Source organism: Elephas maximus, chromosome X, assembly GCF_024166365.1.
Source record: "Elephas maximus indicus isolate mEleMax1 chromosome X, mEleMax1 primary haplotype, whole genome shotgun sequence".
NCBI lineage: Eukaryota > Metazoa > Chordata > Mammalia > Proboscidea > Elephantidae > Elephas > Elephas maximus.
Genome location: NC_064846.1, coordinates 127,675,136 through 127,819,314, shown reverse-complemented (window position 1 = coordinate 127,819,314; position 144,179 = coordinate 127,675,136). Strand labels below are relative to the sequence as shown.

Genomic DNA, 144,179 nt, shown 5'->3' with positions numbered 1-144,179 from the left:
GTCTTTGGAACCTAAACATGTTGATTAGTGAGGAGTGGGTATATATATAGGACTAAAGAGAATTTATAATCCTAGCTGGTGAAATACTGTGCTGATTGCATTAATCAAGTACTCTTTTTCAAATAGTTTTGGAGTATGTTGTCTTCCCAGAAACAGTTTGAAGGCTGAAAGCATGCAGATGTTATGTTCAATTAGTTAATTTGGTAAATACTGAATATTTATTAGCTGCATTCATCTCTTATTATTTCAGGAGGAAAAAATTACAAATCTATTTTAGTTAAGGAGCAAGAGTACTTGTCTAAGTGCTGCCCAAGAATTTTAACCACTAATATTTTTAAGTGGATTTCTTGTAGAATCTCCTATCCAGAGGTTGTTGAGAATAAAAAAGCTCAAACATTTTTGCAAACAATAATTATAAACCAACCGTCAGAATGCAAAGATTATAAGAATGCTAAAGCTATCTGAATGCTTCTTAACCCATTTTCTTCTATGGTTTCTTAAGATAGTTTATTGCCCAGATTAAGTTATCTGGCATTTAAGTGTAGTGGTGTTTCACTAATACATATTTGGATTATATATCAAGAGTAATACTGGTTGAGAAGCTTGCAGCCTTTGAATGGATAGAGGATAGGAGATAGAGGATAGAAAGCGAACACATCAACATTATTCTGAAGTATAATTAGATGAGTGAAAAACCAAACCCACTGCCGTCATCAAGTCTATTCCGACTCATAGCAATCCTTTAGGACAGAATACAACTGTTTCCAAGGAGCAGCTGGTGGATTCAAACCGCCGACCTCTTGGTTAGCAGCTGAACTCTTAACCACTGTGCCACCAGGGCACCTAGAGGAGTGAAGTTCTATGTAAACTGCTTTCTTTTCATTAACATCCTTTATAATTTGCATTTTTCAGATTTCAGAAAAAAATAGAATAAGTTTTTTTTTTTTCTTCATTTAATGCTTGTATAGGTAAGTCCTATTAAGGCACACTCTAAGTACCTTAATTTAACAAGTTTGCATCATAGCAAACACATAAAGAAGCTAATCAACACAGTACATAAGAAGCAGATGTTAATACAAATAGAAACTAAACCATATTCTTTTCTCATTGTCACCAGTTAAATGGGAACTCTTAACAAGGATACCTGCTGCCATCAGTATAGCAGTTCAACTCACTTAACCTAGTGTTTAAATTAAATCAACAACAAAAAATTGGCTTCTGCATTTCGAAATAAAATCTTAAGCCACTTTTCCGAAGTAGTAAATTGACAGGACTTTTAAAACACTGGTAATTGGTCAAATAAAATTTAAGATTACATGATATGAATTTAAGTCAAGTGAAGTATCTGCTTCTCAGAGGGAAGTATGTTGAACCTAGTTATTAAATCTTTAAATTATCACCATGTGTGTTTTCATTTTAATTGACACACTTATTTAGCATCTTCTAAAAGACTTTTTTTTTTTCCCTGCCCTCTATCCTCCATATACATCGAATATGAGAAATTCATGTAAATATACCAGGCAACACCTTCTAAAGGAAGTAACGAGTATGTATTTGTGAGATCTGCGTCCCGACAGGGGTTATCATCAACACCTTACAGAGCAAGAATATTTGGGAATTTCAAGTAGTTCGTCATGACTAAAGGGTTGGAGGGCTGTTAAGACTACTGGAGAGGAAGGAAGGACACAATGCTCACATGCCTTTTCTGCCATTGTGAGATGTTTAATAAAAGAACAACATTAAATTTGCAGTAGTTTTCCTGCCTCCTTTAACACACCTCATCTGTCTACTACATTGCTGCCAGAGGGATACTTGTACACAAATTCAAGGAAGAGATGATTTGGGCTTGCACCTTGGATATTGTGAGAATAGAGATAAGAGGACAGATTTGGGAGACAAAAGTAAAGTCTACAGGACCTAAGAAATCTTCAGGTGATGAGGGGTGCTTTAACCAGGATAGAAAATACAGAAGAGTTCTGGGGGCAAAAGATAACTACCTGTAGAGCATCTAAGTAATTTGTTTTAGAGACTAGCAGTTGAATATATTGCCCTGGAATTAGAAGTGGCAGGACTGTAAGTATAAAGCTGGCTTTCCATTGAGATGGCCCTTAAAGCCATGGGAGACAAGATCATACAGGAACTGTCTTATGAAGAGAGGTGGAACATCATATAAAGGGAGATGGGAGAAGACGGCTAAAAAAAGACCAGCCAAAGGTGATGTTTGACGAGCTAGAGCTTTGGGAAAAAAGATGTGCTGCAAAGATAAGGATTAAAGAAATTGTTTTGGGTGTTGGCAATAAGGATAAAAGGAATTGTTTTTGGGTGTTGGTGGCATTTGCCAGAGCACCTTCAGTGGCGTGACAACCTGATGGCCATGAATGGGAAAAATTATTAAATTTGAAAGGGTTGGCTAGGTCTTTATAGGAGCACTGGATATGAAATTATCTTGATTTTTGGTGAATAACAAACAGATGACCAATTTTGAATACTTTGCAGCATTGTACTAGAGTGCTTTACACAGTAATAGTTTTGTATACTTAACCACGAAGCAACCAGATGATGTTTTGCTTTTGAAAGGAAGACATGTTTTCAGTTGAGCAGGGAAATGGGGACGTTATTTTTTACCGTGACCTAAAGATACCGCTATGGGTCAGAATCGACTTGACGGCACTGGGTTTGATTTTTTTTTGGTTTAAAGATAACTACTATTTACTGAATACAGCCCTGGTGGCGCAGTGGTTAAGAGTTTGGCTGCTAAGTGAAAGGTCAGCGATTTGAACCCACCAGCCGCTCCACGGGAGGAAGATGTGGTGCTCTGGTTCCATAAAGATTACAGCCTAGGAAACCGTATGGGGCAGTTTTACTCTGTCCTATAGGGTCGCTATGAGTCAGAATCGACTGGACGGCGGATTTTTTACGGGTCCAAAGCATGATGAGTATGCTATGTACATTCTTCTATTTAATCCTCACAGTGATTCTCTGAGTTAGATATTGTTTTATCCTCGTCTTAACGGGTGAGGCAAAGAGAGATCATGTAACTTGCCCAAGGTTCATAGCTATGAAGTGGTGAAGCCAGTATTCCAACTCTGGCTATCTGACCCCAGGGCAAGTGCTGTTCTACCTCCCATGGTGTGGAGAAACAGGAATTGCTAAGTGCTTACTCTGCATCCACATTTGAAAGAAACTTCATTTTGAATGTGCCTTTAACAAGATCAAGATGACCTATCATTTAGGCTGACCCTATTCCAAACCAGGATCTCTTTGAGATTAAATGACGTCACTCTTAATAATTAGTCTGGGCAGCAGTCATAAAATGAGACTGTCCTGGGCAAGCCAGGACGTATGGAAAACATTTAATGTTTGGAAGAAACATTTTGAGAGTAGTATTCAGAATCAACGGCAGTGGCTTTTGTTTTGTATTTACCTCCTCCCGGCATCATATTTCTGGATTTCTGCACTCTTAGAATGGGAAGAAAACATGGGTTTGGGTTGAATTAGACCAATAATTGTGATTGAAAAATGAAGATAGAGAATTATCAGGGTGAAAATGCAAACGACGACTAAGAGAATATGATAAAGGGGAATTTCTGTTTTAGTGATGTCTACTGAGTTACTCCTATCCTAAAACCATATAATGGCACCTCAAGAAATGGTGTGACAAGAAAATGAGTGACTAGAATATTCTTAATGTAAAGATTATTAATAACCATTTTTATAAACTCTAGGCCCAACTGCCACTCAGCCAATCTAGTTTAAGGTGGGAATCTGATTTAACATATTCAAAATACAATTTTTTAAGTGTGCCAACCAGAAAAAAAATGTAGAGCCACAGATTTCTCATGGCTTTAAAATCATTCAGTGCCATGTAGTTTACTTCCACGTGATTGATTAAACACGTTTTAATATGAACCAACAAGAAAATACCTAATAGACATAAGGACTATCATAAGGTATTTAAAGTATAACCACGTGTGTGTACGTGTGTGAAATAACTTCAAATAGATGTGTATGATTAACAAAAAATGATACTCTGAACCACACCTACTTCCAAAATGCCCAGATACAACACATATTAAAGAGAGTAAGGGGAGAAAAAAGAAAGTGAATACATTAATTTTGTAGACTTAAATAGTTCATTGTCTTTAAGCATTAACTTTACTTCTTCACTTTGTGGCAGAGTAATACACTTGTCAGAGTGAAACTAGATGTGAATGTTTAGAAAACCTGAATTTAAACGTCATACTCTTTCATTAAATAATGGACTCATTGGATGCAACTTTAGAAATGACTGTACATGCAAAGGATTCTATGTCTGATAAGTGGAGTTCAGTACCCAAGTCTGTGATCGAGAGTCAGTATTTCCTTAAGGTACTGAAAGCATTTGGGGGACAAGTTGAAAACTGACATAGTCGTGCATCAAAAGTTTTAGCAAAAAATAAAAACTGGAAAATATCAAAGATTTGAAAATACAACTACTGTATACAGAACCTGGATAGTTTCAGATATTGAGCAGCCTGCAAATTATCCTGTCATAAACCATCATTCTTCTAAATCAGGTGGGGTTTGCAGTCCATGAATTAGAATTTCTCTGTAAGATTGACTTCATCTGCCCCTCCCGATAAATTCAGTCTGCTCAAAGTTTTATGAGTAAGAGACCACGGAGAAGCTGTGTGTGAACAGTAGGTGTTCTGCTAGTCAACATATTGAAAGATTAATTCCATGCCATGCTAATACTCTCAAACTTGCATTTTAGGCTTGCTTCAGTCTCCATCTCCCTCCCTCTTATTTATTTTTTTCTTACCTTCTACTCCCTCTTTCTTCCCAATTAAACTCTTCAATTATTTCCATTTAAATAATCATAACATGTAATAGAATACTTAAGTTTTTGTTGTGTATTTGCACTATCATCTTAATTTTATAAACTTTGAAGTATACATAATGTGCACAGATAAGAGTACAGTTCGATGAATTATTACAAAGCCAACACCCACGTAATCACCAACCATATAAAGAGAGTGTTACCAGCACCCCAAAATCATAAAATATCAGTTGCTGTTGATTCTGACTCATCATGGTGAGCCCAGGTGTTGCAGAGTAGTACTACACTCTATATATCACGGCTGCGACCTTTCAGAAGCAGATCACCAGGGCTTTCTTCCCAGGTGCCTCTGGGTGGGTTCGAACCACCAACCTTTCAGTTAATAGTTGAACACTTAACCAGCACTCCAGAACTCCCCTTATTTCTTTCTACTATCACTACACCCCCCCTTCTCCCAAAGGTAACCATCATTCTGGCTTCTAATATCTTAGATTACTTCCACCATTTTTGAACTTTATATACTGTATGTATTCATATGTTTCTGGCTTCTTTCACATTTGGCTTCTCTTTCACTCTTTATAGCTATACACATCTTTATTTTTAATATTGCTTAACCATTTAAAAGTAAATTGACTACTTAATGACATTTTGCCCCTAAATATTCAACATGTGGTTTGTAAAAATGAAGACAAATTTTCTCAATTGTCCCCAAAAATGTCCTTCCGGTTTTGTTTTTGTTTTCTCCAGACCGAACACCCAATTAAGATTTATGCTCATCTCTTTTAATCCACTCCCCACCTTTCCTTCTTTTTTTATGGCATTGATTTAAGAATCATTCTGTATTTGTCTGATTGTTTCCTCATGGTATCATTTAACTTAGGTGATGTTGTATACCTGATAATCGTGTCACATCAGGAGACATAATGTGGGATTGGTAATGTCAGATTGCCCCCACTCTTGGTGATGCTAAATTTGGTTAAGATATTTCCATTGTAAAGGTACGTTTTTCACTTTCCAAGTAAGTAATATATAGGGTGATACTTTGACACCATGCAAGTATCCTGTTCCTTAACACCAGTTTACTTAATATTTTAACCCATTGCTGATTTTTAACTGAATCAATACATTGGGGATTGAGACTTCTAATTTTCTAACTTTATTGTTCTGCGTATATTTATTAGATGGTATAGGGTGATACTTTGACACCATGCAAGTATCCTGTTCCTTAACACCAGTTTACTTAATATTTTAACCCATTGATGATTTTTAACTGAATCAATACAATGGGGATTGAGACTTCTAATTTTCTAACTTTATTGTTCTGCATATATTTATTAGATGGTAATTTTTTTTTATTCTTCTATAAAGAAGAGTATCTGTTCTGTTTCATCTCTTTCTGAGTATTACTTTGGACTCATGGATTTTTGAAAGTTTTACAGTCAGTTGCAGTCATTACATATCTTGATACTCAAACTGTCTCAAGCTGGATCCTGTGTCCTGATGTATCCCTCATTAGTCTATCAGCACTTTTTGCTTTCTGGCCCGATAAGGTGTCCCAGGCTCACTTTCTCACTTTGTATTTTCGCTGCCTCAGCTCTGAAATCAGCCATGTCTTCAAAGAACCCCACTCTTTAGTGTAAAAAATGTTTAGAAACCAGTATCTGGTGCTAAGTGTGCATTGTTACTGAGGTATTGTTGTTTCAAAGTCATTTTGATAGCTGTTTTTTTTTTTTTTAAGTGAGTCCATATTGATATTTTCAATTCATATGTAACATGGGTTTTTTCTTAACCTTTTATATTTGTCTTTTTCTTTGCTTAAAGTCCTGGTTCCCAGAAATAAGTTGAACTTATTTCCCAGTGATATATTTATTCATTGCTTTATCCTACAATAAGTATAAAAATTTCAAGATTATAATGCCCAATATCATTACCAACAATAAACCTACTGATGTTTAAGATTCTCTGCAATTTTTTAGTCATTAGAATATATTCCACTAAGGATGTACAGAAATACTGTCTTCAAAAGTGAGTCAAAATTTTCTTTGTGTAGTTATGTTAGCAATTCATTACACAGTTTTTTTTTTTTCTATTTTCAATTTCGTGGTTTCGTTTTTTCCTTTTGATTCAGCTGTTTTCAAAATATATAACATTTACATGGTCCAAAATGCAATAGTATATTAAAAGGTACATTCAGAGAAGTCTTGCTCCCATTCCTGTCAGCTTCAAATTGTCTCCACCCAACATCTATAGATGATTTTCAATTCATTAGCTCACATTTCCTGTGTTTCTTTTTCCAAAAATAAATTTGTGTGTATAGTCTTATTTCCCCTTCTTTTTTACACAGGAGATAGCATACTATATATGTTATTCACCACCTTGATTTTTTTCACTGAATATATCCTGAAAATCATTATGTATCAATTCATACTACTCCATTGTTGGGTGTATGTACTATCTCCTAATGATGGACATTTGTGGTGTTTCCAGTCTTTTGCTATTTCAAATAATGTTGCAAGTGACCTTATGTGAATGTTGTTTTGTATTTATGGAGGTATATCTTCAGAGTAGAGCCCTAGAAGTTTGATTGCTGGGTCAAAAGGTAAGTGCATATATAGCTTTACTTGGTACTGCCCTTCATAGATGTACTGTGTTGCACTTTCCCCAGCGATGTATGAATGTGACTGTTCCCCCCACAGCCTTGCCAACAGACTGTGTACCACGGAGCATTTAGATTTTCACAAATAAGGTTGGTGAAAAATGGTATCTTAGAATAGTTTTAATTTGCTTTTCTCTTATAACTAAAGTTAAACTTTTTTCATGTATTTAAGGACTGTTTGCCCGGTTGGTTTATTTTTTTGTTTTTTTAACTTGACTTTTTTTTTTTTTTTGGAGGTATGATTACATATGGTAAACTGAATAGATCTTAAGTGTACATACAGTTCAATGAGTTTTGACAAATGTCAACACTGGTGTAATCTATATCCCAGTTAAGAATAATGCATTGCTATCACCCTAGAAGTGTCTCTCATGTTCTTTTTAATTCTATCCCCCTCCTCCCTTGCCCCGCTCCACGCACCTACTTTTCTGATTTCTATCCCCATAGATTAATTTTGCTTTCTTAAACTTCATAAAAATGGAAGCATGCAAAATGTGCTTTGTGTCTGACTTCTTTTCACTGAGCATAATGTTTTTGAAATTCATCTATGTTGATGTGTGTATCAGTAGTTCTTTCGTTTTTTATTGTTGACTACTATTCCATTGTATTAATGTAACACAAAATGTTTATCCATTCTCCTCTTTATTGACATTTGGGTTGTTTCAAATTTTTACTACTAAGAATAAACCTCTATGAACATTTCTTTATAAGTCTGTGTGGGCATATGTTTTCATTTCTTTTGAGTAAATACTTAGGACTGGAGTGGCTGGATCATAAGGTAGGTGTATATTTAACTTTACAAGAATTGTTAAACACTTTTCCAAAGTTGTTATAACAGTTATACTTCCACCAGCAACATATGAGAGCTCTAATTGCTCTGTATCCTCACCAACACTTATTGTTGTTAGTTTTCAAAAGTTTAGCCATTCTGGTTGGTGTGTAGTGATATCTCATTGTGATTGTAATTTGCATTACTGTGATGACTAATGCTGAACATCTTTGCATATGTTTATTTATCATCTTTCATAAAATGTCCAAATCTTTTGCTCATTTGAAATTGGGTTGTTTATCTTTTCATTATTGATTTGTAGAGTGGTGTTCCTTGTATAATGTGGCTATGAGTTATTTTTCAAGATATTTGTATTAAAAATATTTTTTCCATTCTAAATTGCCTTTTCATTTTCTTAATGTTGTCTTTTTTTAAAGTAATTTTTATTGTGCTTTAAGTGAAAGTTTACAAATCAATCCAGTCTCTCAAACAAAACCCATATACACCTTGCTACACACTCCCAATTACTTTCCCCCTAATGAGACAGCCTGCTCTCTCCCTCCACTGTCTCTTTTCATGTCCTTTTCGCCAGCTTCTAACCCCCTCCACCCTCTCATCTCCCCTCCAGGCAGGAGATGCTAACATAGTCTCAAGTGTCCACCTGATCCAAGAAGGTCACTCCTCACCAGCATCCCTCTCCAACTCTTTGTCCAGTCCAATCCATGTCTGATGAGTTGGCTTCGGGAATGGTTCCTGTCCTGGGGCAACAGAAAGTCTGGGGGCCATGACCACCGGGGTCCTTCCAGTCTCAGTCAGACCATTAAGTCTGGTCTTATGAGAATTTGGGGTCTGCACCCCACTGCTCTCCTGCTCCTTCAGGTGTTCTCTGTTGTGTTCCCTGTTAGGGCATTCATTGGTTGTAGCTGGGCACCATCTAGTTCTTCTGGTCTCAGGATGATGTAGTCGCTGGTTCATGTGGCCCTTTCTGTCTCTTGGGCTCGTAATCACCTTGTGTCCTTGGTGTTCTTCATTCTCCTTTGATCCAGGTGGGTTGAGACCAATTGATGCATCTTAGATGGCTGCTTGCTAGTGTTTAAGACCCCAGATGCCACTCTTCAAAGTGGGAGGCAGAATGTTTTCTTAATAGATTTTATTATGCCAATTGACTTAGATGTCTCCTGAAACCATGGTCCCCAGACCCCTGCCCTTCTACGCTGGCCTTCGAAGCATTCAGTTTATTCAGGAAACTTCTTTGCTTTTGGTTTAGTCCAATTGTGCTGACCTCCCCTGTACTGTGTGCTGTCTTTCCCTTCACCTAAAGTAGTTCTTACGTATTATCTAATTAGTGAATACCCCTCCCACCCTCCCTCCCTCCCCCATCTCGTAACCATGAAAGAATGTTTTCTTCTCAAACTATTTCTCAAGCTCTTATAATAGTGGTCTTATAAAATATTTGTCCTTTTGCAACTGACTAATTTCTGTCAGCATAATGCGTTCCAGGTTCCTCCATGTTATGAAATGCTTCCCGGATTCCTCACTGTTCTTTTTTTAGTATTCCATTGTGTGAATATACCATAATTTATTTATCCATTCATCCGTTGATGGGCACCTTGGTTGCTTCCAGCTTTTTGCTATTGTAAACAGTGCTGCAATAAACATGGGTGTGCATATATCTGTTCGTGTAAAGGCTCTTATTTCTCCAAGATATATTCCAAGGAGTGGGATTGCTGGATCGTATAGCAGTTCTATTTCTAACTTTTTAAGGAAGTGCCAAATCGATTTCCAAAGTGTTTGTACCATTTTACATTCCCACCAGCAGTGTAGAAGTGTTCCAATCTCTCCACAGCCTCTCCAACATTTATTATTTTGTGTTTTTTGGATTCATGCCAGCCTTGTTGGAATGAGATGAAATCTCATTGTAGTTTTGATCTGCATTTCTCTAATGGCTAATGATCGTGAACATTTCCTCATATATCTGTTAGCTACCTGGTTGTCTTCTTTACTGAAGTGTCTATTCATCTCTTTTGCCCATTTTTTAATTGGGTTGTCTTTTTGCAGTTGAGTTTTTGCAGTATTATGTAGATTTTAGAGATCAGGTGCTGATCAGAAATGTCACAGCTAAAAACTTTTTCCCAGTCTGTAGGTAATCTTTTTACTCTTTTTGGTGAAGTCTTTGGATGAGCCTAAGTGTTTGATTTTTAGGAGCTCCCAGTTATCTAGTTTTTCTTCTACATTCTTTATAACGTTTTCTATACTGTTTATGCCATGTATTAGGGCTCCTAACGTTGTCCCTATTTTTTCTTTCATGATCTTTATCGTTTTAGATTTTATATTTAGGTCTTTGATCCATTTTGAGTTAGTTTTTGTGCATGGAGTGAGGTATGGGTCTTGTTTCATTTTTTTGCAGATGGATATCCAGTTATGCCAGCACCATTTGTTAAAAAGACTGCCTTTTCCCCATTTCACTGTTTTGGGCCTTTGTCAAATATCAGCTGCTCATATGTGGATGGATTTATGTCTGGATTCTCAATTCTCTTCCATTGGTCCATGTATCTGTTGTTGTACCAGTACCAGGCTGTTTTGACTACTTTGGAGGTATAATAGGTTCTAAAATCAGGTAAAGTAAGGCCTCCTACTTTGTTCTTCTTTTTCAGTAATGTCTTATTTATCCGGGGCCTCTTTCCCTTCCATGTGAAATTGGTGATTTGTTTCTCCATCTCATTAAAGAATGTTGTTGGGATTTGGATCGGAATTGCATTAAATGTATAGATCGCTTTTGGTAGAAGAGACATTTTTATAATATTAGGTCTTCCTATCTATGAGCAAGATATGTTCTTCCACTTACGTAAGTCTCTTGGTTTCTTGCAGAAGTGTACTGTAGTTTTCTTTGTATAAGTCTTTTACATCTCTGGTAAGATTTATTCCTAAGTATTTTATCTTCTTGGGGGCTACCGTAAATGGCATTGATTTGGTGATTTCCTCTTCCACGTTCTTTTTGTTGGTGTAGAGGAATCCAACTGATTTTTGTATGTTTATTTTGTATCCCGATACTCTGCTGAACTCTTCTATTAGTTTCAGTAGTTTTCTGGAGGATTCCTTAGGGTTTTCTGTGTATAAGATCATGTCTTCTGCAAATAGAGATACTTTTACTTTTTCCTTGCCAATCAGGATGCCCTTTATTTCTTTATCTAGCCTAATTGCTCTGGCTAGGATTTCCAGCACAATGTTGAATAAGAGTGGTGATAAAGAGCATCCTTGTCTGGTTCCCGATCTCAATGGGAATGTTTTCAGGCTCTCTCCATTTAGGGTGATGTTGGCTCTTGGCTTTGTAGAAATACCCTTTATTATGTTGAGAAATTTTCCTTCTATTCCTATTTTGCTGAGAGTTTTTATCATGAATGAGTGTTGAACTTTGTCAAATGCCTTTTCTGCATCAATTGATAAAATCATGTGATTCTTGTCTTTGGTTTTATTTATGGGGTGGATTACATTAATTGTTTTTCTAATGTTGAACCATCCCTGTATACCTGGGTATGAATCCCACTTGGTCATGGTGAATTATTTTTTTGATATGTTGTTGGATTCTATTGGCTAGAATTTTGTTGAGGATTTTTGCATCTATGTTCATGAGGGATATAAGTCTATAATTTTCTTTTCTTGTGATGTCTTTACCTGGTTTTGGTATCAGGGATATGGTGGCTTCATAGAATGAGTTTGGTAGTATTCCATCCTTTTCTAAGCTCTGAAATACCTTTAGTAGTACTGACGTTAACTCTCCTCTGAAAGTTTGGTAGAACTCTGCAGTGAAGCCATCAGGGCCAGGGCTTTCTTTTGTTGGGAGTTTTTTGATTACCTTCTCAATCTCTTCTTTTGTTATGGGTCTATTTAGTTGTTCTACCTCTGTTTGTGTTAGTTTGAGTAGGTAGTGTGTTTCTAGGAATTCATCCATTTCTTCTAGGTTTTCAAATTTGTTTGAGTATAGTTTTTCATAGTAATCTGATATGATTCTTTTAATTTCAGTTTGGTCTGTTGTAATATCACCCATCTCATTTCTTATTCGGGTTATTTGCTTCCTCTCCTGTTTTTCTTTTGTCAGTTTGGCCAATGGTTTATCAATTTTGTTGAGTTTTTCAAAAAAACAACTTTTGGTCTTGTTAATTCTTTCAATTGTTTTTCTGTTTTCTATTTCATTTAGTTCAGCTCTAATTTTTATTATTTTTTTTCTTCTGGTGCTTGTGGGTTTCTTCTGTTGCTCTCTTTCTATTTGTTCAAGTTGTAAGGATAGTTCTTTGATTTTGGCCCTTTCTTCTTTTTGGATGTGTGCATTTATTGATATAAACTGGCCTCTGAGCACCACTTTTGCTCTGTCCCAAAGGTTCTGATAAGCAGTGTTTTCATTCTCATTGGATTCTCTGAATTTCTTTATTCCATCCTTAATGTCTTCTATAATCCAGTCTTTTTTGAGCAGGGTATTGTTCAGTTTCCAAGTGTTTGATTTCTTTTCCCTGCTTTTCCTGTTATTGATTTCCACTTTTCTGGCCTTCTGGTCAGAGAAGATGCTTTGTAATATTTCAGTGTTTTGGATTCTGCTAAGGCTCGCTTTATGACCTAATATGTCGTCTATTCTAGAGAAGTTCCATATGCACTAGAAAAGAAATTATAGTTGGTTGCTGTTGGGTGGAGTGTTCTGTATATGTCTACAAGGACATGTTGGTTGATTGTGGCATTTAGAACTTCTGTGAGCTTCTTTCTGGATATCCTGTCCTTCACCGAAAGTGGTGTGTTGAGTCTCCTACTATTATTGTGGAGCTGTCTATCTCACTTTTCAATGCTGATAGAGTTCGTTTTATGTATTTTGCAGCCCTGTCATTGGGTGCATAAATATTTAATATGGTTATATCTTCTTGGTGTATTGTCCCTTAATCATTATATAGTGTCCTTCCTCATCCTTTCTGATGGATTTAACTTTAAAGTCTATTTTGTCAAAAATTAATATTGCCACTCCTGCTCTTTTTTCCTTGTTGTTTGCTTGATATATTTTTTTCCATCCTTTGGGTTTTAGTTTGTTTGTGTCTCTAAGTCTACAGTGTGTCTCTTGTAGGCAGCATATAGACGGATCTTGTTTTTTAATCCATTCTGCCACTCTCTGTCTCTTTATTGGTGAATTTAGTCCATTTACATTCAGGGTAATTATGCATAGTTATTTAGTGCTACCATTTTGATGTCTGTTTTTGTGTTTTGACAACTTCTTTTTCCCACTTGATTTTATGTGCTGAGTAGATTTTCTTTATGTACTGTCCTTTCCTCATATTTGTTGTTGTGGATTTTGTTTCTGCTGAGTCTGTATTTTTCCCTTGTGTTTTATTTTGATGAGTAGGATAGTTTGTCTCCTGTGTGGTTACCTTATTAGTTACCCTTATTTTTCTAAATTTATAACTAACTTTTATTTCTTTGTATTGTCGTATCTTCCCCTCCATATGGAAGGTGTATGATTACATTTCTTAGTCCCTCTTTATTATTTTAATGTTGTCTTCTTTTATATAATAACATTCCCGTTACCCTGTGTTGGGCTTTTTTTTTTAATCTTGCTTTGTTTTTTGGGGGGGGGGATTTCCCTGTCTGAGTTGACTTGTGGTTCCTCTGCCCAGTGTTCTAGTGTTGGGTTGATACCTGATATTATTGATTTTCTAACCAAAGAACTCCCTTTAGTATTTCTTGTAGTTTTGGTTTGGTTTTTACGAATTCCCTCAACTCGTGTTTATCTGGAAATGTCTTAATTTCATCTTCATATTTAAGAGACAGTTTTGATGGATACATGATTCTTGGCAGGCAATTTTTTTCCTTCAATTTTTTAAATATGTCATCCCACTGCCTTCTTGCCTGCATGGTTTCTGCCGAATAGTGCAAGCTTATTCTTATTGGCTCTCCCTTGTAAGTGACTTTTCTTTTATCCCTCGCTGCTCTCCTTATCTTTGGTTTTGGCAAGCTTGATTATAATATGTCTTGGTGACTATCTTTTCAGATTTACCTTATGTGGAGTTCAATGAGTATCTTGGATAGATATCTTCTCATCTTTCACAATATCAGGGAAGTTTTCTGCCAACAAATCCTCAACAATTTTCTCTGTATTTTCTGTTATCCCTCCCTGCTCTGGTACTCCAATCACTCGTAGGTTATTTCTCTTGATAGAGTCCCACATGATTAAGTTTCCTTCTTTTTTTAAAATTCTTTTATCTGATTTTTCTTCAAATATATTAGTGCCAAGTGATTTATCTTCGAGTTCAGAAATTCTAGCTTCTACTTGCTCAGTTCTGCTCCTCTGACTTTCTATTTAGTTATCTACTTCTGTAATTTTATTGTTAATCTTCTGAATTTCTGATTGGGGAGTGTCTATGGATTTTTCCAGCTTATTAAAGTTTTCATTATGTTCCTGAATAATCTTTCTGAGTTCTTCAGTTGCTTTATCTGTGTGTTCCTTGGCTTGTTCTGCATATTCCCTCATTTCCTTCCTGATGCCTTGAAGGGTTCTGTATATTAAACTTTTGTATTCTGCATCTGGTAATTCCAGGAATGCACTTTCATCTAAAAGATCCCTGGATTCTTTGTTTTGAGAGCCTGTTGGAGTGATCATGGCCTGTTTCTTTATGTGACCTGATATTGACTGTTTTCTCCGAGCCATCTATAAGTTATTGTATTAGTTTATGCTTGCTTAGTGTGTCATAGCTTCTTGCTTTGTTTTGTTTTGCTATACCCCTATGGGTTGCTTGAGTGAGCTAGCTTGATTATTCACCTTTGGAGCTCTGGTGTCCTGTCCCCAGCTGGCTAGAGCTGTTATCAGGTATATCAGTCTAAAAGTACATTCAGTTTTCTTGTATGAATTCAGCTCAGGTTTCCACATAGCTGATATCAAGTGTGTGGTACAGACTCTGTCCTACAGTCTTAGAGGGGGAGGGGTGATTAGTGTATATACCCGTATCTGATTGCAGCAGGGGGTCACGCTCTGAACAAGGCAGGGGGCTGAGGACCGACCCCCAAGTGTCTCTGAGGAAAAAGTGTCTCTGTTCCCTAGAGCGTGCTGGTGGGTGGGTTCCGCAGAGGGACCATGGGCACCCAGTGTTTTTGTTGTAAGGACTGAGAGGTACCAGTTATCCCTGGGCCCCTGTTCTGGGTGGCTGGGTGACCCAAGTGGAGCTACCAGCCCTTAGGTCCCTGTTGTGGGTGAGGGCCTTGTTTAATAGGGAAAGTAATGTCAAACGTCAAAAACCCACCTCTCCACTGCACAGCTGAAATGGTTGGAGTTTGCCAACAAGGGCCTAGTCTCCCGAAATAGGCCCACACAGGTCCATGCAGAAGGGAAAGGTGCTCAAGGTCCACAGACGGTTTATGCCTGGACAGGAGCCACTTCTGTCCTGAGATCCCCCAGTTAATGGAGCTAGCAAATTATCTTTTCCCCCAGTTGGAAATTTTTTCCTTCCCCAAGGCTGGGAGCATGTCTCCAGGTGCTCACCAGGGTTTTTTCAGGCCCAGGGATTCAGCCGCTGAAGCCGGCTTGGGGGTGGGGGGGGGGGGGCGCGGTAAAATATAGGCAAGTACTTAGCTTTTACCAAGAGCACCGTTCTGCTCAGTTTCCGGAGGTGTGAGTGGGCTGTGTGGCTGGTTGCTTCTCCCTGAGAAACTGCGGCCGAACGCTAGGACCAGCCCGCCGCCACCGCTGCCACTCTGGGAATGGTGCCTGAGGGCTCCCTGGGATTCAGGTCCAGCAACTCCTCTCTGCTTCTGAACGGTCTGTTCCTTCCCCTGCCACTCAGTTCGTTGTCTAAGCTTGCCTTTGATGCTCAGGGCTCCCAGCTTGTCACAAATATACTTGTTTCACTTGTTTTTTCGGGTCTTCGTTGTGAAGAGGGCTCGAGGGAGGCATCTGTCTATTCCGCCATCTTGGCTTCGCCTCCCCTAATGTTGTCTTTTGATGAGCAGAAGTTCTTCATTTTGAGTCTAGTTCAATTTTTTTCTATTATGTGTAGTGCTTTTTGTGTTCTGTCTAGTAAATCTTTGCTATCCCCTATGCCTAACAGGTCTTTGTATTCCTAAGCATTTGGTTTTTTTATGCTATTTTGAGCCATATTTTTTAAATTTTAAATTGTTGCTAATGTGTAGAACTGTAATTGATTTTTTAATATCGACCTTGTATCCTACAGCCTTGCTAAGCTCTAATAGTTTTTCTGTAGATTCCTTGGGATTTTCCATATAAACAATTACATCATCTGTAAATAAAGGCAGTTTTATTGCTTACTTTCCAATCTGGCTACTTTTTGTCGTCTTTTTTTCTTGCCTTTTTGCACTTGCTAGAACTTCCAGTGCAATATTGAGTAGCAGTCATGATAGCAGACTTCCGTGCCTTGTTCCTGATTTGAGGAGAAATTAATTATGATGTTAACTGTGGGTTTTTCATAGATGGCATTTATCAGATTGAGGATGTTCTCTTCTATTCCTAGTTTGCTGAGATTTTTTTTTTTTATCAGAAATGGAAGTTGAATTTTATAAAATGCTTTTTCTGCATTGATTGAGATGATTATGTGGTTTTTCTTTTTCAGTCTGTTAATACGGTGAATTACTTGATTTTTTTTTTTTTTTTTTTAATGTTAAACCAACCTTGTAGTCCCGAGATAAAACTCACTTGGTCATATTTTATTATTTTCTATATTGTTGGAATTGATTTGCTAAAATTTTTTTTGAGAATTTTTGCATCTGTGTTCATGAAGGATATTGGTCTACCTTTTGTTTTCTTCTAATGATTTTGTCTGGTTTTGTTATCAGGTCCCTATGCTAATTTTTTTACAGCAACATGTAAAAAAAAAAATTGGCATAGTGGCACTTATGAAAATACCTCCTGGGGGGAGGGTGCAGTTGGCAAACAAACATAAAAGGTATGCATTATTTGTGTAAAAATACAGTAGTCAGTACTATAAATTTCCATCTAGGTAATGTTTTAGCTATGTGTCAGAGGTCTCCAAGAACACTGTCAGGGTCGATGATTTGCTAAAAGGGTTCATAGGACTCAGGAGCTGTTATATTCATGGTTACTGTTCATTATAACACAATGATATGGATTAAAGTCAGCAAAAGGAAAAGGCACATGGGGCAAAGTCTGGAGTAAATCGGGTACAAGCTTCCAGGTATCCCTTTCCAGTGGAGTCACATGGGACATGCTTAATTCCTCCAGTAACAATGTGTGACAACATGTGCAAAGTGTTGCAAACCAGGTAAGCTTGCTCAATCCTTGGGGTCCAAGGTTTTTATTGGGGGATCAGTGACATAGGTATGCAGCACCTGCGTGACTAACCTCAGCTGCTCAGACTCCAGACTGAGCAAAAGCAGGTGTTCACCATAAATCACGTTGTTAGTATAAACTACCGGGTCAAACTGGTACAGCATGGCATAAGGGCTTGGCCATATAAAAATAATCTTATCAGACAGAACATTCCAAGAACTTGGTGCTTCATTCCCAGGGGTCAGCCAAGAGTCTTTCTTGGGAATGTGCAAGGTTTAAACAATGCAGCCCTGCTAAGTTAACCTTTTCCTGCACAGGCTGCCTCCCACAAATTTGGATATATTTTCATTTTCATCCATTTCAAAATAAGTTCTAACTTCCCTTTTGATTTCTTCATGTGTTATTTAGCTTCCAAATACTTGGGGATTTTCAAGATTGTTTTCTGTTATTGATTTCTACTTTAATTCCATTGAGGTCAAAGAACATATTGTATGTCTTGAATCCTGTAAAATTACTGAGACTTGTTTTATGGCTCAGAATATGTTCCACCTTGGTAAATGTTCCGTGTGCTTGAAAAGATTGTATATTCTGCCGTTGGATAGAATTTCCTGTAAGTGGCAATTAGGCAAGTTGATCGATAGTGTTATTCAAGTCTATTCCTATACTGATTTTCTATTTGTTCTGTCAGTAATTGAGAGAAAGGTGTTGATATCTGCAACAAAAATTGGGGATTTGTCTATTTTTCCTTATACTTCTCTCAGGTTTTGCTTCATGTATTTTGAAGCTGTGCCATTAGGTGGCTAAATATTTAGGTTGTTATGTCCTCTTGATGAATTGACCCCTTTATCATTATAAAATGACCTTTTTAATTCCCGGTAATATTCTTTGCTTTAAAATCTACTTTAATATTAATATAGCTACTCTAGCTTTCTTTTGATTAGTGCTAGCAAGCTGCATTTTTTCACACTTTAACGTTTAACCTTTAAATAAGATTTAAATAACCTTATTTAAATTTGAATAGCCTTTAAATGTCTTTAAATAAAAAGGGTTCTTTGTATGCAGCATACAGTTGAGCCTTGCTTTTTTAATCTGACAATCTCCATCCTTTAATTGGGATGTATATTACTTTTTCATTGCTGCTGTAAAAAATTACCACTAATTTAGTGGATTAAAGCGACATGCATTTATAATCTTATAGTTCTGTAGTTCAAGAGGCCTATACGGGTCTCACCAGGCTGAAATCAAGATGTCAGCAGACTCTTCCTTTCTAGAGGCTCTGGTTTGGGTTGTTGACAGAATTCAGTTCCTTGTGGTTATAGGACTGAGGTTCTACTTTTCTTGCTGGCTATAAACTGAAGGTCATTTCCAGCTTCTAGAGTCCTCTGCATTCCTTGCCTCATGGCTCCCTTCCTCCATCTTCAAAACTAGCAATGGCAGGTCAAGTCCTTCTCATGTCACATCTCTCTTCGTTATTACATTTCTCTTCCTCTTCCCGTCTCATCTCTTTGACCCAGCCTGGAAAGGTTCTCTGATTTTAAGGACTCCTGTGATTAGATTGGATCCACCTGGATATTACAGGATCATCTCTCCATCTCAAGGTCCATACCCTTAATCACTTCTGCAAAGTCCCTTTTCCCATGTGTTATGGATTAAACTTTGTCCCCCAAAAAGTTATGTTGAAGTCCTAACCCCTGTACCTATAAATATGACCCTCTTTGGAAATAGGAGTTTTCTCTTGTTATGCTAATGAGCTCATGCAAGAGTAGGGTGGGTCCTAAACCTAATCCCTTCTGAATGGTGTCTAACATAAACAGCAGAATATACACAGACACACATAGGGGGAGATGCCATGTGAAGATGCAGGTAAATGAATCTATAAGCCCAGGAACACCAAGGATTGTCACCAGCTACTAGAAGCTCAAAGAGACAAAGAAGGACCTTCCCTAGAGTCAACATCATGGATCTGGACTTCCAGCCTCCAGAACTGTGAGAAAGTTTTTGTTCTCTAAAACCACCCACTAGCAAACTAAGACACAGTGCAAGGTAATATATGCAAAGTTTCTGAGGATTAGGGTGTTGTCTTAGGCTGGGTTCTCTAGAGAAGCAAAACCAGTACAGCGTATAAATATACAGAAAGAAAAAAAAAAATACAGAAAGAGAGATTTATATCAAGGGAGCAGCTCACGCAATTGGAGAGGCTGCAATGTCCCAAGCCCGTGGATTAGGATAGAGGCTTCTCCTGATTCATGTAGCCACAGGGGCTGGTGAACCCAAGATTGGCAGGTTGGAGAGCAGGGCTCTTGCTCACAGGCTGTGAAGGTTGACAAATCCCAAGATCAGCAGGTGAGACCAAAGGCTTCTCCTGATGCACGTAGCTGTAGTGGCTGGAGAACCCAAGATTGGCAGGTTGGAGAGCAGGACTCGCAATCACAGGCTGTGAAGATCGACAGATCCCAAGATCAGCAGGTAAGCTGCTAGCTCAAGTCCTAAGAACTGGAGGTCACATGAACAAGAGGCAGCTGCAGGATCCAGAACAAGCTGAAAGCCTTGGTAAGGCTAGCAGGAAGAAAGTAGGCAGCGGAGGGTGGAGAGATGAAGGCTGAGGGGGCAATGAGCCGCCACAGGCCCTGCCCCCACTGGTACCACTCAGCAGATTCCATCATGGGGGTGATCACATATCAAATTTCAGCAGGGAAGTGATCACAACATTATACAACTGCCAAAACACTGAGAATCATGGCCCAGCTAAGCTGACATGCAGTCTTGACCACCACAGGTGTGGTTTTTGGAGGTCATTATTCTGCCTACCACAAGGTGTTTAGAACCATTTTTATTTAGTGTGATTATTGATATGGTTTAAATCTACCACCTTGCTATTTGATTTTCATTTTTCCCATCTATTCTTTGTTCACTTTTTCCTCCCTTCTTTTTCATTCAGTATTTTTTAATGATTCTATTTTATCTTCTTTGTTGAGTTATTAGCTATAACCCTTTGTTGTGATATTTTAATAGTTGCTTTAGGGTTTATATTATACATCTTTAACTTATCACAGAATACCTTCAAATGATATTATACCACTCATATATAGTTTAATAATCTTACAACAGCGTACTGCTATTTTTGTCATACATTTTACATCCGCATATATTATAGACTATACATTATTATTACTTTCACTTTAATCCGTCAATTATGCTGGTCTTCTTTTTCAAAAAGCTTGTTTTAAACAATCAAGAAAAAATCTTTTATTTTACCTTTGTAGTTACCATTTCCAGTGTTCATTCCTTTGTATGAATTCAGATTTCCATTTTATATAACTTTCCTTCTGCCTGAAGGATTGATCGTCTTTAACATCTCTTGTAATGCAGGTTTGCTAGCAATGGATTCTTGACAGTGTGAATTTTAACTTGTTGGGTTCTGGATATTTTTTTATTCTTCTAAATATTCTTGGGCTTGTTCTGAAATGCAGTTAAGTTACTTGGAAATAGATTGAACCTTTCATGTCTTGCTTTTATTTTATTTTTTGCTCAGAAAAAAATAGATTTATTCTATTACAAGATTTTTAAACAGGTGGTAAAAAGCATTTCCTGGGGAAATTGGCTTTAAGTTTTGAAAAAAAAAAAAAAGTTTTGTTAGGTGGGTCTAAAGTATGTTCAATCTAGTTCTAATTTTGCCCCACTACTGAGACAAAACCTATCAGAGTACTCTGCCTGATGACCCATGATTTATGAGGTATTTCCAATCCAGTTGGTGAGAGTAGTGAGCTCCAGGGACTGTTCCCTTTAATCTTTTAGGGTGGTTTTTCCTCCAACCCTAAAACAGTGACTTCACATACTGATCCTTCCAGTTGAGGCCTTAAAAGGGATTCTCAGCAAATCTCCAGAGTTGCACAGCATCTCTATTCCAGTACTCCTTCCTGTGAATTTATACCTGTCTTGGCCTCCTTGAATTCTCAACTGTCTCTTCAACTCAGGGACACCATTGGACTCTGTTTGGGTTCCTTCTCTGTGGGCTGTGATAGGACAGAGTAGAACTGCCCCATAGGGTTTCCAAGGAGCACCTGGTGGATTCAAACTGCTGACATTTTAGTTAGCAGCTGAATGCTTAACCACTACGCCACCACGGTTTCCCTCCAAGCAATAAGCTGGGGAAATTTTATGGCTCGCTTCATTGCCCCTCTGTCAGTGATCACTGTCTCGTGCTGCCTGTTTTCTAATATCTGAAAACCATTACTTCATATAGTTTGTCCAACTTTTTGCTTGTTGAAGCAAGAGGTTGCATCAGTCCTGTTACTTCGTCTTAGCCAGAAATGAAAGTCTCTGCTTTTTAGTATACAACTATCTTCCTCTAATTTTTTAAGACTGTTAAATATTTTTTCCTTTTCCATTCCTATTGAAAATGGAATCTTCTCTTCCATTATATCTTCTAAGTAGTAATTGTGTGTTATATAAAGGCTACTGACCTTCGTATGTTATTTTTATAGGTAACCTTCCTAAACTTTTATTAATTTTAGTATTAATTTTCTTGGGCTTTTTAGTGTATTATCTTATCAACTATAACTATAGTTTTACCTTGTCCCTTTCAATTTGTATGCTTCTATTTGTTTTGTTTCATTGTTTTGGCTAATACCTCCATATAATGCTAAATATTCACATTCATATTTCAAACCTAGTATCAACAACTAATCTCAACTTGCATACATTAGGTTTATTTTTAAGGCCTCATACCGAGGTTAGGGAACAGTCTGGTGACCAATAAAGAAAGTCTCTTTTCAAAGTAGTATTAAATTGGGGGAATCCAGGTTCCAAAATTGTCCCCAAAATGTCTACCACAGCATTGTGAACATTCAGGTGGCCATGTCCAGTATGCATGCAGAAATGATTATCTTGATCCACTTTGTTCTAAGCCTCTTGGTTGCCTATTCAAGTCCGTTCTGATGCCTATTCTGCTGTTATTTGTTAAAATGTTCTATAAATATCAGTTGAGTCAAGTTGTTAGTAGTATTGATCAGATTTTCTACATCTTTTCAGATTTTGTCCACTTGCTCTACCGATTACAGAGAGAGGAGTGATGATGTTGCCAAGTTTAAGTATGGATTTGTCGATTTTTCCTTTGAATTCTATCAGTTTTCGTTTCATGTATTTTAAAGCTCTGTAGTTAGGTGCATAAACATTTGGGATGATTAAGTCTTCTCAGAGAATTGGCCCTTTTATCATTTTGTAATGTTCCCTTTTATTGCTGATGTTTTTCCTTCTTTTGAAGTCCACTTTGTCTGATATTAATGTAACCACTCCATCTTTTTTTTTCTATTATTATTGGTGTTATGATTGTATGTGTGTTTAGCGGATATGCATTTCTCAGGCCAGGAAAGGCATACACAAGAAATATAACCTTTTTCTATAACTTCTATGTAGAACACCCATTCACGGACTGGCAGAAACAGCCACAGTCAATTCAGGGTCCCAGTCCCTCCCTGATGTTGCATCTTGGTTCTGTAGGTGGCTCATATGGCAGCAAGGCTTAGGGAGGAGGAGTCACTATCTACTAATGTACGCATGTGCCTCGGTATGCTCTTGTCTCCAGTCCTTGGGCCACATAGACTTGTTTTTTATCCTAGAACCAGGCCTCTCTCTCTGCTGTTGCCAGCTCTCAAGGCCCTATGCACACGGCTCTCAGCTGCATGAAAACACATTCTGAGTCTCCTTGTGCTGTGTTGGGATGTGAGAAGGCACTGGAAGACTGCCTTGGGGCTATCTCACTTGAGTCTTTCTCTCTCTCTCCTTAGCCTTTGGAGCCACAAAAGCAGTCTGCTCTGGGATAGGAAAAGAAAGCTTCTTTTCTTTTTTATGACTTTTTATTTTGATATTATTTTCAATGTACAGAAAAGTTGCAAGATTAGACCAAAAATCAAGGACTTCCTGTGTACCTTTTACTCAGATTCATGAATTTTTATGATTTGTCACATTTGCTTTGTCATTATGCTTTTGTGTGTATGTGTTTATGATGTCACCATCTAGTCTTTTTGTTTTCCTGAATCATTTGAAACTAAACAAGAAAGAGTAAATCAATGAAATAAAAAGTTAGTTCTTTGAAAAGATCAACACAATTGACACACCTTAGACTGGCCAAGAAGAAAAGACACAAATTGTCAAAATCAGGAATGAAAGAGGGGACATCCTACTCACCTGAGAGAAATTAAAAGAATTATAAATGAATGTTATGGAAACTCTGCTGGCATAGTGGTTAAGGGCTATGGCTACTAACCAAAAAGTTGGCAGTTCGAATCCACCAGGCGCTCTTTAGGAACCCTATGGGGCAGTTCTACTCTGTCCTACAGGGTTGCTATGAGTCGAAAACAACTCAATGGCAATGGGTTTATTATGAACAAGTTTATGCCAACAAGTTGAACAACTTAGGTGTCTTAGACACAAATTACCATAACTGACTCAAGAAGAAATAGAACTCATTCCTAGGATATGAAAACATATATCCACACAAAAAATTGTGCACAACTGTTCATAGCAACATTATTCATGGTAGCTGAAAAATGGAATCAACCCAAATGGAAGATGGAAACAACCCTTCATCAACTGATGAAGGGACAAATGTGGTATATCCATACAGTGGAATATTATTCAGCACAAAAAGAAATGAAATACTGATATATGCTACAACATGGATAAACCTTAAAAACAGCATGCTAAAATGAAAGAAGCCAGTCACAAAGGACCATATAATGTATAATTTCATTTATATTAAATGTCTACCCACAACATTAAATGTCTAGAATAGGCAAATCTATAGAGACAGAAAGTAAATTAGTGATTTCCAAGGGATGGAAAGAGTGGATGAAAGGATTGCGGGGGTAAGGCTAAAGGGTAGAGGGCTTCTTTTGGGGGTGATGAAAATATTTTAAAATTAATTGTGATGATGGTTGTACAACTCTGTAGATATACTAAAAGCCATTTAATTGTACACATTAATGGGTGAATTGTATGATATGGAAATTATATCTCAATGAAGTTGTTACCAAAAAAAAAAAAAAAAAAAAAAATGGAAAGGCTGAATAGACCTATGACCAGTAAAGAGATTGAATTAGTAATTGAAATCTTTCACACACACATAGATCTGGATGACATCATTGGTGAGTTTTGTCAAACATTTGAAGAAGAAATAATATTCTTTCACAAACTCTTTCAGAAAATAGAGGAAAAAGGGGCACGTCCCAACTCATTTTCTGAGGCCAATATTTCGCTGATACCAATGCCAGACAAAATACCACAGGAAAAGAAGATTACAGACCAATATCCCATGAATCTCAATACAAAAATTCTTAAGAAAATATTAGCAAACTGAGTCCAGCAACACACAGAAAGGACTATACACCATGACCAAGTAGGATTTATCCCAGGAATGCAAGGCTGGTTTAATATGCCAAAATTAATTGATTTAAAACACCTTATTAATAGAATAAAAGTAGAAAACCACATGATCATTTCAACAGTTGCTGAAAAAGCATTTGACAAACACCCATTCATGAAAAAACAAAACAAAAAACTCAACTAACTAGGATAGAAGGGAACTTAACCTGATAAAGGGCATCTGTGAAAAACCCACAGTTAATCTCATGCTTAATGGTGAAAGAAAGACTGAATGCTTTCTCTCTAGATCAGGAACAAGACAATGATGTCCACTCTCACCACTTCAATTTGTCATTGTACTGGAGATACTAGTCATTTTAATAAAGCAAGAGATGAAATAAAAGGCACCCAGCAGGCTTCTTTGGGGATTTTTTTCTTTTTTGAGGGGGGGAGGTGGGGTCTGCTCGCATTGGTATTTCCAGGTTGGCAGCTTCTCCAGCACCCACTTCAGGATATATGAGGCAAAAATAAAACTCAGGAAACTCACTGCCTTGTCGTTCTTCAGGGCTCCAGGTCCCCAGCCAATTTGCTTTCTTCTCTCCATCTTTTAAAGTCTTCTCATGCTTTTATGTATAATATGTATATGTATCTCCTGTACATAAAATGGAGACCCTGGTGGTGTAATGGTTAAGAGTACAGCTGCTAACCAAAAGGTCAGCAGTTCAAATCTACCAGGTACTTCTTGGAAACCCTATGGGGCAGTCCTTTAGAGTCCCTATGAGTCAAAATTGACTCGACAGCAACGGGTTTATATATAAAATATTTAAGGCTTTTAACTGTACTTCCCAGGAGGAATAGAAGTACTCCATTTTGGCCTGTAACTGCAAATCTGGACCATTTTTTTTTAATAGCATTTTTATTTTGAAATAATTTTAGATTTTCAGAAATCTCTCAATGTTAAGAACATAACCTAATATTTGAGCAGCCCTGTGAGAGATCAGAGAGGAAATCTGTGCTTTTGAGTAGAGACTTCTCAATTGGCAATGAATTGAAGCAAGTTTAGTACTTTTCTTATGTGCCACTGAATTAAATTGAATATATTTTATTTGATATTGTTGCATCTCTAGTTATTAGTCAGATTGGTTTTCATTTTTGTGTAGGTTTTGGTATCAGAATTCTACTTCTTTTGAAAAATACATTGAAGTTAGAATTCCATAAAGATGACAAACTGAACATGGGTAGCAACCCAAATCTTATCTGCTGCTGTTGTTGGAAGTTGGGGGCAAGTGAGGCTTTGAGCTTCATGAGGATCCTGGCAGGGAGAACCTGGTGGATCTTTCTTCTTGGTGGTTTGGTGAAGCCTTGGAGACCAGAGTTATAGAGCCCCAGAGAGAGGATTAGAATGAGGTGGATACTGGAGAAAGCTCATACCACCAATACGTAGATCTCAGGCGGGGAGGACACCTGACATTGGATCCCCTCCAGTGGGCTTGATTGGGTTTCCAAGAGGCCAAAGGGAGCTGAAGTGGTGGACTGTGTCTTTTCCATGCCTGAGTCTAGGAAACTGAGAAGATCTGGAAGCAGGAAGTTTTCCTTCTGGGGCCTCAGTGGGGAACTTGTACCCTGCCTGATGCTATGGGGAGCTCATGAGGAGTGAAATCGCTTTGTCTCCCACCACTTTGGGGACTACTGTTAATAACTGTACCTCGTCGCCATCTAGAAATAACTCATCTAAGGGGGTCCCAGAAGCTAGAAAGAGAAGATCAGTCAGAACAAGGATAACACATGTCCAGCAAAACTTGTTCAAGATAACCACTTGAGCCAAAAAAATAATATGAACACTTAGGAAGATATATGTGTAGTTCAAAATATTTTCTGGCTCAACTGTGCGATTTAGTAGCTGAGTAGAAGAAAAGGATGGTCATTATTGGGACACAAGTCAGTGACCTGTAAACTCAAGTGGAAGAAATACTTCAAAGCATAGAACTAAAACACAAAGATGGAAATTAAGAGGAACGTGTGCATGTATCTGAGTGAATGCACACATGTGTTTCTCTAGTACATATCCAAGGATAGAATTACTGGGTCATAGGTTACGTATATCTTCACTTTTACCAGAATATTCTGAGCCAATTTCCAAAGAAACAGTACCAATTTGCACGCCCATCAGCAGTGTATGAGAGAGAGTTACCTTTGCTGCACATCCTCTTCAAAATTTGGTATTATCCAACTTTTAAATGTTTGCCAATATGATATGTGTACAGTGGTGTATCATCATGGTATTAATTTTTATTCCCTCTTTAATAGTGAGGTTGACCATTTTTTTCATGTTTATCGGCTATTTGGATTTTCTCTTTCTTTTTAAAAAGATTTTATTTTTTACAACAGTTTTAGATGTACAGAAAAATTTGTGCAGAAACTGCAGAGAGTTCCCACATACCCCCTGTTCCTCTGGCATACAGTTTCTCCTATTATTAATATCTTGCATTAGTGTGGCACATTTGTTACAATTGATGAACAAATATTAATACATTATTAGTCACTAAATTCCATGGTTTACATTGAGGTTCACTCTTTGCTGTTGTACAGTCCTATGGGTTTTGGCAAATGCATAATGTCAAAAATCAACCCTTAGGGGATCATACAGAGTAGCTTCGCTGCTTTAAAAATGCTCTGTGTGAAGCTGGCTGAAAGGACACGGGGAATACAGGGTGATGAGAAGGAGTGTGCTGTCTCATTAGGGGAAGAGCAACTAGGAGTACCTGTTGTTGTTGTTAGGTGCCGTCAAGTTGGTTCTGACTCATAGCGACCCTATGCACAACAGAACGAAACACTGTCCAGTCCTGCGCCATCCTTACAATCGTTATGCTTGAGCTCATTGTTGCAGCCACTGTGTCAATCCACCTCGTTGAGGGTCTTCCTCTTTTCCGCTGACCCTGTACTCTGCCAAGAATGATGTCCTTCTCCAGGAACTGATCCCTCCTGACAACATGTCCAAAGTATGTAAGATGCAGTTTAGCCATCCTTGCCTCTAAGGAGCATTCTGGTAGCACTTCTTCCAACACAGATTTGTTCATTCTTTTGGCAGTCCATGGTATATTCAATATTCTTCACCAACACCACAATTCAAAGGCGTCAACTCTTCTTCGGTCTTCCTTATTCATTGTCCAGCTTTCACATGCATATGATGCGACTGAAAATGCCATGGCTTGGGTCAGGCACACCTTAGTCTTCAGGGTGACATTTTTGCTCTTCAACACTTTGAAGAGGTCCTTTGCAGCAGATTTGCCCAATGCAATGCGTCTTTTGATTTCTTGACTGCTGCTTCCATGGCTGTTGATTGTGGATCCAAGTAAAATGAAGTGCTTGACAACTTCAGTCTTTTCTCCATTTATCATGATGTTGCTCATTGATCCAGTTGTGAGGATTTTTGTTGAGGTGTAATCCATACTGAAGGCTGTGGTCTTTGATCTTCATTAGTAAGTGCTTCAAGTCCTCTTCACTTTCAGCAAGCAAGGTTGTGTCATCTGCATAATGCAGGTTGTTAATGAATCTTCCTCCAATCCTGATGCTGTTTTCTTCTTCATATAGTCCAGTTTCTTGGATTATTTGTTTAGCATACAGATTCAATAGGTATGGTGAAAGAATACAACCCTGATGCACACCTTTCCTGACTTTAAACCAATCAGTATCCCCTTGTTCTGTCTGAACAACTTCCTCTCGATCAATGTAAAGGTTCCTCATGAGCACAATTAAGTGTTCTGGAATTCCCATTCTTCGCAGTGTTATCCGTAGTTTGCTATGATCCACACAGTCGAATGACTTTGCATAGTCAATAAAACACAGGTAAACATCCTTCTGGTGTTCTCTGCTTTCAGCCAGGATCCATCTGACATCAGCAATGATATCCCTGGTTCCACGTCCTCTTCTGAAACCAGCCTGAATTTCTGCAGTTCCCTGTTGATATACTGCTGCAGCCATTTTTGAATGATCTTCAGCAAAATTTTGCTTGTGTGTGATATTAATGATATTGTTCTATAACTTCCACATTTGGTTGGATCACCGTTCTTGGGAATAGGCATAAATATGGATCTCTTCCAGTCAGTTGGCCAGGAAGCTGTCTTCCATATTTCTTGGCATAGATGAGTGAGCACCTCCAGTGTTGCATCTGTTTGTTGAAACACCTCAACTGATATTCCATCAATTCCTGGAGCCTTGTTTTTCGCCAATGCCTTCAGAGCAGCTTGGACTTCTTCCTTCAGTGCCATCGGTTCCTGATCATATGCCACCTCTTGAAACGGTTGAATATTGACTAATTCTTTTTGGTATAATGACTCTGTGTATCCTTCCATCTTCTTTTGATGCTTCCTGCATAGTTTAGTATTTTCCCCATGGAATCCTTCACTACTGCAACTTGAGGCTTGAATTTTTTCTTCAGTTCTTTCAGCTTGAGAAATGCCGAGCGTGTTCTTCCCTTTTGGTTTTCCATCTCCATCTCTTTGCACATGTCATTATAATACTTTACTTTGTCTTCTTGAGAGCCCCTTTGAAATCTTCTGTTCAGTTCTTTTACTTCATCAATTCTTCCTTTTGCTTTAGCTGCTCAACACCCAAGAGCAAGTTTCAGAGTCTCCTCTGACATCCATCTTGGTCTTTTCTTTCTTTCCTGTCTTTTCAGTGACCTCTTGCTTTCTTCATGGATGATGTCCTTGACGTCATTCCGCACCTCATCTGGTTTTCGGTCACTAGTGTTCAATGCGTCAAATCTGTTCTTCAAATGGTCTCTAAATGCAGGTGGGATATACTCAAGGTCATATTTTGGCTCTCGTGGACGTGCTCTGATTTTCTTCAGTTTCAGCTTGAACTTGCATATAAGCAATTGATGGTCTGTTCCACAGTCAGCCCCTGGCCTTGTTCTTACTGATGATATAGCAAGGTGTATATAAATTTTTGTATGAGAGACTGACTTGATTTGTAAACTTTCACTTAAAGCATAATAAAAAAAGAAATGCTCTGTGCTCCACCTATTTATCCTTCCCCCACCCCCACAAACCCCTGGATTTTACGTCTTTTGAAAAGCCTGTTTAAGTGTTTAGCCCATTTTATATTGAGTTGTCTTTTTTCCTCTCATTAATATGTAGGTTTTCTTTATATATCCCAATTGTGAGTCCTTTGTCAGTGAATGTGTTGCAAATATCTTCTCCCATTCTGAGCTTGTCTCTTCATGGAGTCTTTTGATGAAAAAAAAATTCTTATTTTTTAATGCAGTCAAATGTATCAATCTTTTGCTTTATGGTTACTACTTTTTGTGCTATGTTTAAGAAAACTTCCCCTGGCCCCATATCATGAAGATATTCTCTTATATTAAATTCTAAAAGCTTCAACATTTTGTCCACATTTACTTTTATAATCCACTAGAGTTTTTATGTAAGGTGTGAGGTAGAGATCCAAGTTGTTAGCCTTTTTCCAGCTGCCAAATCATCTGACTTAAGCAGTGATCTTTTATTATCTACCCCTAGTTCTAATCAAGGACCTCAACTGAGCATGCTTTGGTGCTTCCTTGCCCTCCCACATTATCCTTAAATCAGCATAGTTCAAATCTTCTCTCTCTCTCTCACCTGGTCTGGAGATTACTGTGCCTCACATGAACACTGCTTGTACATAATACCTCCACTTGCCTCTTCCTAAAATTCTGAATTGATTATATTCTCCTTCTTTCCAACCCTACCTACATTTCCCATGGCTTTTAGGATTGAATTTTGGCACACTAGGGCAAAAAAATTGAATGACGCAGGAATTCCAGAACACTTAATTGTGCTCACGCGGAAACTGTACATAGACCATGATGCAGTCATTCAAACAGAATAAGGGGATATTGCATGGTTTAAAATCAGGAAATGCATGTATTCTTTCACCATACTTATTCAACGTGTATACTGAGCAAATAACCTGAGAAGCTGGACTATATGAAGAAGAATGGGGCATCAGGATTGGAAGAAGACTCATTAACAACCTGTGATATGCAGATGACACAACCTTGCCTGCTGAAAGTGAAGAGGACATAAAGCACTTACTGAGGAAGATCAAAGACTCTACAGCCTTCAGTATGGATTACGCTTCAACATAAAGAAAACTCCTCACGAATGGACCAGTAAGCAACATCTTGAGAAACAATGAAAATATTGAAGTTGTCAAGGGTTTCATTTTACTTGGATCCACAATCAATGCCCATGGAATCAGCAGTCAAGAAATCAAACAATATATTGCATTGGGCAAATCTGCTGCAAAAGACAACTTTACATCAAAAAGCAAAGATGTCACTTTGAGGACTAAGTTGTGCCTGACCCAAGCCATGGTATTTTCAATCGTGTCATATGCATGCGAAAGCTAGACAATGAATAAGAAAGAGAGAAGAAGAACTGATATATTTGAATTATGGTGTTGGCGAAGAATATTGAACATGCCACGGACAGCCAGAAGAACAAACAAATCTCTCTTGGAAGCACTACAGCCAGAAAGCTCTTTAGAAGTGAGGATGGCGAGACTTTGTCTCAGGTACGTTGGACATGTTATCAAGAGGGACCAACCCCTGAAGGACATTGTGTGTGGTAAAGTAGGGGATCAGCAAAAAAGAGGAAGACCTTCTAACAAGATGGATTGACCCAGTGGCTGCAATAATGGGCTCAAATGTAGCAACAATCGTGAGGATGGTGCAGGACTGGGCAGTGTTTTGTTTTGTTGTCTATAGGGTTGCTATGAGTCCGAACCGACAGGAGGGTACCTAAAAACAATCACAGTGTGTAATCAAATCTCTTGGCAGGCTATGCTCCTTCCATATCTCCTGCCTTGTCTTCCTTTGGTCCCTTCACAAACCCGGTGCTCAAATCCTTCTATTCCATCCAATGACTTTGACTTTCCTTCTGTCATATTCTTTGAATTCTTCATACTTAGCACTTAGTAGGTGCTTGACAAATGTCTGTTAAAATACAATTAAATCCACCCCCCCCCCACACGCAAAGTACACATCCTGGTCAGTAGCATATCATAAGTACTTAATAAATGTTTTCTTGTTGAACGAATGAACTGCCATCTCTGCACTTGCATCATTCATTTTGGTATTTAACATAAAAAGTGCCCTTTAATATGATTTACATATATAATGCTTTTATGGGGTCCAGTCCTTGGGGGAATGAAGCAATAAGTTAATGACAGTCATATATGATACAATAGAATGTTTTATAGAGACCGTGAACATAGGGCTAATTGTATAATTTGGATAATAAACGTAAGAAATGCTTAAAAAGAAAAACACTACTGAGGGGCAGGGTCAACAGGGTAGGTTTTCAGGAGGAGGTGGGCTTCAGCTGGTTTTTAAAGGATGGTTTGGCCTAGGAAGTCCTGAGCAAAAGAAAGAGCAAATGCAGGGATGTCCATGAACTTGGAGTATGGTAGGACATTTGGACTAGTGGCCACTGCTCCTGCAGCCTAGTCTCCGGCTTGGAACATGAGGATCTGCCTGGGCTGTTCTGGTCTAGGTCCTATCCTGGGGTTGCTGGTGGGGCATGAGCATGAGCAAAGGTCCTGATGTTATCAAAGCAGTATAGCATAGTGGTTATGTGCATGGACTCTAGAGTCAGACCTACCCTCAATTCCCAGTATTACTACCTACTGGCTATGTTTCCATGGGCAAGATATTCATTTTCTCTGAGCCTCAGTTTCCTCACCTATAAAAAAAAAGATGCAATATTTACCTCTCAGGGCTGATGGTAAGGAGTAAAAGCAAGCAAAAAACAACCAAACTAAAAGTTGGATTAGTTCCTGGCACACAGTACACACTTAACAAATCTGCTGTGGGGGGTGAGGTGTAGTTACTCTTAGGGGCTGGAAAGGGGGAGTTGGTGGACAAACCTTCAGGCATCATGATGGACTGCAGGGAACCCTCTTTAGCATTGTAGATTCTGAAAAGTACTAAATCAGCCTCCTTGGTCTCCATGGCATGGGGTGGAATCAGCAGTCTTTAGTCCATACTCATCATTAATGGCCCCTTCTGAGTGCCGTAGGGTAGCTAAGAGATGAATGGATAATACAAGGTCATCATGAAGAGGTGATAAAAAACCCCACAGATGGTGCCCAAGTCATTTATATTAGACTTGCCAGGCCAGAGTCTGAAGAAACTCGGCCAAACACAAAATTTTAATTAAAAATAAAAATTTGGGCCCCATCATGGCTCCCATTGCTATTGCATTTCATTGCCATCAGACACAGCTGATTTTGGACTATCAGAAGCACTGGACAGCTTAGTCTATTGGGAAAAATCGGGCAGCTTCTTTGGTGCTCTGCTCCAACTATCTATGAGTTGGGCCTCTGGAGATAAGGCCATCCCTCCAATTCCCTATTGCTCGTTAGTGACTTCTGACCCAGACTTGGCTGCCAGGGTCAAATGGCAGGAGAAATGGACTTTTCGGTAAAATAGGGGTGTGCATATATCACATAAAAACATGTACAAGAACATTCATACCAATTTTATTCATAATAGCTCCATATTGTTAACAATCCAAATGTCCCTCAATGGATGAATAGATAAATGTTATGGATTGAATTGTTCCCCCCAAAATATGCATTGTAAATCCTAACTCTATGCCTGTGGTTATAATCCCATTTGGGAATGGGTTGTCTTTGTTATATTAATGGGACAAGATTAGTGTAGGATGTGTTTTAAATCAGTCTCTTTTGAGATATAAAAGAGATTAAACAAGGAGAGAAGCAGAATTGGGGTAAGATAGATGCCAAGACACATGGAGATCTCCAAGGAAGCAGAAGTTGAAGAGACAAGAATGTTGCTCCAGAGCCAACAGAGAGAGAAAGCCTTGCCCTAGTGACGGCACTCTGAATTTGGACTTCTAGCCTCCTAAACTGAGAAAATAAATTTTGTTCGTTAAAGCCATCCACTTGTGGTATTTCTATTACAGCAGCACTAGATGACTAAAACAATAATAAATAAAACTCCATATGATATGATGAAATTTTACTCAGCAATAAAAAGGAACAAAGTACAGATACACAAAACAGCATGCTGAGTGAAAGAAGCCAGACCCAAAAGACTATACTATTCCATTTTATGTGAAGTTGAAAAACAATCAAAACCAATCTATGGGGAGAGAATGCAGAACTACGGTTACCCTTGTTGCAGCTAGGATGGGGTACAATATTGACTGGGAAGTAGCCCAAAGGACGTTTCTTGGGGAATGGAAATGTTCTTTATCTTGATGGTGCTCATATAGGTGTCTGTCTATGAAAAATTCATCCAGCTGTACACTTAAGATTTGTGCCTTTTAAAGTGTTTTAAGCTATAGTGTTGCTATGAGTTGGAATCGATTCAACTGCAATGGGTATTCTGGTTCAGTTATACCTTAATTAAAAATGAAGAAAAGAAAGCAGGAGTGGAGAGTGGGCTGTGAAACCATTAATCAACCAAAGCACAAACCACAGATAGCAGAAACTGAAATGCAGGCGTGTCCCCTGAAGAGCAGAAGAGGGCAGCTGTGGTGTGGCACCCCTGTAAACGGAGCCAGTGTTCTGGGCCAGAGACCCTGCTTGGCTGCTTCCTGATGGTGTCTGCTGCAGAATTGGCCCAAGTGGGACAGCTTGACTTGATCTTGGGACAGGAATTGGCTCTACCACTGGTGCCATCAGGGCTCCTCAAGACAGGGTGTCTTCCTCAGACAGGGTGCTTGAAAAAGAAAAATTTTGAGAACTTGGTTGTTTGAAACTGACAGTTTGAGTAGAATTGTTCAATAGTTGTATGGGAAGAGAATTCACTGTAGGAAATCATTTTCCCTCGGAATTTTGAAGGCATTGTCCTGTTGTCTAGGCTTCTAATGTTGGTGAGAAATATGCTGATGCTCTGACTCCTGACCCTTTGTACGTGACTGATTTTTTTTTTTTTTAATTTCCATCTGGAAGCTTGTAGGGTCTTTTCTTTGTCCCCAGGGCTCTGAACTTCATCTACTGTGCTGGGCACATCAAAAGTCCTTCCAGTGTAAAAAACTAATAGTATTCAGTTATGGGAAATTTAATGTTTCTTTGATTATTTCCTTCCTTTGCATGTGTGTGTTTGTCTCTCTGTGTATCTCTGTGTTGCTGTGTGTGTGTCTGTATATACATCTCTGTGTAATTGTGTGTATATCTCTATGTCTATGTTTATATCTGTGTTTGGGTATGTGTGCCTATATGTGTTTTTGTCTTGTGTATGTGAACACATTTTTATTTCTCTAGGGTAAATAACTAGGGGATTGCTGAGTCATATAGAACTCAAAAACCCAAACTTGTTGCCATCGAGTTGATTCTGACTTAAGCAACCCTATGGGACAGAGCAGAACTGCCCCATAGGGTTTCCAAGGAGCAGCTGGTAGATTTGAACTGCCGACCATTTAGTTAGCAGCTGTAGCTCTTAACCACCTTATACGAAATTGCCAAACTATTTCAGAGTAGCTGTACCTCTGTCTGTGTCTTTGTGTGTGTGTGTCTATGTCTCTGTGTGGTATCTGTGTTTGCATATATATCTGTGTCTGGGTGTGTCTATCTGTGTGTGTGTTGTCTTTTGGTATGCCTATGATTTGGATATTAGACCTCCTGGAGTAATTCCATAATTAAAAAAATTTTTTGCTCTCCTTTTTTTATTGTACTTCAGATGAAAGTTTACAGAGCAAGTTTGTTTCTCATTAATAAATTATATACATATTGTTTTGTGACATTGGTTGCCAACCCCATGACATGTCAACACTCTCCCCTTCTCGAACTTGGGTTCTCTGTTACCAGCTTTCCTCTCCCCTCCTGCCTTCTCGTCCTTGCCCCTGAACTGGTATGCCCATTTAGTCTCATTTTGTTTTATGGGCCTGTCTAATCTTTGGCTGAAGGGTGAACCTCAGGAGTGACTTCAGTGCTAGTTAAAATGGTGTCCAGGGGCCATACTCTCGAGGTTTCTCCAGTCTCTGGGAGGCCAGTAAGTCTGGTCTTTTTTTATGAGTTTCAATTTTGTTCTACATTTTTCTCCACTCTGTCCAGGACCCTCTATTTTGATTCCTGGCAGAGCAGTTGGTGGTGTTAGCTGGGTACCATCTAGTTGTGCTGGACTCAACCTGGTAGAGGCCGTGGTACTTGTGGTCCATTAGTCCTTTGGACTAATCTTTATTTTGTGTCTTTGGTTTTCTTCATTCTCCCTTGCTCCAGATGGGTTGGGACCAGTGGAGTATCTTAGATGGCTGCTCACAGGCTTTTAAGACCCCAGATGCTACTTGCCAAAGTGGGATGTAGAACATTTTCTTTATAAACTATGTTGTGCCCATTGATCGCTCTCCTGTTTTTAGTCTGACTTTTTGCTCTCTGTCCTGGGAGGTTTCCCACTGGCCAAATTTGAGAAAACTTGAGCATCAAAATAAATGCTAGTAATGGATTATAACACATTAAATAAAATAAGAATCCACTGTTGCTGTGTTGTTAGGTGCCATCAAGTCAGTTCTGACTCACAGCGACCCCTATGTACAACAGAATAAAACACTGCCCGGTCTTGCACCATCCTCACAATTGTTGCTATGCTTCAGCCCATCGTTGCAGCCACTGTGTCGGTCCATCTCGTTGAGGGTCTTCCTCTTTTTCGCTGACCCTCTATTTTACCAAACATGATGTCCTTCTCCAGGGACCAATTCCTCCTGATAACATGTCCAAAGTATGTGAGAAGGAGTCTTGCCATCCTTGCTTCTAAGGAGCATTCTGGTTACACTTATAAGATTTGTGCATTCTTTTGGCAGTCCATGGTATATTCGATATTCTCAGCCAAGAACACAATTCAAATGCATCAACTCTTCCTCAGTCTTCCTTATTCATTGTCCAGCTTCCTCATGCACGTGAGGCGATTGAAAACATCATGGCTTGGGTCAGGCACACCTTAGTCCTCAAGGTGACATCTTTGCTTTTTAACACTTTAAAGAGATCTCTTGCAGTTGATTTGCCCAATACAATGTGTCTTTTGATTTCTTTTTTTTTTAATTGTGCTTTAAGTGAAAGTTTACAAATCAAGTCAGTCTCTCACACAAAACTTACATACACCTTGCTACATACTCCCAATTACTCTCTCCCTAATAAGACACCCCGCTCCCTCCTTCCACTCTCTCTTTTCGTGTCCATTTCTCCAGCTTCTAACCCCCTCTACCCTCTCATCTCCCATCCAGGCAGGAGATGCCAACATAGTCTCAAGTGTCCACCTGATCCAAGAAGCTCACTCCTCACCAGCATCCCTCTCCAACCCATTGTCCAGTCCAAACCCTGTCTGAAGAGTTGGCTTTGGGAATGGTTCCTGTGCTGGGCTAACAGGAGGTATGGGGGCCATGACACCGGGGCCCCTCTAGTCTCAGTCAGACCATAAGTCTGGTCTTTTTAAGAGAATGTGGGGTCTGCATCCCACTGCTCTCCTGCTCCCTCAGGGGTTCTCTGTTGTGTTCCCTGTCAGGGCAGTCATCGGTTGCAGCCAGGCACCATCTAGTTCTTCTGGTCTCAGGCTGATGTAGTCTCTGGTTTATGTGGCCCTTCCTGTCTCTTGGGCTCGTAATTGCCTTGTGTCCTTGGTGTTCTTCATTTTCCTTTGATCCAGGTGGGTTGAGATCAATTGATGAGTCTTAGACGGCCACTTGCTAACGTTTAAGGCCCCAGACGACTCTCTCCAAGGTGGGATGCAGAATGTTTTCTTAATAGATTTTATTATGCCAATTGACTTAGATGTCCCCTGAAACCATGGTCCCCAATTCCCTGCCCCTGTTACACTGGCCTTCGAAGCACTCAGTTTATTACGGAAACTTCTTTGCTTTTGGTTTAGTCCAGTTGTGCTGACCTCGCCTGTATTGCGTGTTGTCTTTCTTGCCACCTAAAGTAGTTATTATCTATACTAATTAGTGAATACCACTCTCCCACCGTCCCTCCCTCCCCCATCTCCTAACCATCAAAGAATATTTTCTTCTCTGTTTAAACTATTTCTTGAGTTCTTATAATAGTGGTCTTATACAGCATTTGTCCTTTTGCAACTGACTTTTATTTTAATTTCACTCAGCATAATGCCTTCCAGGTTCCTCCATGTTATGAAATGTTTCACAGATTCATCATCACTGTTCTTTTTTGATGCGTAGTATTCCATTGTGTGAATATACCATAATTTATTTATCCATTCATCCATTAATGGGCACCTTGGTTGCTTCCATCTTTTTGCTGTTGTAAACAGTGCTGCAGTGAACATGCGTGTGCATATATCTGTTCATGTAAAGGCTCTTATTTCTCTAGGATATATTCCAAGGAGTGGGATTGCTTGATCCTATGGTAGTTCTGGAAACCCTGGTGGCATAGTGGTTAAGTGCTATGGCTGCTAACCAAAGGGTTGGCAGTTCGAATCCACCAGGCGCTCCTTGGAAACTCTGTGGGGCAGTTCTACTCTGTCCTATAGGGTCGCTATGAGTCGGAATCGACTCGATGGCACTGGGTTTGGTTTTTGGTTTTATGGTAGTTCTATTTCTAGCTTTTTAAGGAAGAGCCAAATCGATTTCCAAAGTGGTTATACCATTTTACATTTCCACCAGCAGTGTAGAAGTGTTCCAATCTCTCCACAGCCTCTCCAACATTTATTATTTTGTGTTCTTTGGATTAATGCCAGCCTTGTTGGAGTGAGGTGAAATCTCATTGAAGTTTTGATTTGTATTTCTCTAATGGCTAATGATTGTGAGCATTTCCTCATGTATCTGTTAGCTACCTGAATGTCTTCTTTATTGAAGTGTCTATTCTTATCTTTTGCCCATTTTTTAATTGGGTTATTTGTCTTTTTGCAGTTGAGTTTTTGCAGTATCATGTAGATTTTAGAGATCAGGTGCTGATCGGAAATGTCATAGCTAAAAACCTTTTCCCAGTCTGTAGGTAATCTTTTACTCTTTTGGTGAAGTCTTTGGATGAACATAGGTGTTTGATTTTTAGGAGCTCCCAGTTATCTAGTTTCTCTTCTGCATTGTTAGTAATGTTTTGTATACTGTTTATGCCATGTATTAGGGCTCCTAATGTTGTCCCTATTTTTTCTTCCATGATCCTTATCATTTTAGAATTTATATTTAGGTCTTTGATCCATTTTGAGCTCGTTTTGGTGCAAGGAGGGAGGTATGGGTCTTGTTCCATTTTTTGCAGTTGGATATCCAGTTATGCCAGCACCATTTGTTAAAAAGACTGTCTTTTCCCCATTTCACTGTTTTGGGGTCTTTGTCAAATATCAACTGCTCGTATGTGGATGGATTTATGTCTGGATTCTCAATTCTGTTCCATTGGTCTACGTATCTGTTGTTGTACCAGTACCAAGTTGTTATGACTACTGTGGCCATATAATAGGTTCTAAAATCAGGTAGAGTAAGGCCTCCCACTTTGTTCTTCTTTTTCAGTAATGTTGTACTTCTCTGGGGCCTCTTTTCCTTCCATATAAAGTTGATGATTTGTTTCTCCATCTTTTAAAGAATGTCGTTGGGATTTGGATCAGAATTGCATTAAGTGTATAGATCACTTTTGGTAGAAAAGACATTTTTATAATGTTAAGTCTTCCTATCCATGAGCAAGGTATGTTTTCCCACTTATGTAGGTCTCTTTTGGTTTCTTGCAGAAGTGTATTGTAGTTTTCTTTGTATGAGTCTTTTACATCTCTTGTAAGATTTATTCCTAAGTATTTTGTCTTGTTGGGGGCTACTGTAAATGGTATTGATTTGGCGATTTCCTCTTGGATGTTCTTTTTGTTGCTGTAGACGAATCCAACAGACTTTTTAATGTTTATCTTGTATCCCGATACTCTGCTGAATTCTTCTATTAGTTTCAGTAGTTTTCTTGAGGATTCCTTAGGGTTTTCTGTTTATAAGATTATGTCATCTACAAATGGATATAATTTTACTTCTTCCTTGCCAATCTGGATGCCCTTTATTTCTTTGTCTAGCCAATGAGCTCTGGCTAGGACCTGCAGCACAATGTTGAATAAGAGCGGTGATGAAGGGCATCCTTGCCTGTTTCCTGTTCTCAATTGGAATGCTTTCAGAGTCTCTCCATTTAGGATGATGTTGGCTTTTGGCTTTTTATAAATGCCCTTTATTATGTTGAGGAATTTTCCTTCTATTCCTGTTTTCTAAGAGTTTTTATCATGAATGAGTGTTGAACTCTGTCAAATGCCTTTTCTGCATCAATTGATAAAATCATGTGATTTTTGCCTTTGGTTTTATTTATGTGAGGGATTACATTAATTGTTTTTCTAATGTTTAACCATCCCTGCATACCTGGGTATGAATCCCACTTGGTCATGGTGAATTATTTTTTTGGTATGTTGTTCAATTCTTTTGGCTAGAATTTTGTTGAGGATTTTTGCATCTAAGTTCATGAGGGATATAGGTCTGTAGTTTTCTTTTGTGGTGTCTTTACCTGGTTTTGGTATCAGGGATATGGTGGCTTCACAGAATGAATTTGGTAGTATTCCATCCTTCTCTATGCTCTGAAATACCTTCAGTAGTAGTGGTGTTAACTCTCCTCTGAAAGTTTGGTAGAACTCTGCAGTGAAGCCATCAGGGCCAGGGCTTTCTTTTGTTGGGAGTTTTTTGATTACCTTTTCAATCTCTTCTTTTGTTATGGGCCTATTTAGTTGTTCTACCTCTGTTTGTGTTAGTTTAGGTAGGTAGTGTGTTTTTAGGAATTCATCCATTTCTTCTGGGTTTTCAAATTTGTTAGAGTACAGTTTTTCATAGTAATCTGATATGATTCTTTTAATTTCAGTTGGGTCTGTTGTAATATCACCCATCTCATTTCTTATTCGGGTTATTTGCTCCCGCTCCTGTTTTTCTTTTGTCAGTTTGGCCAATGGTTTATCAATTTTGTTGAGTTTTTCAAAAAAACAACTTTTGGTCTTTTTAATTTTCTGAATTTTTTTTCTGTTTTCTCTTTCATTTAGTTCTGCTCTAATTTTTATTATTTGTTTTCTTCTGGTACCTGAGGGTTCCTTTTGTTGCTCTCTTTCCATTTGTTTAAGTTGTAGGGATAATTATTTGATTTTGGCCCTTTCTTCTTTTTGGATGTGTGCATTTATTGATATAAGTTGACTTCTGAGGGCTGCTTTCCCTGTGTCCCAAAGGTTGTGATAAGCAGTGTTTTAATTCTCATTGGATTCTATGAATTTCTTAATTCCATCCATAATGTCTTCTATAATCCAGTTTTTTTGGAGCAGGGTATTGTTCAGGTTCCAAGTGTTTGATTTCTTTTCCCTGATTTTTCTGTTATTGATTTCCAGTTTTATGGCCTCAGGGTCAGAGAAGATGCTTTCGAATATTTCAATGTTTTGGATTCTGCTAAGGCTTGCTTTATGTCCTAATATGTGGTCTACTCTAGAGGATGTTCTATGTTCACTAGAAAAGAAAGTATACTTGGTTGCTGTTGGGTGGAGTGTTCTGCATATATCTGTGAGGTCAAGTTGGTTGATTGTGGCATTTAGATCTTCTGTGTCTTTTTTGAGCTTCTTTCTGGATGTCCTGTCCTTCATGGAAAGTAGTGTGTTGAAGTCTCCTACTATTACTGTGGAGCTGTCTGTCTCACTTTTCAATGCTGGTAGAGTTTGTTGTATGTATCTTGCAGCCCTGTCATTGGGTGCATAAATATTTAATATGGTTATATCTTCTTGGTTTATTGTCCCTTTAATCATTATATCATGTCCTTCCTTATCCTTTATAATGGATTTAACTTTAAAGTCTCTTTTGTCAGAAATTAAACTGCCACTCCTCTTCTTTTTTGATTTTTGTTTGCTTGATATATATTTTTTCTGTCCTTTGAGTTTTAGTTTGTTTGTGTCTCTAAGTCTAAGGTGTGTCTCCTATAGGCAGCAGATAGATGGATCGTGTTTTTTAATCCATTCGGCCACTCTGTTTCTCTTTATTGCTGCATTTAGTCCATTTACATTCAGCATAATTATAGATAGGTATGAATTTAGTGCTATCATTTTGACGTCTTTTTTGTGTGTTGTTGACAGTTTCTTTTTCCCCACTTGATTTTATGTGCTGAGTAGATTATCTTTATATATTGTCCTTTCTTCATATTTGTTGTTGTTGATTTTGTTTCTGCTGAGTATTTTTTTCTTGTATTTTATTTTGATGAGTAGGATAGTTTGTGTCCTTTGTGGTTACCTTATTATTTACCCCTATTTTTCTAAATTTTAACTTAACTTTTATTTCTTTGTATTGCCGTATCTTCCTCTCCATATGGAAGGTGTGTGATTACATTTCTTAGTCCCTCTTTATTGTTTTAATGTTGTCTGCTTTTTTATAATAACATCGGTGTTACCCTGTTTTGAGCTTTTTTTTTTTTAAATCTTGCTTTGTTTTTTTGGTTTCCCTGTCTGGGTTGATTTCTTTTTGCTCTGCCCCGTGTTCTAGTCTTGTGTTGATACCTGATATTATTGATTTTCTAACCAAAGAACTCCCTTTAGTATTTTGTGTAGTTTTTTTTTAGTTTTTCACGAATTCCCTAAACTTCTGTTTATCTGGAAATGTCCTAATTTCACCTTCATATTTGAGAGACAGTTTTGCTGGATATTTGATTCTTGGCTGGCAATCTTTTTCCTTCAATTTTTTAAATAAGTTATCCCATTGCCTTCGTGCCTCCATGGTTTCTGCCAAGTAGTCTGAGTTTGTCCTTATTGGCTCTCTGTTGTAGTTGACTTTTTGTTTACCCCTAAAAAAAAAAAAACCCTAGCTGCTCTTAAAAATCTCTCTTTATCTTTAGTTTTGGCAGGTTTGATTATAATATGTCTTGGTGACTTTCTCTTAACATATACTTTATGTGGAGTTTGATGAGGATCTTAGATTATGTTCTCATCTTTCATGATATCAGGGAAGTTTTTGCCAACAAATCTTCAGTAATTCTCTCTGTATTTTTTGTTATCCCTTCCTATTCTGCTACTCCAATCACTCGTATATTATTTCTCTTGATAGAGTTCCACATGATTCTTAAGGTCTCTTTGGTTTTTTAAATTCTTTTATCTGATTTTTCTTCAAATATATTAGTGCCAAGTGATTTATCTTCAAGTTCAGAAATTCTAGCTTCTACTTGCTCAGTTCTGCTCCTCTGACTTTCTATTGAGTTGTCTACTTCTGTAATCTTATTGTTAATCTTCTGGATTTCTGATTGCTGTTTGTCTATGAATTTTTTTAGCTTATTAAATTTTTCATTATGTTCCTGAATAATCTTTCTGATTTCTTCAGTTGCTTTATCTGTGTGTTCCTTGGCTTGTTCTGTGTATTGCCTCATTTCCGTCCTGATGTCTTGAAGGGTTCTGTATATTAAACTTTTGTATTCTGCCTCTGGTAATTCCAGGAATGAAGTTTCATCTAGAAGATCCCTGGATTCTTTGTTTTGAGAGCTTGTTGAGGTGATCATGGTCTGTTTCTTCATGTGACTTGATATTGTCTGTTGTCTCCATGCCATCTATAAGTTATTGTATTAATTTATGTTTGCTTGCTTTGTTTGTTTTGATATGCTCAAATGGGTTGCTTGAGTGAGCTAACTTATTTTCACCTTTGGAGCTTTGACATCCTGTCCCCAGATGGCTAGAGGTGTTATCAGGTATATCAGTCTAGAAGTCCATTCAGTTTTTCTGTATGAATTCAGCTCAGGTGTCCAGGTAGCTGATCATCAAGTGCGTGGTACAGGCTCTGTCCTACAGTCTTAGAGGGGCAGGGGTGATTGGTGTAGGTACCGGTAGCTTGTTGTAGCAGGGGGTCATGCTCTGAACAAGGCAGGTGGTTTAGAACTGACTCACGAGTGTCTCTGGGGAAAGCACGTCCCTGTTCCCTACAGCGTGGAGGTGGGTGGGTTCTGCAGACAGACCATGGGCACCCAATGTTTTTGGTTGTAAGGACTGGGAGGTACCAGTTATCTTTGGACCCCTGTCACAGGTGGCTGGCTGACATGAGCGGAGCTACCAGTCCTTAGGCCCCTGATGTGGGTAGGTAAGGACCATGTTTAATAGGCAAAGCAATGTCAAGCATCAAACACCCACCTCTCCACCGTACAGCTGAAATGGTTGGAGTGTGTCAACAAGGGCTTATTCTCCTGAAATAGACCCCACAGGTCCACACAGAGGGGAAAGATGCTCAAAGTCCACAAACCGTTTATGCCTGGATAGGAGTTGCTTCTGTCTTGAGCTCTCCCAGTTAGTGGAATAGGCAAATTATCTTTTCCCTTAAATGCAAATTTTTCCCTTCTCCAAGGCCAGGAGGATGGCTCTAGGCACTCAGCAGGCCCTATCTCAGGCCCATGGAATTCAGTCGCTGAAGTCGGCTTGGGGGTGGGGGGGGGGGGCACGTTAAAATATATGCAGGTACTTAGCTTTTGCTGAGAGCACCATTCTTCTTTGGTTCCGGAGGTGTGAATAGGCTGTGTGGCTGGCTGCTTCTCCCTGAGGAAACTGCAGCCCAACACTAGTACCAGCCCGCTGCCGCCACTGCCACCACCCCGGGAATGGCGCCTGAGGGCTTCCCGTGATTCAGGTCCAGTAACTCCTCTCCATTCCTGAACCGTCTGTTCCTCCTCCTGACCCTTGGTTCATTTTCTTAGCTGGCCTTTGATGCTCAGGGCTCCTAGCTTGTCATAAATATACTCGTTTCACTTGTTTTTCGGGTCTTTGTTGTAAAGAGGACTCCCCGAAAGCATCTGGGTATTCCGCCATCTTGGCTCTGCATCCTCCATTTTTTGACTTCTTAAGAACCCATTAGTCCATACTTATTATTATGGATTAAATTTCGTCTCCTCAAAATATCCATTGGAATCCTAACTCCAATCCTATGGATGTAATCCTGTTTGGAAATAGAGTTTTCTTTTTGATATTAATCAGATCATACTTAAGTGGGTTGGGTTCTAAGTCGAATCACTTCTGAATTATAAAAAAAGCTGACTAGACATGGAGATACACACATACACACACACACACACACACGGAGTGGTGGTGGTAGTGGTGTTAGGCAAAAACCATATGAAGATCATCTATAAGCCAAGCAACCAAAGAATACCTGGGTCTACATACAAGGAAGGAATTGACACAGCTGAGACTCTAATTCAGACTTTTGGCCTCCAGAACTATAGAAACAAATTTCCATTCCTTAAAGCCACCCACTTGTAGTATTTGTGTTACGGCAGCACTAAGTAACTAATACACTTAAATAAATGTCTGAATAAAATAAGTAAGGGGGAAGGAAAAGCCCTTTCATGGAATTAGAATGTCATCACCATGTGACAACCATCATAGAAATAATTGATTCAGGCAAGGATCATCAATGCATGTTGAAACGAGTGGGTGGAAGTTTGATGAATGCAAGATATTTACATAGTCTCAAAGTATCTCCTCTCCAACTGCTAACTTTACAGTGGAGAAAGCTGGCAGACCTTACCTTAACCAAGAGAACATCACTAAGAAAGGGACAAACTGACCTCACGTGTCTTCTGATAGATGCAACAAAAAGACACAGCATCACATCTGAGGCATTCCTACCGAAAATAAAAAACCTAAATTGAATCATGAGGGATCATCAGACAAACACAGACTGAGGGACATTCTACAATATAACCTCTTCAAAGATGTCAAGATCATGAGACGCATGCACAAAAAGGCTGAGAATCTTTTCCAGATGAAAGAAGACTAGGGAGACATGACAACTTAATGCAATATGTGATCCTAGATTGGATTCTGGACCAGAAAAAAATTGCTATGAAAGACATTATTGGGGAAATTGGCAAAATTCGAATAATGTCGGTAGTTAGATAATAACCAGTTGCTGCTCTATGTGTGTCAGAGTAGAACTGTGCCCCATAGGATTTTCAATGGCTGATTTTTCAAAAGTAGATGACCAGGCCTTTCTTCCAAGGCACCTCTGGTGAACTTGAACCTCCAATCTTTCGGTTAGCAGCCAAGCATGTTAACCATTTGCACCTCCCAGGGACTCCAGTTAAATAATAAAAACTGTTGCCATCAAGTTGATTCTGACTCAAAGAGACCCAATAGGACAGAGGAGAACTGCCTCATAGGGTTTGCAAGGCTGTAATCTTTACGGAAGCAGACTGCCACATCTTTCTCCCGCAGAGCGGCTGGTGAGTTCTAACTGCCAACCTTTCGTTAGCAGCTGAGCACTTAACCACTGCACCACCAGGGCTCCTTTTTGTTAGATAAAAGTGTTGTATCAATGTTAATGTCCTGATTTGGGTAATTGTACTGTGGTTATGTAAGCTTTTATTTTGTTTTTAGGCTATAAATGCTGAAGTATTTAGGGGTAAGTCTGCAATTTACTCTAAAATGGTTCAGAAAAAAATGGAGAGGGGAGATAGAGAAAGCAAACATGGAAACAAGTAAACAGCTAGAAATATGGATACAGAGTATATAGGAGTTATTTGTATTTTCTTGCAACTTTTCTGAAAGTCTGGAATTATTTCCAAATAATGTTAGCAAAAAAATAAAAACCAAAACAAGCAAACAAATGAAAAACAGAAAAGAAACAGAGTAGGGAACTAAAAAGATGATTGGGAGCTATGAAGAGCCAGTGGGGTTTGCCAACTGCAACCTTCACTGCAGGGGTCTGGAGGGGGCTAGAGGGGTGGTCAAGGGGCTCTGATGTCAGGATCTTTTGGCCTGGACCTTGGATGCTCACTCTTCAGTTCTCCTGCCTGGGGTTGAAGACCAGAGAGCTTGAAGTCAGAGTGTACACAGGCACTTGATTGCCCTGCCACCCTAATCTCTGAACACCCTGTTATTGACTCCAGGGAAGGAGTCTCCAATCTTTAGTTGGGTCTGGAAAAGCTATTACCTGGGTGTGAATAGTGGGGAGATGCGGGGATCCAATTGCTTCTTTTTTAAAAATTGTTTTAACAATATCTATAATACAACATTTGCCAATTCAACATTTTTCACGCGTACAATTCAGTGATACCAATTACATCAATCATGTTGTGCAACCATCACCAACATCTGTTGCCAAATTTTCCATCACCATAAATAGAAACTCAGTGCTTTCTAAACGATGACTTGCCCTTTCCCCCTCTCTCCTGACCCTGGTAACCACTAGTAAAATTTGATGTCTGTGCATTTGCATTTGAATTATGGTGTTGGCAAAAAAAAAAAAAAAAATTTTTTTTTTTTTTTTTGGCAAAGAATATTGAATATACCGTGAACTGCCAGAAGAATGAACAAATTTGTCTTGCAAGAAGTACAGACAGAATGCTCCTTAGAAGTGAGGATGGCAACACTTCTCATATACTTTGGACATGTTATCAGGAGGGACCAGTCCCTGGAGAAGTACACCATGCTTGGTAAAGGTAGAGGGTCAGTGAAAAAGAGGAAGACCTTCAATGAGATGGATTTACACAGTGGCTGCAAGAATGGGCTCAAGCATAGCAATGGTTGTGAGGATGGAGCAGGCAGGACCTATTGTACATAGGGTCACTATGAGTTGGAACCAACTCGATGGCACCTAACAACAACAACAACAACAGGTATTTTATATTCGTGAGATCATACAGTATTTGTCCTTTGTGACTGACTTACTTCATGCAGCATAATGTTCTCAAGGTTCATCCATGTCGTAGTAAGTATCAGGACTTCCTTTCTCCTAATGGCTGGGTAACATTTCATTGTGTGCATATACCGTATTTTGTTTATCCATTCATCTGCTGATGGACATTTGGGTTGTTTCTACCTTTTCAACTATTGTGAATAATGCTGCAATGAACATGTAGCTGTGTAGCTGCTTTCGGGTCTCTTGGGTTATATACCTAGGAGTGGAATTGCTGGGTCCAATTGCTTCTTTAATAGCCTTTTAAGCCTCATCCTTATTTCAGCCTTCCCTTCCCCCTCCCAAGGGATCTAGTGCCACCAACTCCTCAACCTTTGGAGGATTTTGTGGTAAAATTGATTTGGTTCTCAGCATTCTTTGCTATCAGATTAGGATTCATTTCTTTGGATCCTGCTAAGTTATTTGCTTTCCAGTTTTTAAAATTCTGTTTCTATTTTCTCCTCTCTCATTTCCTCGTCTTGTAGTTTATGACTATTAAAAAGTACACTTACTCTCATTTTAGTAGGGGTTACGAGTGTTCAGTTGTGATTTTGAACAGTCAGTCTGTGCATAAATCTCTCTGCATTCTTGATTACTTCCTTTGGATAGCATCCCAGAAGTGGAATTATTGGGTAGAGTATGCGGTCCTTTTTGAGGCTCTTGATGAACTTTGCCAAATTATTTTTCAATAGAATTATGTTCTCACCAAGTTTCCATGACTTGCTTCTTTTCCTGAACTTATGCCTGCCTTGGCTAGTGTTGTTGTCTTGTGCCATCAAATCTATTCGACTCACAGAATAGAACAGCTCCATGAGGTTTTCTTGGCTTTAATCTTTACAGAAGCACATCACCAGGATTTTCTTCCGTGGTGCCACTGAGTGGGTTATGAACCACCAGCCTTTCAGTTACCAGCCAAGTATAAACTGTTTACACCACCCAGGGACCTTGCCCTGGGTAGGATCATTAAAAAATAAAACATTAAAAGATTTGTTGTTTTGACAAGGGGAATATTAACTGACTTTTGGCACAATTCTCCTTCAAGAATGATTTTTTTGCACAGAGAAGCTCCAGGTATGGGCAGGAGGCAGAAAGGTGGATTCGGCTAAATCAGAAGTGGGCGGGTAGAGGGGTAGAAGGGGAGGCTCAAAAGAGCCAGATGTACAGTCAACTCTTGCTAGGTGCCCTCTCTGCAAGAGTCACTGTGGTTTGTGTGGCGAAGGAAAGGAATCAGAGTTGAACGTGAGGAAGCCCTGGGCCTCGACTGCCTTCCAGTGTGTTAGGGGCAGCCCTCATTCTAGTATGGACATATTTCCTTGGACAATTTAAATCAAAGTGAGGGAGAGAAAGAGCAATAACAATTAAAATGGTGCAATGATTCTTCTAGTCAGTGACCATTACCCTAGAGTAAGCCCCAAATGGGAGAACTGAATCTCCCTTTTCCCGAATCCAATTCAATTGTCCATGTGTTTCTCATACAGATAACGATTTAGTGCTGTGAGACACGTATTTTGTTTTGCTTAGCACAACCCCTATATGCAAGCCAACCTCTTCATCTAGTGCCAGACCAATTTCTGCCTCATGCACTGAGTTGTTTTTTTTAACTTTTTATTTTGGGATAATTTTAGACTTACAAAAAAGCTTCAAAATAGTATAACAGTGCCATCGAGAGTTCCTAAATACCCTCTATCTGTTGTTGTTAGGTGCTGTTGAGTCAGTTCTGACTCATAGCAACCCTGTAGGGCAGAGTAGAACTGCTCCATAGGGTTTCCAAGGAGTAACTGCTGACTTTTGGTTAGCAGCTGAGCTCTTAACCACTACATTGCCAGAGCTCCATCGTTTACCTAGCTTCCCCTAATGTTAACCTCATATCTCCATAGTACAATTATTGGAACTAAAAAATTAATATTGATAAAATACCATTAACTAATCTATAAACTCTATTTGAATTTCACCAACTGTCCCACTAAGAAAAAGAAATGCAGCCCCTGACATCCAGGAGCAGATCTGATTCTGTCACCAGGCCTTGGTGTTGTGAGGAGCTGGCCTGCCACTCCCAGCAAGGCCTTGGTGTTCTTCTGTAGAACATGAAAAATTTCGTAGAACGGCAACATCATACAAGGCCATTCTGGGGCCATGATGGATCACGATGAAACAAGATGACTCCTAATCATGTCAGAACACTGACAAAAACATGAATTTTGTCCAAACCACAAAAATGACTAAACCTCCCCCTATCCTGGATAATATGAGTGACTTCTGCTTCTTTACTAATGGCAGCTTTCAACTTTTTTCCTTCCTCCTGTCCTATAGATAATATTTTTTTATTGTTGTAAAATGCACATATTTGCCATTTCAAACATTTTTATGTGTACAATTCTGTGACTTTGATTATGTTCATCATATTGTACAACCATGACTCTTTTTTTTTATTAACTTTTATTAAGCTTCAAGTGAACATTTACAAGTCCAATCAGTCTGTCACACATAAGTTTACATACATCTTACTCCGTACTCCCACTTGCTCTCCCCCTATTGAGTCAGCCCTTTCAGTCTCTCCTTTCGTGACAATTTTGCCAGCTTCCCTCTCTCTCTATCCTCCCATCCCCCCTCCAGACAAGAGTTGCCAACACACTCTCAAGTGACCACCTGATATAATTAGCTCACTCTTCATCAGCATCTCTCTCCCACCCGCTGACCAGTCCCTTTCATGTCTGATGAGTTGTCTTCGGGAATGGTTCCCGTCCTGTGCCGACAGAAGGTCTGGGGAGCATGGCCGCCGGGATTCCTCTAGTCTCAGTCATGCCATTAAGTATGGTCTTTTTATGAGAATTTGGGGTCTGCATCCCACTGATCTCCTGTTCCCTCAGGAGTTCTCTGTTGTGCTCCCTGTCAGGGCAGTCATCGGTTGTGGCCGGGCAGCATCTAGTTCTTCTGGTCTCAGGATGATGTAGGTCTCTGGTTCATGTGGCCCTTTCTGTCTCTTGGGCTCTTAGTTGTCGTGTGACCTTGGTGTTCTTCATTTTCCTTTGCTCCAGGTGGGTTGAGACCAATTGCTGCATCTTAGATGGCCGCTTGTTAGCATTTAAGACCCCAGACGCCACATTTCAAAGTGGGATGCAGAATGTTTTCATACTAGAATTATTTTGCCAATTGACTTAGAAGTCCCCTCAAATCATGTTCCCCAGACCCCCGCCCCTGCTCCCCTGACCTTTGAAGCATTCATTTTATCCTGGAAACTTCTTTGCTTTTGGTCCAGTCCAATTGAGCTGACCTTCCATGTATTGAGTGTTGTCTTTCCCTTCACCTAAAGCAGTTCTTATCTACTGATTAATCAATAAAAAACCCTCTCCCTCCCTCCCTCCCCCCTTCGTAACCACAAAAGTATGTGTTCTTCTCAGTTTTTACTATTTCTCAAGATCTTATAATAGTGGTCTTATACAATATTTGTCCTTTTGCCTCTGACTAATTTCGCTCAGCATAATGCCTTCCAGGTTCCTCCATGTTATGAAATGTTTCAGAGATTCGTCACTGTTCTTTATCGATGCGTAGTATTCCATTGTGTGAATATACCACAATTTATTTACCCATTCATCCGTTGATGGACACCTTGGTTGCTTCCAGCTTTTTGCTATTGTGAACACAGCTGCAATAAACATGGGTGTGCATATATCTGTTCCTGTGAAGGCTCTTGTATCTCTAGGGTATATTCCGAGGAGTGGGATTTCTGGGTTGTATGGTAGTTCTATTTCTAACTCTTTAAGATAACGCCAGATAGATTTCCAAAGTGGTTGTACCATTTGACATTCCCACCAGCAGTGTATAAGAGTTCCAATCTCTCCGCAGCCTCTCCAACATTTATTATTTTGTGTTTTTTGGACTAATGCCAGCCTTGTTGGAGTGAGATGGAATCTCATTGTAGTTTTAATTTCCATTTCTCTAATGGCTAATGATCGAGAGCATTTTCTCATGTATCTGTTAGCTGCCTGAATATCTTCTTCAGTGAAATGTGTGTTCATATCCTTTGCCCACTTCTTGATTGGGTTGTTTGTCTTTTTGTGGTTGAGTTTTGACAGAATCATGCAGATTTTAGAGATCAGGCGCTGGTCTGAGATGTCATAGCTGAAAATTCTTTCCTAGTCTGTAGGTGGTCTTTTTACTCTTTTGGTGAAGTCTTTAGATGAGCATAGGTGTTTGATTTTTAGGAGCTCCCAGTTATCTGGTTTCTCTTCGTCATTTTTGGTAATGTTTTGTATTCTGTTTATGCCTTGTATTAGGGCTCCTAGGGTTGTCCCTATTTTTTCTTCCATGATCTTTATCGTTTTAGTCTTTATGTTTAGGTCTTTGATCCACTTGGAGTTAGTTTTTGTGCATGGTGTGAGGTATGGGTCCTGTTTCATTCTTTTGCAAATGGATATCCAGTTATGCCAGCACCATTTGTTAAAAAGACTTTATATTCCCCAATTAACTGACACTGGGCCTTTGTCAAGTATCAGCTGCTCATACGTGGATAGATTTATATCTGGGTTCTCAATTCTGTTCCATTGGTCTATGTGCCTGTTGTTGTACCAGTACCAGGCTGTTTTGACTACTGTGGCTGTATAATAGCTTCTGAAATCAGGTAGAGTGAGGCCTCCCAGTTTTTCCTTCTTTTTCAGTAATGCTTTGCTTATCCGGGGCTTCTTTCCCTTCCATATGAAATTGGTGATTTGTTTCTCTATCACCTTAAAAAATGACATTGGAATTTGGATCGGAAGTGCAATGTATGTATAGATGGCTTTTGGTAGAATCCACATTTTTACTATGTTAAGTCTTCCTATCCATGAGCAAGGTATGTTTTTCCACTTAAATATGTTCTTTTGAATTTCTTGTAGTAGAGCTTTGTAGTTTTCTTTGTATACGTCTTTTACATCCTTGGTAAGATTTATTCCTAAGTATTTTATCTTCTTGGGGGCTACTATGAATGGTATTGATTTGGTTATTTCCTCTTCGGTGTTCTTTTTGTTGATGTATGTTTATTTTATAACCTGAGAATCTGCCAAACTCTTCTATTAGTTTCAGTAGTTTTCTGGAGGATTCCTTAGGGTTTTCTGTGTATAAGATCATGTCATCTGCAAATAGTGATAACTTTACTTCCTCCTTGCCAATCTGGATACCCTTTATTTCTTTGTCTAGCCTAATTGCTCTGGCTAGGACGTCTAGCACGATGTTGAATAAGAGCGGTGATAAAGGGCATCCTTGTCTGGTTCCCGTTCTCAAGGGAAATGCTTTCAGGTTCTCTCCATTTAGAGTGATATTGGCTGTTGGCTTTGCATAGATGCCCTTTATTATGTTGAGGAATTTTCCTTCAATTCCTATTTTGGTAAGAGTTTTTATCATAAATGGGTGTTGGACTTTGTCAAATGCCTTTTCTGCATCAATTGATAAGATCATGTGGTTTTTATCTTTGGTTTATTTATGTGATGGATTACATTAATGGTTTTTCTGATATTAAACCAGCCTTGCATACCTGGTATAAATCCCACTTGATCAGGGTGAATTATTTTTTTGATGTGTTGTTGGATTCTATTGGCTAGAATTTTGTTGAGGATTTTTGCATCTATGTTCATGAGGGATATATGTTTATAATTTTCTTTTTTTGTAATGTCTTTACCTGGTTTTGGTATCAGGGAGATGGTGGCTTCATAGAATGAGTTGCGTAGTATTCCGTCATTTTCTATGCTTTGAAATACCTTCAGTAGTAGTGGTGTTAACTCTTCTCTGAAAGTTTGGTAGAACTCTGCAGTGAAGCCGTCCGGGCCAGGGTTTTTTTTTTTGTTGGAAGTTTTTTGATTACCGTTTCAATCTCTTTTTTTTTGTTATGGGTCTATTTAGTTGTTCTACTTCTGAATGTGTTAGTTTAGGTAGGTAGTGTTTTTCCAAGAATTCATTCATTTCTTCTAGGTTTTCAAATTTGTTAGAGTACAATTTTTCGTAGCAATCTGAAATGATTCTTTTAATTTCATTTGGTTCTGTTGTGATGTGGTCCTTCTCGTTTTATTCGGGTTATTTGTTTCCTTTCCTGTATTTCTTTAGTCAGTCTAGCCAATGGTTTATCAATTTTGTTAATTTTTTCAACGAACCAGCTTTTGACTTTGTTAATTGTTTCAATTGTTTTTCTGTTCTCTAATTCATTTAGTTCAGCTCTAATTTTTATTATTTCTTTTCTTCTGGTGCCTGATGGTTTCTTTTGTTGCTCATTTTCTGTTTGTTCAAGTTGTAGGGACAGTTCTCTGCTTTTGGCTCTTTCTTCTTTTTGTATGTGTGCATTTATCGATATAAATTGGCCTCTGAGCACTGCTTTTGCTGTGTCCCAGAGGTTTTGATAGGAAGTATTTTCATTCTCGTTGCATTCTATGAATTTCCTTATTCCCTCCTTGATGTCTTCTATAACCCAGTCTTTTTTCAGGAGGGTATTGTTCAGTTTCCAAGTATTTGATTTCTTTTCCCTAGTTTTTCTGTTATTGATTTCTAGCTTCATTGCCTTGTGGTCTGAGAAGACGCTTTGTAATATTTCGATGTTTTGGACTCTGCAAAGGTTTGTTTTATGACCTAATATGTGGTCTATTCTAGAGAATGTTCCATGTGCACTAGAAAAAAAAAGTATAATTTGCAGCAGTTGGGTGGAGAGTTCTGTATAAGTCAATGAGGTCAAGTTGGTTGATTGTTGTAAGTAGGTCTTCCGTGTCTCTATTGAGCTTCTTACTGGATGTCTTGTCCTTCTCCGAAAGTGGTGTGTTGAAGTCTCCTACTATAATTGTGGAGGTGTCTATCTCGCTTTTCAATTCTGTTAAAATTTGATTTATGTATCTTGCAGCCCTGTCATTGGGTGCATAAATATTTAATATGGTTATGTCTTCCTGATCAACTGTCCCTTTTATCATTATATAGTGTCCTTCTCTATCCTTTGTGGCGGATTTAAGTCTAAAGTCTATTTTTTCAGAAATTAATATTGCTACTCCTCATCTTTTTTGCTTATTGTTTGCTTGATATATTTTTTTCCATCCTTTGAGTTTTAGTTTGTTTGTGTCTCTAAGTCTAAGGTGTGTCTCTTGTAGGCAGCATATAGATGGATCGTGTTTCTTTATCCAGTCTGAGACTCTCTGTCTCTTTATTGGTGCATTTAGTGCATTTACATTCAGGGTAATTATAGATAAATAAGTTTTTAGTGCTGTCATTTTGATGCCTTTTCATGCGTGTTGTTGGCAATTTTGTTTTTCCACCTACTTTTTTGTGCTGAGACGTTTTTCTTAGTAAATTGTGAGATCCTCATTTTCGTAGTGTTTGACTTTACGTTTGTTGAGTCGTTACGTTTTTCTTGGCTTTTATCTTGAGTTATGGAGTTGTTATAGCTTTTTGTGATTACCTTATTATTTACCCCTATTTTTCTCAGTAAAAACCTAACTTGTATCGTTCTATATCGCCTTGTATCCCTCTCCATCTGGCAGTTCAATGCCTCCTGTATTTAGTCCCTCTTTTTGATTATTGTGATCTCTTACATTTTGACTTCAGTGATTCCCTGTTATGAGCATTTTTTTTTTAATTAATCTTAATTTGTTTTTGTGATTTCCTTATTTGAGTTGATATCAGGATGTTCTGTTTTGTGACCTCGTGTTGTGCTGGTATCTGATATTATTGTTTTTCTGACCAAACAATACCCTTTAGTATTTCTTGTAGCTTTGGTTTGGTTTTTGCAAATTCTCTAAACTTGTGTTTATCTGTAAATCTCTTAATTTCGCCTTCATATTTGAGAGAGAGTTTTGCTGGATATATGATCCTTGGCTGGCAGTTTTTCTCCTTCAGTGCTCTGTATATGTCGTCCCATTCCCTTCTTGCCTGCATGGTTTCTGCTGAGTAGTCTGAACTTATTCTTATTGATTCTTCCTTGAAGGTGACCTTTCTTTTCTCCCTGGCTGCTTTTAAAATTTTCTGTTTATCTTTGGTTTTGGCGAGTTTGATGATAATATGTCTTGGTGTTTTTCTTTTTGGATCAATCTTAAATGGGGTTCGATGAGCATCTTGGATAGATATCCTTTTGTCTTTCATGATGTCAGGGAAGTTTTCTGTCAGGAGTTCTTCAACTATTTTCTCTGTGTTTTCTGTGCCCCCTCCCTGTTCTGGGACTCCAATCACCCGCAGGTTATCCTTCTTGATAGAGTCCCACATGATTCTTAGGGTTTCTTCATTTTTTTAAATTCTTTTATCTGATTTTTTTTCAGCTATGTTGGTGTTGATTCCCTGGTCCTCCATATGTCCCAGTCTGCATTCTAATTGCTCGAGTCTGGTCCTCTGACTTTCTATTGCGTTGTCTAATTCTCTAATTTTATTGTTAATCTTTTGGATTTCAACATACTGTCTCTGTATGGATTCTTGCAACTTATTAATTTTTCCACTATGTTCTTGAATAATCTTTTTGAGTTCTTCAACAGTTTTATCAGTGTGTTCCTTGGGTTTTTCTGCAATTTGCCTTATTTCATTTGTGATGTCTTGAAGCATTCTGTAAATTAGTTTTTTATATTCTGTATCTGACAATTCCAGGATTGTATCTTCATTTGGGAAAGATTTTGATTCTTTTGTTTGGGGGGTTGTAGAAGCTGTCATGGTCTGCTTCTTTATGTGGTTTGATATGGACTGCTGTCTCCGAGCCATCACTGGGAAACTAGTTTTTCCAGAAAATCCGCTAAAAAAAAATGCAGTCAGATCCCTATCAGAGTTCTCCCTCTGGCTCAGGCTATTCAGATGTTAATGAAGCCGCCTGGGGAGGGTGGGGGAGGGATCAGAGAGATAGGAGAGTAGCACCTCAGAATATAGCCAGAGTTGCTTGTCTTGCTTGGAATGACTATTATATCTGAGATTTCTGCGGTGTGCGTCGCCTATGTGTGCTGGCTGTGTGGAGTTTGCCCCCGGGGGGTCTGGCCTGCTGGAGTCACGGTCAGATCCTCCGCTGTCAGCCCCACGCCCAACGTCAAGGTTGCCCTACTGGGACGGTGCACTCCCGACTCCAAAATCAGTCGCTGCCTCCCGGGGACTCCCCGTCCTGCCAGCCGCGTCGCCGCACCGCCCCCGCGAACCGGCTGGCCGCCCCCTGGGGTCCGCTCAGGCGAGCGGAGCAGCTCCCCGCCCCTGCGCCAGGACCGCGCGTCCCGGCTGGGACGCCGCTCTCCCCACTCCAAGACCAGTCGCTGCCCCCCGGGGACCTCCCCCACCAGCCTCTTCACCTCGCCGCCCGCGTGAAACGGCTGGGCCCCCCCCGGGGCTAGTTCAGGGGGGTGGAGCAGCTCTCCGCGCCTGCGCCGCGACCGTTTGTCCCGGCTGGGACGCCGCTCTCCCCGCTCCAAGACCTGTCACTGTCTCCCAGGGACTTCTCCCACCGGCTGCATTGCTACATCACCCGCGTGAACTGGCTGGGCCCCCTCCCGGGGTTAGTTCAGGCGGGTGGAGCAGCTCCCCGCGCTTATGCCGTGCCCGCGGCCCGCCAAAATCCCGGCGGAACGGCTCCCCGGCTGGGACGCTGCTCTCCCTGCTCCAAGACCAGTCACTGCCTCCCAGGGACTTCTCCCACCGGCTGCGTCACCACGCCGCCCACGCGAACCGGCTGGGCCCCCTCCCGGAATGAGTTCGGGGGTCAGAGCTGGGCCCCTTGTTTGTGCCGTCTGCCCCCCTGGGCTCTGCCCCAAATCGGGCGCCGAAGGTCACCTGACTGGTACGCTGGCTCCAGGCTCTGAAAACAATCGCTGTCTCCCCGTATTTGTTCGTTCTCCGTCTCTAAATCTGTGTTTGTTGTTCAGGGTTCGTAGATTGTTATGTATGTGATCGATTCACTTGTTTTTCCGAGTCTTTGTTGCAAGAGGGATCCGCGGTAGCGTCCACCTAGTCCACCATCTTGGCCCCGCCTTCACAACCATCACTCTTAACAGAAACTCAGCGCCCCTTAAGCAAGAAGTCCCACCCACTCGTGGTAACCACTGATAAACTTATCTCCACATATGTGCCTATAGATAAGATTTTATTGAGACATGCAATCATAGAATTTCCCCCACTTCTGACAGCATCCAATCCAGAGCAAAGCCCTGCTTCCTTGAGCCTTCCCCAGTCATCTAATGAGTCCAAATTCTATGTCATTTCTCACACCCTCTTACTCAGATGACTCTTGTATCCTCCTGGTGTGTGTTTTCCATTGTGGGAATGAGAAATAAACCCAACCTATTCATTATAACAGGTATGTTCCTGGTGGTTTTCGGCTGTGGAGTATTGATACCACTGATGTCTTTTGTCTGGTCCAGGATCCCACATTGCATGTAGTTCTCATGTCTCCTTAGTCTCCTCCAATCTGGGGTAATACCTTTGTCTTTGTTTTTCATGGCTAGTTATTCTGTAGAATGCCCCTCCACTTGTCTGATGTTATCTTGTGATGAAATTGAGTTTATGCATTTAGGACAGAAATGATGTCGTGTCCTTCTCAGTGCATCATAGCAGGTGGTACATGGTATCAATAAGTCTTACTACAGATGATGTTGACTTTGTTTACTTAATGTGATGTCTGTCAAGTTTCTCCACTGCAAAGTTACTATTTTTCTCTTTATAATTAATAGTATTTTGTAGGGAGATAACTTCGAGACTATGCAAATATCCTGTTTCTCGTTGAGCGCTCATCCACTAGGTCCACTAGCCTCCACTGGTAATTCGTGCTTGCAATGATTATTACTGTAGCTTTTTTTTTTTTGCCTAGTGGTGATTTTCCACTTCCATCATTCCTTCTATGTTTATTAATTGGAATTCTCCTATAACGTGAAGCTCCTGTCTCCCTATTTATTCAGTTATTTATTTATATCGGTATGGTCGGACGGCATTGGTGATTCAGTGGTAGAATTCTCACCTTCCATTTTGGAGATGCAGGTTTGATTCCTGGCCAGTGCACCTCATGTGCAGCCACCAACCATATGTTAGTGGAGGCTTGTGTGTTGCTATGATGCTGAATAGGTTTTTTTTTTAATTGTGCTTTAAGTGAAAGTTTATAATTCAAGTCAGTTTCTCATACAAAAACTTATACACACATTGTTATATGACCAGGCTTGTTCTCCCTATAATGTGACAGCACACTCCTCCTCTCCATCCTGTATTTCTTGTGTCCATTCAACCAGCTACTGTCCCCCCTGCCTACTCATCTCACCTATAGACAGGAGCTGCCCACATAGTCTTATGTGTCTACTTGAGCTAAGAATACTTGAGCTAAGAAGCACAGTCCTCATCAGTGTCATTTCATGTCTTATAGTCCAGTCTAATCTTTGTCTCAAGAGTTGGCTTTGGGAATAGTTTTAGCTCTGGGCTAACAGAGAGCCCGGGGACCATGACCTCTGGGGTCCCTCAAGTCTCAGTCAGACCATTAAGTCTGGTCTTTTTACTAGAATTTGAGGTCTGCAGCCCACTTTTCTCCTGCTCCATCAGCGATTCTGTGTTGTGTTCCTTGTCAGGGCAGTCATTGGTGGTAGCTGGGCACCATCTAGTTCTTCCGTTCTCAGGCTGAGGGAGTCTCTGCTTTATGTGGCCCTTTTTGTTTCTTGGGCTAACATTTTTCTTGTGTTTTCAGTACTTCATTCTCCTTTGCTCCAGGTGGGTTGAGGCCAATTGATGCATCTTAGATGGGCGCTTGCTAGCTTTTAAGACCTCATGTGCCACTCACCAAAGTGGGAGGCAGAACATTTTCTTAATAAACTTTGTTATGCCAATTGACCTAGATGTCCCCTGAAACAGTGGTCCCCAGACCCCTGTCCCTTCCACTCTGTGCCTTGAAGTGTTCGTTTGTATTCAGGAAACTCCTTAGCTTTTGATTTAATCCAGTTATGCTGACTTCCCCTGCATTGTGTGTTCTCCTTCCCTTCACCTAAAATAATTCTTGTCTACTATCTATTTTTTTTTTTACTATCTAATCAGTGAATACCCCCTCCTTCCCTCCTTGCCCTCGTAACTATCAAGGAATGTTTTCTTCTGTGTTTAAACCTTTTCTTAAGTTCCTAGAATAGTGTTGTCATACAATATTTTTCCTTTTGTGACTAATTTCACTCAGCATAATGCCTTTCAGATTCCTCCATGTTATGAAATGTCTCACGGATTCATCATTGTTTTTCATCATTGCATTGTATTCCATATGTGTGGATATACCATAATTTGTTTATCCATTCATCCGTTGATGGATACCTTGGCTGTTCCCATCTTTTTGCTACTGTAAACAATACTGCAAGAAACGTACGTGTGCATATATCTATTCGTGTGAGGGCTCTTATTTCTCTAGGATATATTCCAAGGAGTGGGATTGCTGGATTGTATGGTAGCTCTATTTCTAGCTTTTGAAGGAAGTGCCAGATCAATTTCAAAAGTGGTTGTACCGTTTTACTTTCCCACCAGCAGTGCATAAATGCTCCAGTCTCTACACTCCCTCTCCAACATTTATTATTTTGTGTTTTTTGGATTAATGCCAGCCTTGTTGGGGTGAGATGGTATCTCATTGTAGTTTTGATTTCCATATCTCTAATGGTTAATGATCGTCAGCATTTCCTCTGTTAGTTGCCTGAATGTCTTCTTTGTTAAAGTGCTTGTTCGTAGTCTTTGCCCATTTTTTAACTGGGTTACCTGTCTTTTTGCCATTGAGCTTTTGCAGTATCTTCTAAATTTTATAGGGTTGCTGTGAGTCAGAATCGACTCAATGGCAATTTTTTTTTTTTTTGTAGATTTTAGAGATTGGGCACTGATCGGATTTGTCGTAGCAAAAAAATTTTCCCAATCTGTAGGTTGTCTTTTTACTTTCTTACTGAAGTCTTTGGATGAGCATAAGTGTTTGATTTTTAGGAGCTCCCAGTTATCTAGTTTCTCTTCTGGTGTTTGTGCATTGTTAGTAATGTTTTGTATACTGTTTGTGCCATCCTAGCATTGTCCCTATTTTTTCTTCCATGATCTTTATCATTTTAGATTTTATATTTAGGTCTTTGATTCATTTTTAGTTAGTTTTTGCGCATGGTGTGAGGTATGGGTCTTGCTTCTTTTTTTTTGCAGGTGGATATCCAGTTATGTCAGCACCATTTGTTAAAGAGACTGTCTTTTCCTCATTAAGCAGACTTTGGGCCTTTGTCAAATATCAGCTGCTCATAAGGATGGATTTATGTCTGGATTCTCAATTCTGTTCCATTGATCTATGTTTCTGCTGTTGTACCAGTACCAGGCTGTTTTGACTACTGTAGCCATATAATAGTTTCTAAAATCAGGTAGAGTGAGGCCTCCCACTTTGTTCTTCTTTTTCAGTAATGCTTTACTTACCCAGGGCCTCTTCCTTTTGCATATGAAGTTGGTGATATGTTTCTCCACCTCATTAAAAAATGCCATTGGAATTTGAAACAGCATTGCATTGTATGTATAGATCGCTTTGGATAGAATAGACATTTTCACAATGCTAAGTCTTCCTATCCATGCGTAAGATATGTTTCCATTTATGTAGGCCTCTTCTGGTTTCTTGCAGTAGTTTTCTTTGTATAGGTCTTTTAACATCTCTGGTTAGATTTATTCCTAAGTATTTTATCTTCTTGGGGTATTTAAATGGTATTGATTTGGTGATTTCCTCTTGGACATTCTCTTTGTTGGAGTAGAGGAATCCAACTGACTTTTGTGTTTATCTTGTATCCTGATAGTTTGCTGAACTCTTATTAGTTCTAGTAGTTTTCCTGTGAATTCTTTAGGGTTTTCTGCTTGTAAGATCATATAGGTCTGCAAATAGAGATACTTTCACTTCTTCCTTACAAATCAAGATGCCCTTTATTTCTTTATCTAACCTAATTGCTCTGGCTAGGACCTCCAGAACAATGTTGAATAAGAGGTGATAAAGGGCTTCTTTCTCTGGTTCCTGTTCTCAAAGGGAATGCTTTCAGACTCTCTCCATTTAGAATGATGTTGGCTGTTGGCTTTGTAAAAATATCCTTTATTATGCTGAGGAATTTCCCTTCTATTCCTATTTTGCTGAGGATTTTTATCATGAATGGGAGTTGGAGTTTGTCCAATGCCTTTTCTGCATCAATCGATAAGATCATGTGGTTCTTGTCTTTTGTTTTATTTATGTGATGGATTACATTGATTGTTTTTCTAATGTTGAACCATCCATGCATACCTGGAATGAATCCCACTTGGTCATGGTGAATTATTATTTTTTTTTTGATATGTTGTTGAATTCTACTGGCTAGCATATTGTTGAGGATTTTTGCATCTAAGTTCATGAGGGATGTTGGTTTTTATTTTTCTTTTTTTTTGTGGTGTCTTTACCTGGTTTTGGTATCAGGGTTATGCTAGCTTCATAGAACGAGATCGGGAGTATTCCGTCCTTTCTTATGCTCTGAAATACCTTCAGTAATAGTGGTGTTAACCCTTCTCTGAAAATTTGGTTGAGTTCTCCAGTGAAGCCATAAGTGCCAGAGGTTTTTTTTTTTTTTATGTTGGGAGTTTTTAAATTACCTTTTCAATCTCTTCATTTGTTGTAGGTTTATTTAGTTGTTCTATCTCTGTTTGTATTAGTTTAGGTAGCTAGTGTGTTTCTAGAAATTTGTCCATTTCCTCTAGGGTTTCAAATTTGTTAGAATACAATTTTTCATAGTATTCTGTTATGATTCTTTTAATTTCATTTAGGTATGTTGTGATATATCACCCGTTTCATTTCTTTTTCAGGTTATTTACTTCCTCTCCTGTTTTTCTTTTGTCAGTTTGGCCATTGGTTTATCGATTTTGTTGATTTTTTCAAAGAACCAGTTTTTGATCTTGTTAACTCTTTCAACTATTTTTTCTGTTCTCTATTTCATTCAATTCTGTGTAATTTTTGTTATTTGCTTACTCTGGTGCATGAAGGCTTCTTTTGCTGGTCTCTTTCTATTTGTTCTAGTTGTAAGGATAATTCTTTGATTTTGGCCCTTCTTTTTAGATGTGAGCATTTATTGCTATAAACTGATCTCTGAGTACTGCTTTTGCTGTGTCCCAAAGGTTCTGAAAAGAAGTGTTTTCTTTCTCATTTGATTCTATGAATTTCTTTATTCTGTCCTTAATTTCTTCTATAACCCAGTAGTTTTTGAGCAAGATGTTGTTCAGTTTCCATGTGTTTGATTTTTTTTTTTTTTCCTGGCTTTTTCTGTGATTGATTTCTACTTTTGTGGCTTTATGGTCAGAAAAGATGCTTTGCAGAATTTTGATGTTTTGGATTCTGTTAAGACTTCCTTTATGAACTAATATGATGTTTATTCTGGAGAATGTTCCATGTGTGTTGGAAAAGAAAGTGTACTTGGTGCTGTTGGGTGGAGTGTTTTGTATATGTCTATGAGACCGGTCAAGTTGGTTGATTGTGGCACTTAGATCTTATGTGTCTTTACTGAGCTTCTTTCTGGATGTTCTGTCCTTCACTGAAAGTGGTGTGTTGAAGTCTCCTACTATTATTGTGGAGCTGTCTATCTCACTTTTCAATGCTGATAGAGTTCATTTTATGTATCTTGCAACCCTGTCATTGGGTGCATAAATATTTAATATGGTTATATTTTCTTGGTGTATTGTCCCTTTAATCATTATATAGTGTCCTTCCTCATCCTTTCTGATGGATTTAACTTTAAAGTCTATTTTGTCAGAAATTAATATTGCCACTCCTGCTCTTTTTTGATTTTTGTTTGCTTGATATATTTTTTTCCATCCTTTGAGTTTTAGATTGTGTCTTTAAGTCTAAGGTGTGTCTCTTGCAGGCAGCATTTAGATGGATCATGTTTTTTTCATCCATCTGCCACTCTGTGTCTCTTTATTGGTGCATTTAGTCTATCTCAGGCCTAGGGATTTCAGCCGCTGAAGCTGGCTTGGGGTTGGGGGGGGCGCGGTAAAACATACACAAGTACTTATCTTTTGCCCAGAGTGCCCTTCTCCTCAGGTTCTGGAGGTGTGAGTGGGCTGTGTGGCTGGCTGCTTCTCCCGGAGGAAACTGCGGCCGAATGCTAGGACCAGCCTGCAGCAGCAGCAGCTGCTCCAGGAATGGTGCCTGAGGGCTCCCCACTGTTCGAGTCCGGTAACTCCTCTCTGCTTCTGAATGGTCTCTTCCTTCCCCTTGCCCCTCAGTTCGTTGTCTAAGCTTGCCTTTGATGCTCAGGGCTCTCAGCCTGTCACAAATATACTAGTTTCACTTGTTTTTTGGGGTCTTTGTTGTAAAGAGTGCTCAACGGAAGCGTCTGTCTATTCCTGCGTCTTGGCTCTGCTGACATTCTGATGTATTTTTGTGTGTGTGGTTGACAATTTTTTTTCCACTTCACTTAATTTTTATATATTGTCTTTTCCTCTTTTTCATTGTTGTTGCTTTTGTATCTGCTGAGTCTTTATGTTTTGTTTGTTTTTTATTTTGATGTGTAGGGTTGTTAGTTTCCATTGTGGTTACCTTAATATTTATCCCTATTTTCTAAGTTTAAACCAAACTTTTATTTCTTAACTTCCTCTCCATATGAAAAATCTATAACTACATTTTTTAGTCTCTCTTTTTTTTATTTAATCTGGTCATGTTTTACATAATGACGTCTCTTTTCCTTGTTTTGAGCGTTTTAGCTTTATTTTTATGATTTGCATATCTGGGTTGATATCTGTTTGTTCTGTTCTGTGTTCCAGTCTTGGGTTTTTATCTGATGTTAACTATTTTCTAACCGGAGGACTTCCTTTAGTGTTTCTTGTAATTTTGGTTTGATTTTTGCAAATTCCGTAAACTTCTCTTTATCTGGAAATGTCCTAGTTTCATCTTCATATTTGAGAGACAGTTTTGCTGGATATATAATTCTTGGCTGGCAATTTTTTTCCTTTAAGGCTTTAAATATGTTGTCCCATTGCCCTCTTTCCTGCATGGTTTCTGCTGAGTAGTTCGAGCTTAATCTTACTGACTCTCCTTTGTAGGTGACTTTTCGTTTATCCCTAATCCCTAGTCACTCTTAAAATTTTTTATCTTTGGTTTTGGCAAGTTTGAATACATCCTCATGATTTTCTTTTGGGATCTACCTTGTGTGGAGTTTGATGAGCATATTGGATGGGTATCTTTTCATCTTTGATGCTATCAGGGAAGTTTTCTGCCAACAGATCTTCAATAATTCTCTCTGTATTTTCTGTTATCCCTCCCTGTTCTGGTACTCCAATCACTGGTAGGTTATTTCTCTTGATGGAGTCCCACGTAATTCTTAGGGTTTCTTCATTTTTTAACATTCTTTATCTGATTTTTCCTCAGATATGTTGGTGTCAAGTGCTTTATGTTCATTCTCACTAATTCTGACTTCCATTTCCTCAGTTCTTCTCCTATGACTTTCTATTGAGTTGTGTAATTCTGAAATTTTATTGTTAATCTGAGTTTGATTGCTATCTCTCTATGGATTCTTGCAGCCTATTAAATTTGTCATTATGATCTTCTCTAATCTTAAGTTCCTCTAATGCTTTGTCTGTGTGTTTCTTGGCTTGTTCTGCATTTTGCCTGAGCTCCTTCCTGATCTCTTGAAGAGTTCTGTATGTTAATCTTTTGTATTCTATGTCTGGTATTTCCAGGAAGTTCTCTTCATCCAGAAGATTTCTTGATTCTTTGTTTTGGGAGCTTGCTGAAGCCTTCATGGCCTGCCTGTTTATGTGATTTGATATTGACTGTTGTCTCTAAGCCTTCAATAAGTTATTGTATTTATTTATTTTATGTTTGCTTACTGTGTCCTAGCTTCTTGTTTTGTTTTGATATCCCCAAATAGGCTGCTTAAATGATCTAGTTTAATTATTGATGCTTTTGAAGCTCTCATATCTTGTCACCAGGTGGTTAGAAGTATTACCAGGTATATGATTCCAGGAGTCTGTTTACTTTTCTTGTGTGGATTCAGTCAGTCACCAAGTGCGTAGAGCAGGCTCTCACCTACAAAGAGCAGGTGTAATTGGTATAGGCACAGGTATCTTGCTGCGGTAGGGGGTCAAGCACTGAGCAAGGCAAGGGACTGACAACTGCCACTGGTTGTCTGTGAGGAAAGCAAATCCCTGTTCCCTGGAGTGCCTAGGCGGATGGATTTTGCAGCTGGACTATGGGCACCCAGTGCTGTTGGCTGTAAGGGTTGGGAGGCACCACTTATCCTTGGATTCCTGTTGAGGGTGGCTACATGGTGTGGGTGGAGCCACCAGCCCTCAGACCCCTGATGTGGGTAGGTGAGGACCCTGCTTAATAGGCAGAGCAGTGTCAAATGTCACGAACCTACCTCTCCACCATATAGCTGAAACAGTTGAAGTTAGATTTCAGGTTTATACCCTGTTGTACTGTGCTAGTGAGGGCCTACACTGTCGAAATGGGCCCACACAGGTTAATGCAGGGGTGAAAAGCAAAGTCTGTGGACCACTTATGCCTGTGCCTAGGCAAAGGAACTGTTTCTGCCCTGAGTTCTCAGCTTAGGGGAGCTGGCAGATTATTTTCCCCCCTCTATTTGTTAATTCGTTTCTTGTCCAAGGCCGGGAGAATGGTTTAGGGTGTGTGACAGGTCCTACTTCCAGCCCAAAGTTGCTATAACTGAAGCCGGCTCAGGACCTGGTGCAGAGTGGGGAGGGATCAGTTAAATGGGAGAGAATTTTTTCCAAATGGGTGTTTTTTGGTCTGTGTGATAGATTAGACACAAGTACTCATCTTTTGCTGAGAATGCTGCTTTTCGCTGATTCTGGAGGTGTGCGTGAACTCTCTGCAGCTCAGTCTCTCCTGATGTAGAGAATGCTTCCTGAACGCCTCTGCTTGCTTCACTGTGCTCACACCAGTGGATCCAACCTGTAGGGTGCTGGTTCCTGCAGGGTCAGGTCTGGCAACTCTTTGTTGCCTCTGAACCATCTCTCCATTCCCTGCCACTCAGTCTGATCCTCAACTTTGCCTTTGATGTTCAGGGCTCCTAGATTGTCATGTATAATCAATTCATTTGTTTGTTTGGATCTTTATTGTAAGAGTGACCACCAGAAGTGCCTGACTACTCCACCATCTTGGCCCCGCCCTTCTGAACAGGTTTCAGTGGAGCTTCCAGACTAAGATGGAGTAGGAAGAAAGGCTTGGTGATCTACTTCAGAAAAATCAGCCAATACAAGCCTTATGGATCACAATAGTCTGATCCACAACTGATCATGGAGATGAAGCAGGACTGGGCAGCATTTCGTTCTGTTTTGAATGGGATAACCATGAGTTGGGGGTGACTTGACAGCAAATAACAACACAATAACAAGCAGTATGGTTTCATAAAAATTAATTTTATTCTATGGATAATAATCCATTACTGTCATTTATTTCATAGCTCAAATTGTCCCAGCTTTGGCCACTGGGAGCTTCTTCAAGTTGACTCCTGTGTCCTTTCAACATGTCCCCCCAGTTTTTCGAGCACTTCCTTTCTTTCTGGCAACAGAAGTATTCCAGGCTCATGTTGTACTTTCCCTGCCCTAGTACTGGAATCAGCCATGTCTCCAAGGAGCTCTGGTTCCTTTTATTGGAGAAACCAAGACTGGGCACTAGATACTGGGGTATCACTGCTTATAGGTCCTCTTGGCAGGTTTGAATTTTGTCCCCCCAAAACATATGTTGAAATCCTCACCCCGTACCTGAATGTGACCCTGTTTGAAAAGAAGAGGTTTTGTTTTGTTATGCTAAAGAGGCAGTACTGGAGTAGGGTGGGTCCTAAACCTAATTATTATTAGTATTATTATTTGGGGTAGTTGGCTTTTTTTTATTGTGCTTTAGGTGAAAGTTTACAGCTCAAGTTAACTTCTCATTTAAAAATTTATACGCATATTGTCTTATGACATTGGTTGCAATCTCCATAACGTGACATCATGCTCCCCCTTTCCACCCCAGGTTTCCTGTGCCTATTTGTCCAGCTGCTGTCCCTTCCTGCCTTGTCATCTTTGCTTTTGGACAGGAGTTGCCCATTTGGTCTCATATATTTGATTGAACTAAGAAGCATGTTCCTCCTGTATGTTATTTTTTATTTTATACCCGTTGCTGTCGAGTCAATTCTGACTCATAGCAACCCTATAGGCCTGTCTAATTTTTGTCTGAAAAGTGGGCTTTGGGAATAGTTTTGGTTCTGGGTTAGCAGAGTGTCTGGGGGCCGCAGTTGTGGGGGTTCCTCCAGTCTCTGCCAGACCAGTAAGTCTGGTCTTTTTTCATGAATTACTTCAGAGTTATAAAAAGAGCAGAATAGACACAGACACACACAGGGGTAAACACCCTGTGAAGATGGAGGCAGATGAATCTACAACCCCAGGAATGCCAAAGATTGCTGGTAGCTACTAGAAGCTGAAAGAGCCAAAGAAGGACCTTCCTCTACAGCCGATTCCCTGAATTCAGACTTCTAGCTTCCAGAATTATCTCATGAAATCACTTATAGCAAGAAGTTACAGGGGAGGACCGGAAAGCAGGAGACCTATAAATTGTCACTTTGAGCAAATCACTTAACCAGTTTGCTCATTTAAAGAATAGCACTAGCTGACTTGAGACCACAGGGTCCAGTCACTGACGGATTGTAGAGGAAAAGTTGGACATGAACTCCAAGGACCAACAGGGGCAGGGCTTTGGCAGGAGCTGAGGCAATTGATGTTTTGTGAAACACACTCCAAATGTTTATGTAGATAGTAGCTGCAAAATAATGGGAGAGATGGTGCACAAGCTGGATGTAGAGTTTACTGGGGACCCAGTAACTCTCTAAATGTAGGTGAGAGGGTTTCTGGATGACAGACAAACCAAATGGTAGAACTGAAGGCAGCCCACAAAGCAAATGAACAAGCAAAGAGCCAAAATATGGATAAACTCATCTTCGAAACTGATAGCAAGTTTGTCATCAAAGGCATGATGGAATGGATTGTTAACTGGAAACAAAATGGTTGGAAAACAACCTCTGGAAGAGATGTTGTCAACAGAAATTATTTTGGGAAGATTGATCAAGCTTCTGAAGGCATGAATATTCAGTGGAAGTATGTTCCTGGTTATTGAGGCATCAAAGACAATGAAGAAGCTGATAGATTGGCCACAAAAGGGTCCAGAAAATAAGATTCATTTTCATCATAGGTGTTACCTTCTCTCTTGGAGTTATATCTGCTGATGCCAACTTCCCTTTTTCTCATGGGCATCTGGAATCTCCATATAAAACTTTTTTCATTTTTGTTTCTGCCTTTTTCTACCATTGATATTAACAACTTCTTTGTCAATTAATTACAAGAGACTTTCTGCTTGGAAAAAAAAAGTAGCACTTGCCTGCAAGAATGTGGTTATGCCCTCCTGCTAGCTGCTGCCAATGGAGTCTGTTCTAATAGGTCAGTTCTTTTACTGTGATGGGTGTGGGATATTCTGAATCTCCCCCCTGGTCCCACACCTACTCCCCTTGGTTGTGGAGGCTAAATGAGACCCCAGTAAACCCCAAGAATACTCTACACCAAGCTTAAGGAAATTAGTATTCTCAGGTAATCAGGGCTGGCTTCATGGGTGTAGAACCTGGGCAGTTTAGTGCTCCGCTGTCACCATCTTGAAATTCAGGGGACCCCACATTTTCATTTTGCACTGGGCCCCACAAATTGTGTAGCTGGTCCTGCAGGTGATAAGACAATGACTAGCAAAAGTCAGAAAAATAATGTCCCCAATTAGATTCTTGGGGGCTTAGAATATACCACGATAATTTCGTTCCGGCTGAAGCCATTTAAGTGTTGACTCTGTCTCCTGGCTGTTGAGGGGAAAGAACTGTTCTGCTCTAGGAAGTGGCTCTGTCCTGTATATGGCCAGCATGGTACAGGTATGTGAAAAACACCGAGCCAATAGGGCTGAAGATAATCATTATCCTCAGCAAGAACATTTCCTGAGCATCAGCTCCATGGCTCTCCCTGTGCCAGTGGCTGTAGGAAATACACAGGGTCTCACACTACTGCCATCTTCAGAGAGCTCCCAGCTGGATGAAGAAGGTGGGACACAGATATGTCTGAGATAACCTTGAGATTAGCTCCAAATGAGGCACAGCTCTATGGCTCAGGAGTTCAGAAATGGGAAAGGGATCGCTGGTCACTGGGCTTTCAGGAAAAGCTTCAGGCAGGGTCTTAAGTGATACATGGAACTTTCTAAGTGGAAGAGTGAAACAATCCAAGCCTCAGTCCTGGATATGGACACAGAACACATTCCCTCATCTGTGTCCACCACGGTGAGTGAGTGGGAGATAGGGTCAGCAGATGGCCAGGGCCCAGGTCAGGGGTGGGGAGGAGGATGTCCCCTGAAGGCCTGTGTTGTGGAGTCATGGGCTCATGGTTTTCAGGCAGTTGGCAAGAAAAAATTTGCTCTGTAGGAAAGTGTTTCAGAAGGGGGACCCCGAAACCTCCTGAACCTGGGGAAAGATTCTAGCTGGCGAACAATTTCTAAGTCATTCCTAAGTATATGTAGGCCTTGCCTAACATCGGCCCTGCCTTATCAGCATTCTGCCTGCACTGTAGGTATGAACACTGCTGCTCACACAGTTTATTATTTATACTAAAAACTCATCTCCCAACAGCCCCAGAGTGTGCCCTGATGTAGTTTTGTTCTTTGCTTTCTTCTGGGATTGTGTAAGTAGGGTAGAGGATCTCTTTATCCTGATTATGGAGGAGTCCAGGGGGTGCATTTCCTGCGTGGACTCAGGAGCTCCAGGGGGAAGAGGATGACTTTGAGGATTCTTCAGAGTTTCAGGCGACTGTTCTGGAGGAGAGAAAGGGGCAGCTGCTTTCTCTACACCTGTGCAGATTGGATAAACATGTGGTTGAGGAGTTAGACGAGGGTTACCTCAAGACCACAAGCCTGCACCGAGCAGGGGCCATTTCCAGAACTTACTGGGAACCTCACTCAAAGTCACTCATCGAGTAGAAGCACTTTGTGGTGCAAAAACACCCAGGCCCAGCACCTGGCTGGTGCATCAGAAGGTCTCTGTGCAAACAGGGGGCAGCATGGCTGCTCTTATTTCTCTGTGGAACTCTAGAGGATCTGGAAGCTGCTGTCTCTTTTCTGGTTTCTGGTCAGGCAGCAGGCTAGGACACTCTGCAGCCAAGCCTGCAGGGAGGAGGAAGCGTGACTATGCACCCAACAGACAAAAATCAAAAGAGAACCTTTCAAAGACCCTTAGGCAGCCCAAGCCAGCTCTTCCAGAAGCTTCATTTGCCATTATCACTGTCATGGTTGCCCTGGGGGCAGTGCCTGGAGTAGTGGAAAGACAACACCAAAGACAACCTATTGTACCACAAAATAGGATGTTTCTGGGTCCATCTTTCAAAGTGGTTGGTGCAGTGGAGCCCTGGTGGTGCAGTGGAGCCCTGGTGGTGCAGTGGTTAAGAGCTCAGCTGCTAACGAAAAGGTCAGCAGTTTTACTCTGTCCTATAGGGTCACTATGAGTCAAAATCAACTCTACAGCAGCAGGTTTGGCTTGGTTTGGTGGAGTGAAGGGACCAGAATTGGTTAGAACAGGTGAGAGTCAAAGGCTGAAGGGGAAGGCAAGAGGGGCATAGATTAGTAGTAGGAGTTCTGGAACTGCCCGAGCAAATCACTCTTCCTCTCCAAGCCTCAGTTTCCCCATTTACAAAGTGAAGGTGGCGATTCACTTTAAGGTGGCAATTAAGAGGTAGAAAAGAGGAGGTAGACCGTTAGGTCCCTGGGGGTAGATTGTTGGCACGGAGGCTGGGCACAGGCCCAGAAGAGTCCTCCACTAATGTTTGAGGGGCCAAGGCAAGAGTATAAATGAAGTGTTTAAATATTTAAAAGGTATAAAGCAAACTAACAACTGTTAAATAAAATATGTTCTATTTGCCAACTTTGAAAAAATATTTTCACTTTGAGCTGGGAGGTCAGGCTTCAATGAGAATTCTTGGACTCCTCAGAGAATTCTGAGCATGGAGCATGGCAGTGTGGAGAGAGCCGACCCCTGGGCCCTGGCTATGGCTCTGGTAAGAATGTTCTCCCACTAACAGACCTCCTGTCCCAGGGAACAGAACTAAGTGCCCCAACCCCTGTCCTTTGAAGTCCATCTTTGCTTCCTAAGAGCTGTTCCCCATCAATGGTAAGTGTGATATGGATGCTAAGGCGGCCTGTTCCTGGGAGACATGGGACTACCCTGATGGCCAACTTTGGCTCAAGGACCCCTGAGAGCTTGGCTGAACCTTTCTTAGACTGCACAGCCAGAAGTCTATGGTACCTCCACCTAACTTTCTCTCCCTCTCTTCTTTACTCAAACTCAGGTTTACAGCATGGTCACAGTCTGAACACTCTCCCAGCTTTCTCTAGCTCCTTCCTTATTTCCTTTCACACAGACATCTCCCTTGATAAAATCCTTGCACAGTTCACCCTGCCTTGACACCTGCTCTTGGAGGACCTGAAATAACATGTTGACCCCCAACCCACTCCCCTCCTTATCTTATCCCTGGCTCCTTCCCACACCATGAGGTACCTCATGTGCGTGTCTAGGGAGTCCCAGGTACCCAGAAAATGGTCTAGAAGCAGCCCCTAGTAGGCAAGTCCCCTCGGTCTGCAGTCTCTTTGCCCTGTCGTGGTATGGGGGGAGGGCGTGGTGGAGGGCTAGAGCAGGGCCCTCTAAAGTGTGGGAAACAGGCAGGGGGCTTCCCTTGTCCAAGTCTAACATGATACTGGCCAGGAGCCTCCCCTTCACACTGCCTTCCTGCCATGCTCTGGCTGGGACAGCTCATAGAGTCATGCTCTTGACCTCCATGGTTCTTTCTCATTTGCCGTGCCTGTGTGGCTCCTGGACCATGCTTTGTAACCTCCTGGGCTAGGGTTGTGATCATTGTCACAGGCCCTTCACATCTTTTGTCTTCTTTCACTTTAACGAGAGTCTATGGAAAACATAGGTTTTCCTCTGTTACCAGGGAGAAAACTGAGGCTCCAAGGTCAAGTGAGTGTCCATACTCGGGTCTTCTGATGCCCACTCCTGTGCTTAGCCATGACCTGCCAGCCAGTGGTGGCATTCATGTGGTATCACAGAACTCCCCTCTGGTAGTTCAAGTATTCCCTAATCCCTGGGAAATCAATGTGCATTTGAACTGAAGTTCTTCTTTCAACCTTGCAGCAACCTCACTGGGGGAATGGAAGGTCAAGACTGTTGTCCCCCAAGCCAGCTAGTTCCAGCCCCTCAGAACTTAGCATTATACCTGCAGTCTGGGTAGCGGTAAGCAAATCTGGGGTCACAGGTCCTCAGGGGCCTCAAGATGTCCTTCAGCCGCCTGGCGGCCCCCAGGACTTCAGGATCTGGGCGAGTACCCTCCGCACACTGAGTGAGCGCAGCATCTATCTCCTCCTGCACGGGGGAAGGGAATTTCCCCTGGAGAAGTCGGGGCAGCAACTGCCGACACACCAGCACCAGGCTCTGCTTCTCTGGGATGGCATTACAGGAGGGCAGCTCGGCCTGGCAGCCAGAAACCAGGCAGCTAAAGATGTCTTTATTCTCTTCTGCCCTGGTGGCTACCTGGCTGCCTGGAAGAGAAACGGAAAATATTACATGCCCCACTGCCCGTTCTCCTTGGGGAGAGTGCCACTAATCAGAATCCATGGGCAAAGCAGGTTTCATTTCCTAGCATTTCCCTATCATCAGGGCTCAGGGTCACAGTGGCCCCTGATGAGATCAACATGGGAGTTCTCTCTGCTATAATGTCTGTCTGTGTCATAATAGTCATGGAAAATCCACTTCTCCCTCTCAGAAGCTGGGCCTGTAATTGTAGGAATCACATCCATGTTGTTCTACTCCTGTAAGTACTGAATTAAGGAACTCAGGAAAGTATTAAGACTGGTATTATTTGGCCTTTTTAAATAAAAAATCAGGAGAAAGTACAGGTAACCCAGAATATGCATCCAGTGGTTGTACTGGAGTGGTGTTCAGTACTGATGTCCTGAATATTCTGGAATCAGCCTGATTTCTTCTAATTTTATTCTCCTTGATAAAGGCAAATCAAGAAATGAGTAAGCACGGTTTAATTTGTCTATGTTTGTAGACCTACTCATATAAATACAATAAAAAATCAGAAAAATTTTGGGCTCAGAAAATTTGGTCACTGTTAGAGATGGGGATGTTCAAAGGGTTCTAGAACCCTGGATGAGCCCCTGCACATATGATTCACTCATGCATCTCCTTTGGTGCCATGCTTTTTAATTAGAAAACTTTATATTAAAAAAAAGTGCCAAAATAGATTGTAAAGTATACCAGCAAGTCAGCCAGATATTTAAATTTTAGATAAAGACTAAAAACATCTGATGAGAAAGGCTCTAAGAGAGATAGACCTGTGAGTTGTGTGTGTATATGGTGGGGAGGGAGGCACGTCCCTGGGCCGCCTCACAGACCGAATTGGACAACAGCACTGCCCCTGGCGGGCACAGTTGGGGTTGTGCAGGATGGGAAATGCCTCTCATGGACAGGGCTAAGTCCAGGTCCCCTTTGGAGTTGGAGGTGGAGCAGAGACTCAAATGGGTAAGGGGAATATTTTACATGGCAGCTAACATCCCCGAACTTGGGTTGCTCTTTCTGTGTCACACAGAGACTGGAAAGGCCCGTGGTATAACCCCTGACTACCCCTCCCTAGCTTCTGTCACCCTGAATTCTCCTCTGACAGCCACTCATCCAGGCCCATGCTGGTTACCTTCCTGCTTGTCAATGACACCCAGTGTGCTGGCATTCCGGATGAACAGATGCCCGTTGCTGAAGATGCCAAACATGCCTGCATCGATGTGGGTGAAGTAGAAGAAATAGTTCAAATCGTTGTTCCTCAGAGACTCCAGGACACCAAGGAGCTGGTAGGCGAGGTCGGCTGCCTGGTCTGGGGGTGCACCATAGAATTCCTGCAGTGGTCTGGTGCTGGTGCTGACAAGGAATCTGCCACAGGAGCCCAGATACTTGGGCAGCGGCCATCCCTCTGCCCCAGGGAAGATCTGCCAAGCCAGAAGGAGGAGGCAGGAGAAGACACTCAGAAATCTCAGTCTCTGCCTGTCACCATGAGCACACAGAAAGATCAGCCTTACCCAGGCATCCTCCGTCTCCAACCCCCTCTGTCTCCAAACCCGTCAGCAAAAGTCTCTCAACCCTTTCTATACCTCTTTGAAACTGACAATACCCCCATCCCTCCCTCCACACACATTTTTTTTTGTTCAATTATTAATCAAAAGATTTGGAAAAGGAGGCACTAATTTCCACACTGTGGATTGTATTTCAACAGAGTTTCTCCAAATGTGGAGTCCCTGGGTGGCAAAAATGGTTAAATGCTTGGCTGCTAACTGAAAGGCTGACGATTCATACTTGCCCAGAGGCACCTCAGAAGGAAGGCCTGGCAATCTGCTTCCAAAAGGTCACAGCCATTGAAAACCCTATGAAACAGTTCTACTTGTGCACCCGTGGAGTGGCCGTGAGTCAGAATCGACTTAACAGCAACTGGTTTTGTTTTGGTCTCCAAGTGTGGTACAAGCCTCCCGATGGACTTGCTGTGGTTTTAGATGGCATACAGGATTTAAGGGAATACGTTTTAAGAGTTGTGTAGTTGACAAAACATGAATAATATTTGAGATTTGACAGATATCATTGCTTAGGAAGAGACTATGGGAAAAAAAGAGCATCAACTTAAGGCTTATTTAAAGAAAAATATTACAAAATAACACTATAGGTGGTTTTGGGATACGGCAAAAATCATGAAGCTGGCCCTTGGATGACCCACATTTAGGAAATCACTGTACTGGCCTGAAATCTTTCCTCCTGGCCCTGGGTGGATCAGCCTGGCTTGGGTAACTAGACACTCACAGATGCTCTCCCACTGACTGGGAGACAGCCTAAGCTGGTCTACGAAGCACACAGCCCCAGGCCTGTCTCTTCTGTCTCCTTGTAAGAGCTCCAAGCATGTGGATATGTGAGGTGAAAAAGCAGGAAGGGAATCCTGCCTGGTCTTTTCTTGACTATTTATTGAAGCAGGTATATCTAGAATGGCATTTCTTTAAACTATGAGAGAAATGAAGTAGCCCTGGTGATGCAGTGGTTAAGAGCTTGGCTGCTAACAAAAAGGTCGGTGGTTTGAACTCACCAGCTGCTCCATGGGAGAAAGATGTGGCAATGAGGGAAATAACAGAAACTTTAAATACGTAGCACCTTCTTCCTTGCTTTTCCTTCTTCAAAAAATGAAGCCATCCCCCTCTCTGATGAGTTTCTGTTATCTTCTGTGCATGCTCATCTACCTGCCGCTTTTGTAAAGAACCCATGTCCAAGTGCTTCTTGGCATTTCCCATGCCCAGAGGGGGCGTTGGGCCTGCTGGTGATGCCCACATATGTGTCCACAGAGCCATCCCCAGGTGGGTGGCAGGTCCCTGCCAGGCTGAGTGGAGGGTCCCAGCCCCATGGTCCCCATCCCAGGCCTCTCAGGAGCCAGGGCTGTGAGTAGCTAGTGTCTGCTGCTGCTGCCAAGGTTAGAAGGATGGGAGAAAAGACCTCTGAGACAACACGCATTCCTTCTCCTCTAGTGTCTAACATGCCAATTTTCCTAGAATCGTTTTTGTAAAGAGTCAGAGAGCTCTGGGTTTGGGTTTCATCTTTGACTTTGGCTAAGTACTTAACATCCCTGAGCCCCAGTTTCCTCATCTGGAAATGGGGACAATAATGATATTCCTGTGGGGTTAGCATTTTTTTTTTTTTTTTTTTAGCATAAGCATTAAACGAGACAACGATGTAAAACCCCAACATAATGCTTGGCACATAGCAAGTGCTCAATAAATGAGAGCTGTTATATATTCGGTTGTCATCCATTTGGCCTATATTTTATTAACTGTTTTTACTGTGGCTTCCTCTTTCCCCTCTCCTCTTTATCTCCTTCCTCCTCTTTCTCCTCTCCGCCTCTCTTTCCTCCTCCTCTCTCTAACTTCCCTCTTCTTCCTGTTGCTCCCTCCCACTTCCTAGTTTCCTTTGTGCCCATTATGTGACCCCTGTATTGTGACCCTTGGGGTTTGGGGGAAATTGGTGTGGTTGGACTGCACATGGTCCACGAATGCTTGTTTATGTAACTGCCTGTCTACTACTGGACTGGAAGCTGCAAGAAGGCAGAGACCTGTGCCTGTTTTGTATCCCCAGGCCCTAATGCATCTTCATTTATTCAACTATTCCCCATATTGACGGACATTTAGGTTACTTCCATTTTCCTCTCTTTTCCAAGTGTAGCTTCAGGGCACACTTCTGCAAGGGTTTCTTTGGCTCCTTTCTCTGGAGTCTCCAGAACTTGCTCAAATCTTGCTACTCTTTGAGGCACAGGTCAAACTTACCCTTCAGGGCAGCCTCAGACAGTGAAGGTGGCCATTTAGCCACCCCACCCTTCACCTACCCGCTCCCCCCCACCCCCTTGAGCTCTCCTACCGTACTTCCACAGTGGAGAAGCCAAGGAATGCCACAAAGATTCTAAAATGGGCAGGTGGCCCCAAGGCATGCAGTAATGGATAGAGCGCTCAACCCTGGGCCCGCCTGAAAGTCTGAGGAGGCTGCTCCCCTGAATTTATGCTCATAGCCTCCCGGGCCCACAGCAGAGTTGAACCCCTCTTTTGAGAGGCTTTCCCAGGTCTGCGGCGTTGGAGGGTCGCTGCCTACCTGTAGAAGGATGGGGTGCGCGTTGACTGCCAGCGTGTAGAGCAGTCGCAGCTTGTCGCGGTCGGTGAAGTGGTCCATGAAGATGCTGCCGGCGTCTGCCACCTCAGCATACCGACGGACCACGCGGTCCAGGAGTCGCTGCGACGGGCAACGCAAAAGGGGGCTGGGCAGGCCCTGCGGGGGTGTGGGAGAGACCCCCAGGACGGGGAAATGGGTGTTGAGCGCTGGCGGGGGCCGGCAGGAAGGAAGGATGAACAGGCGCTGCGTGTGGGGGAGACCCCGCAGCTGGGGGCCTGGGAAGGAGCGGGCTGATTGCTACTAGAGGGCGGGGCAGGAGGGGGAAAGGACCCCTGGGGCAAGGAAAGGGGGCGGAACCCTCGTGGGGGAGGGGGAGTTACTGAGGGGCGGGGGAGGGGGGATCACCACGGGGCACGAGGTGGGCAGCGAAGGGCGAGAGGGAAATTACTGCGGGGCAGGAGGAAGCGGGCCCCTTATCCTCTTAGTGGGCCCTCCTCACCCCACCCCACCCCTCACCCGGCAATCCAGCCTTAGAGCGCCAGTCTGCGTCTCCTTCCACCATCACACTCCCACCCTGCCCATGTTATCAGGCTGAATTAATCAGAGCGCCCTCCTGTGATCAGCTCTTTCGATTTCTTCCACCATTTCACTGCCAAGTTGTTATTGTGGATTTGGACTCATAGCGACCCTATGTGACAGAGTAGAACTGCCCCATGGGATTTTCTAGGCTGTTTTTTTTTTTAATCTGTACAAGAACAGATCTCTAGGTCTTTCTGCCACGGAGCCGCTGGGTGGGTTCAACTGCCAACCTATTGGTTAGCAGCTAAGCGCTTAACCGTCCCCTTTTTCACTGTTACAGCGCCGCCATTATTATGTCACGCATGAGCATCTTTATATGTGCCACTTTGTTCTTTTTGTGGGGATTAAAATTTAGAGATATGAACCTAGGTTTATTTTCCATAACCTTTCAGCCCTCCTCTATACCTTTCTTCACACTCTGAACAAAAAAGATAATGAGCCTGTTAATAAAAGAAAAGAAATATAGTTATGGACACGGCCCTGGTGCCAGTCAGCCAGAATTCAACCTGGCTTCCACGCTTGCCAGCTGTGTGACCTCGAACAAGCTACTGAGTCTCTCTGTACCTTGGGTTCCAATCTTAAGTGAGGGTGACAATTGTAACACCCTATTTTTTTAAGGAGACACAAGGATCAAATAAGTTAAGAGATGTAAAATATCTAGAACAATGTCTGGCAGGTAGTGAGTACTCAGTAAATGCTAGCTATTGTTATTAAATTAATTAAGGAAGAAAAAATTCCCAGCAGAGAGAGCAGTGGTGATAGCCAAGGAACGCTGGCTTTATGAATTGAGAACAAGATTTTCAAGTTCTGAGAAGCTAGCTTTGAAGATCACAAACCAAGCCCGAAAGATCCAGGACATAAAAGTGTGTCCGCAGGCTGTGGGTTTGCAGGATGCTGGCCTAGTGGAGGCCTGGCTAACTGAGTTGTTGGGGTAGGCAGCTAAAGGCAGTCTCCAGAGCCCTGGGCACCCAGCACGGGGTGGGGACAGCAGCCTGGAGCCCTGGGTCCCCCCCAGTAGGGGCACAGGAGGGTGGGAGGACCTCTGAGAGACTTGACGTAGGAGTTTGGAGGTTGGAGAGGATATGACCAGCCATCCCAGTTTGCCTGAGACTGAAGGGTTTCCTGGAAAACAGAGTTTTCAGTGCTAAAACTAGGAAAATGAGTGGGTTGGTCACACTACAACCAGGCCACTGCTGGCATGGCTGTGGTCAGAATATGCTCCTGCCACCAGATGAGGACTAGAACAGTCTGATAGAGGCTAATGTGCATGCTCGTCAAACCACCATAGTGTGCGCAATTGGTGAGCCCCTGGACTCCCCAGGGAGGTGGGGAGGGGACTGGTCAAGATTCTGAAGTGACTGGGCAAGATGAGATGTGACTGGGGTTGCCTAACAGTGCTTGGATAACTCTTTCCATGCCTGAGAGGAGCAGGGCACAGGAAGCTCAGCTCAGGCAGAGAAAATTAAAGAGGCTCTCAGTCTTCGAGCTTCCAATTCATGTGTGCTCTGTCCTGTGGAAGTGTTTACAGTTGGGAGGAGAGGGAACTAACCCACCATGTGCCAGGCAGTGGGCTGGGTATTTCCTGTACAGTTCCCTGTTTAATACTCTCGGGTACCCCACTCCGCGTGCATCTGGCAGTTTGTCATACTGTGGGGGCTTGCGTGTTGCTGTGATGCTGGAAGCTATGCCATGAGTATTCAAATACCAGCAGGGTCACCCATGGTGGACAGGTTTGAGCTGGGTTTTCACACTAACATAGACTAGGAAGAAGGACCTGATGGTCTGCTTCTGAAAAGAATTAGCCAGTGAAAACCTCATGAATAGCAGCGGAACATTGTCTGATACAGTGCCAGAAGATGAGCCCCTCAGATTGGAAGGCACTCAAAAGATGACTGGGGAAGAGCTTCCTCCTCAAAGTAAAGTCTACCTTAATGGCATGGATGGAGTCAAGCTGTCAAAACCTTCATTCGCTGATGTGGCACGATTCAAAATGAGAAGAAACAGCTGCAAACATCCATTAATAATCGGAACATGGAATGGACAGAGTATGAATCTAGGAAAATTGAAAATTGTCAAAAATGAACTGGAACCCATAAACATTGATATCCTAGGCATTAGAGAGCTGAAATGGACTGGTATTTGGTCATTTTGAATCAGACAATCATATGTTATACTACGCTGGGAATGACAACTTGAAGAGGGATGGCATTGCATTCATTGTCAAAAATAACATTTCAAGATCTATTCTGAAGTACAACGCTGTCCGTGATGGGATAATGTCCATATGCCTACAAGGAAGACCAGTTAATAGACTATTATTCAAATTTATGCACGAACTGCTAAGGCCAAAGATGAAAAAGTTGAAGATTTTTTACCAACTTCTGCAGTCTGAAATTGATCAAACATTCAATCAGGATACATTGATAATTACTGTTGACCAGAATGCAAAAGTTGGAAACAAAGAAGAAACAGTAGTTGGAAAATATGGCCTTGGTGATGGAAATGATACTGGAGACTGTATGATAAAATATGCAAGACTAATGACTTCTACATTGCAAATATCTTTTTCAACAACATAAATGGCAGCAACCCTACGTGTGGACCTAGCCAGATGGAATACACAGTATCAGATCGACTACTTCTGTGGATAAAGGTGATGGAAAAGCTCAGTATCATCAGTCAGAACAAGGCCAAGTACTGACTGCGGAACAGAACATCAATTGCCATGTGTGAGTTCAAGTTGAAGCTGAAGAAAATTAGAACAAGACCATGAGAGCCAAAGTATGACCTAGAGTATATCCAACCTGAATTTAGAGACCATTTCAAGGATAGATTTGATGTGTCAAACACTAATGACTGAAGACCAGATGAGTTATGGAATGACATCAAGGACATCATACATGAAGAAAGCAAGAGGTCATTAAAAGGACAAGAGAGAAAGAAAAGACCAAAGTTGATGTCAGAAGAGACCCTGAAACTTGTTCTTGTATGTTGAGTAGCTAAAGCAAATGGAAGAAATGCTGAAGTAAAACAGCTTAACAGAAGATTTCAAAGGGTGGCTCGAGAAGACAAAGTAAAGTATTATGATGACATGTGCAAAGACCTGGAGATAGAAAACCAAAAGGGAAGAACACTCTCGGCATTTCTGAAGCTGAAAAAACTGAAGAAAAAATTCAAGCCTCAAGTTGCAATACTGAAGGATTCTATGGGGAAAATATTAAATGATGAAGGAAGCATCAAAAGAAGATGGAAGGAATTCACAGAGTCACTATACCACTATACCATTTTGGGAGGCAACATATGATCAGCAACTGATAGTAATGAAGGAAGTCCAAGCCGCACTGAAGGCATTGGCGAAAAACAAGGCTCCAGGAATTGACCGAATACCAATTGAGATGTTTCAACTAATGAATGCAGCGTTTGAAGTGCTCACTCGTCTATGCCAAGAAATTTGGAAGACAGCTGCCTGGCCAACCGACTAGAAGAGATCATATTTATTTATGCCCATTCCCAAGAAAGGTGATCCAACTGGATTCGGAAATTATTGAACAATATCATTAATAACACATGCAAGCAAAATTTTGCTGAAGGTCATTCAAGAGTGGCTGCAGCAGTATATCGACAGGAAACTGCCAGAAATTCAAGCCGGATTTAGAAGAGGACGCGGAACCTGGGAGATCATTGCTGTTGTCAGATGGATCCTGGCTGAAAGCAGAGAATACCAGAAGGATGTTTGCCTGTGTTTTATTGACTATGCTAAGGCATTCGACCGTGTGGATCATAACATAACAAATTATGGATAACATTGCAAAGAATGGGAATTCTGGAACAGTTAATTGTGCTCATCAGGAATCTGTACCTGGATCAAGAGTCAGTCACTCAAACAGAACAAGGGGATGCTGCATAGTTTAGAGTCAGAAAAGAGGTGCTTCAAGGCTGTATCCTTTCACCATACTTGTTCAATCTGTATGCTGAGCAAATAATTTGAGAAGCTGGATTATATGAAGAAGAACCAGGCATCAGGATTGGAGAAAGACTCATTAACAACCTGCGTTATAAAGATGACACAACCTTGCTAGCTGAAAGTGAAGAGGACTTGAAGCACTCACTGATGAAGACCAAAGACCACAGCCTTCAGTAGGGATTACACCTCAACATAAAGAAAACAAAATTCCTCACAACTGGACCAATAAGCAACATCATGATAAACGGAGAAAAGATTGAAGTTGTCAAGGATTTCATTTTAATTGGATTCACAATCAACACCCATGGAAGCAGCCATCAAGAAATCAAAAGACACATTGCATTGGGTAAATCGGCTGCAAAAGATCTCTTTAAAGTGTTAAAAAGTAAAGATATCATTTTGAAGACTAAGGTCTGCCTGACCCAAGCCATGGTGTTGTCAGTCACCTCATATGCATGCGAAAGCTGGACAATGAATAGGGAAGACTAAAGAAGAATTGACGCTTTTGAATTGTGGTGTTGGAGAAGAATATTGAATATACCATGGACTGCCAAAAGAATGAACAAATCTGTCTTGGAAGAAGTACAACCAGAATGCTCCTTAGAAGCGAAGATGGTGAGACTATGTCTCACATACGTTGGATATGTTATCAGGAGGGACCAGTCCCTGGAGAAGGACATCATGTTTAGTAAAGTAGAGGGTCAGTGAAAAAGAGGAAGACCTTCAATGAGATGGATTGACGCAGTGGCTGCAACAATGGGCTCAAGCATAGCAACGATTGTGAGGATGGCGCCGCACTAGGCAATGTTCGTTCTGTTGTATATAGGGTGGCTATGATTTTTATTTATTTATTTATTTTATGATTGGAACTGACTTGAGGGCACCTAACAATAACAACAACAAGGTATCCCAGGAGCTTCATTTTGCAAATAATGAATTAGAAGTTTGCAGGGTGTAGGTAAGGATTGGAGGGGTTGGATACAGGATTTGAACCCAATGGGTCAGACTCTAGTATCCACACCTTCTTCACTGTAATAGGCCCTGTCCCACCCCCATCCCCATAAGCTACCTTAGAAGATGATTTTAGAGGCTATGGGAACATCTCTTTGCTTCTGAACGTCTTATAACACACAGCCTGAAATTCTCCCATTACAGATGATCATAGAGGGGGAGGAGTAAGTAATTCTTTCTTCTCCAAGAGCCAACTCTTAAATGAGAATACCTCTGGGAGAGGTAGTAATCATTATCTATTATTATTGCTGTTCTTGTTATGGCCAATCAGCATCCTACCTCTGATTGGCCATAACAAGAACAGCAATAATAACAGATAATGATTAGTGAGAACTTGCTATACAACAGGAACTGTTCAAAGTCCCTCACAGGTACAGTGTCTTCTTTCATTTACTCCTCACAAGAACCTAATGAGGTAGATACTATTATTACTTCCATTTTACAGATGGCAATACTGATATTTAGGGAGATTAAGTGAGTTGCTCAAGGTCACACATACCTAGTATTTATACCAAGACAGCATGCTGGGTAAGCGATAGGTGTAGCCAGGTAAAACCTGCACCATTTGTCTTTACTGGGAATGAGATGACCACATCATGTAACACCATAGTTAGCTGAGATCTGGTCATTCATTCATTCACCCCATCAATTTTTTGGAGCATCTACTAAGCACTAGGCTGTATTCTAGGCACTGGGGATAGAAAGGGGAACAAAATAGGCCCTACCCTCCTGGGGCTCCTGTCCAGTGGGGGAGACCAACAAGTGTCCAGCAGTCACAATGTGGTGTTGGAAGTGCTGTGACTGGAGTGAAGCCAGGGAACTACTGGAGCCCATGGGAGCAGAGCCACATTATAAGTTTCGTAGGCCCCAGGTACTTTTGCCTTCATGGGCTTCTTCCTCCACTAAAAAGAAATTTAAAATTGCATTTTACAACTGCATTGGCATAAAGACAAATACATTAATATTATGTATTAAAACATTTTCTTGGACCTGAAAGTTCATTTTTTTATTTTAAAAGAAAATAAAACATTTTTGTGGGCTCCTAAAAGGCTTCTTGGGAGACAAGGAAGTCTAAGCTGAGGGCTGAAGCATGGGTAGAGTAAACTTGCAAAGTGGGTGGAAGGGTATTTTATGCAGAGGAACAATGTATGCAAACACTTCAAGATGAGAGAGAATGTGCTGGAAGCTATAAGTAGGACAGTCAGTACTCCTTGAAGCTAGAGTGTCCCTAGTAAGAGTGGACAGAGAAGTCCAAACAGGAAGAACATTGAAGTCATTCTAAGGAATTTTGATTTTATCTAGATGGGATATTTTTGGGATAGGGACCCATTAAAGGCTTTAAGCAGGGACATACTTTGATATACATTTTAGGAAACTAATTCTGGATGCGATGTGGAGAATAGATTCAGAGAAGTGTGGCCAAGACTGTTCTTAAGTTTTGGTCTGTCCTGAGGGAAAACACCCTCTCTTGTGCTACCAAAGGATGAACTTTCTTATCTATAGCTTCTAGAGAAAAACCACATGAATGACACCTGGATTTTAGCCAGGCATATGGCTGCCCAGAGTAAAGATTCCATTCTCAGCTTCCCTTGCAGCTGGGTGTGGTAATGTGACTGGGTACAGGTCAATAAGCTATAAGAAGAAATTTCAGAGAAAGGCCTTTAAAGAGAAAGGGTGTGGCTATCTTCACCCCTTTTTAACTCCTGGCTGGAATGTGGAAGCAATGATTGGTGCTTGGACAGCTATCCTGGACCATGGCATGCTAAGAAATGTGGGTCAGTAAAATTAAAATAGGCTGGATCTCTGACAATCACAGAGCCTCTATCCCAGCCCTGGGCCACTTATTTATTTATTTGATGTTAATACTTTATTTTTATTTATTGCACTTTAAGTGAAAGTGTACAAATCAAGTCAGCCTCTCATATAAAAACTTATTCACACCTTGCTATGTACTCATAGCTGCTGTCCCCCTAATGAGACAGCACATTTCTCCTCTCCACCCTGTATTCCTCATGACCATTCAACCAGCTCTTGTCCCCCTCTGCCTTCTCATCTCACCTCCAGACAGGAGCTGCCCACATTGTCTCATGTCTCTACTTGAGCAAAGAAGCTCACTCCTCACCAGTACCATTTTCTGTCTTATACTCCAGTCCAATCCCTACTTGAAAGGTTGGCTTTGGGAATGGTTCCAGTCTTGGGCTAACAGAGGGTCTGGTGACCATGACCTCTGCAGTCCCTCTAGCCTCAGTCAGACCATTAAGTCTGGTATTTTTGTGGGACTTTGAGGTCTGATTCCCACTCTTCTCCTGCTCCATCAGGGATTCTCTGTTGTGTTCCCTGTCAGGGCAGTCATCCGTGGTAGCCGAGCACCATCTAGTTTTTCCGATTTCAGGCTGATGGAGTCTCCGGTTTTTGTGGCCCTTTCCGTCTCTTGGGCTCATATTTACCTTGTGTCTTTGGTGTTCTTTATTTCCTTAGCTCCAGGTGGGTTGAGACCAATTGGTGCATCTTAGATGGCCAGTTGCTAGCATTTAAGACCCCAGATGCCACTCACCAAAGTTGGATGCAGAACGTTTTCTTAATATATTTTGTTATGCCAATTGACCTCAATGACCCCTGAAACTATGGTCCCAGACACCCACCCCTGCTACTCTGGCCTTTGAAGCATTTGGTTGTATTCAGGAAACTTTTAAACTTTTGTTTTAGTCCAGTTGTGCTGACCTCCCCTGTATTGTATGTTGTCTTTTCCTTCACCTAAAGTAGTTCTTATCTATTATCTAATTAGTGAATACCCTTCTACCTCCCTCCCCACCCTCATAAATATCAGATAATATTTTCCTATGTGTTTAAACTTTTTCTTGAGTTCTTATAATAGTGGTCTCATGCAATGTTTGTTCTTTTGCAACTGAATAATTTCACTCAGCATAATGCCTTCCAGATTCCTCCATGTTATGAGATGTTTCACAGATTCATCGTTGTTCTGAATCATTGCGTAGTATTCCATTGTGTGAATATACCATAATTTCTTTATCCATTCATCCATTGGTGGGCACCTTGGTTGCTTCCATCTTTTTGCTGTTGTAAACAGTGCAGCGGGAGGTGGTGCCAAGATGGCAGAGTAGTCAGATGCTTCCAGTGAACCTTCTTACAACAAAGACACGAAAAAAACAAGTGAAATGATTATATTTATGACAAGCTAGGAGCCCTGAACTTCAAAGGCAAAGTTAGAAAACAGACTGAGTGGCAGGGGGAGGGAGAGACAGTTCAGAAGCGGAGAGGAGTTGCCGGACCTGAATTACTGGGAACTCTCAGGCTGCAGTGGGTTGGTGGTAGTGTTCGGCCTCGGTTTCCTCAGGGAGAAACAGCCAGCCGCAAAGCCTACTCACACTTCCGGAACCAGAGAAGAATGGCGCTCTCAGCAAAAGCTAAGTACTTGCGTGTATTTTACCGTACCCCCAGCCCCCAATCTGACTTTAGTGGCTGTCGATTTCCCTGGGCCTGAGATAGGTCCTGCTGCACGTCCTGAGCCATTCTCCCAATCTTGGAGAAGAAATAAATTCACAGTTGGGGAAAAGATCATCTGCCAGCTCCATTAACCTGGGGAGCTCAGGACAGAAATGGCTCCTGTCCAGGCACAAACAGTCCATGGACTTTGAATAACTTTCCCCCCGCATGGACCTGTGTGGGTCTATTTCAGGAGAACAGGCCCTTGTTGGCAGACTGTAACTGTTTCAGCTATGTGGTGGAGTGGTGTGTGTTTGATATTTGACACCACTTTGCCTATTAAACAGGGTCCTCACCTACCCACATGAGGAGCCTAAGGACTGGTGGCTTCACTCAGGTCACCCAGCCACCAGCAACTGGGGTTGAAGGATAACTGGTACCTCCCAGTCCTTAAAACCAAAAGTTTTGAGTGCCCATGGTCCATCTGCAGAACCCACCCACCTGTCCACTCTAGGGAACAGGGACTCACTTTCCACACAGACACTTGGGGGACAGTTGTCAGCCCCCTGCCTTGTTCAGAGCATGACCCCCTGCTGCAACCAGATACAGGTACCTATACCAATCACTCCTGGCCTTCTAAGACTGTAGGACCGAGGCTGTACCACACACTTGGTGACCAACTACCTGGACACTTGAGCTGAAACCATACAAGAAAAATGAATGGACTCCTTAGGCTCATATACCTGATAACAGCTCTAGCCATCTGAAGACAGGACATTAGATCTTCAAAGGCAAAAATAATCAAGCTGGCTCACTCAAGCAACCTATCTGGACATATCAAAACAAAACAAAGCAAGAAGCTAGGATACAGTAAGCAAACGAAAAATAAACTAATACAATAACTTATAGATGGCTTGGAGACAACAGTCAATATCAAATCACATAAAGAAGCTGACTGTGATCGCTTAAACAAGCTCTCAATACAAATAATTAAGGGATCTTCTGGATGAAGGTGCCTTCCTGGAATTACCAGATGCAGAATACAAAAGATTAATATACAGAACTCTTCAAGACATCAGGAATGGGATCTGGAAGGAGATCAGGCAATACACTGAACAAGCCAAGGAAAACACAGATAAAGCAGTTGAGAAATTTAAAAAAGGTTATTCAAGAAAATAATGAAAAATTTAATAAGCTACAAGAATCCATAGAGAGACAGCAATCAGAAATTCAGAAGACTAACAATAAAATTACAGAATTACTCAACTCAATAGAAAGTTAGAGGAGCAGAACTGAGCAAGTGGTAGGCAGAATTGGTGAGATTGAAGATAAAGCACTTGGCACCAATATACTTGAAGAAAAATCAGATAAAAGAATTAAAAAAAAAAATGAAGAAACCCTAAGAATCATACGGGTCTCCATCAAGAGAAACAACCTATGAGTAGCTGGAGTACCAGAAAAGGGAGGGATAACAGAAAATACAGAAAGAATGGTTGAAGTTTTGTTGGCAGAAAACTTCCCTCATATCATGAAAGATGAGAAGATATCTATCTAAGATGCTCATCGAACTCCACATAAGGTAGATCTTAAAAGAAATTCACCAAGACATATTATAATGAAATTTCCCAAAACCATAGATAAAGAAAGAATTTTAAGAGCAGTTAGGGATAAACGAAAAGACACCTACAAAGGAGAATCAATAAGAATAAGCTTGGACTACTCAGCAGAAACCACGCAAGCAAGAAGGCAGTGGGATGACTTATATAAAGTAAAAGAAAAATTTTTTTTTTTTTTTTTTTTTTTTTACTGAAGGAAATTACCAGCTGAGAATCAGATATCCAGCAAAACTGTCTCTCAAATATGAAGGTGAAATTAGGACATCTCCAGAAAGACAGAAGTTTAGTGAATTTGTAAAAACCAAACCAAAGCTATAAGAAATACTAAAGGGAGTTCTTTGGTTAGAAAATCAATAATATCAGATATCAACCCAAGACTAGAATGCCGGACAGAGCAATCAGATGTCAACACAGAAAGGGAAATAACGAAAATAAATCAAGATAAAAGAATGCTCAAAACAGGGAAACAGTGATGTAACTAGGTAAAAGAAGACAACATTAAAATAATAAAGAGGGACTAAGAAACGTAGTCTTAGATCTTTCATATGGAGAAGACAAGGCGATATAAAGAAATAAAAGTTAGGTTTAAACATAGAAAAATATGGGTAAATATTAAGGTAACCATTAATGAGATTAACAATCCTACTCATCAAAATAAAATACAAGAAAAAAATACTCAGCAGAAAAAAAGATCAACAACAACAAATAAGAAGAAAAGACAATATATAAAGATAAACTACTCAGCACAAAAAATTACGTGGGAAAAACAAACTGTCAACAACACACAAAAAATGACATCACAATGACAGCACTGGACTCACACCTACCCGTAATTACGCTGAATGTAAATGGACTAAATGCACCAATAAAGAGAGAGAGAGTGGCAAAATGGATAAAAAAACACAATCTGCCTATCTGCTGCCTACAAGAGACACACCTTAGAGACAGAAACAAACTAAAACTCAAAACATGGAAAAAATATACCAAGCAAACAACAATCAAAAGAGCAGGAGTGGCAATATTAATTTCTGAAAAAATAGACTTAAAGGGCGCCAAGATGGCTGACTAGGTAGACGCTACCTCGGATCCCTCTTGCAACAAAGACTCGGAAAAACAAGTGAATCGATCACATACATGACAATCTACGAACCCTGAACAACAAACACAGATTTAAAGAGTTGACATGAGTGACAGAGACAGAGAACGAACAACTACGGGGAAGCAGCGACTGTTTTCGGAGCCTGGAGCCAGCGCCCCAGTCAGGTAACCTTGGCACCAGGCTTAGGACTGGGCACAGGGGAGCTGAACACAACATCCTGTGACAGCGCAAACATGGGGCGCAACCCTACCCCCCTGAACTGACCTCGGGAGGGGGCCCGGCCGGTCAGCGCAGGCGGCGCGGCGACGCAGCTGGCAGGAGGAGAAGTCGCCGGGAGCCAGCGACTGGTTTTGGAGCCAGGAGTGCAGCGTCCCAGCTGGGGAACCTTGACGCTGGGCTTTGGATTGGCAGTGGAGGAACTGACCGCGGCTTCTGCGGGCCAGACCCTCGGGGGCAATCTCTTCACAGCCAGCACACATAGGTGACACGCCACTCGGGAATCTCAGATAAAATAGTCATCCCAAGCAAGATAAGCAACTTTGTCCATATTCCGGGGTGCTACTCTCTCCTGTTTTACTGAACCCTCCCCTCCCCTTCCCAGGCGGCTTCATTAACATTGGAATTTCCTGAGCCAGAGGGAGAACGGCTCCACGGCTTTTCTTTCCCCCCTTTTTTTTTGGTCTTTTCCTAACCCATTCTTCCGGCCTGAGAGAAGCAACCACAAAAACACCAGGGAACAAAAATCCTTCCCTAATTGGACTAAAAACACAGAACCAGCTCCAGCCAAGCATATGTGATCCATATGTCCGGCTACAGGGAAAAAGGTGGCTATTATAATGCAAAGGCATTTCTGATAGGGATCTGACTGCATTTTTTTTAGCGGATTTACTGGAAAAACAGGTTTCCCAGGTCTGATACCTCTGCGCATTCAACAGAGCCCTCACTGACCCACAACAGGGAACTGAGGGCTGAAGCTACCCCCAGACCGCCTAGCCTCCTGCCTTAGGGGTCTAAGGAGGGTGACACCTACCAATCTGTAGAGGTACTTGCACTGGGGGCCTAAGGTACAGCTGCAGAGCCCTCCCACCGAGGTGCTTTAGGAATAGAGACACACCTACCTCACTGACACTTGGGGGAAGACTGTCAGCATCCTGCCCCCCCGGAGTGTGAACCCCAGCTGTTAATAGAATCTGGTGCACACAACTATCACCATTACTTCTCAACGTGGATAAGTGTTAGGGTGCAGCACACACTTGATGACCCAAAATCAGATTCTACTCAAGAATAGTGAACAGACTCAGGCATATATATCTGGCAACAGCCCAAACCAGCTGGTAATAGGTCATAAGTAAGTCAAGGGCTACAACAATCAAGACAGCACAATCTAGTAGCCCATCCACATATATTGAAAGAAAACAAACCAAGATAAGACTCAGTGAGCAAATATAGAATAAATCACTACAATATCTTAGTGATGGCTCAGAGACAGTAGTCGATATCAAACCACATAAAGAAGCAGACCATGACAGCTTCTACAACCCCCCAAACAAAAGAATCAAAATCTTTCCCAAATGAAGATACAATCCTGGAATTGTCAGATACAGAATATAAAAAACTAATTTACAGAATGCTTCAAGACATCAGGGATGACCTCAGAAATGAAATAAGGCAAACTGCAGAAAAAGCCAAGGAACACACTGATAAAACTGTTCAAGAACTCAAAAAGATTATTCAAGAACATAGTGGAAAAATTAATAAGTTGCAAGAATCCATAGAGAGAGAGCATGCAGAAATCCAAAAGATTAACAATAAAATTACGGAATTAGACAATGCAATAGGAAGTCAGAGGACCAGACTCGAGCAATTAGAATGCAGACTGGGAAATCTGGAGGACTAGGGAATTATCACCAACACAGCTGAAAAAAAATCAGATAAAAGAATTAAAAAAAAATGAAGAAACCCTAAGAATCATGTGGGACTCTATCAAGAAGGATAACCTGCATGTGATTGGAGTCCCAGAACAGGGAGGGAGGACAGAAAACACAGAGAGAATAGTTAAAGATCTGCTGACAGAAAACTTCCCTGACATCATCAAAGACGAAAGGATATCTATCCAAGATGCTCATCGAACCCCATTTAAGTTTGATCCAAAAAGAAAAACACCAAGACATATTATCATCAAACTTGCCAAAACCAAAGATAAAGAGAAAATTTCAAAAGCAGCCAGGGATAAAAGAAAGGTCTCCTACAAGGGAGAATCAATAAGAATAAGTTCAGACTACTCAGCAGAAACCATGCAGGCAAGAAGGGAATGGGATGACATATACAGAGCACTGAAGGAGAAAAACTGCCAGCCAAGGATCCTATATCCAGCAAAACTCTCTCTCAAATATGAAGGCGAAATTAAGAGATTTACAGATAAACACAAGTTTAGAGAATTTGCAAAAACCAAACCAAAGCTACAAGAAATACTAAAGGAAATTGTTTGGTCAGAAAACCAATAATATCAGATACCAGCACAACACAAGGTCACAGAACAGAACATCCTGATATCAACTCAAATAGGGAAATCACAAAACCAAATTAAGATTAATTAAAAAAAAATGCTCAAAACAGGGAATCATTGAAGTCAATATGTAAAAGATCACAATAATCAAAAAGAGGGACTAAATACAGGTGGCATAGAACTGCCATATGGAGAGGGATACAAGGCGATATAGGACAATACAAGTTAGGTTTTTACTTAGAAAAATAGGGGTAAATATTAAGGTAAACACAAAGAGGTATAACACCTCCATAACTCAAAATAAAAACCAAGAAGAATGTAACAACTCAGCAAACATAAAGTCAAATACTATGAAAATGAGGATCACACAATTTACAAAGAAAAACATCTCAGCACAAAAAAGTAAGTGGAAAAATGAAATTGTCAACAACACACATAAAAAGGCATCAAAAGGACAACACTAAACACTTACTTATCTATAATTACACTGACTGTAAAAGGACTAAATGCACCAATAAAGAGACAGAGAGTCTCGGACTGGATAAAGAAACACGATCCGTCTATATGCTGCCTACAGGAGACACACCTTAGACTTAGAGACACAAACAAACTAAAACTGAAAGGATGGAAAAAAATATATCAAGCAAACAATAAGCAAAAAAGAAGAGGAGTAGCAATATTAATTTCTGACAAAATAGACTTTAAACTTAAATCCACCACAAAGGATAAAGAAAGGCGCTACATAATGATAAAAGGGACAATTGACCAGGAAGATATAACCATATTAAATATTTATGCACCCAATGACAGGGCTGCAAGATACATAAATCAAATTTTAACAGAACTGAAAAGTGAGACAGACACCTCCACAATTATAGTAGGAGACTTCAACACACCACTTTCGGAGAAGGACAGGACATCCAGTAAGAAGCTCAATAGAGACATGGAAGACCTACTTACAACAATCAACCAACTTGACCTCATTGACTTATACAGAACTCTCCACCCAACTGTTGCAAAGTATACTTTTTTTTCTAGCGTACATGGAACATTCTCTAGAACAGATCACATATTAGGTCCTAAAACAAACCTTTGCAGAATCCAAAACATCGAAATATTACAAAGCATCTTCTCAGACCACCAGGCCATAAAAGTGGAAATCAATAACAGAAAAATTAGGGAAAAGAAATCAAATACTTGGAAAATGAACAATACCCTCCTGAAAAAAGACTGGGTTATAGAAGACATTAAGGAGGGAATAAAGAAATTCATAGAATGCAACGAGAATGAAAACACTTCCTACCAAAACCTCTGGGACACAGCAAAAGCAGTGCTTAGAGGCCAATTATATCGATAAATGCACACACACAAAAAGAAGAAAGAGCCAAAATCAGAGAACTGTCCCTACGACTTGAACAAATAGAAAGTGAGCAACAAAAGAATCCATCAGGCACCAGAAGAAAACAAATAATAAAAATTAGAGCTGAACTAAATGAATTAGAGAACAGAAAAACAATTGAAAGAATTAACAAAGCCAAAAGCTGGTTCTTCGAAATAATTAACAAAATTGATAAACCATTGGCCAGACTGACTAAAGAAATACAGGAAAGGAAACAAATAACCTGAATAAGAAACGAGATGGGCCACATCACAACAGATCCAACTGAAATGAAAAGAATCATATCAGATTATTACGAAAAATTGTACTCTAACAAATTTGCAAACCTAGAAGAAATGGATGAATTCTTGGAAAAACACTACCTACCTAAACTAACACAATCAGAAGTAGAACAACTAAATAGACCCATACCAAAAAAAGAGATTGAAATGGTAATCAAAAAACTCCCAACAAAAAAAAGCCCTGGCCCGGATGGCTTTACTGCAGAGTTCTACCAAACTTTTAGAGAAGAGTTAACACCGGTACTACTAAAGGTACTTCAAAACATAGAAAATGACGGAATACTACCTAACTCATTCTATGAAGCCACCATTTCCCTGATACCAAAACCAGGTAAAGACATCACAAAAAAAGAAAATTACAGACCTATATCCCTCATGAACATAGATGCAAAAATCCTCAACAAAATTCTAGCCAATAGAATTCAACAACATATCAAAAAATTAATCCACCATGACCAAGTGGGATTTATACCAGGTATGCAAATAAAAAAAAGGCTGGTTTAATATTAGAAAAACCAATAATGTAATCCACCATATAAATAAAACAAAAGACAAAAACCACATGATCTTATCAATTGATGCAGAAAAGGCATTGACAAAGTCCAACACCCATTTATGATAAAAACTCTCACCAAAATAGGAATTGAAGGAAAATTCCTCAACATAATAAAGGGCATCTATACAAAGCCAACAGCCAATATCACTCTAAATGGAGAGAACCTGAAAGCATTTCCCTTGAGAATGGGAACCAGACAAGGATGCCCTTTATCACTGCTCTTATTCAACACTGTGCTAGACATCCTAGCCAGAGCAATTAGGCTAGACAAAGAAATAAAGGGCATCCGGATTGGCAAGGAGGAAGTCAAATTATCTCTATTTGCAGATGACATGATCTTACACACAGAAAACCCTAAGGAATCCTCCAGAAAACTACTGAAACTAATAGAAGAGTTTGGCAGAGTCTCAGGTTATAAGATAAACATACGAAAATCACTTGGATTCCTCTACATCAACAAAAAGAACATCGATGTGGAAATAACCAAATCGATACCATTCACAGTAGCCCCCAAGAAGATAAAATACTTAGGAATAAATCTTACCAAAGATGTAAAAGACCTATACAAAGAAAACTACAAAGTACTACTACAAGAAACTAAAATGGACCTACTTAAGTGGAAAAACATATTTTGCTAATGGATAGGAAGACTGAACATAGTAAAAATGTCTATTCTACCGAAAGCCATCTATACATACAATGCACTTCCGATCCAAATTCCAATGTCATTTTTTAATGTGATGGAGAAGCAAATCACCAACTTCTTATGGAAGGGAAAGAAGCCTTGGATAAGTAAAGCATTACTGAAAAAGAAGAAGAAAGTGGGAGGCCTCACTCTACCTGATTTCAGAAGCTATTATACAGCCACAGTAGTCAAAACAGCCTGGTACTGGTACAACAACAGGCACATAGACCAATGGAACAGAATTGAGAACCCAGATATAAATCCATCCACATACGAGCAGCTGATATTTGACAAAGGCCCAGTGTTAGTTAATTGGGGAATATAAAGTCTTTTTAACAAATGGTGCTGGCATAACTGGATATCCATTTGCAAAAGAATGAAACAGGACCCATACCTCACACCATGCACAAAAACTAACTCCAAGTGGATCAAAGACCTAAACATAAAGACTAAAACGATAAAGATCATGGAAGAAAAAATAGGGACAACCTTAGAAGCCCTAATACAAGGCATAAACAGAATACAAAACATTACCAAAAATGACGAAGAGAAACCAGATAACTGGGAGCTCCTAAAAATCAAACACCTATGCTCGTCTAAAGGCTTCACCAAAAGAGTAAAAAGACCACCTACAGACTGGGAAAGAATTTTCGGCTATGACATCTCAGACCAGAGCCTGATCTCTAAAATCTATATGATTCTATCAAAACTCAACCAGAAAAAGACAAACAACCCAATCAAGAAGTGGGCAAAGGATATGAACACACACTTCACTAAAGAAGATATTCAGGCAGCTAACAGATACATGAGAAAATGCTCTCGATCATTAGCCATAAGAGAAATGCAAATTAAAACCATGGTGAGATTCCATCTCACTCCAACAAGGCTGGCATTAATCCAAAAAACACAAAATAATAAATGTTGGAGAGGCTGCGGAGAGATTGGAACTCTTATACACTGCTGGTGGGAATGTCAAATGGTACAACCACTTTGGAAATCTATCTGGCGTTATCTTAAAGAGTTAGAAATAGAACTACCATACAACCCAGAAATCCCACTCCTCGGAATATACCCTAGAGAAATAAGAGCCTTCACAGGAACAGATATATGCACACCCATGTTTATTGCAGCTGTGTTCACAATAGCAAAAAGCTGGAAGCAACCAAGGTGTCCATCAACGGATGAATGGGTAAATAAATTGTGGTATATTCACACAATGGAATACTACGCATCGACAAAGAACAGTGACGAATCTGTGAAACATTTCGTAACATGGAGGAACCTGGAAGGCATTATGCTGAGCGAAATTAGTCAGAGGCAAAAGGACAAATATTGTATAAGACCACTATTATAAGATCTTGAGAAATAGTACAAACTGAGAAGAACACATACTTTTGTGGTTACGAGGGGGGGAGGGAGGGAGGGTGGGAGAGGGTTTTTTACTGATCAGTTAGTAGATAAGAACTGCTTTAGGTGAAGGGAAGGACAATACTCAATACATGGAAGGTCAGCTCAGCTGGACTGGACCAAAAGCAAAGAAGTTTCCAGGATAAACTGAATGCTTCAAAGGTCAGTGGAGCAAGGGCAGGGGTTTAGGGACCATGGTTTAAGGGGACTTCTAAGTCAATTGGCAAAATAATTCTATTTTGAAAACATTCTGCATCCCACTTTGAAATGTGGAGTCTGGGGTCTTAAATGCTAACAAGCGGCCATCTAAGATGCATCAATTGGTCTCAACCGACCTGGAGCAAAGGAAAATGAAGAACACCAAGGTCACAAGATAACTAAGAGCCCAAGAGACAGAAAGGGCCAAATGAACCAGAGACTTACATCATCCTGAGACCAGAAGAACTAGTTGGTGCCCGGCCACAATCGATGACTGCCCTCGCAGGGAGCACAAGAGAGAACCCCTGAGGGAGCAGGAGATCAGTGGGATGCAGACCCCAAATTCTCACAAAAAGACCATACTTAATGGTCTGACTGAGACTAGAGGAATCCCGGTGGTCATGGTCCCCAAACCTTCTGTTGGCCCAGGACAGGAACCATTCCCGAAGACAACTCATCAGACATGAAAGGGACTGGATAGTGGGTAGGAGAGAGATGCTGATGAAGAATGAGCTATTTATATCAGGTGGACACTTGAGACTGTGTTGGCATCTCCTGTCTGGAGGGGGGATGGGAGGATAGAGAGAGTTGGAAGCTGGCAAAATTGTCACAAAAGGAGAGACTGGAAGGGCTGACTCACTAGGGGGAGAGCAAGTGGGATTACGGAGTAAGGTGTATATAAACTTATATGTGACAGTCTGACTTGATTCGTAAACGTTCACTTGAAGCTCAATAAAAGTTAATAAAAAGAAAATAGACTTAAAGTTAAATCCACCACAAAGGATAAGGAAAACACTATATAATGATTAAAGGGACAATATACCAGATTTTTTTTTTTATACCAGAGGGATATAACCATATTAAATATTTATGCACCCAATGACAGGGCTGCAAGATATATAAAACAAACTGAAACAGCATTGAAAGTGAGACAGACAGCACCAAAATGATAGTAGGAGATTTCAACACACCACTTTTGGTGAAGGACAGAACATCCAGAAAGCAGCTCAATAAAGACACCGAAGATCTAAATGACACAATCAACCAACTTGGCTTCATAGACGTATACAAAACACTCCACCCAACAGCAGCCAAGTATACTTTCTTTTCTAGTGCACATGGAATAGTCTCTAGATAGACCACATATTAGGTCATAAAGCAAGCCTTAGCAGAATCCAAAACACTGAAATATTACAAAGCATCTTCTCTGACCATAAGGCCATGAAAGTAGAAATCAATAACAGAAAAAGCAGAGAAAAGAAATCAAACACTTTGAAACTGAACAATATCCTGCTCAAAACGATTGGGTTATAGAAGACATCAAGGATGGAATAAAGAAATTCATAGACTCCAATGAGAATGAAAACATTTCCCATCAGAACCTTTGGGACACAGCTAAAGCAGTGCTCAGAGGTCAATTTATATAAATAAAAGCACACGCACAAAAGAAGAAAGGGCTAAAATCAAAGAATTATCCCTTCTACTTGAACAAATAGAAAGAGAGCAACAAACGAAACCCTTGGGCACCAGAAGAAAGCCAGTAATAAAAATCAGAGCAGAATTAAATGAAATGGAGAACAGAAAAACAATTGAGTTAACAAGACAAAAAGCTGGTTCTTTGAAAAAATTAACAAAATTGATAAACCATTGACCAAACTGACAAAAGAAAAACAGGAGAGGAAGCAAATAAGCCAAATAAGAAATGAGATGGGCCATACTACAACAGACCCAACTGAAATAATAAGAATCATATCAGATTACTATGAAAAATTGTACTCTAACAAATTTGAAAACCTAGATGAAATGGATGAATTTCTAGAAACACACTACCTACCTAAACTGACATAAGCAGAGGTAGAACAACTAAATAAACCCATAACAAAAGAAGAGATTGGAAAGGTAATTAAAACACTCCCAATACAAAAAAAGCCCTGGCCCTGATGGCTTCACTGCAGAGTTCTACCAAACTTTCAGAGAAGAGTTAACACCACTACTACTAAAGGTCTTTCAGAGCATAGAAAAGGACGGAATACTCCCAAACTCATTCTATGAAGAGAGCATACCCCTGATACCAAAACCAGGTAAAGGCACCACAAAGAAAGAAAATTACAGACCTATATCCATCATGAACTTAAATTTAGATGCAAAAATCCTCAACAAAATTCTAGCCAATAGAATTCAACAACATATCAAAAAAATAATTCACCATGACCAAGTGAGATTCATACCAGGTACGCAGGGATGGTTCAACATTAGAAAAACAATTAATGTAATCCATCATGTCAATAAAACAAAAGACAAAAACCACATGATCTTATCAATTAATGCAGAAAAGGTATTTGACAAAGTTCAACATTCATTCATGATAAAAACTCTCAGCAAAATAGGACTAGAAGGAAAATTCCTCAACATAAAAAAGGGCATTTATACAAAGCCAACAGCCAATATCATCCTTAATGGAGAGAGTCTGAAAGCACTCCACTTGAGACTGGGAACCATACAAGGATGCCCTTTATCACCACTCTTATTCAACATTGTGCTGGGGGTCCTAGCTGGAGCAATTAGGCTAAAGAAATAAAGGGCATCCAGACTGGCAAGGAAGAGGTAAACGTATCTCTCTTTGCAGATTACACAGAAAACCCTAAAGAATCCTCCAGAAAACTACTGAAACTAACAGAAGAGTTCAGCAGAGTATCAGGATACATGATAAACATACAAAAATCAGTTGGATTCCACTACACCAACAAAAAGAACATCAAAGAGGAAATCACCAAATCAATACCATTTACAGTGGCTCCCAAGAAGATAAAATACTTAGGAATAAACCTTACCAAAGGTGTAAAATACATATACAAAGAAAACTACAAGACACTACTGCAAGAGACCTACATAACTGGAAAAACATACCTTGCTGATGAATAGGAAGACTTAACATTATAAAAATATCTATTCTACCAAAAGCGATCTATAGATACAGTGCAATTCTGATCCAAGTTCCAATGACGTGTTTTAATGAGCTGGAGAAACAAATCTCCAACTTCATATGGAAGGGAAAGAGGCCCCAGATAAGTAAAGCATTACTGAAAAAGAAGAACAAAGTGGGAGGTCTCACTCTACCTCATTTTAGAACCTATTATACCGCCACAGTAGTCAAAACAGCCTGGTACTGGTACAACAACAGATACATAGACCAATGGAAGAGAATTGAGAATCCAGACATAAATCCATCCACATATGAGCAGCTGATATTTCACAAAGGCCCCAAAGTCAGTTGAATGAGGAAAAGACAGTCTCTTTAACAAATGGTGCTGGCATAACTGGATATCCATCTGCAAAAAAATGAAACAAGACCCGTACCTCACACCATGCACAAAAACTAACTCCAAGTGGATCAAAGACCTAAATATAAAGTCTGAAACGATAAAGATCATGGAAGAAAAAATAGGGACAATGTTAGGAGCCCTAATATATGGCATAAAGAGTATATAAAACATTACTAACAATGCAGAAGAGAAGCTAGATGACTGGGAGCTCCTAAAATTCAAGCACCTAAAATTCAAGGATTTATGTCTGGAAAAAGTTTTTAGCCATGACATTTCCGATCAGCATCTGATCTCCAAAATCTATATGATACTGCAAAAACTCAAGTACAAAAAGACAACCCAATTAAATAATGAACAAAGGATATGAACAGGAACTTCACTAAAGAAGACATTCAGGTAGTTAACAGATACATGAGGAAATGCTCATGATCATTAGCCATTAGAGAAATGCAAATCAAAACTACAGTGAAATTCGATCTCACTCCAACAAGGCTGGCATTAATCCAGAAAACACAAAATAATAAATGTTGGAAAGGTTGTGGAGAGACTGGAACACTTAATACACTGCTGGTGGGAATGTAAAGTGGTACAACCACTTTGGAAATTGATTTGGCGCTTCTTTAAAAATTAGAAATAGAAGTACTATACGATCCAGCAATCCCACTCCTTGGAATATACCTTAGAGAAATAAGAGCCTTTACATGAACAGATATATGCACACCCATGTTCATTGCAGCAGTGTTTACAATAGCAAAAAGCTGGAAGCAACCAAGGTGCCCATCAACAGATGAATGGATAAATAAATGATGGTGTATTCACACAATGGACTACTACGCATTAATAAAGAACAATGATGAATCCATGAAACACTTCATAACATGGAGGAATCTGGAAGGCATTATGCTGAATGAAATTAGTCAGTTGCAAAAGGACAAATATTGTATGAGACCACTCTTATAAGAACTCAAGAAATAGTTTAAACAGGGAAGAAAATATTCTTCATGGTTATGAGAGCGGGGAGGGAGGAAGGGAGAGGGGTTTTCACTAATAAAAAAAAAATTAAATTGTAGTTAAGAAATATTTTAGGTGAAGGGAAAGACAGCACACAATACAGGAGAGGTCAGCACAACTGGACTAAACCAAAAGCAAAGAAGTTTCCTGAATAAACTGAATGCTTCGAAGGCCAGTGTAGCAGAGGCGGGGTTTGGGGACCATGGTTACAGGTGACATCTAAGTCAATTGGCATAATAAAATCTATTAAGAAAACATTCTGCATCCCACTTTGGAGAGTAGCACCTGGGATCTAAAAGCTAGCAAGCGGCTATCTAAGATGCATCAATTGGTCTCAACCCACCTAGAGCAAAGGAGAATGAAGAACACCAACGACGCAAGGTAATTATGAGCCCAAGAGACAGAAAGGGCCACATAAATCAGAGCCTACATCAGCCTGAGACCAGAAGAACTAGATGGTGCCCAGCTACCACGGATGATTGCCCTGACAGGGAACACAACAGAGAACCCCTGAGGGAGCAGCAGAGCAGTGGGATGCAGGCCTCAAATTCTCGTAAAAAGACCAGACTTAACGGTCTGACTGAGTCTACCCCAGAGGTCATGGTCCCCAGACCTTCTGTTAGCCCAAGACAGGAACTATTCCCAAATGGTTGGGCTTGACTCTGGAATAGAAAATGATACTGGAGAGGAGTGAGCTTCTTGCGTCAAGTAGACACATGAGACTATGTGGGCAGCTCCTGTCTGGAGGGGAGATGAGAGGGCAGAGGGGGTCAGAAGCTGGCCGAATGGACATGAAAATAGAGAGTGGAGGGAAGGAGTGTGCTGTCTCATTAGAAGGAGAGTGACTAGGAGTTTTTGTATGAGAGACTGTCTTTGCAAACTTTCACTTAAAGTACAATAAAAAACTTTAAGTACAAAAAAAAAACAAAGTACAATAAAAAAAAACTGTGCTGAAATGAACATGGATGTGCATATATCTGTTTGTGTGAGGGGTCTTATTTCTCTAGGATATATTCCAAGGAGTGGGATTGCTGGTTGGTATGGTATTTCTATTTCTAAGGAAGCGTAAAATCGATTTCCAAATTCTACATTTCCACCACCATTGTGTAAGTGTTCCAGTCTCTCCACACCTCTCCGACATTTATTATTTTGTTTTTTTGGATTAATGCCAGCCCTATTGGGGTGAGATGATATCTCATTGTAGTTTTGATTTGCATTTCTCTAATGGCGATGATCGTGAGCATTTCCTCATGTATCTGTTAGTCCCCTGAATGTCTTGTTTGGTGAAGTGTCTGTTCATATCTTTTGTCTGTTTTTTAATTGGGTTATTTGTCTTTTTGTTCTTGAATTTTTGAGGCGTTTTAGAGATTAGATGCTGATTGTAGTTGTCATAGCCAAAAAGTTTTTTGCCTTCTGTAGGTAGTCTTTTTACTCCTTTGGTGAAGTCTTTGGATGAGCACAAGTGTTTGATTTGTAGGAGCCCCCAGTCATCTAGTTTCTCTTGTGGTGTTTGTGCATTGTTAGTAAAGTTTTGTGTACTGTTTATGCCAAGTATTAGGGCTCCTAGCATTGTCCCTTTTTTTTTTTTGCTTCCATGGTCTTTATCCTTTTAGGTTTTATATTTAGGTCTTTGATCTTTTGTGAGTTAGTTTTTGTGCATGGTGTGAGGTATGGGTCTTGTTTCATTTTTTTGCAGATGGATATCCAGTTATGTCAGCACCATTTATTAAAAAGACTGTCTTTTCCCCATTAAACAGACTCTATGCATTTGTCAAATATCAGCTGCTCCTGTGTGGATGGATTTATGTCTGGATTCTCAATTGTTTTCCATTGTTCTATGTATCTGTTGTTGTACCAGTACCATGGTGTTTTGACTACTGTAGCGGTATATGTTCTAAAATTATGTTGTGTGAGACCTCCCACTTTGTTTTCCCCATTCAACTGACTTTGGGCCTTTGTCAAATATCAGCTGCTCATATGTGGATGGATGCAAATGAACATGCATTCTTGATGGCAGGGTGTGGACGCTTGGTGAAGACACGCTCCCATCCCCGCCCCCACTCTTCAGACATCCATCACCTTTCCCTAATACATTTTGGCTGCTAAAACTCCATAGAGCTCCCCTTTAAACAGGGGTTGTTGTTGTTGTTAGTGGATGTTGAGTTGGCTCTGACTCATGGTGACCCCAAGCACAACAGAATGAAATGTTGTGTTGTCTTGTGCCATCTTCATGATTCTTGGTATGCTCCAGCCCATCATTGTGGCCACTGTGTATTTTGAGTGCTTTCCAACATAAGGGACTCATCTTCCAGCACCATATCAGACAATATTCTGCTGTGATTCACAGGGTTTTCATTGGCTGATTTTTGTAAGTAGATTGTCAGGCCTTTCTTCCTAGTCTGTCCTAGTCTGGAAGCTTCACTGAAACCTGTTCAGCAGGTGACCCTGGTGGTATTTGAAATAATGATGGCATAGCTTCCAGCATCATAGCAACATGTAAGCCACCACAGTAAAACAAACTTTCAAATGGGTGGTGGTTAAGTGGGAGTATACACACTGTAATAAGGGTGCTCCAAAAGACCAGACAACCATTGAAACCTAACCAAATGAATATCTCTGATGCTTGGAGGAGACATGGATGAGCTGACCTCTCAAATTACATCACAGAGCCTGCTCTGCCTTCTCAGGAGGTTTGATTCTCTCTTCCAGAGAGCAAGGAGGGCTCAAGCTAAAAGAAGAATCCAGAAGACCAAGTTGCAGCTGGAAAGGCATCAACTCTCCAAGGGCCACATATTGACTCAAATTAGCCTTTAGTCCCATGCTACAGCTCTGGGTTACAAGAACAAAGGAGAGCTGGAATCCTAGTTGCCTTGATTTTTATGCTTCCTTTTTTTTTTTTTTATGTTGAGTCAGGAAAGGGTAAAGATACTAGGATTGTCGTTTTGGTCATTTCACTCAGAAAGAGGTGTCAGAAGTCATGCTACTGAACAGTACATTTCAACGTGGTGGAAAGACTGGAGCAGTTCGAATTCCGTACTACTGCCTGTCCTACCGGCCCTTTGGGAATTGAGCACAGACCTATTAGCTTCAGGGCTTCGAACCAGTTAGAAGCCCTGCTGATAATCTGCATTTCTAACAAGTTGCCAGGGGATACTAATGCTGCTGGTTAGGGACCAATTCTGAGAACCACTAATAGAGCCGTGGTTCTCAAAATTTATCATATGTAAGAATCACCTAGGGATCTTGTTAACATGTAGATTCTGATTCAGTGTATCTGAGGTGGAAATGCAAATTCTCAGCAGGGGTTTGAACTGGGAACAAACTGGTTTGAAGCCCTGCCCAGTTTACAAGCCTCCCAGAACATGCATGTGAAAGGCTTGGTGTGGTGAGAGGCACATACTTTGCACTTGGTACCCATCATGGTCACCACCATCATCATCATCATCAACATCAGCATCATCACTGTCATGTTATAGATGTGCCTTCTAACCAATCATGATATTTTCCATGCCCTATGTCCCCTTCTTGCTGAAGTTTCCCCTCCCATGGCCCCTTGCTTAGGGAAGCAGGGTGAAGCTGTCCTTGATGGGGTGGGGATGAGGTTGCCTGATGTGACAAGGCTCTGCTTAATGAGGTGTTGATGAAGAGTTAGGCCAATTATTCAGACTCCTTTTGAGATTTAGATTTGGGATCCATCTGAGAAGGAGGGGACTGGGCAGACCAATGGAAAGAAGCAGAGACACCATGAGCCAGGGTGACTGGGGGCCATGAGAGAAGGGTTGAAGTACTAGATGCATGGCTGCTAGATGCCAGAGCTGCCTCAACTTCTGGAAGCTTCCAGGCCTGATTCAGGATCAGGGATGGCCTTACCACAAACCCCATTTCCAAAGAGTAATCTTACTGAGTCTTTGTTCCTCACCCCCAGGAAAGCCAAGCAGCCCAAGAACCCAGAGAAATGTGGCTTCACTGAGGCACGAGGAAATGGCAATGGGTTAGGAATGAAGTCCTGGGCCTACTGGGACTCAGCTCCCACCTCTGTAAGAAGGCATGATGATGTCTCTCCTCCTACCTCACAGGAATGGCAGGAGGAGTGAAGAAAATGATGTATGTAAACCTCTTTAAGGCATTCAACATCCTGGATCCCCATATACCCGTTGCTGTTGAGTTAATTCTGACTCATAGCAACCCTATAGGACAGAGTAGAACTGTCCCATAGGGTTTCCAAGGAGTGGCTGGTGGATTCAAACTGCTGATCTTTTGGATAGCAGCCTAGCTCTTAACTACTGCACCACCAGGGCTCGATCCCATATAGCCATATGATTATCAAGCTCATTTCCCATATTAATCATCCAACTTGGTTCTGATTTGGCTGTTTCCAAAAGCAAATATTACTTAAAAGATTTTACCATCACTGAACATATTTGAGCATTTGCTCCAATGGAAATAAATGTGTGGAAGAAAAGAACACCAACTGCTCTTAGAAAGAAAATATAAGACCAAAGAAATAGAGATTTTCTCTTTAAGATTGAAAGTCAGCTTTTCTCAGGAAGAAAGTTGCCCTGGCCAGCTAGATTTGGCAGGCTGAGGCAAATCTCAAAAAAATGAATTTTTTACTTTGCATGGACTTACTGTTCTCAAGCTTCCCTGGCACCAAGAGAGAAGAAGATAAAGTTCTAGCACTGATAAACCTGTGAGTTACTTTCCGGTTACATACATTAGCACGTTTTATATGATTAGTTGTTAAATATGCTTGCGAAACACAGCTTAGGTTAATTATGTGACTTAGTTTATCAGTGAGTCCCTGGGTGATAGAAACAGTTAACATGCTCAGCTGCTAACCAAAAGGTTGGTGGTTTGGGTCCACCCAGAGACACCTTGGAAGAAAAGCTTGGTGATCTACTTCTGAAAAATCAGCCATTGAAAACCCTGTGGAACACAGATCTACTCTGACTAACATGGGGTTGGTTGTCAAGAGTCAGGGCTGACTCCGTGGCAGCTAATGACAACTACAGTTAATGTGTCATCATTAAAACAATGATGATTCAATAACTGTATCATTTGTTGTGGATAATTACACCAAAAGTTACTGAAAATATCTTCAAGCCTAATTGTATTTAAACCCATGGGAACCCCTGTTTGGTATATGCTATCAAAAGTAGCATATACCAAAAGTCAAGAAATCAAAAGACGCATTGCATTGGGCTAATCTGCTGCAAAGGGCCTCTTCAAAGTGTTGAAGAGCAAAGACGTCACCCTGAAGACTAAGGTGTGCCTGACCCAAGCCATGGTATTTTCAATCACATCATATGCATGTGAAAGCTGGACAGTGAATAAGGAAGACCGAAGAGTTGACACCTTTGAATTGTGGTGTTGGTGAAGAATATTGAATATACCATGGACTGCCAAAAGAACAAATAAATCTGTCTTGGAAGAAGTACAACCAGAATGCTCCTTAGAAGCAAGGATGGCTAGACTGAGTCTTACATACTTTGGACATGTTATCAGGAGGGATCAGTCCCTGGAGAAGGACATCATGCTCGGCAGAGTACAGGGTCAGCGGAAAAGAGGAAGACCCTCAATGAGGTGGATTGACACAGTGACTGCAACAATGAGCTCAAGCATAACAACGATTGTCAGGATGGCTCAGGACTGGGCAGTGTTTCATTCTGTTGTGCATGGGGTCGCTATGAGTCGGAACTGACTCGACGGCACCTAACAACAACAACAAATCAAAAGTAGATGGATTTTTTTTTTTCTTTTCACCACAAGCCCTTCTGAAAATTTTTCCCCTCTGAAACCCAAATATGATGTGAGGCCTTTTGGTCTGTTAATTTTTTATTCTACAAGTGCCTGGCCACCACAGTGATTCTTTTGGATGATTATTCATTTGGATGATTTTAAGTTCAGAAATCCAGAAATGTTCTCATAACTCTTAGTCACATTACGTTATAGGCATAACTCATCCTTTTAGCTCACTGTTACTGATACCACAGGAGGGAGGGAATTGTGTACAGGAGAGAGTCTCCAAATAATTTCAACTTTGCTTTGAAATATATAAACTATGGTAACCAGTATTGGGGTATGGGTGGTAGTGGTGGTTCAATTGTAGAATCCTTGCCTTCCATGTGAGGGACCCGGATTCAATTTCCAGCCAATGCACCTCATGCGCAGCTGCCACCTGTCAGTGGAAGCTTGTGTGTTGCTATGTTGCTGAACAGGCTTCAGTGGAGCTTCCAGACTAAGACAGACCAGGAATAAAGGTCTGGCAATCTACTTTTGAAATTTATCCAGCAAAAACCCTATGGAGCACAACGGTCTGACCTACAACTGATCACAGGGATGGCACAGGACTGGGTAGCATTTTGTCCCATTGTACATGGGGTCACCATAAGTCAGGGCCAACTTGATGGCAGCTAACAACAACAACAACAACAACAACAATAAGATATGGTAGATTTACGATAGGACCCTTCCTCTCTTAGGGAGTTTCTCTCTCCTACTTTTGTTTGCTCAGGCTGATCAACTAAGGTTTCCTGAAGCCTGGTCACTACTGAGAAGCCAAGCAGAAAGGGTAGAAGCAGAGAGGGGAAATGAACCAGAAGTGGGTCCAGAATTTAGAGTTTACCTTGGATCATCTCAGAGTGGATAATAAACTCAGGAGGGTTTAATAGATGTTAAAACAACATTAAATTAAAAACTAAACAGACTTGGGTGTATGTGTGGCGGCGGGGGGGGGGGGCAAAGAATATGAAGTGTTTTGCTTGGCACCATAAGTCCTATCTTTCACAGAGCTCTGGCTTCTACATAAAACACATCCTCTAACTCTCAGTGACACCCTTTCCTTGGGCAGGGCTTCTGTTTGTTCGTTGTTGTTGTTAGTTGCCTTCCAGTCATCTCCAACTCATGGTGACCCGATGTACAACAGAAAGAAATGTTGCCTGGTCCTGTGCCATCTTCATGATCATTGTTTCGTATGTTTAAGTCCATTGTTGTGGCCATTGTGTCAATCCATTTCATTGAGGGCTTCCCTTACCTTCACTGTCCTTCATCATATCCTGATGATGTGTCCAAAGTAGGTGAATTGAAGTCTTGGACAAATCTGTGATCCATAATGTTTTCATTGGCTAATTTTCAGAAGTAGATCACCAGGCCTTTCTTCCTAGTCTGTCTTAGTCTGAAAACTCCACTGAAAACTGTCCACCATGGGTCACCTTGCTGGTATTTGAAATATTGGTGGCATAGCTTCCAGTATCACAGCCACGCGCAAGCCACTACAGTATGACAAAATGACAGAAGGGTGGTGGTCTGTTTGTTCAGATTCTTCTTATTCCCCAGAGTTTCTGGGCCAAACTCTTAGGAGCAGAGGACTTAAGAGAAGCTCTGTTTAAAGTGTTGGAAAGAGTTTCCGGGAGAGGAGTAATGAAGTTAGCCTGAGCAATGGAGTTCCAGGGCTTTATTCTGAGAGGTCATCATTCTCCTGCCTTACCTCCTCCTGGTGGGTCTTCTTCATGCTTGACCACTCCAGCCCAACTGCCAGCTTACATTCATTCTAGTTTGTATTCCATCAGCCTGTGGAGGGACCTCTCCCTGGATGGATGGCGAGCTTCACCTCAAACTTCAAAGGTGAAAAACTGGATTCGACACCACCTTTGGAGGCAGTATGATGAAGTAGTTAAAAGTATGTCCTTTAGAGTTACACCATCTGGCTTCAAATCCCAACTCTGTCCCTTAATAACTGTGTGACCTGGGGGAAGTTATTTAATATATTGGTGCCTCAGTTAATAATAATTAAGGTACCCATATGTCTTGGTCATCTAGTGCTGCTACAACAGAAATACCACAAGTGGATGGCTCCAGCAAAGAGAAATTTACTCTGTCACAGTCCAGCAGGCTACAAGTCCAAACTCAGGGCGTCAGTTCCAGGGGATGGCCCTCTCACCCTGCCGGCTCCAGAGGAAGGTCCCTGCCATCAATCTTCCCCTGGTCTGGGAGCATCTTTGCACAGGAACCCCAGGTCCAAAGGGCGCACTCTGCTCCAAGTACTTCTTTCTTGGTGGTATGAGGTCCCCAACTCTCTGCTTTCCTTTTATCTCTCGTAAGATAAAAGGTTGTGCAGGCCACACCCCAGGGGAACTCCCTTTACATTGGATCAGGGATGTGGCCTGAACAAGGGTGTTACATCCCACCCTAATCCTCTTTAACTACAGGCAGACATTATGATTTATAACACATAGGAAAATCACAAAATATAGGACAACCACACAATACTGGGAATTATGGCCTAACCAAGTTGACACATATTTTGGGGCGACACAATTCAATCCATGACACCATATAACTTATCTTCTAAACCAACATATTTTTGAGAATGAAAAGGGTGATATTAATTAAGTTAAGACAACGGGCATAAACTGGGACTGTCTCAGTCAAACCTGAATGTATAGTTATCCTAATAATTACAACACCCATTTCATGAGGGTGTCGGGAGGGTCAAATCTGTGAGAACTGTCTGCTACATGGTGAGGGGTCTGTAAGTATTAGCTGTTATTATTTGTCCCAAAGACAATATTCTTTCCCAATTTTTCCATTTCTATAAGTGGCCCCATCATTCCCCCAGTCTTCCAGGTTAGAGTAGTTGGGGCTATTTTTGACTTCCTTATCTTAATCACTGTCGTAGTCACCTCTTCCACAGCTTGCACTCTGGGCATAGGTGTCTGGGGTGTGTGCCTTTAGACAAGTCACTTTCCCTATCAGAGCCTCTGTTTCCTCCTCTATCATATGGAGATAATGGTAGATTCTCTGCTGACATCCAGAACATCATTTCATTGCCTGGCTCTAGGTTGGTCTCTGGGACATAGTAGGCACCTGATACTATGCATAATAAACATGTTGCTGTGCTTACAGACTGTGGAGTGCTTTCCAGACATAAGGTACTTGTCAGTTTAAGGGGTTGATGGTAACATGCTCCCTCCCAAAATTTGGCAATAAGGTGGATCTCTGGGTAGGAAACAAGGTAGCTTTCACCACTGTGTCCCTAAGCACCTGGTAGAAAGTTCACATGCAATACATATTTGCTATATGTATCAGTGAAGGAATTATTGAAGGCCAAAGTCTGGACAGATTAGGAAGGAAGGCCTGGCAATCTTCTGAAAATCAGCCAATGAGAATCCTATGAATCCTAACCATCTAATCTGCAACCCGTCATGGGGACGATGTAGGACTGGGCAGCATTTAGTTTTGTTGTACATGGGGTGGCCATGATTCAGGGGCTGACTTAACAGCAGCTAACAACAATGAAATCTGGACTATGATGAATTTACCATGGTAAAAAAAAAAAAAATTTTTTTTTTTTATATGCCAGCTGGAAACCCTGGTGGTGTAGTGGTTAAGTGCTATGGCTGCTAACCAAAGGGATGGCAGTTTGAATCCACCAGGCGCTCCTTGGAAACTCTATGGGGCAGTTCTACTCTGTCCTATAGGGTCGCTATGAGTCGGAATCGACTTGACTGCCCTGGGTTTGGTTTTGGTTTATATGACAGCTTCTGAGCCCCTTTGGGAGCCAGCAGAAAGGGTGGCTTTCTAGTGACACACCTGTGTGTTGGTGTGTATCATGACCTTTCACATTGACGCTAATAAAAGCAATAGGTACCATCCGTGGAGTGTTTGCTCTGTGTCAGGCATGGTGCTCTGCACCTTACATGTGCTGCCTCAGTTCATTCTCATACTTCCATGTGGTAGGCACTGTGATAGCTCCCAATGAGGGGTCTAGGTGCTAGGAAATTTCAGAATGTACCCAGGGTTTCATACTTAGTGGTGGAACCAGGTTCAAACTCAGACTTGTTGGAGCCCCAGGCCAGGCCAGACTGCCTTCTTACCTTGAACCTGCTGCAGCTTCCTTGTTGGGCCTTCTCTAATACTGCCAGGTGGTCCATGCCTCAAACTCAGGACTTGAGTTCCACACTCCTCATTTCTATAGGAAGCCTAGGTATCATCTGGCCTCTGGCCCATGCCCCATCTCTTGGATGTGCCCTTCCCTCCCTCCTTCCTGTGTCAGCTGTGGCCCTGCCCCACTTTTGCCACGTAGCCTCCCTGACGCCATTCTGGTCCCTTGGCCATTCACCCTGCATACCATTTGTGGAATGAGCCACTGTCCTCAAGTCACTTTTCTTTAGAAAAGCAAATTCTCGGGCCCTGCCCCAGACCTAAGTAATCAAAACCTCTGGGGCTGAGGCCCAGTGATCTGTGCATTAACAAGCTCTCCCTGTGAGTCTTGATGCACACTCAAGTTGAATAATCCCAGTCCTATAGAATGAAGTTTAAACACCCACCCCCCTGCCCCACCCAGTCCTGCCATTTCAGCATTTACCCACTGCTCTCTGACACTTGCTATAATTGTGGGTCATGACACTCACTACTTCCTGCAATTGCAACTTATTCCTACGTCCATGCCTTTGGCTGGAATGCTCTTCCTTTTATCCAATGGACGATCTATAACTGACATTTTCGCTATTCTATACTTCCGCTCCCAGTTCAGGCTGCACCTACTCCAAACAGCTGTCCTGTCTCCTCCAGGCCTCATGTTCTTCCCTCTCCTGGAGTCCCTTCATAAGCAAATACTCGTTTACAGACTGATGGGTGTGCTGCAGTGGGCTTACTGGGGGTGTCTGCCTCAACCCAGGCAGCTGGGGGAAGGCCAGGAACTGTGCCATCATGTAATGTTGGGGGGGGGCAGGGGGCATGATATAAAGAGAGATCCAGTCTGCAGTTTGCTGAGAAGGTAAAGGAACAGACATCCAGAAAGGAGCAGTGATGAGAAGCTCTCTCTGGAGACAGAGAGGTGGACCAAGTAGGTGCCTTACAAAGTTCTAGTTTATATGATGTGTTGAATGGATGTACTTCCAGTGCAATAAACCCTTCTCTGCCTTTAGTTGATCTGAGGAGGCTTCTGATCCTCCCAACCAGTGATCTCTGATTAAGACATAAGCAAATGGTTCCTTTTTGTAGATATGCATTATTGTGGTTAAGTAGGTGACCAACTTAGCTGAGGAGGTGAGCAATTCCCAACAACGTTACTCACTGATCGGGCTACTTCCCCTCCCTACCTGTGCCCCTTGCTGTCAAACTTTCTGTAGCCAGAGGCTTATGTGGTAGGGATCATGCCTCCCCCCGACTCATTTTAAGGAAAATCTTGGTAAAATACACATAACATAAAATTTATCATTAGTGACATTTAATACATTCCCAATGTTGTGCAACTATCACCACTATGTTCCAGAACATTTTCATTACCCCCAAAGGAAACCCCATACCTATTAAACAGCCACTCTGCATTCCCACTCCCCCATCTCCTGGCAACCGCTAATCTGTCTTCACAGCCTCCTTTTTCATGAGGTAGCCAACATCTTGGACGACCATGATGGTGGAAGTGGTGGCTAGCTTTCCCCTCTTATTGGAGTCTCTCTCTCTCTTTCCTTTTCACTTCCCACTTTCTGCTCCACCTCCTTCCATTCTAGGGTCCCTGAGGCTTTACTATTGAAGCATTTATGGACTGCTTAAAGATTTTCACTGTGGCAGATGAGATAATCATTGTGGCAGGCAATTCAGCTGATAGTTGGGGAGGCAGGGCTGCTGACGCAGAGCATAACACATTATTTCATGGTCTGTCATTTTGATTCAGGTATGCTAAGGCTGGTCATAATTCTCCATTGGGCATTTCATTTTATAGGCTGCTGTTTTTTATTTTTCTTTCTCTGTTTTTTTAAATCAAAAGACTGGAAGCCAAGTGCTTCTGACAACTTCTCTGTGCATCCAAGCTCGCAGAAATTTTCATAGGAGCTCAGTGGCTTCTGCTGCACAAAGGTCCTGTAGTCCTGAGGCCCAGAGAGAATTCTGATTATCAGGAAACCCTCCAACCAGCCTCCAACCAACCAGCCTCCTGTCTTGGGGAAGGGAGTGAGCGGGCTTCAAGTCTCTTCTCCCCCTTAGCCTTTCTGTTGAAGTTGTACAACATGTATCAGCCAGGGTTCAATCAGAAAAATTTTTTTTTACAACAATTTGGCATTACACAATTGTGAGAGCTGGTTAAGCAGTGTCTGTAAGGTTGTTGTCTTCTCTTCTAATGCTAGAGCTTGGAGTCCACAGGTCAGGCAGTCAGGAGAGGGAAATGGATATAAAGTGGGGGAGAGCAAGAACAAGGTAGAACCCACAAGCAAGAACTGGTGCTCATGAGAACAGACTGGAACCCCTATCAGTTCTTGTTGCCTCTGACTGTGATGGTGTGGGTGTCCTGCAGAAGCCAAGGTCCCTTGTCATGGAGCTAAACCATACACACTTGGTCCAGAAGTCACAGAAGCCAAAGAAAGACCAAGGGGAAGTGAAGTAGTTGCAGACCCAGCTGCTACCACACACCAATAAGGTGAGTCAACAGATCAGCAACAACTTGTGTGAGCTACAAAATGGTTGCTGCCTCCCTTCCGGCCTTCAAATCTCCCAATAGAATTTCTTTGTGGCCCACCCTAACAGGGAACATACAGGGAAGGGAATTCTGGGAAATACAGTTTGGCCTGGGCAAGTTGACACCTTATAAATCCATCATAACACCTTTGGCTTTCTTTGCCTGTCTCATGGTTACTTTTGTTTTCTTTAGCCTGATGGAGGTATCTCACTGGTGCCTACCTGCCCTGGGTATATATTTGGGGTGTGTGTCTGTAGCAGGTCTCAGGTGAGGTACTCTCCATCAGACTGACAGAGTGTAGACAGCTCAGAGGGGAGCTGGTGATGTATTCTCTGGGTACCTTAGAGAAGCTCCTAGCAGGCTAAGCCTCCTTATTATTTATTCTCCCCCTCTTTACTACCCCTGGAGCCCTGGTGGCTCAGTGGCTGTTTGGCTTAGGCCTCCTCTCCTGGCCCTCAGCCCCTGCTCGGGCCTTGCCTCTGCCCTTCTCGGTCAAGTGTTACGAAGATTTTTAGCTCTACAGATAATTGCCCATAGTCACCCCACTCTGTCAGTAATTCTTGGGCCCAAAGACACTCAGCTCTCTCTGTGGGTCAGCATGCCCACTGTAGCTGCCTTGCTCCATGGGTTGGAAAGCCTACCACACTGTCTCGTGCCAGTCTCCTGGTTCTGTTGCTGCGATTTCTCTGCTGCTACTTCTCTCCGTCTCCAGTGTTACAGCTCTGTCTCTCTGTTTCCTGGGTCTAGGAGGTTCTCAGCACAGGGACCCAGGTCCAAAGGACATGCTCTGCTCCTGCCTCTGTTGGTGGTAGTGAGATCCCCTCTTTCAGTTCCGGGATTGGCTTCCTTTAAGCTTAGCGGGATGACAAAACTGACAAATCCCCTTGTTAGGATTCCGTACACCTTATTTGCATGGTCCACCTCCCCTCTCAGCAGAGATTCCATGCACCTTATTTGCATTATTAGCAGGCTGCCCAATCCCCCTGGTGGGCCACAAGCACTTTATTTGCATAGTCCCACCCAATCATTGTGTGGGAGTCACAAAGACTATGGCTAGAAGGAACATATTGAGTAACTGGCAGATGGAAATAGCTCTAAAGCCTGGATAAAATATACAAAACAACTGTTTACAGGCATTGGACCACCACCACTTAGGGCCATGATCCTTTAGAGAAAGGCTGCACATGAAGTGTGCCCCATATTCACACTATCTTTCTCCCTGAGTGTGAAAGGTATTCACACTAACTTTTCCTCACTTATAATAGCATCAAAAATCACAAACATCCAAGACATCTAACAATACCATTTATAATAATATTAAAAACATGAGATATCTATCAAAAGATGTGCAGGATTGCCTGCTGAAAACTACAAAACGTTACAAAAAACAAAATCCACTGCTGTCGAGTCAATTCTGACTCATATCGACCCCAAGGGGTTTCCAAGGCTGTAAATCTCTACAGAAGCAGACTGCCACATCTTTCTCCTGTGGAGCTGCTGATGGTTTCAAACTGCTGATCTTTCAGTTAGCAGTCGATTGCTTTAATTCCTGCACCACCAGAGTTCCTTTTATAAAACATTAGGAGACAAATTAAAGGTGACGTAGATAAATAGAGCCTTATTCCGTGTTCATGGATTGGGGGTCTAAATAATGTAAAGACGTCACTTCTATCCAAATTGCTCTACATACTTAATGCATCAAAATCACAGCAAGTTTTTTGTGGAAACTGACAAAATGATTCTAAGATTTATGTGGAAATACAAAGGAGCTATAATTTCCAAGGTAATATTGAAGGTGAAAGCTGAAAGCCTTACAGTACTGGTTATTGCTATAAAAAAAAAAATAGGTCTACAATAATTAACACAGTTTGGTATTGGCACAAGGATGGATTATACAAAACAATGGAATAGAATACATAGTCCAGAAAAGATTCACACATTTATCATCACCTGATATCTCACAAATAGTCCACCGAAATTTAGTGGGGAAAGTATTGTCTTTTCAAAACATGGTGCAGGGTCAATTGGATATTCAGATGGGAAAAAATACTTTGACCCTTACCTCACACTATTTACAAAAATTAATTTGGGACAAATGGTAGACCTGTACACTAGAGATCAAACATCAAAGCTTCTGAAGGTAATCAGGAGAATACTTTCTTGACCATAGGATAAACAAGACAGTAAAAGCACTAACCATAAAATGAAAGATTGATTAATTGGACTTCATTAAAATTAAGAATTTCAATTCATCAAAAGACACCAGTAAGTTAGTGAAAGAGCAAGTCAGAGACTGGGAGAAGATATTTGTAATACATACATCCAACAAAGAACTTGCATCCAGAATATAAAAATAATTTGTACCAACCAATAGGAAGAAAACAGACAACTCAATAAAAAATGGGCAAAAGACTTTAACCAGCACTTTATGAAAGAAAAAATCAAAGGAGCCAATAAATATTTGAAAAAGGGCTTCACTTCATTAGTTATCAGAAAAATGGAAATTCAAACCACATGGTGAGATACTGCTAGATACCCACCAAAATGACAAATTAAAAACTAAGAATATCAAGTGTTGACGAAGATGAGAAAAAATGAAACTTTCTCTTTCATTGTTTATCGGAGGAGATCAGTACAGCCACTTCAGAAAATTTTTTGGCAGTATCTATAAAATCTGACCATATATACATGCTGTGACCCAGCAGTTCCATTTGTGTGCTTATGTTCACCAGCAGACTTGTACAAGAATGTTAGTGGCAGCTTTAAATATTTTTTTGTCTTTTTCCCCCAGCAACATTAGTTATGTTTATAGTGTTGTTCAAGCATTACCATTATCCACTTCTAAATTTTCCCAATACCCTTAACAGAAGCTCAGTGTCCCCTAAGCAATGAGTCCCCCTTTTGCCCTCTCTCCCACACACCTCTGGAAACCATTAATGAGCCTTGGTCTCTATACACTTGCCTATCCTAGATATTTCATATACATAGCCACCAAAATTTCATATACATACATAGCAGCTGTAATTCTTAGTAGTTAAAACTAAGTACAATCCAAATACTCATCAACAATAAAACGAATACATAAATTGTGACACTTAGCACTAATGTGGGAACAATTTCAAGCAAACTGGGATGGTTGGTCACCCTAGGAGAGGGATCTTTTAAAGGAGGGGACATGAAAGAGCCTTCTGAGGTGCTGGAAATGTTCGCTATCTTGGTACGGATGGTGGGTACGTGAGTGAACACGTTTAAAAATTTATCTAGCTGTACACTTCAGGTTTGTGCTTTTTATAGTATATAATTTATACTTTGATTAAAAATCTTTAAAAATAGCTATTTTTTTCTTTTTTTATTGTGCTTTAGATGAAGGTTTACAGAACAAACTAGCTTCTCGTTAAACAGTACACATATTGTTTTATAACACTGCTTAAGAACCCCACGACATGTCAACACTCTCCCTTCTCAACCTTAGGTTTCCTATTACCAGCTTTCCTGTTCCCTCCTGCCTTCTAGTCCTTGCCTCTGGGCTGGTGTGCCAATTTAGTCTCATTTTTGTTTTATGGGCCTGTCTAATCTTTGGCTAAAGGGTGAACCTCAGGAGTGACTTATTTACTGAGCTAGAAGGGTGTCTGTGGGCCATACTCTCTGGTTTCTCCAGTCTTTGTCAGGCCAGTAAGTCTGGTCTTTTTTTTGCGAGTTAGAATTTTGTTTTACATTTTTCTCCAGCTCTGCCTGAGACCCTGTATTGTGATCACAGCAGTCAGTGGTGGTAGCCAGGCACCATCTAGTTGTACTGGACTCAGTCTGGTGGAGGCTGTAGTAGTTGTGGTCCATTAGTCCTTCGGACTAACCTTTCCCTTGTGTCTTTAGTTTTCTTCATTCTCCCTTGCTCCCGAAGGAGTGAGACCAGTGGAGTATCTTAGATGGCAACTCACAGGCTTTTAAGACCCCAGATGCTACTCACCAAAGTAGAATGGAGAACATTTTCCTTATAAACTATGTTATGCCAATTAAGCCAGATGTTCTCCCAGACCATGGTCCTCACAGCCCTCAGCCCAGTAATTTGGTCCCTCAGGGAGTTTGGATGTGTCTAGGAGCTTCCATGATCTTGCCTTGTACAAGTTGTGCTGGCTTCCCCGGTATCGGGTACTGTCTTATTCTTCACCAAAGTTACCACTTATCTATTGTCTATTTAGTATTGTTCCATCCCCACCCCTCCCCTCCCTCGTAACCATCAAAGACTGTTTCTTTTTGTGTGTAAACCTTTTCGTGAGTTTTTATAGTACTGGTCTCATACAATATTTGTTTTTTTGTGATTGACTTAAAAATAGCAATATTTTACAAAGTACAGAGTACAAAGAAACTAAAGACCTGTTGAGTGGCAGGATGGGGAGAATTTGGGTGGATAACAAAATGGAGGCCCAATTTTCATTCCTAATGTTTGTTTGTCTTCTGTGTCAGGTGTTGGGCCTTTGATCTGAAAAGGAAGGAGCAAAAGTAGTGAACAGGAATGGAAAGCCAGGATGGGTAAAGGAAGCCTTCATTGTTCTGAGTGAGTTTCCTGGCCTGGAAAATTCACAGAGACCTTGCAAATGATATTGCTGAACCATAGGCAGTGAAATACAGAGAATAGAAAAGGCATAAAAATCCATTTCTTATATTCAAAAGGAGCAAGGGTGTAGATTTCACGAATTAGTGGACTGATCCTGGATCACAGGAAATATTCTAAAACAGATTATTAAAAGGATGATTTGTGAACCTCTAGAAGAAGAAATGATCCTATGGCAGTACTGGGAATTCATTTAATCAAATCATGCCATACTAATTTCACTTTTTTTCTTCGACTTGGCTCTTTGATTTTTAATCAGAGAAATGCAATAGCCTTAGGCTATACAGACTTCAGTGAGACATCCAACAGTGATTTTCATGATAACCTTGTAAAGGAGATGGGGAAGGAAGATTTTGGCTGCGTGGAAATTAAGATGATTAGTTAACTAAGTTTACCTAACAATTAATGGATTAGTCCCCATAGAGAAAGAAGGCTTTCTCTTTGGTCCTATCCCGTTTAGCATTAAAAAAATTTTTTTTGCATTAGATGAAGGTTTACAGAGCAAATTAGTTTCTCGTTAAACAATACACATATTGTTTTGTGACATTGGTTCTCAACTCTACAACATGTCGACACTCTCCCCTCCTCAACCTTGGGTTCACCATTACCAGCTTTCCTGCCCCCTCCTGCCTTCTTGTTCTTGCCCCTGGGCTGGTGTGCCCATTTAGTCTTCATTTTGTTTTATGGGCCTGTCTAATCTTTGGCTGAAGGGTGAAACTCAGGAGTTACTTCAGTACTGAGTTAAAAGGATATCCAGAGGCCATGCTCTCAGGGTTTCTCCATCTGTTCAACATTTTTATTAATGAGTATGACATATATATAAATTGCCTTCATCAAAATTGAGGATGATATGTGGTTGAGGTGATAGTGAATATGATAAGCTGGAGCAATGTATTTCATCTAAAATCATATATAATGAGATAAATCAAAGGTTCTGTCTTGAAAAATAAAATCTAGCCGCATAAGGGGTTTTCATTGACACATGTAATATGCATCAGTAGGAGGAGAATGACCAAGATGGGAAAGGAAATTGAGATGTTTAAGCTGGGGAAGCCAGGATTTAGGAGGAAGATACATGGAAGAAGGAAATGTCATATGTACGGTAATCTGTGTAACTCCAAGGAGTAGAAATAATTTAAATGAGTGAAAGCTACAAGAAGACAGATTTGAGAAGAACTTTCTAACAATCTGTTCTGTCCAAAGAAGGAATAGGCCATCTCTGAAGATAGTAAGTTTCCTGTCGCTGTATGATCCTTATAGAAAGGATTCGAATGTTTTGAAAGTTTGAATTGATGAGCTTTTTAAATTTATTTCAAGCACAAGAATCTATGACAGTGGGTAGAAACCTACTTTGATCTTTAACAGATTGAGATATTATTCTCTTATATATAAGCCAGGATAAATATACTTGTTCCCCATTTTGCTCACAGATCAAGTCTTCTATAGAACTCTTGGTAATCATTAGAAAAGCTAACAAAACTGGAAAAATTATTATTGTTTCCTGAGGCCCTGAATGAGGACCAAATTGAAATGCAATTTCCAATTTTTATAACTTTTTGTATTACTCCTCCACATTAATGATCAAACTTGTAGACAGTGACACAACTCTGGATTGATTTCCAGTTTTCCTCTGAACAGTGATTCATTGTTGTTGTTAGGTGCTGTCGAGTCAATTCTGACTCATAGCGACCCTAGAATGAAACACTGCCTGGTCCTGGGCCATCCTCACAATCGTTGTTATGCTTGAGCCTATTGTTGCAGCCACTGTGTCAATCCATCTCATTGGGAGTCTTCCTCTTTTTCACTGACCCTCTACTTTACCGAGCGTGATGTCCTTCTCCAGGGACTGTCCCTCCTGATAACTTGTTCAAGGATGTGAGACAAAGTCTTGCCATCCTCGCTTCCAAGGAGCACTCTGGCTGTATTTCTTCCAGGACAGACTTGTTTGCTATTCTGGCAGTCCATGGTGTATTCAACATTCTTCACCAACACCATAATTCAAAGTTGTCAATTCTTCGGTCTTCCTTATTCATTGTCCAGCTTTCACATGTTATATGAGGCAATTGAAAATATTATGGCTTGGGTCAGGTGCACCTTAGTCCTCAAAGTGACATCTTTGCTTTTTTTAACATGTTAGAGAGATCTTTTGCAGCATATTTGCCAAATGCAATGCAGTGATTTAGCAAAGGCATAATAGATTAGGAGTCCACGGGTGGTACAAATGGTTCAGGTACTTGTCTGCCAACTGAAATGTTGTAGGTTCAAGTCTACCCAGAGGTGCCTTGGAAGAAAGGCCTGGCAATTTACTTCTGAAAAATCAGTCATTGAAAACCCTATAGAAACACAATCCTACTCTGACACACATGGGGTCACCATGAGTCAGAGCTGACTCCATGGCAATTGGTTTCAAATCATAGATTGACGATATATAAAATTTTTGTCTTTGTATTTTCTTGATATTATTACAATGTCAGTTATTTATGTTGTGGTTCAAAAGATAATGTTTTTAAATTCCAGGTTTGGTAGGGTTTTTTTTTTCTGCCTTTTTATTGTTGTTAATGTCTAACATTACTGCCTTTTGATCACAGAAAATGATCTTTAAGTATTTCTACTTCTTAAAAATTTTTGAGGCCTAATAAAAAGTTTTTAGAACATAACCAACAAATCAATTAGTTCTATCATTAATTTTTCCAAGTGAATATCCTTATAGGCATATATATTGTATAGTTTAACCCTGTTTACTTCATATTATGTGGACATCTGTAGAGGCACAGCCAATCCACAGACCTCTAAGCCAAGTCACATTGATGGCAAAAGCATTTATTCCAGGATATATCAGAATAGGGATAGTGAGATATCACAGGAAGAAATTTGTAGTAAGAACAAAGGATGGTTTGATTTAAGAAGGGACTTGGTTGGTTAACATCTATATTCAGGACAAGCTGAGAGCTCTGTAAGGCAAACCTGCTTGGGGTAGTCTGTTTTGATGATGGTCCAGGCTTACGTTATGTTTTGGGTGGGGGTTACCACCCAAAGAGACTCATCAGGAAGGAGGAAGCCACTGGTGTGACCTGTCTCTTTCTACCTTTCTCCAACTTGTCTGTGTCAATGCTGGCAAGCCTTTCACTGTCCCCTTTTCATTAATGAGATTAATCAAGAATGATTTAGTGGTCATTTTAGCAGACAGAGTAGGTGATCTGTTAATCCCTTTTCTACTATTCTATGACATGGTGGCCACCACCTGTCAGATTGTCATACTGTGGTGGCTTGCATACTCCTGTAATGCTGGAAACTATGCCACCAGTATTTCAAATACCAGCAGAGTCAGGTGGTTTCAGTAGAACTTCCAGACTAGGACAGACTAGGAAGAAAGGCCTGGTGATTAACTTCCAAAAATTAGTCAACGAAAACTCTATGGATCACAGTAGAATATTGTCCCATATAGTGTTGGAGGATAAGTTCCTAAGTTGAAAGGTACTCAAAATACACAGTGACTGCAACGATGTAGCTAAGCATATGAACAATGGTGAAGATGGCACAGGACTGGGCAATACTTCATTCTGTTGTACATAGGGTTGTCATGAGTTGAAGCTGACTCAACGGCTACTAACAACAACAACATGATATGATGGAGGCCTGGAAATTAATAGGTTATTCTTTGCCCCATTCAAAAAACCCCCTTGCCACAAATGCTGAGGTGGTGGAGTCTCAGGGGTTCTAACCCTAAACAAATTCTATGATTTGAAGTCTTAGGTGTTTCAACTCTCAATGATTCAATTATTTGAAAGAGAAAGTGGACTGTGGGGTGCTCTCTCATACACGCCCCTCTGTGGACAATAAACAAGGCACTGTAACTACTTCCTAAGGATCACAGGGAAAGAGGCCTAAGGATCTCACAGTCACAGAGTACCTCTGATCAGGCTTGGCTTTCTTGAGACTGTTCATCCAGAACATGCACTGATGTGGGGGGAATATTGCCCATGGGGGTATTGGCAAGGCATTTCTAGCTGCTTAAATTTCCCCTTTCGCTAATTGTCATTTGATCTTTGACTCCAATATAGATGAGCATGAAAATGATACAGCCAAGAGTCAGCTGTTTTGTTTTTAATCAGCATCAATATAGTCATGTTATTTTTTAAAACATAATGTAACTTTTTAGAAGCATCCTTGACTTGATAGCTTGTGAAAGATTAAAATATTTATAGTCTGAAAACTAGTTGAGAAATCAAATATAAATTTTCCATCCCTATAAAAACAATCATAACCTGCCTTATGTCAGAATAAATCAGATATGGTATGTCTCCCTCATTGAGGTGTGTGGTGAAATGAGTTCCTTTATGTGGCCTTTTGCCTTGGTTCTTTGGAAAAATAGCTTGAGATATTTTCCCCTTAAGTCCTGAGAAGTTAACTTTGCCCTAGTTTCTACCACAGAGGGTTTGTTACTTTTGTCCCGGTTGATAGTCATTTCCCGGGTAAGCTGTAAACAACTTGACTTTTTGTCTGCCCCTGGGCAGCAGCCTGCCCTGTGATTCGTATGCACCTTGCAAGGGTTGGTCAATAGACTATGCAAATGAGGTGAGTTGTAGCCTACTATGCAAATGAAGTGTCTGTGGCCTACCAAGAGGGAACTGGTTAGTTCATGGTCCTGATAGGAGTGTAATGCCTTGAAATCAACAAGGAGTATTTAAGCAACCAGCCACAACAGAGGTTTTTCAGACAGAAAGAAGCAGGAAGAGAGGTAGCAGGAAGAAGCAGAAGGAAGAAAGAAGAGAGAAGAAGCAGAGAGAGAGAGAGAGAGGAGGCAAGGCACCTCCTAAAAGAGCTGTAGTACACGGTCAAGGGCTATAACACTGAAGACAGCAAGAGGCTGGGAAGGGGCCCAGCGGAAGAGCTGGCAGTGACAGATGGCAGGGCCAAGAGGAGCCTGTTTTCAGGGGGCTAAGAGGAGCTGGGAGAGCTGTTCTGCACTGAAGAAGGGTGACTGATCCCGAGTTGTAGCCTGTTGATTCTGACCCTGAGTTGTACCCCGTTCCTTAATAAACCACTTAACTCTAAGAACAGTTTGCGAGTTCTGTGAGATGTTGGAGAGAATTACCGAACCCAAAAGGGGGAAGAGGAGTGCTGAGGGGAGGGAAAGTGGCCAGTGTGAGAGATGGAGTGGTCCAGCAGCTTGGAGAATGTGGACATCCGGGGTCTCTTTGACCTCCACCTCATAGGAATTGGCTTTGTGCTGATTCTTATATTTGAAGTTATTCGTACAGGGTGTAATCTCCAAGAATTCAGGGACCTTGTCTTGATACTCTGATACCTTTCTAGTGCCTAACATCTTGTTGTTAGTTGCTGTCATGTTGGCTGTGGCCCATGGCGACCCCATGTGCCTGGTTTTGTGCCATCTTCATGATCATTGGTATGCTCAAGTCCATTGTTGTGACCACTGTGTATTTTGAGTGCCTTCCAACCTAGAAGATTCATCTTCCAGCACTATATCAGGCAATATTCTGTTGTGATTCATAGGGCTTTCTTTTCATTGGCTGATTTTTGGAAGTATATCACCACGTCTTTCATTCTAATCTGGAAGCTTTGCTGAAATCTGTCCACCATAGGTGATCCTGCTGGTACTTGAAATACCAGTGGCATAGCTTCTGGCATCATAGCAACACAGAAGCCACCACAGTACAACAAACTGACAGATGGGTAGCAAGTGCCTAGCATAGGTCTTGTAAACACGCCTTCAGTATTTTTTGAATTGAATTTAAGCAAGTGAATTTTCCTTGTTTAGTAGCTACTTTTAAATGTTATAATTTAGACCCATATTTAGGTTAAATGATTCACGTGCATTTTGGTTGATGTGCTTATTTCCCTTACTCTATTTATTTAAAAAATAATTGAGGCTTGGGAAGTAAAATTGCAGAAGTCCTTGTTTAAACAAACCTGCCTGAACACTCTTTATTTACTGCCATCTAGTGGGAGGAATGGCTCCATTGCTGTCTAGTCCGTTCCCCTTTGAGGAAGTAACATGGTCTGTGTTTAGAACAATGTCAGAAGGATATCATCATTGAGGGGATGGGAGGGGAACACGATGGAGGATATGTTTTTTCCACTGATTTATCAGATGCTGCTTATGCTGGTTGCCTTTGTGCTTGGCATAATAGCAAAGGAAGCCTTCTTTGTGGTTTTGCAAACAAACACATCATGATTAACTCTGGGTGGTGTTCTTGGCTGTGGTTCTATTTATGGGTTAGTAATTGAGGCTCTTGGATAGTCCCATCACAACAATGCAGCTTTTAGAGGAGAAAAGGCATAGTTAATTAGCATAAATGCTACATGCGTGCACGCACAGTGCATTGTTTCACCCTCTTCCTGAATTTAGGTCCTGTTGCTGCCTCTCCTTGGCAGCCCTGGCCATAGTATACTGCCTGTGACTCAAGAGACAGTGTTCTTAATACAAAGCTGCATTTGGCCCTGCAGAAGGGGAGCCACAGCCTCCCTAGCTCAGCCTCTGATGATGACTACTGGGGCTTTTCATCCAAGCTGACTTCATTCATAAGCAGGACTGCCAGTCAAAGTTCTGAGGCCCCTGCTCCAGTCAAATCCCTCCTCCTTTCAATTTTCTTTCATTTTTTTGATTTCTCTCCTCTCTTCTCTGCTCGTGGACCCTTGCCAGTTCTCTGAACAAAGCCTGTGAGTTCCTTGTAGCCTCTTCTTCACCCCCAAACCACACACCAATACACACACACACACTCACACACTTTAGGGTGCTGGCCTAGATCCGTGTTGGAATGTGGCTCTTGAGGAGATCAGGGAAAATCCACTTAAGCCACACACCGAGAGAACCCCAGGCCTGACCTTTCTGATGAGCTGAGCTGGCACTGGGCCATTTGGTATGAGTTAAAGGAGAAGGCAAGTTTCCCTAATGACCACCCTATAATATCTTCTCTGTTGACTCCTGAAACTCATATAAGCATAGAAAGCCCATGATTTCCAAACCAGAAATTAGGACCCATGTCTGACAAATTATCAGAAAAACAAATAAAAAAACCAAACCCATTGCCACTGAGTTGATTCTGACTCGTAGAGACCCTATAGGACAGAATAGAACTGCCCCATAGGGTTTCCAAGGAGTGGCTGGTGGATCAGAACTGCTGACCTTTTGGTTAGCAGCTGAGCTCTTAACCACTGTGCCACCAGGGCTCCTAGATCGGAAAAATAGGGCAGAGCTATTCTGCTGAATCTGGGATGAATGGTCGCTCAGGAATAGATTTCCTCTCTTATTCCAACTGAGATCAAAGGCAGAGGCCACCTGCTTGGAAGAAAATCGAGAAGGATTCTGGGGACAGATCTGGATTTAGTGGGGGAAGAATGCAGGGATGAGATATAAAAATCAATTGTATTTCTATATTCTAGCAACAAATAATAGGGAAGGGAAATTAAGAAAAGTACCACTTACAATAGCATCAAAATGATCAAATATTCATGTTATCAACTCCCAGATTAAAGAGTACAGCTCTCTTAAGGCCCTCTCTTCAGACTAACTCCACCTGGGACCCTGGACAACATACTGAAGAGCAAAACCTTCTGGTGCCCAAGATGCACTTGAAACCCCAAAGAAGGTGGGTAGACTGGCCTTAAGCTTTGAACTAAGGAAAACTCCCACTTTCTGTCACCTTCTGGATACTTCCATAACAACTATACAGTGAGGAATATTCCAGGGGGCTGGCAAATTCAAAGCAACCTTCCAGGTACATCTAATGTCACCTGCCTTGATAGGGAAAAGGTCCCTGGGGCCTAGAAACTGTGGTTTAGTCCTGGCTCTGCCACTAAAAGCTGTGGCAGAATGAGAAGTAGGGGCAGCTACCCAGGAAAAACAGAGAGGTTCCAGTTCCTGTTCATCCATTCAACAAGTTTCAACAACTGTGTTACATCCTGGGGATACAGAGTTGAATAAGATACAAGAACACAAATCTTCACAAAGCAATGTAGGTGATATTTTGACATTTTGCACAGAGACATGGGACAGACTATTGATGCAGGTCTCTTTCACTCATCGACCGGTTGACTTTGTATTTAAACTCAGGGTATCCCCATTCTTGCTCTGACGTTCATTCTCCAAAAATGGACAGGGGAAGGGCTTCTGGAAGATCTCAGTGACCCTTCCAGCTCTGATACTCTTTGACTTGACATGACTCTGCTCCATTTATTTCACAAATATTTACTGAATGCCTACTATCCCCAGCCACTGTGCTGGGTATCTTAATTTTCTTGTTTCTCAAATGGCAGCAAATAATACCTGCTCTACCAGATCCATCCATCTTACTGAGATGGGAAGATGCTTTAGAAAAAGTCCATCGCGATAGAAATGCATGACTGTGTCCTTGTAATAAGTGGGTCCCTTTCTTCAGTTTGTAGTGCTAAAACACACTCTACCAATTTTGTTACCTTTCATTAAAACAAAATTTCCTTCTTTCTGCCAAAGAAGCATCCATTAACAACAGCCTGTGAAGACACAGCCAGAACCATAACCATTTGAACAGTACTTTGGCCCTCCCGTAACCCTTGTTTTCATCCCTCCCGGAGATTCTTCCCTTCCTTATAAAAAATAGAAAAATACCAGCAGCTATTTTATGAATCTTGGACAAACTCTATTTTGCTGCCATGTACCACCTCTTCCCCCAATGGCCTGCACACTTACCTGCACCAGGTCTGGCGTGAGGCGCTTGGCCTGCAGCCATTTCTGGAACCTCCCAGTTTTCCGCAGGACTCGCTCAATGCTGCAGGTCTTTGGGGCTGACGCGGAGGCACAGATTCTCCTGTCAGAGAGTTCATTTTGGTATTTGCTGACCAACCTAGTGATCTCCACAGGGCGCCAGGTTTTGGAATCATCTGAGTAATTGGCAGGGTAAGAAGGCAAGTAGTCAGGAGGAAGTTGGAGGGGGGAAGCCAGCCAGTTGCCAAACCTGTTGGAAGAATAGCCCTTTTAGGATTGGCCTGAGAGCTGGAGAGGTGAGGCAGGGACTAGCAGGGGTAAGCAGCATTGCCAGAGCCAGAGGCCAGCACAACCAGGGCACAGGGAGACAGGGGATGAAGCTGATCTCATCCATTTCTCCTCCTAAGGCTGGAGTGCTTCAAACTATTTTGGTGAGATCATTTTTGTTTCCTCAAACTAAAAAAAAAAAAAAAGTCGTTGAGTCGACTGACTCCTGGTGACCCCATGTGTGTCAGAGTAGAACTGTGCTCCATAGGGTTTACAATAGCTAATTTTTTAGAAGTAAGACCACCAGGTCTTTCTTCTGAGGTGCCTCTGGGTGGACTTGACTCAGCAACGTTTTGATTAGCATCCCAGTGCATTAACTGTTTGCATCACCCAGGGACACCTCCTCAAGCTTAGGGAAATGTATGTGTGATTTCAGAAAAAGTTAGGGAGGTGTATGGTGGGTACAAACTTTATCCTCTTCATGCAACTAGTACGGAAGGAACTAAAACCAGCATCAGTTGCCATGAAGTCAATTCCAACTCATGGTGACCCCATGTGCTTCAAAGTAGAACTGTGCTCCATGGGGGTTTTCAATGGCTGATTTTTTTGGAAGCAGATTACCAGGCCTTTCTTTCAAGGTACCTCTGGTGGACTTGAACTGCCAACCTTTCAGTTAGCAGCTGACCACGTTAACTGTTTGCACCACCCAGGGACTCCCAGAAGGAACTAAAAACCCCAAAACCAAACCTGTTGCTGTCGAGTCGATTCTGACTCATAGCGACCCTATAGGACAGAATAGAACTGCCTACCATAGGGTTTCTAGGGTAGACTGCTAACCACCACTTATTAAACTCCTACTCCTACTCCTTTATGAGTCGGAATTGACTCGAGGGCACTGGGGTTTTTTTTTTTTTTTTTTTTTGGTTCCTACTGCTTTACACATGCTGTCACTTTTAATTCTCCTAATACCTTATTCCCACTTTACAAGTGTGGAAACTGAGGCTTACAGAGCTTAAGTACCTTGCCCAAGGTCAGACAACATTTTGCCAAGCCGAAGCACAAACCCAGGGTGGTCTGTCAGCAAAACTCATGATCTTTCCTTTTTGCTACGCTGGTTTACACAGCTGTCCACTCTCTGAGCTGTTGCTGCGTCTTGGAAATGTAGTTCTTTCAGGCTTCTGGAAGAGTTCACTGCCCCTCCCTATTCAACCCCAGGAGCCCTGGTGATACACTGGTTAAGACCTCGGCTGCTAACCAAATGGTTGGTAGTTCGAATCCACCAGCGGCTCCTTGGAAACCCTATGGGGCAGTTCTAATCTGTCCTATAGGATCGCTATGAGTCGGAATTGACTCAATGGAAAGGGATTTGTTTTTTTTTTAATCCAACTCCAAGGAGCCCTATCAATTTTGCTTTCAGACCAAAAATTTAAGTCATTAGTACCAACCAAGTCTCAGGAAAGAGTGGCTGCTAAATAGTCACCAAATTCAAAACTATCTGGGGATTCAGGAGGTATGCAATTCCACAAAATGGCTTCATCAGTACTTAGTCACCTCAGGAGGTGCACTGGCCTGTAATAATCTGCCGATTTCCTAGGTCCACATTGACCCTTTTCTCCACAGTCATTTCTCCAGCTGTGTGCCAACATTTCAATTAGGGAAGCATGTTAAATCTTCTTTTGACTTATGTATGAAAAATTACTAAGAAAAAGTTTACCCCCATCATTCTTAAAAATTGAGGGTCACACTGCAAATGAAAACTGGGCTTTATAAGATATATATATATATATAATTTAAATAAGAATCTTTAAATTCTTCTTATTGGGCAACCCCATGGTAATGAGTTTTGGATAAGAAGTTTTGGAAGAACTAGCATTTTCATTAGTCAAAAACCCTAGATTGTTTTATTTTCTAACTTATATGACACAGCTTTACCCTAAGAGACCATAAGCTTTTTCTAATGTTTTGATGGCAGAGAAAGCTACCAAAAACTTAAAAGGGCAAAGAGGTCGAGAGACTTTTCCAGGGAGCTGGAGAACCTGGGACAAGAGCCTGGGCCTCTGAATCTCTGAGGAATGCACTAGTGCTCCTGGGACTCTAGCATTTTGGAAGGTGGCTATTATGGATTGAATTGTGTCCCCCCAAAATATACATTGAATTCTTAACCCCTGCACCTGTGAACATGACCCTGTTTTGGAATAGGGTGTTTCTTTGGTTGTGGTAATGAGGTCATACTGGAGTAGGGGGGATCCTAAACACAATCCCTTCTGAGTGGTGTCTTACGAAAAGAGCAGAATAGACACAGACACACACAGAGGGAGACACCATGTGAGGGTCCTTCTACAAGCTAAGAAATGCCTGGGGCTACCAACAAGAAAGGACCCTTTCCTAGAGCTAATGCCCCGATTTGGGCTTCTAGCCTACAAAACTGTGAGACAATAAATTTCTGTACTTTAAAGCCACACACTTGTGGTATTTTTGCTGTGGCGATCCTCGGAAACTAAGACAGTGGCCTATCAGAAACTGCGTATAAGCAACTTCTGCAATGCAGGACAATCCAAATTGCAATTGAAGTAAGCATAAAGAATTATGTTCAAGAACATTGCCACAAATATATCTTTAAAAAATGAAGCACTGTAAACTTGCAACTTGGCTATGAGTCGGAATCAACTTGGTGGCAATGGGTTTGGGTTTTTTTTTTTTTGGTTAAACTTGCAACTAGCCAGTTTTCCTGGAAGTTTCACATAACCATGGGAAATGATTGATCATCCTCTCTAGGAGGATAAGGAAGGGCCCAGGGCCTGTTTCCTTCAACTGTTCTTGATCATGGGGGCTCAACTCACAAAGTGCCTGTTATTGAGGATTAACAACTAAGTGGCTCATTTAGATAATGGCTGTGATGGTTAATTTTATGTGTCAACTTGGGGAGGCTATGGTGCCCAGTTGTTGTTCAAACACCAGTCTAGATGTTGCTATGAAGTATTTACATGTGATTAACATTTACATCAGTTGACCTAAAGTAAAACAGATTACCTTCCATAAGGTGGGTAGGCCTCATCCAACCAGGTGAAGGCCTTAAGACCAAAAAATGAAGTTTACCTAGGGACAAAGGATTCTGCCTCAAGACGGTAACATAGAAATGCCACATGAGTTGCCAGCCCACTGCCTGGTCTACCAATTTCAGACACATAACTGCCAGAATTTCTAGTTCGTCGCCTGACCAATAGATTTAGGACTTGCCAGCTCCCAGTCCCCAGAGTCATGTGAGCCAATTCCTTAAAATCTCTCTCTCGCTCTGTATTATTGATTCTGTTTCTCTGGAGAACCCCAACTAATACAATAATAATAGCAACAAACATTTATGGAACACAAGTGTGCCAGTCACTTTGCTAAACACTTTACTTATATCAATTCATTTAATCCTTTCAACAAACCTATGAGGAAGGTACTATTATTAACATCATACAGATAAGGCAACTGAGGAACAGAGAGGTTAAATAACTTGCCCATGATCACGCAACCAGGAATTAGAGGAAGCAGCCTTTGAGGCTCCAGAACTTGCAATCTTAACCACTTTGCTGTTGCTTATTCCTCTATCATTCATTTTATTAATTAGCTCTTGGGAAGAGATAGGTAGATTACAAGGGGTTATAGCTGGCAAGGCCCTTAAAATTTATTTTGTTCCAATCCCCTTTCCCATCTTGTTTTGAGGATGAGATATACATACACACATTACACACACACACGTAAATTCTAAAAATTTTGCCATATTTTGACCTAGAAATTCAACTGTTAATTATGAAGAATTAATTACTGATGTGTGCAAAAGTCTAGCCACAGGGATATTCAACTTAGTACTGTTTATAATACTGAAAAGTGAAAAAAAAAAAACAAAACCCTAACGGTCTCACAGTAGTGGACTGGTTAAATTATGGTTCATTGATGCAATTGAATAATATAAAAAAAAAAAATTTTTTTTAATATAAAGCCATTAAAAATCAAATTGTGGAAGAATATTCAATGATGTGGAAAGCTATTCCTGGTATATTGTTAAATAAAAGTTTATAAAAGAGTATACATAGTATGATCCTATTTTTGTTGAAATTTATTTTTATCCATACTTAGAAAAAGGTGGCAAGGATATGCATCAAAGTGTTAACTAAGTGGTGATATCTTGGTGGAGGAATTATACATGATTTTTATTTTGTACTTTCCTTAATGAATATTTCCTAAAGATTATAAAATAAAATGATTAATTTGTAATAAGAAAGTCATTTAATTTGGAAACAGATGGTGGTGATGGTTAAATAACAAGATGAATGTGATCAGTATCACTGAATTGTACATGTAAAAGCTGTCAAAATGGCAAATGGTTTGTTACATATATATTTACCACAATAAGAAAAAGCTAAAAAATATCTCACCCTGACACTACTGGCACTAAAAATAAAACAAAAAACCAGAAAATAAATAAATGTTGGAGAGGTTTTGGGAAGAATGGAATTCTAGGAGTGTAAAATGGCACAGCCACTGTGGAAAATGATATGGCACCTCCTTAAAAACCTAGAAATACCATATGATCAGCAATCCCACTCCTAGGAATATATCCTAGAGAAATGTCGTGGATTGAATTATGTCCCCCCAAAATGTGCGTCAACTTGGTTAGGCCATGATTTCCAATATTGTGTGATTGTCCACCATTTTGTCATCTGATGTGATTTTCCTATGAGTTGTAGATCCTACCTCTATGATGTTAATGAGGTGAGATTAGTGGCATTTATGTTAATGAAGCAAGACTCAGTCTACAAGATTAGGCTGTGTCTTAAGCCAGCCTCTTTTGAGATATAAAACAGAGAAGCCAGCAAAGAGACATAGAGACCTCATGCCACCAAGAAACAAGAACCGGGAGAATAGCCCATCTTTTGGACCTGGGGTCCCTGTGCTGAGAAGCTCCTCAACCAGGGAAGATTGATGACAAGGACCTTTCCCCAAAGCCGACAGAGAGAGAAAGCCTTCCCCTGGAGCTAGCACCCTGAATTTGGACTTCTAGCCTCCTAGATTGTGAGCGAATAAATTTTTCTTTGTTAAAGCCATCCACTTGTGGTACTTCTGTTATAGCAGCACTAGATGACCAAGACAAGAAATAAGAACTGTCACATGAATAAACATATGCACACCCATGCCCATTGCAGCATTATTCACAGTAGCAAAAGATGGAAACAACCTAAGTGCCCATCAACGGATGAATGGATAAACAAATTATGGTACATACACACAAGAAATACTATGCAACAATAAAAAACAATGATGAATCCTTGAAATATTTCACAACATGGATAAATCTGGAGGGTATTATGCTGAGTGAAATAAGTCAATCACGAAAGGCCAAATACTGTAGGAGACCACTATTATAAAAACTCAAGAAAAGGTTTACACACAGAAAGAAACAATCTTTGATGGTTACAAGGGAAGAAAGTGTTGGGGAGGGTAAATCATTAACTAGACAGTAGCTAAGTGGTAACTTTGGTGAAGGAAAAGACAGTACACAATACTGGGGAAGTCAGTACAACTTGACCAAGGCAAAGTCATAGAAGCTCCATAGACACATCCAAACACCCCGAGGGACTGAGTTACTGGGGCTGAGGGCTGAGGACCATGGTCGAGGAGGGTCATCTAGGTCAATTGGCATAACATAGCTCATAGAGCAAATGATATACATCCAACTTTGGTAAGTAACACCTGGGGTCCTAAATCTTGGGAGTGGACATCTAAGATACATCTACTGGTCCCATCCCGTCTGGAGCAAAGGAGAATGAAGAAAACAAAAGACACAAGGGAAATATTAGTCCGAAAGACTAATGGGCCACAAGTACCACAGCCTTCACCAGCATTAGCCCAGAAGAACTAGATGGTGCCTGGCTACCACCACCGGCCTCCCTGACAGGGATCATAATAGAGGGTCCTGGACAGAGCAGGAGAAAAATGTACAGCAAAATTCAAATTTACAAAAAAAAAAAAAAAAAAAAAAAGACCAGACTTACAGGTCCAACAGAAACTGGAGGAACTCCAGAGACTATGGCCCCTAAAAACGAAAAGCTCTTTGCCGTAGAGTCTATTCTGATTCACAGTGACCCTATAGGACAGAGTAGAACTGCCCAGTAGGGTTTCCAAGGAGCGCCTGGTGGTTTCAAACTGCTGACCTTTTGGTCAGCAGCAGAAATCCTAACCACTACACTACCAGGGCTTCCTAGACACCCTTTTAACTCAGTACTGAAGCTACTCCCAAAGGTCACCCTTCAGCCAAAGATTAGACAGGTTTATAAAACAAGCAATAACACGTGGGAGGAACGTGCTTCTTAGTTCAATCATGTATACGAGACGAAATGGGCAACACCTGCCCGAAAGCAAAGATGAGAGGGCAGTAAGGGACAGGAAAATGGGATGGATGGAAATGGGGAACCCAAGCTGGGGAAGGGGAGAGTGTCAACACATCATAGGGATTGCAACCAATGTCACAAAACAATGTGTGTATAAATTGTTGAATGAGAAACTAATTTGCTCTGTAAACTTTCACCTAAAGCATAATTTAAAAAAAAGAAAAAGCAACAATAAAAAATCTACATTTTTTTCTAATTTCTGTTGTTTAAATTTAACTTTTCATATATCTGAAATTAATTTGTGTATATCATATGAGGTAAGCTTCTATATTTATTTTCTTCCAAATGGAAAGCCAGTTGTTCCAGAATCCTTTGTTAAATAAACTATGCTTTTTCTGTTGAACTGAGAAAAAAAGACTAAAAAAAAAGTTATTTAAAGTTTAGAGAAAAGGATTATGAACAAATCCATGTCCCCAGACCCTCTGCCCCTCTTTCTTCTTTGTGCTGATGGATAGGCATTCTCAATAAGGGGGGATGTAAGCACAGACCTGCCCAGCCTCGTGTTTTCCTGCTTGCATCTGCACATTTCCCTTTCAGGTTCACATGGAAAATGAATTCTAAGGGAGGTGAAGTAATATCCTGAACACAGTGGAACAGAAAACTATTTAGGGAGAAGCTTTCTGAATTTGCCCAATACTTGCCAGGTGAGAAACAGTTTATCTCCAGTAGGAGAGGAACAGTCCCTGAGTAGTGCAAACAGTTAAATGCTTAGCTACTAACCGGATAGGTGGAGGTTCAAATCCGTACTCTCCTTTCTCAGAGGAATCAGCACTACTTTCCCTGTATTCTTGGTCCTCTCCATCCCCTGCCTTAGGTTGGAATCTTGAATTCACTTTCAAAATCTCCATCATTATTTTCTTTTACATCCAGGGGGTCAACAAAGTGAGTATCTATCTGAACCAACTTAAATCCCTGCTGCCCTACTCTGTTCCTGATTGCCTTTCTCCTGGACTAGGAGAACTGGTCCCACAACCTCCTATCCCAGTTTCACCATCCTGCACACTTGCTTTCCCTGAGATCTTTCTGAGACACAGGTCTCATCTTGCCCCTACCCAGCTTAACAGCCTCCATTGCCTGCAGCAGAGCTTCTCCAACTGAGCATCTTTCACATTTTCAACATTCAAAAATACCTAAAAACAATGCCTAATAAGAAAATCAGTTGCCGTCAAGTCGATTCTGACTCATGGAGACTCCACGTGTGTCAGAGTTGAACTGTGCTCCATAAGATTTCCAATGGCTGATTTTTTGGAATCAGATCGCCAGGCCTTTCTTCCAAGGCACCTCTGGGCAGACTTGAATCTCCAACCTTTTGGTGAGCAGCAGAAGGCCCAAAACAAACAAACAAACAAACAGAAAACCAAACCCATTGCCATCAAGTCAACTCCAACTCATAGAAAACCTATAGGACAGAGTAGAACTGCCCCACAGAGTTTCCAAGGAACATGTGGTGGATTCAAACTGCCAATCCTTTGGTTAGCAGCCGTAGCACTTAACCACTACGCCACCAGGGTTTCCTTTGTATCACCCAGGGACTCCTTAATAAGAAAAGCCCACATAAACTCCATACGATATTTGCTATCTCACAAAAGAAGTTTAACATTTTTTTAAATAATATTTTCTGTTCATTATGTCTGTTTAATAATTTAGTTGAATAATCCAATATGTCTTTCAGTAACACCTGCTGAAAATAAGATTATTGTTAATTAATGCTTTTTGTTTGGGGAAGGAGAAGGAAGGTGTTACAAAAGGTCTTTGATACTGAAGAGGCTGGGGAGCAACTGGTCTACAGATTAAGGGTCAAATTCAAATGGCATTCAAGGCTCCCTGTTCCATCTTACCCTTCTAACCTCCTCCTCTGCCAGGCCTCCCATATACACCCCATGCTCCAAGCATTAAGTACTTCTCATCATTTCCCACACCTCTGGGGCTTTGCTTAAGTTTGTCCTTCTGCCTTAAGTCTTTCCCCTCCCACTAAATTCCAGTTCATCCTTTCAGACCTTGCTCAGGATACCTCCCCTTAGAGAAGCCCTTTCCCAAGGCCCCGTTTAGAATGCCCCCTCCCTGGAGCTCCTGGAGGTCCTTTACACTTTGCTTCTGGCCTGCATCAGACCAAGCCTGACCCTCTGGAGGAGAATGACCAGAGTTATAGTCTGCCCTGAAAGCACCTGCTGGGTCTCTGCTGCTGTAGATGCTTCATTGACCATGTGCTGAATGGGATTGAGTCCCAGAGTGTGATACCATTTTCTGGTGAGCCACATGCTTCGTAATTTACTAAACTCAGGTTTTCCTCTGATCAGTGCAACATCTCTTAACAGAAAACTGGTTCAGAAACTTTGGAACAAACTGCCCAGGTTTGAATTCCAGATCTGCCACTTATGTGGTGACATTGGGCAAGTCACTTAATCTTGCTATATCTCAGTTCGCTGTCTGAATGATGGGTGCAAAACTCTATCTCCCAAGATGCTGGTAAGGAGTAAATAAAATAACTTTAAAATGCCTGTCTTATAGTAGGTGTTTCACAAATTTTATTTCCCTCCTCCTGTTACAAATGAATTTGATGAATTCAACAGTCCCAGGCTACTCCCTTCATGGAATTGAAAACTTTACTTTCCCACTTCAAAAGGAAACTTTGGAGTTAGCGTTTAGGGCTGGAATTTGCCCTCACACTCCCCCAGCCCCAATTTCAAACCATTACCACAATGATTAAATGACTTTTTTTCAGTCCCCGCCCATAAATTACAGTCTGATTTGTTTTCAACAAACTCCTGGACATTTTCACATGAAGAGAACTGAATTTTCCCCCTCAGTTATTTCATTGAGATTCTGACCTTATTTCTTCTTTAAAGAACTTCTTGCAAATAGATGTCCCGATGCAGGCATTGCATTTATCAAGCCCAAGGAATGTCCTTCCAGAATTGTAGCTGCTTCGGACTCGGGGCACCAGAGAAGGAGAGAGAGAAACTGGTGAGGAAAAAGAAGAGCTCAGGGCTGAGAACCACAGCAGCAGGGACGGCCAGCCTGGGCAGATGGTGGCAGTCTCGGGCCCCAGCCTGGGCTCCATGCCTGGGTCTAGACTCCAGCTGCAGCTTCAGCTCCCCACTCAGAGCTGCACAGAGGCAGGTCTAAGCAAAAGAGGAAGCTGTCAAAGGGGCAAGCTTCAGGCGTGCTGACCCCATCCCAGCTTCCCAGGGTTCTGTTTGAGGATGCTAAGGAACTTGGGCTTAATGGGGCTGGGGAGGAGGTGAGGAAATCCATGGAGGATGCTGATAAGCCATTTCCAGTGTTACTCTTCCTCTGCCTGGGGCGGCTGCCTCAGGCTGGGGAGGAGTTCACTGCAGATTTTGGGAAGGATAATGGTCAGGGCTTCTCTGTGCAGTCTTTCGACAAACACAGGATATCCTGGCTGGGCAGGAAAGGTCCACACAGGATGTGTGTCTGACCTGGGTCCCACCTGGGAGTTTCAAAGGATCTTGAAGGACTCCGCCCTCCACTGTTTTATTCTGGATATATTTGTCCCTGTGGATTACACACTTGTGAGTGCGTGCACACGTGTGCGCTTGCACGCTCACACACACACACACACATACACACAAACAAAACTATTGTTTCCCTCCTCTGCAGTGAATAATTTGGCCTGCCCTTAGCCAGTCAAACCTCTCCAATTTTACCATGTTTGGCTGTGAGAGGTTAACTTGTTGGCAGTTAAGTGGCATATTTAACAGTGATTTGAAAGGTGAAGGGTTTTTGCTGCTTAGGGAACAGAAAAATTCAGGGTAGACCGTGCTTCAGCTTCTTCTGCTGATCTGAAAACTAGAGTGGGGAAAGGACCTGGTGGTGTCTGTGGTGTGATGAAGGGAGCACTAGAAAGATCTCTTGGCCTGCCTGCAGTTGTGTCTGTCTCCCTCACACCGGAAACTTCCTCTTCCCTTTACAACCCTGCCCCACTTCTCCGTGATTTTTGCCCTTCAGAGTTATTTGATGAAGAGTCTCACATTATTTCTTTTACTTTTTAATTGTGGTGAAAAAACATAAAACATATACCATGCCAACAATTCCTACATGTATAATTCGGTGACATTGATTACATTCTTCAACTTGTGCAACCATTTCCAAATCCTTTTCCAAATCCTTTCACCACCATTAACATAAACTCAATGCCCCCTAAGCAAAAACTTCCCTTTTCTCTCTCCTTCCTACCCCTGGTAACCACTAATATGTTTTGGTCTCTATACATTTGCCTATATCATATAAGTGCAATCATACAATATTTGCCCTTGTGTGACTAACTTATTTCACTCAGCATAATGTTTTAAAGGTTCATTCATGTCATAGCATATATCAGAACATTATTTCTCTTTATGGCTGACTAATATTCTGTTGTTATCCATAATTTGTTATGATCCACACAGCCGAATGCCTTTGCATAGTCAGTAAACCACAGGTAAACAGATTTCTGGTATTCTTTGCTTTCAGCTGAGATCCATCTGTCTTAGTTATCTAGTGCTGCTATAACAGAAATACCACAAGTGGATGCCTTTAACAAAGAGAAATTTATTTCTTCACAGTAAAGTAGACTAAAAGGCTAAATTCAGGGAGTCAGCTCCAGGGGAAGGCTTTCTTTCTCTGTCAGCCTTCTCATCAATTTTCCTCCAGCCTAGGAGTTTCTCTGTGCAGGGATCCCAGGCCCAAAGGATGTGCTCTGCTTCCAGCACTGCTTTCTTGGTGAGATGAGGTTCCCTCCTGCCCCCCCACTTCCCTCTGCTGGCTTCTCTCTTTTATATCTCAAAAGAGATTGTCTCAAAAAGTAGTAGGAGGCAGGGCCAAGATGGCAGAGTAGTCAGATGCTTCCTGTGGTCCCTCTTACAACAAATACCCCTCCAAAACAAATGAATCTATTATATATGACAATCTAGGAGTCCTGAACATCAACACAAAGTTGAGGAATCAGAATGAGCAGCAGGGAGTGGGAGACACAGTTTAGAAGCAGCGAGGAGTTGCCAGACCTGACCCAGCGGGAACTGGCACCCTGCAGGCTGTATTGGCTGGTGCCTCCACAGTGAAGCAAGCAGTGGTGCTTGGGACACGTTTTCCACATAGGGAAAGACCGAGCGGTGGAGGGTGTGGCCAACCCTCCAGAACCAGCAAAAAGTGGCACTCAATTGGCAAAAGATAAATACATGCATCTAACCTACCACGCGGATCAAAAAACACCTTTGGGAAAAATCTCTCTCCCATTTACCTGTTCCCTCCCCACTCTACACCTTCCCGGGCTGGCTTCAGTGATTGCCGTATCCCCTGGGCCAGAAGTAGGACCAACCACATGTCCTGAGCCATTATCCTGGCTTGGGAGAGGGAACAAATTAACAAACAGGAAAAAAAAAATCTGCCAGCTCCCCTAAGCTAGGACCCCAGGGCAGGTACAGCCCCTTTACCTACGCACAGGCAAAAAGGGTCCATGGACTTTGAATGCCTTTCATCTCTGCATAGACATGTGTGGGCCAATTTCAATAGTGTAGGCCCCCATTAGCACAGCACCACAGAGTATATACCCGAAGGATAACTTTAACTGTATCAGCTATGTGGTGGAGTGGCAGATTCGTGATATTTAAACAGCGCTCTGTCCATTAAGCAGGGTCCTCACCCACCCACATCAGGGGCCTGATACTTTGCTGATCTCTTCTATTAGGTCTAGTAGTTTTCTTGTGGATTCTTTAGGGTTTTCCGTATATAAGATCATACCATCTGTAAATAGATACTTTTACTTCTTCCTTACCAATTTAGATGCCCTTTATTTCTTTTTCTAGCCTAATTGTTCTGGCTAAGATCTCCAGCACAATGTTGAATAAGAGTGGTAATAAAGGGCATCCTTATCTGGTTCCTGTTCTCATCTGGAATGCTTTCAGACTCTCTCCATTTAGGATGATGTTGGCTGTTGGCTTTGTATCAATGCCCTTTATAATGTTGAGGAATTTCCCTTCTATTCCTACTTTGCTGAGAGTTTTTGTCATGAATGGGTGTTGGACTTTGTCAAATGCCTTTTCTGCATCAATTGAAAAGATCCTGTGGTTCTTGCGATGGATTGCATTAATTGTTTTTCTAATGTTGAACCAACCATGCATACCTGGTATGAATCCCACTTGGTCACGGTGAAATATTTTTTTGATATATTGTTGAGTTCCATTTGGCTAGAATTTTGTTGAGGATTTTTGCATCTAAGTTCATGAGGGATATAGGTCTATAATTTTCTTTTCTTGTGGTGTCTTTACCTGGTTTTGGTATCAGGGACATGGTGGCTTCATAGAATGAGTTTGGGAGTATTTCTATGCTCTGAAATACCTTTAGTAGTAGTGGTGTTAACTCTTCTCTGAACATTTGGTAGAATTCTCCAGTGAAGCTGTCAGGGCAGGGCTTTTTTTTTTTTTTTAATAATTTTTATTTTACTTTAAGTGAAAGTTTACAAATCAAGTCAGTCTCTCACACAAAAACCCATATACACCTTGCTACACACTCCCAATTACTCTCCCCCTAACGAGACAACCTGCTCTCTCCCTCCACTCTCTCTTTTCATGTCCTTTTCGCCAGCTTCTAACCCTCTCCACCCTCTCATCTCCCCTCCAGGCAGGAGATGCCAACATAGTCTCAAGTGTCCACCTGATCCAAGAAGCTCACCCTCACCAGCATCCCTCTCCAACCCATTGTCCAGCTCAATCCATGTCTGAAGAGTTGGCTTTGGAAATGGTTCCTGTCCTGGGCCAACAGAAGGTCTGGGGGCCATGACCACAGGAGTCCTTCTAGTCTCAGTCAGACCGTTAAGTCTGGTCTTTTGAGAATTTGGGGTCTGCATCCCACTGTTCTCCTGCTCCCTCAGAGGGCAGGGCTTTTTTGTTGATGTTGTTGGGAGATTTTAAATTGCCTTTTCAATCTTTTCTTTTGTTACAGGTTTATTTAGTTGTCCTATCTCTGTTTGCGTTAGTTTAGGTAGGTAGTGTGTTTCTAGAATTTTGTCCATTTCCTGTAGGTTTTCAAATTTGTTAGAGTACAATTTTTCGTAGTATTCTGTTGTAATTCCTTTAATTTCAATTGAATCTGTTGTGATATTACCGATCTCATTTCTTATTCAGGTTATTTGCTTCCTCTCCTGTTTTTCTTTTGTCAGTTTGGCCAGTGATTTATTTTGTTGATCTTTTCAAAGAACCAGCTTTTGGCCTTGTTAACTCTTTCAATTGTTTTTCTATTCTCTATTTTCACTAGTTTTTTTTTTTCTTTTAATTATGCTCTAGTTTTTATTATTTGCTTTCTTCTGGTGCCCTAGGGCTTCTGTTGCTGCTCTCTTTCTATTTGTTCCAGTTGTAGGGATAATTTTTTGAATTTGGTCCTTTCTTCTTTTTGGATATGTGCATTTATTGCTATAAATTGACCTGAGAGCACTACTTTTGCTGTGTCTCAAAGGTTCTGGTAGGAAGTGTTTTCATTCTCATTGGATTCTATGAATTTCTTTTTTCCGTCCGTAATTTCTTCTATAACACAGTAGTTTTTGAGCAAGGTCTTGTCTCTTGCTTTTTCTGTTATTGATCTCTACTTTTATGGCTTTATGGTCTGAAAAGATGGTTTGTAATATTTCAATGTTTTGGGTTCTGTTAAGTCTTGCTTTATGACCTAATATGTGGTCTATTCTGGAGAATGTTCCATGTGCATTGGAAGAGAAAGCGTACTTGGCTGCTGTTGGGTGGAGTGTTCTGTATATGTCTATGAGGTTAAGTTGGTTGATTGTGTCATTTAGATCTTCCATGTCTTTATTGAGCTTCTTTCGGGATGTTCTGTCCTTCATCAAAATTGGTGTGTTGAAGTCTGATACTATTATTACATTTCTTGGTGCCAGCCAAGAATTATATATCCAGCAAAACTGTCTCTCAAATATGAAGACAAAATTAGGACACTTCCAGATAAACAGAAGTTTAGGGAATTTGCAAATCCAAGCTAAAATTACAAGAAATACTAAAGAGAGTCCTCCTGTTAGAAAATCAATAACATCAGATAGCCTAAGACTAGAACATAGGACAATGCAACCAGATATCAACCCAAATAGGCAAATCACAGAAATAAATGAAAGCTAAAATGCTCAAAACAAGGAAACAGAGACATCATTATGTAAAAGATGACATGAAATCACAAAAGAGGGACTAAAAAATATAGTCATAGATCTTTTATGTGGAGAGGAACTCAAGGTGATATAAAGAAATAAAAGTTTCATTTACACTTAGAAAAATAGGGGTAAATATTAAAGTAACCACAAAGGAAAGTGAAAATTGTACACATCAAAAGAAAAAAAACAAACAAAACATGAAGACTCAGCAAATACAAAACCAACAACAATGAAAATGAGGAAAAGACAATATATAAAGAAAAACTACTCAGCACAGAAAATTAAATGGAAAAAAGAAACTGTCAACAACACATACACAAAAAAGATATCAACAGCACTAAACTCACACCTATCAATAATTACTGAATATAAATGGACTAAATGTACCAATAAAGAGACAGAGTGGCAGAATGGATTTAAAAAAACATGATCAGTCTATAGGCTGCCTACAGTAGACACACCTTAGACTTAAAGACACAAACTAAAATTCAAAGGATGGAAAAAATTATATCAAGCAAAGAATGATCAAAAAACAACAGAAGTGGAATTATTAATTTCTGACAAAATTGGCTTTAAAGTAAAATCCACCACAAAGGATAATGAAGGACACAATGTAATGATTAAAAGGTCATTATAGCCGGAGGATCCAAACAAACTAAACGAAACCCAATGTCATCAAGTCGATTATGACCCATAGCGACCCTATAGGACAGAGTAGAACTGCCTCATAGAGTTTCCAATGAGCGCCTGGTGGATTTGAACTGCCGGCCCTTTGGTTAGCAGCTGTAGCACTTAACCACTATGCCACCAGGGTTTCCGAGCCAGAGGACATAACTGCAATAAATATTTCTGCACCCAATGACAGGGCTCCAAAATACATAAACTCCAACAGCACTGAAAAGAGAAATAGATAGTTCCATAATAATAGTTGGGGACTTCAACACACCACTTTTGGTGAAGGGCAGAATATCCAGAAAGAAGCTCAATAAAGACACGGAAGATCTAAATGCCACAATCAACCAAGCTGACATAGACATATATAGAACACTCCACACAACAGCAGCCAAGTATACCTTCTTTTCTAGTGCACGTGAAACATTCCGACCACATACTAGAACATAAAGCAAGCCTTGACAGAATCCAAAACAGTGAAATATTACAAAGCTCCTTCTCTGACCATAAGGCCATAAAAGTAGAAATCAATAACAAAAAGCAGGGAAAAGAAAAGGAGCACTTGGAAACTGAGCAATATCCTGCTCAAAGCCGACTGGGTTATTGAATAAATTAAGGGTGGAATAAAGAAATTCATAGAATCCAACGAGAATGAAAACACTTCCTATCAGAATGTTTGGGACACAGCTAAAGCAGTGCTCAGAGGTCAATTTATATCAATAAGTGTACACATAGAAAAAGAAGAAAGGGCCCAAATCAAAGAATTATCCCTACAACTTGAACAAATAGAGAGCAAAAAAAAAAAAAAAAAAAAAATGAAACCTGCAGGCACCAGAAGAAAGCAAATAGAAGTTAGAGCAGAATGAAATGAAATAGAGAACAGAAAAACAATTGAAAGTGTTAACAAGGACAAAAGCTGGTTCTTTGAAAAAATTAATAAAATTGATAAACCACTGGCCAAACTGACAAAAGAAAAACAGGAGAGGAAGCAAATAACCTGAACAAGAAGTAAGATGGGCGATATCACAGCAGACCCAACCGAAATTAAAAGAACCATAACAGAATATTATGAAAAATTGTTCTCTAACAAATTTGAAAACCTAGACGAAATGGATGAATTTCTAGAAACACACTGCCTACGTAAACTAACACAAACAGAGGTAGAACAACTAAATAGACCCATAACAAAAGAAGAGACTGAAAAGGTAATCAAAAAACTCCCAACAAAAAAAAGGACCTGGCCCAGATGGCTTCACTGCAGAGTTCTACCAAACTTTCAGAGAAAAGTTAACACCACTACTACTAAAGGTATTTCAGGGCATAGAAAAGGGTGGAATACTCCCAAACTCATTCTATGAAGCCAGCATAACCCTGATACCAAAACCAGGAAAAGACAATACAAAAAAAGAAAACTACAGACCTATATCCCTCATGAACTTAGATGCAAAAATCCCCCCACAAAAATTCTAGCCAATAGAATTCAACAATATACCAAAAAAATAATTCCCCATGACCAAGTGGGTTTATGAAGGGAAGGTTCAACATTAGAAAAACAATCAATATAATCCACCACACAAATAAAACAAAAGACAAGAACCACATGATCTTATCAATTGATGCAGAAAAGGCATTTGACAAAGTCCAACACCAATTCATTATAAAAACTCTTGGGAAAATAGGAATAAAAGGAAAATTCCTCAACATATTAAAGGGTATTTATGCAAAGCCAACGGCCAACATCATCCTAAATGGAGAGAGTCTGAAAGCATTCCCCTTGAGAACGGGAATGAGACAAGGATGCCGTTTATCACCACTCTTATTCAATATTGTGCTGGAGGTCCTAGCCAGAGCAATTAGGCTAGAAAAAGAAATAAAGGGCATCCAAACTGGTAAGGAAGAAGTAAAAATATGTCTGTTTGCAGATGACATGATCTTATACACAGAAAACCCTAAAAAATCCTTAAGAAAACTACTGAAACTAATAGAAGAGTTCAGCAGAGTATCAGGATATAAGATAAACATACAAAAATCAGTTGGATTCCTCTACATCAACAAAAAGAACATCAGAGAGGAAATCACCAAATCATTACCATTTACTATAGCCCCCAAGAAGATAAAATACTTAGGAATAAATCTAACCAGAGACGTAACAGTCCTATATAAAGAAAACTTCAAGGCACTGCTGTAAGAAACCAAAAGAGATCGACATAAGTGGAAAAACATACCTTGCTCATGGATAGGAAGACTTAACATTGTAAAAATGTCAATTCTACCACAAGCGATTTATACATACAATGCAATTCCGATCCAAACTCCAACGACATTTTTTAATGAGATGGAGAAAAAAGTTACGAACTTCATATGGAAGGGAAAGAGGCCCCAAATAAGTAAAGGATTACTGGAAAGGAAGAAAAAAGTTGGAGGCCTCACACTACCTGATTTTAGAACAGATTGTACTGCCACAGTAGTCAAAACAGTCTGGTACTGGTACAACAACAAATACATAGACCAATGGAACACAATTGAGAATCCAGACATAAATCTATTCACATATGAGCAGCTGATATATGACAAAGGCCCGAAGTCAGTTAAATGGGGAAAAGACAGTCTCTTTAACAAATGATGCTGGCA

General features: G+C 40.9%; 1 protein-coding gene across 4 annotated transcripts; it reads right to left on the bottom strand.

Moving 5' to 3' along the window:
• Nucleotides 1-66,783: 66,783 nt before the first annotated feature.
• DIPK2B (divergent protein kinase domain 2B) lies at nt 66,784-135,939 on the bottom strand. 4 transcript variants are annotated; one of them, XM_049871301.1, is made up of 6 exons: nt 135,562-135,939; nt 126,018-126,282; nt 77,169-77,342; nt 74,200-74,488; nt 72,721-73,042; nt 66,784-67,170 (listed from the first exon to the last, which is right to left on the bottom strand). In XM_049871301.1, the coding sequence occupies exons 1-6, from the start codon at nt 135,792-135,794 to the stop codon at nt 67,044-67,046; spliced, it is 1,410 nt and encodes a 469-aa protein (XP_049727258.1). In that variant the 5' UTR covers nt 135,795-135,939; the 3' UTR covers nt 66,784-67,043. The 4 variants fall into 4 exon arrangements, with proteins under 4 accessions (XP_049727258.1, XP_049727259.1, XP_049727261.1 ...); XM_049871302.1 differs by having other exon boundaries at nt 67,077-70,303; XM_049871304.1 differs by having other exon boundaries at nt 67,077-70,267.
• Between the last annotated feature and the right edge of the window lie 8,240 nt (nt 135,940-144,179).

Coding starts and splice junctions, on each gene's coding strand:
- DIPK2B (XM_049871301.1), bottom strand. CDS start 135,794: ATGGAGCCCAGGCTGGGGCCCGAGACTGCCACCATCTGCCCAGGCTGG. Junction 74,489..77,168: donor CGCACCCCATCCTTCTACAG/GTAGGCAGCGAC, acceptor CTGGCTTGGCAG/ATCTTCCCTGGGGCAGAGGG. Junction 67,171..72,720: donor TACCGCTACCCAGACTGCAG/GTATAATGCTAA, acceptor CTTTTCAAACAG/GGTCACATTCAGGTACGGGG.